Raw genomic sequence first — 144179 nt, 5'->3', positions numbered from 1 at the left:
TGTGAGTCATCAATGATATGCAGGATTTGTCTTGAACATCTCTTCTCTGTTCGCCTGATATGTCAAGGAAATCACATACGTCTAGTAACTTGTCTTTAGTCAGGGTGTGCAATTCTCCTACTACCTCTTCCTGTAGTTCTTCCAAGGCGGTTGTCATGTTGACAGGACAGGAGGAACCTTTACTGTGCAGGAGTTGACTCTGAATTAGATGGTCCTTACTGTCTCTGATGGTCTCTCAATGGCCTCAGTTGACACGTACTTAACCACCAACTTCCAGCTCCCCTCGAACAGCAACACTTTCCTCACTGCAGCCTGCCTGGGTTGTTATGTAGGAATTTAGGTGGCTCGGAATTCAGCGACCAGGATGTGGAAACCGGACATCTGAGCAGCAATCTCAGCAGTGCCTCCAAAATGTTACGCCCCTGAAAAAGGGGAGAAATAATCACGAGAGTGATGCAGTTATGTTTCCTCACTGAAAACTTTTGTTTAATCATTTTACAAAAATACCACATTTTACAGAACAACAGATCTACAGGAAATATATAGTTTTGTAGGGTACAAGGCTTATTCAAGTCACAACAGCATGAACTGTAATTCACTAAAACATATACACATGTTTCAATATAACTGTCAAGCACAAAGTAGCTTTAGCTCAGTAACCCATAACTAAATTTATCAACAATGTCAACAAAATGTTCGAAACACATTATACAAATAACCCCAAAATATATTATTAACAGCGCACATGTTCATTCACAAATAACAGAAAATGGCAGCTACTCTCAGTACGAAGCTATTCTTCGCTGCAACCGAGCAGGGTTTCACTCACACATGCACATATTACACTCTGCAACTTAACTCTAACTTACTCAAGATGTTACTAAAACACACCTTAAACACTCTTGACATGTTAGCAAGTTATTACATTTAAATTAACTCGTTTTATATCAATAACGTACCTGAAAAAGGGGAGAAATAATCACGAGATTGATGCAGTTATGTTACCTCACTGAAAACTTTAGTATAATGAGGAAAAGACCGCGATTTCCCCGGGAGCTTGGGTGGAGACCAGAGCAATCGATCTCAGGCTCATAGATTAAGAGCATTTAGTAGATCACAGATTAACACTTTTACCCTTAATTAGGCACCACAAAATAAAATAGTCAATATAACGTTTACACATTCCTCTTACAATTTTTACCCTTTGTACACTTGACGAATTTTAACCTTTTAACACAATTATGAATTGTATCAATCTCTATGAACTAGTAGTGAATGCATGATCTTTTTAACCTTAGATATTTTAAGATCCTCACATACTATGAACTTACTAATACTTTTTAGTGTATAACAGGCTATGAATGTCATTTAACCTGTCACACATAAACATCAGCTGTCCTTGGTTGCAACACTCACTACCAAGCTCCAAACTGCCTCTGGAAGCAACGTTTCTATGGCCGAGCAGCCACACACAAGCCTAAGATCACCACGCGCAATGCCAAGTGTCGGCTGGAGTGGTGTAAAGCTCACCGCCATTGGACTCTGGAGCAGTGGAAACGCGTTCTCTGGAGTGAGGAATCACGCTTCACCATCTGGCAGTCCGACGGACAAATCTAGGTTTAGCGGTTGCCAGGAGAACGCTGCCTGCCCGAATGCATAGTGCCAACTGTAAAGTTTGGTGGTGGAGGAATAATTGTCTGGGGATGTTTTTCATGGTTCAGGCCAGGCCCCTTAGTTCCAGCGATGGGAAATCTTAATGCTACAGCATACAATGACATGCTAGACAATTCTGTGCTTCCAACATTGTGGCAACAGTTTGGAGAAGGCCCTTTACTGTCTCAGCATGACAATGCCCCCGTGCACAAAGCGAGGTCCATACAGAAATGGATTGTTGAGATCGGTGTGGAAGAACTTGACTGGCCTGCACAGGGCGCCATCGAACACCTTTGGGATGAATTGGAACGCCGACTACGAGCCTGGCCTAATCGCCCAACATCAGTGCCCGACCTCAGTAATGTTCTTGTGGCTGAATGGAAACCCATCCCCATAGCAATGTTCCAACATCTAGTGGAAAGCCTTTCCAGAAGGGTGGAGTCTGCTTTAGCAGCAAAGGGGGGGACCAACTACATATTAATGCCCATGATTTTGGAATGAGATGTTCGACGAGCAGGTGTCCACATACTTTTGGTCATGTAGTGTAGAGAAAAGGCTTCATTGCCAAGATCCCGAACTATCCCTTTAAGAAGATACACCGGTGGGTATACACTTACATTTTACATTTTAGTCATTTAGCAGACGCTCTTATCCAGAGCGACTTACAGGAGCAATTAGGGTTAAGTGCCTTGCTCAAGGGCACATTTACGTCATTTAGCAGACGCTCTTATCCAGAGCGACTACAAATTGGTGCATTCACCCTATAGCCAGTGGGATAACCACTTTACAATTATACTTTTTTTTTTTTTGGGGGGGGGGGGGGGGGTAGAAGGATTACTTTATCCTATCCCAGGTGTTCCTTAAAGAGGTGGGGTTTCAAATGTCTCCGGAAGGTGGTGAGTGACTCCACTGTCCTGGCGTCGTGAGGGAGCTTGTTCCACCATTGGGGTGCCAGAGCAGCGAACAGCTTTGACTGGGCTGAGCGGGAACTATGCTTCCGCAGAGGAAGGGGAGCCAGCAGGCCAGAGGTGGATGAACGCAATGCCCTCGCCTGGGTGTAGGGACTGATCAGAGCCTGAAGGTACGGAGGTGCCGTTCCCCTCACTGCTCCATAGGCAAGCACCATGGTCTTGTAACGGATGCGAGCTTCAACTGGAAGCCAGTGGAGTGTGCGGAGGAGGGGGGTGACGTGAGAGAACTTGGGAAGGTTGAACACCAGACGGGCTGCGGCATTCTGGATGAGTTGTAGGGGTTTAATGGCACAGGCAGGGAGCCCAGCCAACAGCGAGTTGCAGTAATCCAGACGGGAGATGACAAGTGCACTTCTGGCCATAAGTAAAATTCCTTGATTTTCCATGATTCCATCAATTAATCCATTCAATTTCCTGACTTTCCCTGTCTGGAATTCACATTTAAAATTCCATGACAACAATATAATATCATTATTACCTATCAATCTTATTAATAATATTCTGATTGTAACCAGACTGGTAGAGTGATGTGTGAGTTCTGTGTGAATTCCTTAGTGGGAAATCAAAGTGTTTTGAGTGAGTGAGTGGATGAGTGACTGACTGACTGAGCAAGGACCTTTATTAGGTCCAAACTTGTGAAATATAGACGTCTATGATTGGATCAGATTTGGTCTGGCCAGGGCGGACTGACCTAATGTCAACTCATTTTCAACGTCATTCGCCTTCCGGTGTCAGTCGGTGCTCAGTGGGTGAGGATGCTTTTAACAGTAAATGGAAAGAGTGTAGGTGGTAGGTGTCAGTAAGAGCTGGGAGAGGTGACATTAACTGGAGAGAGAGAAGAGAGAGCGAGCGGTAGAGAGAAGGAGCGTGAGTGGGAGGGATTGTCCAGAATGTTTTCACAGTCTTGCTTTGACCACCAGACGACAGAAAGAGAAAAAAAAAACAGTTACGATCTGAACATAACAGTATGCCCGTGGAAGGGACGACAGTAGCAGGTGACCCAACTGTGGTTTGTGACTACTATGATTTCCCATTGTAGCCAATTCAATTGCAGTAATTTCATTAAAACATTTTTGGTAATTCCGTTACATATTTTCCAGTAATTCTGTTAAAATTTGATTTGATTTTGTCACGTTCGTTCAAGGACGGGTCAGACCAAGGCGCAGCGTGATATGCGTACATGTTTATTAAACGTATAAACACACGACAAAACAACAAACGAAACGTGAAGTCCAATGGTTGCACAAACAACAAACCTTACACGGAACAAGATCCCACAACTAAACAGTGCCAATCGGCTGCCTAAGTATGATCCCCAATCAGAGACAACGAGCACAGCTGCCTCTGATTGGGAACCACACCGGCCAACATAGATCTATACATACTAGATACACCACATAGAATATACATAACAAAGAATATACACACCCTGACTCAACATATACGAGTCCCCTGAGTCAGGGCGTGACAGATTTAGTAACACAATTACAGGTTTTAATCACTTAATAATTCATATTAAAACTTGATATCAGTAAAAACACTAACTTATTGGTAGGACTACTTTTCCTTGTTACTTCTGTGAACTTTCATTATCCTCCCTCCTCATGAGGGAGAGAAATGAGAAAATATCGTTTTTGGTAACGGAATTACAAGGCACAAGGCAATGTTTTTTAAACCATAGAAGGCAAATAATTTCTCCAAAACTAAAATTAAGTGTTTATATTAGTTGGCAGGGGTCTTTACTTTTGATGCATTTCTAATACCTTTTAGGACTTTTTCTGGTAGATGTTGTATAAGACTCCTTTTTCATCTTTTTGACCAGGAATCAAATTCTTTGCTTATTCCTATTTTTTAGGATGGAAAATGGTTGAAAAATGTATATATGCCTTAATTTCTAAAAAAAAATATAGACTAATGCCTTTCATTTGACACCCAATTTGACATGCTGCTATGAACTTCACATGTTGGTGCTCATGGGTCCTTTTGGATGGAAATGCCCTGAAGCATGAAGGTGTATCTGTTCACACACGATTGATGGCGGAATCAAATCAATCTGGCTCTATTTGCAGAAGTTGTTCCTTAAAAAAAAAAAAATCATTTAATATTAAAACATACAATCTACCTGCAGTGAAGCTGCTCAACATTCACATTACATTCAGTCATCTAACAGACTCCCATCCAGAGCGACCCACAGGAGCAACCATGGTCAAGCGCCGTGCCCAAAGGCACGTCGACAGATCTCCCACCAAGTCAAAATGGGGACCAGAACCAGCGACCTATGGGCCACCGGCCCAAGCTCCCAACCGACATGCCACCAACCCTCTAAGATCCCCCCTCAGTTCCCCGAGAGCTGCCCCTCAACCATCCGAGAACACCCCCCCGAAACCTCTCCCTCCATTCCCAACCCCCCCCCACACACACAACCCACTGTCTCCCAACAACAACAACATTAACAAAAGAGAAAAAAGAGAAAAACTAATTAAAACAACATCAGAAAACAAAAGACATGAAGGACAACTAAATCAAAACAGCATACTGTATACGTTTCAGTGCATGTGTGGCACTATTTAGACTCCCATCCAGAGTGGCACAGCGGTCTAAGGCACTGCATCGCAGTGCTAGCTGTGCCACTAGAGATCCTGGTTCGAATCCAGGCTCTGACGCAGCCGGCCGCGACCGGGAGACTCATGGGTGGCGCACAATTGGCCTAGCGTCGTCCAGGGTAGGGGAGGGAATGGCCGGCAGTGATGTAGCTCAGTTGGTAGAGCATGGCGTTTGCAACACCAGGGTTGTGGGTTTGATTCCCACGGGGGGCCAGTATGAAAAATACAAAAAATAATGTATGCACTCACTAACTGTAAGTCGCTCTGGATAAGAGCGTCTGCTAAATGACGTAAATGTAAATTTACGTGTGTGTGTGCACATCCAAATCAAATTGTATTTATTACTTGCGCGAATACAACAGGTACCGTGAAATGCTTACTTACACGCTCTTAACCAACAATGCAGTTTTAAGATAATAGAGTTAAGAAATGATTTACTAAATAAACTAAAGTAAAAAAAGTTACACAATAAAATTATAATAATGAGCCTGCATAAAGGGGGTACCGGTACCGAGTCAATGTGTGGGGGTACAGGTTAGTCGAGATAATTTGTACTATGCATAGATAATAAACAGCGAGTAGCAGCAGTGTAAAAACAAAGGGGGGGGCGTCAATGCAATCAGCCTCAGGCAAACATGCATTGGATGTAACAGCGTTGCCCCTCAGTGTCATTCAAACTTACTTTTTTGTTGTTGTTTATTTTGACATTATGTTTTAGTTTTATCTTTGACCGTCATTCTATCCCCCGCCCAGCAACTCCACTCCCACTTGTCTCCAATTCCACATCCCAACCCTAAGCTTCCCTCAGCCCATCCCAATTATCTCTGCTGGCCACCCTCTTCGGATTTATATGCACCATATATCTTTCAAATATGCTTTGATGTTTAACATACAATTTTTATCTATCTAATCGAATAGAATCCACAGATAGTGAGTTGAAGATAAATACTTTTACTGAGAGTTTTAGTATATTAGTAATTGACTGTGTCGCGCCCTGACCTTTAAATGCCTGTTGTTTCTCGTTGGTTTGGTCAGGGTGTGAATTTCTATGTGTAATCTATGTGGTGTATTTCTATGTTGGCCGGGTGTGGTTCCCAATCAGAGGCAGCTGTCGATCGTTGTCTCCGATTGGGGATCATACTTAGGCAGCCATGTTTTCCTGCCTGGGTTGTGGGATCTTGTTTCTGTTTGGCTAGTTTCGTTATAGCCCATAGAACGTCACGGTTCGTTGTTTGTTATTTTGTCAAGTGTTATTTCGTAAATAAAACATGTACGCATACCACGCTGCACCTTGGTCTGACTACTTAATCAACGATCGTGACAGACTGACCAGTTCTCTCCAGATCTCCCAACATCCCTATTTCTAGGGTCAATTTTAGATTAATGTTATGCTTTTTCAACGATTCCTGAACCTGAGACCAGACACAGGCTACCTGAGGGCAATACCAGAACAAATGGTCTATTGATTCTGTATCCTCACAACAAAATCTGCAGAGCTGCGATGATTGTATGCCCCAAATATTCCACATTTTGTTGGTGGCAAGAATTCTGTACAATAATCTTAGCTGAACAGCACGAAGTCTTGAATCTAGCAGCGTTTTATATATCAACTCATAAACCCTGTGCTATGGAATCGGTACATCAAGCATCTCTTCCCAGCTATTTGGTCATCTGTATGGCACAGCTGTCAACATCCTGGTCCTCAAATGAAACTGGTATACTTTCTTATTCATGCTATTTTTGTTCCTCTGCCAGTTTTGATCCTTTAAAGTATATTAGGCAGACAGACCAGTTCCCTACCTCCTCCCGCTGCCACCTGCCTCCTCAATTTTTGGGGTAATGCTGTAATCAATTGGTTGTAATCTTGGATTTAGCAGACCTTCCCATAGAATTCCGATAACTCCATAAAAGACATAACTGTACCATTCCAATTTACAATATAATTTAAAAACAAAATACCCTTTTCAAACATATTTTCCATAATACAGGTATTATATCAACCAGCACATTTGTTGTAATATTTGTTCTATCTTTTCAGGGGGGTGAAATTGAAATTGTAACCAGCTTGTTTGAAAAAGAGATACTTTGAACAAGGTTTCATTTTCAATTAATCGAAAATGAGACATGGCAATCTGCGCAAAAAGGCAAAAAGGCCATTTTTAAACAAAGGATGAGCTTAGTAATCTACTTGAGAACCATTTTGGGTTCAAGTAAAACTTTTGTATAAATTAAGCTTTTAGAGAGAGGTTTAGTGCTTTTATATTTAATAATCTCAACCCACCCAGTTCATATTCATTATATAGATAGGCACACTTTATATTGTCTGGTTTAGCATCCCAGATAAAGCAAAATATTTTTTGCTCACATGATTTGAAAAATGAATAATCAGAGGTAGGCAACGCCATAAGTAAGTGACTAAGGAGTTAATCAGTGTACTTTTTCCATAAATAGACAGGTATTTGCCTCTCCATGGTTGCAGGATCTTGTCTATTTTTACAAGTTTCTATTGAAATTCATTGTGGAGAGCTCATTTACAGTGAGGGAAAAAAGTATTTGATCCCCTGCCTAATTTGTACGTTTGCCCACTGACAAAGAAATGATCAGTCTATAATATTAATGGTAGGTTTATTTGAACAGTGAGAAACAGAAAAACAACAACAAAAATCCAGAAAAACGCATGTCAAAAATGTTATAAATTGATTTGCATTTTAAATGAGGGAAATAAGTATTTGACCCCCTCTCAATCAGAAAGATTTCTGGCTCCCAGGTGTCTTTTAAACAGGTAATGAGCTGAGATTAGGAGCCCACTCTTAAAGGGAGTGCTCCTAATATCAGCTTGTTACCTGTATAAAAGACACCTGTCCACAGAAGCAATCAATCAATCAGATTCCAAACTCTCCACCATGGCCAAGACCAAAGAGCTCTCCAAGGATGTCAGGGTCAAGATTGTAGACCTACACAAGGCTGGAATGGGCTACAAGACCATCGCCAAGCAGCTTGGTGAGAAGGTGACAACAGTTGGTGCGATTATTCGCAAATGGAAGAAACACAAAATAACTGTCAATCTCCCTCGGCCTGGGGCTCCATGCAAGATCTCACCTCGTGGAGTTGCAATGATCATGAGAATGGTGAGGAATCAGCCCAGAACTACACGGGAGGATCTTGTCAATGATCTCAAGGCAGCTGGGACCATAGTCACCAAGAAAACAATTGGTAACACATTACGCCGTGAAGAACTGAAATCCTGCAGTGCCCACAAGGTCCCCCTGCTCAAGAAAGCACATATACAGGCCCGTCTGAAATTTGCCAATGAACATCTGAATGATTCAGAGGAGAACTGGGTGAAAGTGTTGTGGTCAGATGAGACCAAAATCGAGCTCTTTGGCATCAACTCAACTCGCCGTGTTTGGAGAAGGAGGAATGCTGCCTATGACCCCAAGAACACCATCCCCACCGTCAAACATGGAGGTGGATACATTATGCTTTGGGGATGTTTTTCTGCTAAGGGGACAGGACAACTTCACAGCATCAAAGGGACGATGGACGGGGCCATGTACCGTCAAATCTTGGGTGAGAACCTCCTTCCCTCAGCCAGGGCATTGAAAATGGGTTGTGGATGGGTATTCCAGCATGACAATGACCCAAAACACATGGCCAAGGCAACAAAGGAGTGGCTCAAGAAGAAGCACATTAAGGTCCTGGAGTGGCCTAGCCAGTCTCCAGACCTTAATCCCATAGAAAATCTGTGGAGGGAGCTGAATGTTTGAGTTGCCAAACGTCGGCCTCGAAACCTTAATGACTTGGAGTAGATCTACAAAGAGGAGTGGAACAAAATCCCTCCTGAGATGTGTGCAAACCTGGTGGCCAACTACAAGAAACGTCTGACCTCTGTGATTGCCAACAAGGGTTTTGCCACCACTAAGTCATGTTTTGCAGAGGGGTCAAATACTTATTTCCCTCATTAAAATGCAAATCAATTTATAACATTTTTGACATGCGTTTTTCTGGATTTTTTTGTTGTTATTCTGTCTCTCACTGTTCAAATAAACCTATCATTAAAATTATAGACTGATCATGTCTTTGTCAGTGGGCAAACGTACAAAATCAGCAGGGGATCAAATACTTTTTTCCCTCACTGTATATATTTTGTTTTATGAATACCAAGTATGTACATGTTCATTTGTGGCGAGGTCCAAGCCAAGGCTACTGTGTTTTTCACACACAACTACATGCATGCACACGTGCACACACACACTCACGCGCACACACACACACACACACACACACTGTTCTTTCCAGATGGCTGAAGATCACTCAAGGCCAAACTTTTCCTCTTCTCCCGTACTCCCTTTTGTCCTTACCTTCTCACTGCTCTCTTCAACTACATTGTCTCTAACAAATTCCCAGGCTGTAAGCGGCCCGTCACTCAGTAATTACACAGGCTCAACTTGAACTTTGGAGGAATAACTCTGGGTTATCTCCTCCACTTCCTGTTTTGGACTTTTATTAATGGACTCAAGCTGAATGCCTTTTCCTCCAATCCAAATGTCAACTGACATCACGAAACACTAGAGAAACACTTAACGCAGCACTTTTATCCAGCCAAATGTCCTCACAGGTGTACATACTGTGGTGAATATGTAATAGATGCTAGATGAGATGTCAACTTCCCCTACAAATGAGTTGTCTGTTGTTTAACCTGTTTTGGTGTGTAACCTTATGTTGCCGATGTGAAATGGGTAGCTAGTTAGCGGTACACTAGTTGCGTTCAATCGGTGACATCACACGATGTTGTCACACCCTGGTCCTGGGGACTCTATATGTTGAGCCAGGGTGTGTAGTTGCTATGTGTTTTGTTCTATGTTCACAGTCTAGTTCTTGTATTTCTATGTTGGCCAGAGTGGTTCCCAATCAGAGGCAACGAGTGTCAGCTGTTGCTGGTTGTCTCTGATTGGGAGCCATATTTAAACAGTCTGTTTTCCCTTAGTGTTTGTGGGATCTTGTTCCTTTTGGTGTGTTCCGTGTTTGTTGTGTTTAACATAGGACGTCACGTTATCGTTTGTTGTTTTGTGGTTCGTGCATTCATTAAATAAAGAAGTATGTTCGTTCATCACGCTGCGCCTTGGTCTACTCAGTTCAACGATCGTGACAGAAGATCCCACCATACCAGGACCAAGCAGCGTGTCCAGGAGCAGGCAGCCTGGACATGGGAGGAAGCGCCGGGAACGGAGCTGGAGAGGTTGGCGATGGCCCAGGTGGGCAAAGTGTGGTCCTGGGAGGACATGCTCGGGGGAAAAGGGCCATGGGCTAAGATTAAGGCCCTGGCGAGAGAGGAGCAACGGCGTCAACAGTGTCGTCGTCGGACGGACGAGAGGCAACCCCAAAAATTTTTTAGGTGGGGGCACACGGCATGGGCGACTGGGCAGCAGGAGGCTGCCACAGGGCGAATTGGGAGGTTGGCAGAGGAGGCCGCCAGGTTACGGGGGCCACTGGTCAAAGAGGGGAAGGAAGTTGTAGAGTCACGGCGAGAGGTACTGGGGTGTGTTACCAGTCCGGTCCGGCCCGTTCCAGATCCCTGCGTAGGGCCAGTGGTGTGTGTCCCCAGTATGGTCCGGTCTGTTCCTGCTCCCCGCACCAAGGTAATGGTGCGCGTCGCCAGCCCGGCCCGGCCTGTTCCTGCTCCTCACACCAAGCCTACGGTGCGCGTCGCCAGCCCGGCTCGGCCTGTTCCTGCTCCTCGCACCAAGCCTACGGTGCGCGTCGCCAGCCCAGCCCGGCCTGTTCCTGCTCCCCGCACCAAGCTAATGGTGCGCGGCGCCAGCCCGGCCCGGCCTGTTCCTGCCACTCACACCAAGCCTACGGTGCGCGTCGCCAGCCCGGCACCAAGCCTACGGTGCGCGTCGCCAGCCCAGCCCGGCCTGTTCCTGCTCCCCGCACCAAGCTAATGGTGCGCGTCGCCAGCCCGGCCCGGCCTGTTCCTGCCACTCGCACCAAGCCTACGGTGCGCGTCGCCAGCCCGGCACCAAGCCTACGGTGCGCGTCGCCAGCCCGGCCCGGCCTGTTCCTGCCACTCGCACCAAGCCTACGGTGCGCGTCGCCAGCCCGGCCCGGCCTGTTCCTGCCACTCGCACCAAGCCTACGGTGCGCGTCGCCAGCCCGGTCCGGCCTGTTCCTGCCACTCGCACCAAGCCTAAGGTGCTCGTTCTTAGCCCGGCCCTGCCTGTTCCTGCCACTCGCACCAAGCCTACGGTGCGCGTCGCCAGCCCGGCCCGGCCTGTTCCTGCTCCACGCACCAAGCCAGGGGTGCGCATCGTCAGCCCGGTCCGGCCCGTTCCTGCTCCACGCACCAAGCCAGGGGTGTGCGTCGTCAGTCCGGTCCGGCCCGTTCCTGCTCCACGCACCAAGCCAGGGGTGCGAGTCGTCAGCCCGGTCCGGCCCGTTCCTGCTCCACGCACCAAGCCAGGGGTGCGAGTCGTCAGCCCGGTCCGGCCCGTTCCTGCTCCACGCACCAAGCCAGGGGTGTGCGTCGTCAGCCCGGTCCGGCCCGTTCCTGCTCCACGCACCAAGCCAGGGGTGCGAGTCGTCAGTCCGGTCCGGCCCGTTCCTGCTCCACGCACCAAGCCAGGGGTGCGCATCGTCAGCCCGGTACGGCCCGTTCCGGCTCCACGCACCAAGCCAGGGGTGCGCATCGTCAGCCCGGTCCAGCCCGTAGCTGCTCCACGCACCAAGCCAGGGGTGCGCATCGTCAGCCCAGTCCGGCCCGTTCCTGCTCCACGCACCAAGCCAGGGGTGCGCATCGTCAGCCCGGTCCGGCCCGTTTCTGCTCCACGCACCAAGCCAGGGGTGCGCATCGTCAGCCCGGTCCGGCCCGTTTCTGCTCCACGCACCAAGCCAGGGGTGTGCGTTGTCAGTCCGGCACAACCCGTGCCTGGGTCACCGGTGCCTGTTCAGGTACCGGTCAGCTGCTCCACACCGGAGCTGAAGCAATCCGCTCCTACGATGTCCAGTCCAGCTCCAGCCAGCGGGGCCAGACCGGACCAGGGGCGCTACGGGGGGATTATTGGTAGGTGGTGGGCAAGCCCGGAGCCGGAACCGCCTCCGAGGAGGAATGCCCACCCAGCCCTCCCCTGTTTGGTTTATGTGGAGGCGTGGTCGCAGTCCGCGCCTTTGGGGGGGGTACTGTCACACCCTGGTCCTGGGGACTCTATATGTTGAGCCAGGGTGTGTAGTTGCTATGTGTTTTGTTCTATGTTCACAGTCTAGTTCTTGTATTTCTATGTTGGCCAGAGTGGTTCCCAATCAGAGGCAACGAGTGTCAGCTGTTGCTGGTTGTCTCTGATTGGGAGCCATATTTAAACAGTCTTTTTTCCCTTAGTGTTTGTGGGATCTTGTTCCTTTTGGTGTGTTCCGTGTTTGTTGTGTTTAACATAGGACGTCACGTTATCGTTTGTTGTTTTGTGGTTCGTGCATTCATTAAATAAAGAAGTATGTTCGTTCATCACGCTGCGCCTTGGTCTACTCAGTTCAACGATCGTGACAGAAGATCCCACCATACCAGGACCAAGCAGCGTGTCCAGGAGCAGGCAGCCTGGACATGGGAGGAAGCGCCGGGAACGGAGCTGGAGAGGTGGGCGATGGCCCAGGTGGGCAAAGTGTGGTCCTGGGAGGACATGCTCAGGGGGAAAAATCTTGTTCCTTTTGGTGTGTTCTGTGTTTAACATAGGACGTCACGTTATCGTTTGTTGTTTTGTGGTTCGTGCATTCATTAAATAAAGAAGTATGTTCGTTCATCACGCTGCGCCTTGGTCTACTCAGTTCAACGATCGTGACAGATGTGAGACCTATAAATAGTTGTTTCCATTGCTCAGCAAGGGCCTTAGCTTTTGTGGCACGACTGGTAATGCTACTACATGGGTGTCACATGATGTGTTCCGAAGGTCCCTGGTTCAATCCCAGGATAGGGTAAGAAGAGAGATGGAAGAAAGACTGTTACACTGGTTATTTTGTTGTCATCCTCAATGTGAATTTTGTTTATATATTTAGTGCACGAATGGCTACTTCAGTTTTTTGTATTTCTCATTGCCTGATCTGCTTCCATGCTAATATTTGTGTGTGCCATCAGGACCACCAATATCTAGTCAAGTCATGTTGGGAAAATTCAGAGGGGCTGTCTTCACAAATCAGTCAGGATTTGGTCATAGCAGCTCAACAGATATTGATTGGCAGTGATCAGAGTTGCAAAGGGAGGGTATATTACTGGAATATGTCTAAGTTTACCAGTAAACTACCAGAATTGTTGTAACTTTCAAGGTTTTTTGGAACAACGACACCTTCTTTAACCTGTCTTCTCCCCTTCATCTACACTGATTGAAGTGGATTTATTAAGGTGACATCAATAAGGGATCATGGCTTTCACCTGGATTCACCTGGTCAGTCTATGTCATGGAAAGAGCAGGTGTTCCTAATGTTTTGTACACTCAGTGTGTATAGAATAAGATGATTTAAAACTGAATGACAAAGCTGTAAAACATTATCCTTTATATAAACCATCAACATAGTGAATACCAATCGGTGTTTAATATGAGGGTTTCAGCATGAAATATCCTTTATATATTTTTTTATATATCCTAAAATATATTACTCACTTTTATTTATTTTAATATGTCAATATGTCTTTGTTGTAAATGTTTTGGCCCCAAACTGGCAGTTGTGAAAAAAGTCAATAGTTGGTAGAGTTGCAGAGTTGAAAATAATTCCATTGTTGATTAGATGCTTTTTCTTTCTCAACCAAAAACTCATGGACAATATGGACACACATAAACTCAGCAAAAAAATAAACGTCCTCTCACTGTCAACTGCGTTTATTTTCAGCAAATGTAGCATGTGTAAATATTTGTATGAACATAACAAGATTCAACAACTGAGACATAAACTGAACAAGTTCCACAGACATGTGACTAACAGAAATGGAACAAAGAGGGGGGGTCAAAATCAAAAGTAACAGTCAGTATCTGATGTGGCCACCAGCTGCATTAAATACTGCAGTGCATCTCCTCCTCATGGACTGCACCAGATTTGCCAGTTCTTGCTGCGAGATGTTACCCCACTCTTCCTGCAAGTCCCAGACATTTCTGGGGGGAATGGCCCTAGCCCTCACCCTCCGATTCAACAGGTCCCAGACGTGCTTAATGGGATTGAGATCCGGGCTCTTCGCTGGCCATGGCAGAACACTAACAGAACTAGCAGTATGGCTGGTGGCATTGTTATGCTGGAGGGTCATGTCAGGATAAGCCTGCAGGAAGGGTACCACATGAGGGAGGATGTCTTCCCTGTAACGCACAGCGTTGAGATTGCCTGCAATGACAACATGCTCAGTCCGATGATGCTGTGACACACTGCCCCAGACCATGACAGACCCTCCACTTCCAAATCGATCCCGCTCCAGAGTACAGGCCTTGGTGTAATGATCATTCTTTCGACGATAAATGCGAATCCGACCATCACCCCTGGTGAGACAAAACCGCAACTCGTCAGTTAAGAGCACTTTTTGCCAGTCCTGTCTGGTCCAGCGACGGTGGGTTTGTGCCCATAGGCGACGTTGTTGCCGGTGATGTCTGGTGAGGACTGCCTTACAACAGGCCTACAATCCCTCAGTCCAGCCTCTCTCAGCCTATTGCGGACAGTCTGAGCACTGATGGAGGGATTGTGCATTCCTGGTGTAACTCGGACAGTTGTTGTTGCCATCCTGTACCTGTCCCGCAGGTGTGATGTTCGGATGTACCGATCCTGTGCAGGTGTTGTTACGCGTGGTCTGCCACTGCGAGGACGATCAGCTGTCCATCCTGTCTCCCTGTAGCGCTGTCTTAGGCGTCTCACAGTACGGACATTGCAATGTATTGCCCTGGCCACATCTGCAGTCCTCATGCCTCCTTGCAGCATGCCTAAGGCATATTCACGCAGATGATCAGGGACCCTGGGCATCTTTCTTTTGGTGTTTTTCAGTCAGTAGTGTGGGAATTTATTATTCTCATAATTGATGGGATGACTAGCTTGGAAGGAATGTATTAATGATTAAGGCATGGAGGGTCTGTACTGTGCTGATGTGGGTTGTTTCACCTGGCAAGCTGTGATTGATGTGAAGAGCTGTTTTAGGGGGTAAGATAAGATAGGAATTTGTGTTTCCAAATACTAGACTATACTGCTTCTTTGTGATCTGTGAACCGTCCTTGGACGTAGGAATGGTGTCTAGGGGAGCTGGCTCTTCTCACCATGACAGGTTGTTATGATAAAAACGTATGCCTGGCAACAGGGGTGCGCCAACGGATTGGCTGAGTAAGTCTAAACCACGCTCAGTCTCTACCCTGATAGGCCCAGCAGAGAGCGGGAACTAAAAACTGTCAGAGTATTTGAAGAACAATCTGTAACAATGGATTAGTTCTCTGTCTGCCCTGCGTGGTATTTCAGTGAGCCCGTATATACGGACATCATATTTACCATTGAAGGTTTTGCATTAATTAAAATACTAGTCTATTTAGAAGACGTGTTGACCTCTTTTGTCCCGAATACCAGATTTGAATTCACGCAACTTAACAGTAGAAAGGCCTCTTTAGTGTCCTAAGTTTTCATAACTGTGACCTTAATTGCCTACTGTCTGTAAGCTGTTAGTGTCTTAACGACCGTTCCACAGGTGCATGTTCATTAATTGTTTATGGTTGATTGAACAAGCATGGAAAACAGTGTTTAAACCCTTTACAATGAAGATCTGTGAAGTTATTTGGATTTTTACTAATTATCTATGAAAGACAGGGTCCTGAAAAAGGGACGTTACTTTTTTTTGCTGAGTTTATAAAAATATGAATACATTTGTAAAAGTTATTCAAATATAAATTACCAAAGTTACCATAGATTGCCATAGATTACCTATTAATTACCAAAATTACAGAATATTGTAGCTTTGCAACCCGAGTACTGATGCATAATGGAGAGGAAGTGGAATTGGTCCCTCTCTCTTTACCCTGCCTCAGGCAAACTTAAAAACACTTTTTTTATTCTGTCTTCCTCATTGAGGCTTGAGTATCACATGTATCACAGTCCTCAATTGTCCAGTGTTGGTGATCTCGTGCCCACTGGAGCCGCTTCTTCTTGTTTTTAGCTGATAGGAATGGAATCCGGTGTGGATGTCTGCTGCAATAGCCCATCCATCACACCTTTGGTCTCTCCTGGAGTATCATAAGACACATGATTGGTGAACGAGATCAATTGACCTTAAACCTTTATTGCTATGAAGATATCATCTTCAACCTTTTGACCCCTTCAACTTGTATCCATACATCTCCATGTGATGTGGCACGTCCATGAGCTAGCAGCCTGTGTTCGAGAGATGTGGAAGACATATTCCTTGTTTGTCGGGTCATCCCTGCTCCACGGTAGCAGGCACCACTGACAGATAAGGATGAGGCCTTGCCTGCTTATTGAATAACACTGCCATTGCTCGTGGCTAAGCACGCTTGTGATCATTCAAAATAAATTGATGGATCATGACGGCAGGTGGAAAAATGGATTTGGCGTGTCGGGAGAGGGGCCATCTGAAAAGTGTTTTCCATAACAAATGTGACAGAAAACTCGTAATGAAATCTGTATCTATCAAATCAGCTTTATATTGCTGTGCTGCGGGCCATGGATGGCTTCCAAGGAGCCTGGTTGAAAGAAGATGAATTTAGTCTAAATTAAATGTTAAAATGAGGGTTTATTTAAGATTTTATTTAAGAGATGGATTTTTGATGCAAGTGAAATAGAAATGTTACCTAAAATCCTCATCACTAGATTCATAATATGTGTATACTGTATTTTCAAAAATGTAGTCCTTTGATATTAATCAGATATTAAATCGCTATAATAAGAATATTATTTTCAGGACATGTGAGTATTATACGTAATATACACCCACAGGCCAGCTTATTAGGTACACCCATCTAGTACCATGTTGGACCCCCCTTTTCCTCCAGAACAGCCTTAATTCTTCAGGCATGGATTCTACAAGTCAGAAACATTCCACAGGGATGTTGCTCCATGCTGACGCAATGGCATCATGCAGTTGCTGCGGCTTGGACGGCGATACACCACCACCACCAGCCTGTACCATTGACACCAGGCAGGATGGGTCCATGGACTCATGATGCCTACGCCAAATCCTGACTCTGCCATCAGCATGACGCAACAGGAACCGGGATTCGTCAGACCAGGCAACGCTTTTCCAGTCCTCAATTGTCCAGGGTTGGTGATCGTGTGCCCACTGGAGCCGCTTCTTTTTGTTTTTAGCTGATAGGAGTGGAACCCGGTGTGGTCATCTGCTGCAATAGCCTATCCGTGACAAGGATCGACGAGTTGTGCATTCTGAGATGCCGTTCTGCACACCACTGTTGTACTGCGCCATTATTTGTCTGTTTGTGGCATGCCTGTTAGTTTGCACAATTCTTGCCATTCTCCTTCGATTTCGCTCATCAACAAGCTGTTTTCACCCACAGGATTGCCATTGACATTATTTTTTGGTTTGTCGCACCATTCTCGAGAAACCCCACAGACTGTCGTGCGTAAAAAGCACAGGAGGAAAGACGTTTCTGAGATACTGGATCCGGCGTGCCTGGCACGATGATCATATCACCCTCAACGTCGCTTAGGTCACTTGTTTTGCCCATTCTAACGTTCAATCGAACAGTAACTGAATGCCTCGATGCCTGTCTGCCTGCTTTATATAGCAAACCAGGACCATGTGACTCACTGTCTACGGGAGCGATACATTTTTGTGAACGGGGTGTACCTAATAAAATGTCCGGTAAGTGTATATGTGGCACATTAAATGCATTATTATGTGTTCAGTAAAAATGTATTGTTACATGGTGTGTGTGTCAACACGTGCTGCAGAAAGACAGAGAAGGAGAGAGAAAGAAGATGGGGGCATGAAGAATGACACTCAGGACAAATCCTTCCTCTGAGTGACAGGTCTCATAAATAATTCTGTGAGATCTCCGGGGAAACCAGAGCTTTGCAGGTGTCTTATAGAAAAATAAGTGCTGAAGAGAGAGAGAGCAAGAGAGAGATGGAGAGCGAGGGAGGGAGGGAGGGAGGGAGTGAGGGAGGCAGAGGAAGAGGGACTCTTTTTGTGATTTGGTGCATGGCTTGTGCTTTCTTTGTGATACATACGGCCTTATCTACTGTATGTATCTAATCTACATATTTTTCCCTTATTCAATCAGCATTGCAAGGTAAGTAACTGATGATATGTTACACACTTTTTATTGTTTGATATTAATTCAAAGTATAGATGAACAAAAATATAAACACAACATGTAAAGGGTTGGTCCCGTGTTTCATGAGCTGAAATAAAAGATACCAGAAATGTTCCATACACACAAAAAGTTTATTTCTCTCAATTGTTGTGCACAAATTTGTTTACATCCCAGTTAGTGAGCATTTTGCCAAGATAATTCATCCACCTGACAGGTGTGACATGTGGCTGATTAAACATCATGATCATTACACAGGTGCACCTTGTGCTGGAGACAATAAAAGGCCACTCTAAAATGTGCAGTTTTGTCACACAACACAATGCCACAGATATCTCAAGTTTTGAGGGAGAATTAACATTACATTCTCTTGTTGCCAGAGAATTGAATGTTAATTTCTCTACCATATGCCGCCTCCAACGTTGTTTTAGAGAATTTGGCAGTCCGTCCAACTGACCTCACAACCGCAGACCACGTGTAACCATGCCAGCTCAGGACCTCCACATTCAGCTTCTTCACCTGCTGGATTGTTTGAGGAGTGGGGGGTGCTGCTGAGAAGTATTTATGTCTGTAATAAAGCCCTTTTGGGGGGGAAAACACATTTTGATTGGCTGGGACTGGCTCCCCAGTGGGTGGGCCTATGCCCTCCCAGGCCCACCCATGGCTGCCCAGTCATGTGAAATCCATAGATTAAGGCCTAATGAATTTATTTCAATTGACTGATTTCCTTCTATGAACTGTAACTCAGTAAAATCTTTGAAATTGTTGCATGTTGCGTTTATATTTTTGTTCAGTATAGTTACACAAGTATGAGGAAAAACACATCAACATAGATGGTATTTAGTGTAAAGTGTGACCACCACCACCACCACCAAAGTTACAAGTATTTCTTCCCACAGACAGGCACATCATGCATATAGCACATTTGGTACATGGGAGTACCTAGCTCTTTTCTTAGAATACAAAATAATTTTCATTTTCCTTAGACCATATTCCTTGCTCATTATCCAATCATCAAAAGTAAGTGGAGCATATTTCAGCGTGATCGGCTTTAAGCGTCACAAGATCAGATTTTGAATGGCTTTGAAATTATACCTCTCTGTGGGGCGCCTTTGAACACACGCTATCTTCCGCTTAAAGATTCAAGAGAACGAGGAGTAGCAACAAGGCTGCTATTGACTGGGCTGACGTTGGATTTAACAAATGTCAGGGCTGTCAGGATTCAATCCCCGCCCCGCTTCACCACCAGTGCAAAAATAATAGATGATTTTGGGGGAGAAGAAGGTGCAACTGCATATACCTGTCCTTGTATTTTATAGTTCAAGGAATGAGGGGGATTCCAGAAATGCTGACTTTGCCTGTTCTTTTATGCGTATGATTGAGAATCAAAGAGTGTGAGACTTGCAATACTTAGTGTGGTACTGAATATCCTGATAACTCCCAGTAGCAGTAAGAAAAGCTGTCTGAGACACACAGAGACCTTCTTGTACCACAGACACAGGTCTAGAGATGTCACTCACTGTTGAGAGATTATAAAAGTTCCTACTTTTGATGAGACTTGACACAACCCCTAAAGTGTGCGTGTTTGAAAATTTGATTGGAATCTCCATTGACTGTTTATCAAGCAATACGTTTAAATGCTTTGCTCTGTTATGAAGTCCTATTCAATTAACTATGGTGAAGAAAATATGAAAATAAAGCCTTTGTTGAGAAGACACATACCTAGTAGGTAAGCGTTTTTCCTCATGAATCCTGTTCTGGAGGCAGCTCTGCAGAGTGATCACTAGCCGGCACAGCCACGAAGTCATAACATCTGATTTTAACCCTAACCTTAACTACACTGCTAACCCTAATGCCTAACCCTAACCTTAAATTAAATAAATTGTTTTCATGAATTTTTACACAATATCTGCAATTTTGACTTTGCAGCTGGCCCATCTAGCCAATAGTGTGTGATTGCGGCTCGCAATTCAGGGCGTTCCTGCATGTGGGTATTCGCAATTTGGGGCGTTCCCCCCCCCTCGAGCATTCCATTGGTTCCCGCATGAACACCCCCCTTTGAGCATCCCATTGGTTCCTGAATGAACGCCCGCCCTCGAGCACGCCATCTTCATGCTTGTATGACACTTTTAATATTCTGGATTTCCCCTGATTGTCTATGTGATTAAAATGTGGGTCAAAATGGAAATAAAAGTACTATCTGAGTTTTTTGGACACTGTCTACCGGTGTACTAGCTAGATAGCTACCGGTGTCGCTCCTGCCTCCCGCCTGCTCAATACCGGAGTCCTCCCATTCCCCACAGTTCTGTTAATGACGGCGAGGGCAGGTGCGAGTGAAGGACACTGTGCTAACTAGAAGTTACACAAAGGACACTGTCCTATCTATTGTTAGCTAGCTAGCTATCTAGCCCGCCTGCTGTGTACCGGAGTCCTAGCTAGCTAGTACCCAATGTCCTTCGCTTGATGGGCACTTCTTACGTACCATACGGTCAAGCTGCTCCCACAACAGCTCAATAGGGTTGAGATCCGGTGACTGTGCTGGCCACTCCATTATAGACAGAATACCGGCTGACTGCTTCTTCCCTAATTAGTTATTGCATAGTTTAAAGCTGTGCTTTGGGTCATTGTCCTGTTGTGGGAGGAAATTGGCTCCAATCAAGCGCCGTCCACAGGGTATGGCATGGTGTTGCAAAATGGAGTGAGAGCCTTCTTTCTTCAAGATCCCTTTTACCCTGTACAAATCTCCCACTTTATCACCACCAAAGCACCCCCAGACCATCACATTGCTTCCACCATGCTTGACAGATGGCGTCAAGCACTCCTCCAGCATCTTTTCATTTGGTCTGCGTCTCACAAATGTTCTTCTTTGTGATCCAAACACCTCGAACTTCGATGTGTCTGTCCATAACACTTTTTTCCAATCTTCCTCTGTCCAGTGTCTGTGTTCTTTTGCCCATCTTAATATTTTCTTTTTATTGGCCAGTCTGAGATATGGCTTTTTCTTTGCAACTCTGCCTCGAAGGTCAGCATCCCGGAGTCGCCTCTTCACTGTTGACGTTGAGACTGGTGTTTTGCGGGTACTATTTAATGAAGCTGCCAGTTGAGGCAGTTTCTCAAACTAGTTACTCTAATGTCTTTGTCCTCTTGCTCAGTTGTGCATCGGGGCCTCCCACTCCTCTTTCTATTCTGGTTAGAGCCAGTTTGCGCTGTTCTGTGAAGGGAGTAGTACACAGCGTTGTACGAGATCTTCAGTTTCTTGGCAATTTCTCGCATGGAATAGCCTTCATTTCTCAGAACAAGAAGAGACTGACGAGTATCAGAAGAAAGTTATTTGTTTCTGGCCATTGTGAGCCTGTAATCGAACACACAATTGCTGATGCTCCAGATACTCAACTAGTCTCAAGAAGGCCAGTTTTATTGCTTCTTTAATTAGCATAACAGTTTTCAGCTGCGTTAACATAATTGCAAAAGGGTTTTCTAATGATCAATTAGCCTTTTAAAATTGTCACGTTCGTTGAGAGACGGGTCAGACCAAGGTGCAGCGTGGTATGCGAACATGTTTATTAAACTTCATAAACATAAACAAAACAAGAAACAACATAACGTGAAGTCCTCAGGCTATCCAAATACAAGCCTACACACGGAACAAGATCCCACAACCATAGTAGGCAACTGGGCTACCTAAGTATGATCACCAATCAGAGACAACGAGCGACAGCTATCTCTGATTGGGAATCACACGCGGCCAAACATAGGAACACAACTCTAGATCCTAACCATAGAAAACATAGATTCACACACCCTGACTCCACAAACAAGAGTTCCGTACGTCAGAGCGTGACAAAAATGATAAACTTGGATTAGCAAACACAACATGCCATTGGAACATCATCCTCTCCACCACTGCGCTAGATGTCGTGGAGGTCATTTTTGCCACCAAATCCGATGACACTGTGTGCAGTTGTAGCTGTTCAGTCCTTGTGACCAGTCCAAGTGCAGTGACGGCAGGGCAGCCCAGTAGTGCAGTGCGAAGGCCACGAATCACATAGATATCTTGTTGAGTTGAGCATTCCCCATATATGAGTGCAGTCTGGAATTTACCTCTCACATTAAGGGGTATTTGACTGGGGCCCTGAAGGTGTGTGCCGCAGTGGATCTGTGGTCAGCTGTTGTTATAAGGTCTATGGAATGACTGTGACATCTGCGCCTGTGTCTATTTTTTATTTGACCTGTTGATTACACAGACTGAGTGTAGTTACGCATGGCTGGTCTGTATCCGTCCCAATGCAATTTCCGACTCCTCTTCCTCTAGGCGTTCTGACACTGCTGTTTGTGATCTGCAGACTATTTCATAGTGGCCCTTCTTTTGACAATTTCTGCAGATAACGTCTCTGGCTGGGCAAACTTGTCTATTATGGTGGCCCTTTCCACACCATGAACATGATTAGTGTTTTTCCACTGTGTGTCACTTCTCTGTGTAGCCCTGTTTGGTTCACTAGCAGTGTTTGTGTATCTTGGTCGCCCAGAGTGTTGGAAAGGCAACTTTGTGTTTCTTATAGCCTCTACTATTTGTCTTTGTTCACTGTTATCACTGAGTAAGGATTGTTGTTTCTTTATGATTTATTTTTGACGGGCCATGGTTTTAGCTTACATTAAGGTAGGGGCTGAATCCATCTGCATTTGTTCTGATAGGGCTGTCACAAAGACCTACTACTAATCTGTCCTTTATTAGATCATCACGTAATTGTCCATAATCACAATGTTCACTGAGCTCATGCAAAGCAATGACGAACTTGTCCTCTGATTCCCCACTTTCCTGAATGCGTTTATTAAATCGAGCTCTTCAAAAAAATCACATTCCATTTTGGTACTAAGTGGCTGTTTAGCGCTGCTGTGACAGTGTCATAAATCATTAGCTCGTTAGCTGTCAGATTTCTGGAGCGTACTATAGCCTCGGCCTCTGCGCCCATTGAAAATAGCAGTGTGTTCACTTGCCTGTCTTGCGGCTGCTTGTCCAAGCCAGATGCCTGTCTGAAACATGGAAGCAGGTAAACCACTGTTGCCATTCTTCTGGGTGAGTGAAGTTGAATTCAGATGGGGTAGATATTTGGAATAATGCTTGTTGTGCCATCTAGTTCACGTTAGCTTGCGCTTGTTCTGCATTCTGATTATTATCTTGCTGTGGTTCTGACATGTGGTCTTTAGCTAGCTTCTGCAACTTGTTAGCGATCACTGTTCTTAATGTATCTAGCTAGTTAGTTTGCTTTCTGGCTAGTTAGATGAGGACATTAACAATGAAAATGCCGGTAGAACTTGTTCTCAGGTTTACTCTTCCATTCGAAACCATGACATAATGAACCTGATTACTTCTTCTGAGTCTTTGAGATGCGAGCATGGTGGTTGTTGACCACATCTTAACTTAGGAAGTGAGGGGACGCGGACACCAGAGTTAGTAGGAAACATGAGTGAGTTTATCTCGCTTCAACACAGTATTTATCAACTCAGTCACCATGCGCCCCCTTACGGAGGGGGACATGTAACTACTCCCACAAAATATACACTGGAGTTGCTTACCAAGACGACATTGAATGGCCTAGTTACAGTTTTGACTTAAATCGGCTTGAACATCTATGGCAAGACTTGAAAATGGCTGTCTAGCAATGATCAACAACCAACTTGGAAGAGCTTGAATAATTGTTTAAAGAATAATGTGCAAATAGTGATAGAAATATTCAGTTGTATTGGATTTGTCCCAAATATAACGCTTTGTATTCAGGACATAAAGTTCGTTTATTTGCCACATTTCTCGCAGTTTTACTTACAGTTTAGTGTAGTTTAGTGCCTTATTGCAAACAGGATGCATGTTTTGGAATATTATTATTCTGTACAGGCTCCCTTCTTTTCGCTCTGTCATTTAGGTTAGTATTTTGGAGTAACGACAATGCTGTTGATCCATCCTCAGTTTTCTCCTATAACAGCCATTAACCTTTTCACATGTGAGTTCCAAATATCTCTAACGGTCGCCCCAGCGTGAGTTGTTTTATGCACGTGATGTCATAATGCACCAAAATGTGATTGTTACGCAATAGGAGAGTTAACACGCGCTGCCTGCCAATTATATATAGGCTATGTTTCAACTTGTCAATTTCCAATTATTTTCTAACAAGTTGTATTTTCTAACAACAGTTTGAATTGAGGTGTGTTCCGCCTCCTCATTAATTCACATAGAAGTAGTCCATTTCAGTGTTGCGGACAATTTATGTTTGAGGCTTTTACTGAGCCGGACTAACTTCCTTCTTCCAGGAGAGCCCTTCTGCACATCAAGTATTCAGACATTTATACAGTCTTCCAAGAAATGGCACATTTTCTGGCTGGCGCTTGCATTATTGCATTGTTGTTTTCCTTACAAATAATACCTTTGGACATATTTGCGTTCCTATCAAAGTAAGTGCCTTATTTTCTGTATATCGTGTTGTCGTTTCTACTGTAGCATACAGTGCCGATTTTGCAGGTTTTCCTACTTACAAAGCATGTAGAGGTCTGTAATTTGTATCATAGGTACACTTCAACTGTGAGAGACGGAATCTAAAAAAAATCCAGAAAATCACATTGTATGATTTTTAAGTAATTAATTTGCATTTTATTGCATGACATAAGTATTTGATCACCTACCAACCAGTAAGAAATCCGGCTCTCACAGACCTGTTAGTTTTTCTTTAAGAAGCCCTCCTGTTCTCCACTCATTACCTGTATTAAATGCACCTGTTTGAACTCGTTACCTGTATAAAAGACACCTGTCCACACACTCAATCAAACAGACTCCAACCTCTCCACAATGGCCAAGACCAGAGAGCTGTGTAAGGACATCAGGGATAAAATTGTAGACCTGCACAAGGCTGGGATGGGCTACAGGACAATAGGCAAGCAGCTTGGTGAGAAGGCAACAACTGTTGGCGCAATTATTAGAAAATGGAAGAAGTTCAAGATGACGGTCAATCACCCTCGGTCTGGGGCTCCATGCAAGATCTCACCTCGTGGGGCATCAATGATCATGAAGAAGGTGAGGGATCAGCCCAGAACTACACGGCAGTCAATGACCTGAAGAGAGCTGGGACCACAGTCTCAAAGAAAACCATTTGTAACACACTATGCCGTCATGGATTAAAATCCTGCAGCGCACGCAAGGTCCACCTGCTCAAGCCAGCGCATGTCCAGGCCCGTCTGAAGTTTGCCAATGACCATCTGGATGATCCAGAGGAGGAATGGGAGAAGGTCATGTGGTCTGATGAGACAAAAATAGAGCTTTTTGGTCTCCACTCGCCGTGTTTGGAGGAAGAAGAAGGATGAGTACAACCCCAAGAACACCATCCCAACCGTGAAGCATGGAGGTGGAAACATCATTCTTTGGGAATGCTTTTCTGCAAAGGGGACAGGACGACTGCACCGTATTGAGGGGAGGATGGATGGGGCCATGTATCGCGAGATCTTGGCCAACAACCTCCTTCCCTCAGTAAGAGCATTGAAGATGGGTCGTGGCTGGGTCTTCCAGCATGACAACGACCCGAAACACACAGCCAGGGCAACTAAGGAGTGGCTCCGTAAGAAGCATCTCAAGGTCCTGGAGTGGCCTAGCCAGTCTCCAGACCTGAACCCAATAGAAAATCTTTGGAGGGAGCTGAAAGTCCATATTGCCCAGCGACAGTCCCGAAACCTGAAGGATCTGGAGAAGGTCTGTATGGAGGAGTGGGCCAAAATCTCTGCTGCAGTGTGTGCAAACCTGGTCAAGACCTACAGGAAACGTATGATCTCTGTAATTGCAAACAAAGGTTTCTGTACCAAGTATTAAGTTCTGCTTTTCTGATGTATCAAATACTTATGTCATGCAAGAAAATCTCTCCGTCTCTCACAGTTGAAGTGTACCTATGATAAAAAATTACAGACCTCTACATGCTTTGTAAGTAGGAAAACCTGCAAAATCGGCAGTGTATCAAATACTTGTTCTCCCCTCTGTATGTATGTATGTATGTATGTATGTATGTATGTATGTATGTATGTATGTATGGAGCATAATGTATTTACAGTTTTATTCACATGTTTTCAAGTACTGGTGACAAATAATGCATTCTGATTATTTCATAGATTGTAATGGACACCTATGATGTGTGTAACATTCTTTTTTGGTATTTGGTTGTACTGATTATAATGAGCTAATGCTAAGCTATTTGCCAGCTATGTGTGGCGCCATGTTTGTTAACATTATACAATGCATTCTGGGTGTCACGTAAACGTCTGTCAGATCAAATATGTTATAATGAGGTGAAGGAATGGTTCACTCCTCTTTCGGGTAAACTTCCGGAAGTGAATGATCGTAGACGACACACCCCCTTCAACATGCATACTGCAAACAGACCAAACTCATCTTGTCTCCTCTTATTAGCTTTGGTTGACGAAAAAAAGAAAGAAAATGGTGGTACAAACTATCCATCGTCGGATGACTTTTGATTTCTATAAAGTGTTTTACTCAATTATTTTCATCAATGTTGAGCTCAACCGTGATGTGATGAATTATAAATAGTAATTGCTAATAGCTAATTAATATTGTGGTTTCTGTCAGCCAAGAGTTCTGTAAATATGACCACTTGTGTTACGTCATTTATTTCCTCAGTTAGTGCTAGAACTTATTACATTTACATTTACATTTACGTCATTTAGCAGACGCTCTTATCCAGAGCGACTTACAAATTGGTGCATTCACCTTATGATAGCCAGTGGGACAACCACTTTACAATGTATTTATTTTTATAGAAGGATTACTTTTATACTATCCCAGGTATTCCTTAAAGAGGTAGGGTTTCAAGTGTCTCCGGAAGGTGGTCAGTGACTCCACTGTCCTGGCGTCGTGAGGGAGCTTGTTCCACCATTGGGGTGCCAGAGCAGCGAACAGTTTTGACTGGGCTGAGCGGGAACTGTGCTTCCGCAGAGGTAGGGGGACCAGCAGGCCAGAAGTGGAAGAATGCAATGCCCTCGTTTGGGTGTAGGGACTGATCAGAGCCTGAAGGTAAGGAGGTGCTGTTCCCCTCACAGCTCCGTAGGCAAGCACCATGGTCTTGTACTAGATGCGAGCTTCAACTGGAAGCCAGTGGAGTGTGCGGAGGAACGGGGTGACGTGAGAGAACTTGGAAAGGTTGAACACCAGACGGGCTGCAGCGTTCTGGATGAGTTGTAGGGGTTTAATGGCACAGGCAGGGAGCCCAGCCAACAGCGAGTTGCAGTAATCCAGATGGGAGATGACAAGTGCCTGGATTAGGACCTGTGCCGCTTCCTGTGTAAGGTAGGGTCGTACTCTGCGAATGTTGTAGAGCATGAACCTACAGGATCGGGTCACCGCTTTGATGTTAGTGGAGAACGACAGGGTGTTGTCCAGGGTCACGCCAAGGTTCTTCGCACTCTGGGAGGAGGACACAACAGAGTTGTCAACTGTGATGGCGAGATCATGGAGCGGGCAGTCCTTCCCCGGGAGGAAGAGCAGCTCCGTCTTGCCAAGGTTCAGCTTGAGGTGGTGATCCGACATCCACACTGATATGTCTGCCAGACATGCAGAGATGCGAAGGGGGAAAGGAGAAGATTAATTGTGTGTCATCTGCGTAGCAATGATAGGAGCGACCATGTGAGGATATGACAGAGCCAAGTGACTTGGTGTATAGAGAGAATAGGAGAGGGCCTAGAGCTGAGTCCTGGGGGACACCAGTGGTGTCAGCACGTGGTGCGGAGACAGATTCTCGCCACGCCACCTGGTAGGAGCGACCTGTCAGGTAGGACGCAATCCAAGAGTGAGCCGCGCCGGAGATGCCCAACTCGGAGAGGGTGGAGAGGATGATCTGATGGTTCACAGTATCAAAGGCAGCAGATAGGTCTAGAAGGATGAGAGCAGAGGAGAGAGAGTTAGCTTTAGCAGTGCGGAGAGCCTCTGTGACACAGAGAAGAGCAGTCTCAGTTAAATGACCAGTCTTGAAACCTGACTGGTTTGGATCAAGAAGGTCCTTCTGAGAGAGATAGCAGGAGAGTTGGCTATAGACGGCACGCTCAAGAGTTTTGGAGAGAAAAGAAAGAAGGGATACTGGTCTGTAGTTGTTGACATCGGAGGGATCGAGTGTAGATTTTTTGAGGAGGGGTGCAACTCTCGTTTTCTTGAAGATGGAAGGGACATAGCCAGTGGACAAGGATGAGTTGATGAGCGAGGTGAGGTAAGGGAGAAGGTCTCCGGAAATGGTCTGGAGAAGAGAGGAGGGGATAGGGTCAAGCGGGCAGGTTGTTGGGTGGCCAGCCGTCACAAGTCGCAAGATTTAGCAGAGGGAAGAGATGATAGGATGAAAGAGGAGAGAGTAGCGGGAGAGAGAGAGAGCGAAGATTGCGACGGCACATTACCATCTGAGTAGGGGCAGAGTGAGTAGTGTTGGAGGAGAGCGAGAGAGAAAAGGATACGAAGTAGTGGTCGGAGACTTGGAGGGGAGTTGCAGTGAGATTAGTGTGGTGAATTATTATTAATGAACTGTAGAGTTTAATGGACAATGAGGTAGAACTGGGTTAATCAAGAGCATAGAGTTAGATTTCTTTGTTACTGGGCCAGGAATTGGGTCATTTCATTGTGTGTGGGGGGTTTGTGTATGTTTCAAGGATTTAGGGCCTTGTCATGGTTAAACTAAACATGAGTGTATGTGCAAGACAGGGGAGTAAGTGATTGGTTGGAGTACTATGTGCATAATAAAAGTCGAGTTTAGCCGCCCTCAGAAACAAAGGAAGTGGGCAGAGCAATAAAAGAGCGGGAAACTGAAGAGGGGACTATATAAGATGGAGGGAGAGAGTAAGAGGGGGTGCCATTCTGCAGACTGGCATTGGCTTTGTTGAAACTCTAATAAAGTCATATCTTGATGCAACAAAAACTCTGTAAGACCTTATTTGTAATAAAGTATAGTGGTTATTTTCCACAACATTAGTAGAAGAACAGCATGTAGTAAAGATGAGGTCAAGCGTATTGCCTGCCTTGTGAGTAGGGGGAGACGGTGTGAGGGTGAGGTCAAAAGAGGAAAGGAGTGGAAAGAAGGAGGCAGATAGAAATGAGTCAAAGGCAGACGTAGGGAGGTTAAAGTCACCCAGAATTGTGAGAGGTGAGCCATCCTCAGGAAAGGAACTTATCAAGGCGTCAAGCTCATTAATGAACTCTCCAAGGGAACCTGGAGGGCGATAAATGACTTATGTAGCCTACATTTTCCGATTTGGATGATTGTGTATGCTGTCGCTACTTCTGTGAATGTCTGAACATTGCACATTCAGGACATAATTTTGTAAGGACTGTGTTTGTGAAAAATGTTTCTGTGAAAAAAAAAAATGTGGCTAGCTCAAATGCTGACTGTTGCGTCAATCGAAACTGGACGTTCTAAATAAGCGTTCTAATCAAACCGGTTTGATCGTATGCTGCAGGGACACTGTAGAATGATCACACCGGCTTGTTGGTACGTGTGAAAAGGTTAAACTCCGTAACTGTTTTAATGTCACCATTGGCTTCATTGTGAAATCCATGTGCGGTTTCCTTCCTCACCGGCCACTGAGTTAGGACGGACCCCTGTATCTTTGTAGTGACTGGGTGCATTGATACACTATCCAAAGTGTAATTAATAACTTCACCATGTTTAAAAGGGATATTCAATGTCTGCTTTTTTTTACCCATCTACCAATAGGTGCCTTCTTATTAGGCATTGGAAAATGTCCTTGATCTTTGTGGTTGAATCTCTGTTTGAAATGCATTGCTCGACAGAGGGACCTTACAGTTAATTGTATGTGTGGGATACAGAGATGAGGTAGTCATTCAAAAATCATGTTAAACACTATTATTGCACACAGAGTCCATGCAACTTATTATGTGACTTGTTAAGCAAATTTACTACTGAACTTATTTAGGCTTGCCATAACAAAGGGGTTGAATACTTATTGACTCAAGAAATTTCAGCTTTTCATTGTTTATTAATTTGTAAACATATCTAAAAACATAATTCCACTTTGACATTATGGCTTATTGTGTGTAGGCCAGTGACACAAATCTCAATTTAATCCATTTAAAATTCAGGCTGTAAAACGACATAATGTGGAAAAAGTCAAGGGGTGTGAATACTTTCTAAAGGAACTGCACGTCTTCCGTGGAGACCGTAAGCATGTAGCCCTCACTGTCCTCAAGGGCTCTCTTCGGCAACTGAGAGTCGTTCTGCTCAAAGCATGAGAAAAAGGGTTTTAGCTTGTCTAGTAGAGCGGCATTTGTGTCCGCGACATGACTGGCTTTCTTTTTGTACATCCGTGATCGTTAGAAGACCCTGCCACATTCGCCTCGTGTCTGACCCGCTGAATTGCTCCTCCACTTTGTCCCTATACTTGTGTCTCGCCATCTTGATCGATCTGCGTAGGTCGTATTTGTACTGTTTAACCATACTTTTTTTCTTCTGTCACGATCGTTTACGAACGAGAAGGACCAAGGCGCAGCGTGATAAGCATACATGTTTATTTAACGAATAAACACAACGACAAAACAACAAACGAAACGTGAAGACCAAGGTAGCATACACACAACATACCTTACACGGAACAAGATCCCACAACTAACAGGTCCCAAAAGGCTGCCTAAGTATGGTCCCCAATCAGAGACAATGAGCGACAGCTGCCTCTGATTGGGAACCACACAGGCCAACATAGATCTAGACATACTAGAATCTAACATAGACAATCAACATAGCCAAACACAACACAGAAAATACACACCCTGACTCAACAAATACAAGTCCCTTGAGTCAGGGCGTGACACTTGTTCTCCCCACTGTATATATATATATATATATATATATATATATATATATATATATATATATATATATATATACAGTGAGGGAAAAAAGTATTTGATCCCCTGCTTATTTTTTACGTTTGCCCACTGACAAAGAAATGAGCGTACGCTCCAAAATGCGTTGTGGTTTGGCGAGAACACTGACATTTTGCCAAGGCAGAGCTGAGTGGCCGATAACGAGACACGCACGGACATAAATTCTGGCCTAATGACAATTGCCAAATGTCATTACACTTTTTGGTGTTTTGTGTAACATATGTCTCTTTCCATTCACAACTGTTTGGAGGCTGGAAATATGTTGCGAGTGGATGAACGTGTGCGTGTAGCCTAGTAAATGAGCCCTTTGAAGTTTATGCCACAACAAAAGTTACTACATTTTAAAAGTTATATGACAAATCTTTACGACTAGGCCCACAGAGATCTTATTCAATTAACAGGGATTCTATACAGTGAGGGAAAAAGTATTTGATCCCCTGCTGATTTTGTACGTTTGCCCACTGACAAAGAAATGATCAGTCTATAATTTTAATGGTAGGTTTATTTGAACAGTGAGAGACAGAATAACAACAACAAAATCCAGAAAAACGCATGTCAAAAATGTTATAAATTGATTTGCATTTTAATGAGGAAAATAAGTATTTGACCCCCTCTCAATCAGAAAGATTTCTGGCTCCCAAGTGTCTTTTATACAGGTAACAAACTGAGATTAGGAGCACACTCTTAAGAGGGAGTGCTCCTATTCTCAGCTTGTTACCTGTATAAAAGACACCTATTCACAGAAGCAATTAATCAATCAGATTCCAAACTCTCTACCATGGACAAGACCAAAGAGCTCTCCAAGGATGTCAGGGACAAGATTGTAGACCTACACAAGGCTGGAATGGGCTACAAGACCATCGCCAAGCAGCTTGGTGAGAAGTTGACAACAGTTCGTGCGATTATTCGCAAACGGAAGAAACACAAAAGAACTGTCAATCTCCCTCGGCCTGGGGCTCCATGCAAGATCTCATCTCGTGGAGATGCAATGATCATGAGAACGGTGAGCAATCAGCCCAGAACTACACGGGAGGATCTTGTCAATGATCTCAAGGCAGCTGGGACCATAGTCACCAAGAAAACAATTGGTAACCCACTACGCCGTGAAGGACTAAAATCCTGCAGCGCCCGCAAGGTCCCCCTGCTCAAGTAAGCACATATACAGGGCCGTCTGAAGTTTGCCAATGAACATCTGAATGATTCAGAGGAGAACTGGGTGAAAGTGTTGTGGTCAGATGAGACCAAAATCGAGCTCTTTGGCATCAACTCAACTCGCCGTGTTTGGAGGAGGAGAAATGCTGCCTATGACCCCAAGAACACCATCCCCACCGTCAAACATGGAGGTGGAAACATTATGCTTTGAGGGTGTTTTTCTGCTAAGGGGACAGGACAACTTCACCGCATCAAAGGGACGATGGACGGGGCCAGGTACTGTCAAATCTTGGGTGAGAACCTCCTTCCCTCAGCCAGGGCATTGAAAATGGGTCGTGGATGGGTATTCCAGCATGACAATGACCCAAAACACACGGCCAAGGCAACAAAGGAGTGGCTCAAGAAGAAGCACATTAAGGTCCTGGAGTGGCCTAGCCAGTCTTCAGATCTTAATCCCATAGAAATTCTGTGGAGGGAGCTGAAGGTTCGAGTTGCCAAACGTCAGCCTCGAAACCTTAATGACTTGGAGAAGATCTGCAAAGAGGAGTGGAACAAAATCCCTCCTGAGATGTGTGCAAACCTGATGGCCAACTACAAGAAACGTCTGACCTCTGTGATTGCCAACAAGGGTTTTGCCACCAAGTACTAAGTCATGTCTCACCAAGCTGCTTGGCGATGGTCTTGTAGCCCATTCCAGCCTTGTGTAGGTCTACAATCTTGTCCCTGACATCCTTGGAGAGCTCTTTGGTCTTGTCCATGGTAGAGAGTTTGGAATCTGATTGATTAATTGCTTCTGTGAATAGGTGTCTTTTATACAGGTAACAAGCTGAGAATAGGAGCACTCCCTCTTAAGAGTGTGCTCCTAATCTCAGCTTGTTACCTGTATAAAAGACACTTGGGAGCCAGAAATCTTTCTGATTGAGAGGGGGTCAAATACTTATTTCCCTCATTAAAATGCAAATCAATTTATAAAATTTTTGACATGCGTTTTTCTGGATTTTTTTGTTGTTATTCTGTCTCTCACTGTTAAAATAAACCTACCATAAAAATTATAGACTGATCATGTCTTTGTCAGTGGGCAAACATACAAAATCAGCAGGGGATCAAATACTTTTTTCCCTGACTGTATATATATTTGCGAGATTAAAAACATATTGGGGATTGGAAGTGATGCAGACAATTACATTGATGGAAGTTACAATCTATCTGCAATATTAAAGCTGATCCAACCCCGTAAAAATAATAATAATAATAATAATAATAATAATAATAATAATAATAATAATACAAAAAAAACAGCTGGGATTTAAACAGCCACAAGCCCGGGACTATCCACGATCCCAGCACAAGGGCTAACTGCATCACTTGCTGTGTTCAAACTGTCAAGAAAACCTGGCTAGCTTGATAGCTAATAGCTTGGCTAGCTGCTTCACCAAGCAGCAGCTCTTCAGACTTTAGGGTTTGGAAGTATCCCTGACAGATAGTAGCGGTCCTGGCAACTGAGGCTAACCGCATCACGGGATCCAAATTAAACAGGTAGGCTGTTTCAGGTAGGCTGTTTCAGAAACTTTCAAAAACAACAAACCGAGCTCTCTCACGTTCTGCGTTCAGCATGCGTAACGCTCCAACTGTCTACAGGTGTGCTAGCTAGCTACCTATCCTGCCTCCCTTTGCCGAACACCTACCCTTGCCGTCATTAACAGAACTGCGGGAAGACAACCATTGTCCTATCTAGCTAGCTACCGTTGTCGCTAGGGTTGAATGGCGGGAACCCGGTTACCGAGATTTACCAGGATTTACCTCCCAAATTACTCCCTTTTCCTGGGATAAATAATTGTTAGAAACCGGTATATTTTATAATAAATTATTTATATGAACAGCATGGCGTGAAATGGAACTGTTAAATTATATTTTGTGTCTAAATCTGGCTTCTCTACGGCATCTGCATGATTAATCATCAACGCTCAGAGTGGGGACAGACAGCCCATCTTAGTATGGAGAGCAGTTCACAATGCATGTAGACCTATCATCTCATCATGGTAAATTTATTTCATGTGACAGGTATCCCTACAGTACATTTTCTGCTGCATAGCCTTTGTTACAGTAATATAAAGACCGAATGCACTTTTTTTATTGTAAAGATATAATTTGTTTTGCAGCTGCAGAGTTTTAAAACAGCCTATCACTCGAATATCATTGCTTTAAATCAGTGCAGGCGCTGTGATGCGGGATTTGAAGGAGTCAGGCGCAGGAGGGTAAATCAGAGTATACAGAGTTTATTCTGTAATCCAGCGTAACCAGTCCAGTGGGCAAAACAGGCACACTGGAACAAACATGCACACAGGGAAAATACCCCGGCAATACAAAATACTGAGCTCAACCGAGCTACTAATCCTCACAATGAACAATCACCCACAAGGACAAAGGGGCAGAGGGAACACTGAAACACGTACTAATGAGGGGAATATGAACCAGGTATGTGTAATTGACAAAACAAGACACATGGAATTATGAGATATGGAGCGGCAGTGGCTAGAAGGCCGGTTTTATCTCCACCTCTTTATTCAAAGACTCAAGCATGGACACTCTTATTGACAGTTGTGGCTGCTTCGTGTGATGTATTGTTGTCTCTACCTTCTTGCCTTCATGCTGTTGTCTGTGCCCAATAATGTTTGTACCATGTTTTGTGCTGCTACCATGTTGTGCTGCTGCCATGTTGTGTTGCTACCATGTTGTTGTCATGTGGTGTTGCTACCATGTTGTGTTGTCATGTGTTGCTGCCATGCTATGTTGTTGTCTTAGGTCTCTCTTTATGTACTGTTGTGGTGTCTCTCTTGTCATGATGTGTGTTTTGTTCTATAGTTTTATTTTTAATCCCAGCCCCCTTACCTGCATGAGTCCTTTTGCCTTTTGGTAGGCCGTCATTGTAAATAATAATTTGTTCTTAACTGACTTGCCTAGTTAAATAAAGGTTAAATAAAATAAATAAATACAATTAAAAGCTGGCCACACTGTTTTTTCACAGAAACATTTTTCACAAACACAGTCCTTACAAAGTTATGTACTGAATGTGACCAGTTTATTTTTGGATGCAATGTTCAGACATTCACAAAAGTAGCGAAAACATAACACAATCATCCAAACCGGAAAATGTAGGCTACATCAGTCCTAACGCTAACTGAGGAAACATTGATGTAACAGAAGAGGTCATATTTAGCTAACACTAGGCTTACAGAAACCACAATATGAATTAGCTAATAGCAATGTACAATTCATAGCAATTTACAAGCTAATTATTATTTACAATTCATCACATCATGGGTGAGCTCACCATTGATCAAAATAATTGAGTAAAACACTTTCAAAAAATTGAAAGTAATCCGGCGATGGGTAGTTTGCACGCACCACCATGTTTGTTTTTTCGTGTCAACCAAAGATAGGAAGAGCAGACAAGATGAGTTTGGTCTGTCTGCAGTATGCATGTTGAAGGGGGTGTGCCGTCTACGATCATTCACTTTCCTTCCTTCACTTCTGGAAGTTTACTCGAAAGATGAGTGAACCATTCCGTCACCTCATTTTGTTATAAAATCTTTGGTCTGACAGACATTTATGTGACACCCAGAATGCATTGTATAATGTCAACAAACATAGCGCCACACATAGCTGGCAAATAGCTTAGCATTAGCTCATCATAATCAGTATAACCTTCAAAAAAGTATTTTACACACATCATAGGTGTCCATTACAATCTACGCAATAATCGGAATGCATGATTTGTCACCAGTATTTGAAAACATGTGAATAAAACTGTAAATACATTATGCTACATACATACAGTACGTACATACATGTTATATGCTACAGTAGAAACTACAACACAATATACAGAAAATAAAGCACTTACTTTGATAGGAATGCACACATGTCCAAAGCTATTATTTGTAAGGAAAACAACAATGAAGGCAATGCGAGCGCCAGCCAGAAAATGTGCCAGGGGGAAAAAGTTAGTGCAAGACTGTGCAAATGTCTGCATACTTGATTTGCAGAAACACTGGGAAAGTAATTGGGCTCTCCTCAAAGAGAGAAGTTTGACCAGCTCAGTAAAGCCTCAAACATAAATTGTCCGAAACAGTGAAATGGGCTACTTCTATGTGAATTTATGAGGAGGCGGAACACACCTCAATTCAAATTGTTAGAATCTAATTTGAAATTGACAAATTGAAACATAGCCTATAGATAATTAGCAGGCAGAGTGTCTTGGTTTGAGGGCAGCGCGGGTGAACTGTCCTGTTGCGTAAAAATCACATTTTGGAACAGAGAGTGCATTCTGACATCACGTGCATAAAAAAAATCACACTGGGGTGACCGTAAATAATCTTTTTAACTCACGTGTGAAAAGGTTAATACAAAATTGAAAGCTGAAATGTCTTTAGTCAATAAGTATTCAAACCCGTTGTTATGGCAAGCCTAAATAAGTTAGAGTAGAAATGTGCTTACCAAATCGCATAATAAGTTGGTCTCATTCTGTGTTCAATAATAGATGGTTAACAAGATTTGTAATGACTTCCTCATCTCTGTACCCCACACATACAATTATCTGTTAAGGTCCATCAATTGAGTAGTGAATGTCAATCACAGATTCTACCACAAAGACCAGGGAGGTTTTCCAATGCCTCACAAAGAAGGGCACTGAAAAGATGGGTAAAAATAAAAAAAGCAGACATTGAATATCACTTTGAGCATAGTGAAGTTATTAATTACAGTTGAAGTTGGAAGTTTACATACACTTAGGTTGGAGTCATTAAAACTCGTTTTTCAACCACTCCACAAATTTCTTGTTAACAAACTATAGTTTTGGCAAGTCGGTTAGGACATCTACTTTGTGCATGACACAAGTAATTTTTCAAACAATTGTTTACAGATAGATTATTTCACTTATAATTCACTGTATCACAATTACAGTGGATCAGAAGTTTACATACACTAAGTTGACTGTGCCTTTAAACAGCTTGGAAAATTCCAGAAAAGGATGTCATGGCTTTAGAGGCTTCTGATAGACTAATTGACATCATTTGAGTCAATTGGAAGTGTACCTGTGGATGTATTTCAAGGCATACTTTCAAACTCACTGCCTCTTTGCTTGACATCATGGGAAAATCAAAAGAAATCAGCCGAGACCTCAGAAAAAAATGTGTTGACCTCCACAAGTCTGGTTCATCCTTGGGAGCAATTTCCAAATGCCTGAAGGTACCACGTTCATCTGTACAAACAATAGTATGCAAGTATAAACACCATGGGACCACGCAGCCGTCATACCGCTCAGGAAGGAGACGCGTTCTGTCTCCTAGAGATGAACGTACTTTGGTGCGAAAAGTGCAAATCAATCCCAAAACAACATCAAAGGAACTTGGGAAGATGCTGGAGGAATCAGGTACAAACGTATCTATATCCACAGTAAAACGAGTCCTATATCGACATAATCTGAAAGGCTGCTCAGCAAGGAAGAAGCAACTGCTCCAAAACCGCCATAAAAAAAGCCAGACTACGGTTTGCAACTGCACATGGGGACAAAGATCGTACTTTTTGGAGAAATTTCCTCAGGCCTGATGAAACAAAAATAGAACTGTTTGGCCATAATGACCATCGGTATGTTTGGAGGAAAAAGGGTGTGGCTTGCAAGCCGAAGAACACCATCCCAACCGTGAAGCACGGGGGTGGCAGCTTCATGCTGTGGGGGTGCTTTGCTGCAGGAGGGACTGGTGCACTTCACAAAATAGATGGCATCATGAGGAAGGAAAATTAAGTGGATATAGTGAAGCAACATCTCAAGACATCAGTCAGGAAGTTAAAACTTGGTTGCAAATGGGTCTTCCAAATGGACAATGACCCCAAGCATACTTCCAAAGTTGTGGCAAAATGGCTTAAGGACAACAAAGTCAAGGTGTTGGAGTGGCCAACACAAAGCCCTGACCTCAATCCTATAGATCATTTGTGGGCAGAACTGAAAAAGCGTATGCGAGCAAGGAGGCCTACAAACCTGACTCAGTTACACCAGCTCTGTCAGGAGGAATGGGCCAAAATTCACCCAACTTATCGTGGGAAGCTTGTGGAAGGCTACCCAAAACGTTTGACCCAAGTTAAACAATTTAAAGGCAATACTACCAAATACTAATTGAGTGTATGTAAACTTCTGACCCACTGGGAATGTGATGAAAGAAATAAAAGCTGAAAGAAATCATTCTCTCTACTATTATTCTGACATTTCACATTGTTAAAATAAAGTGGTGATCCTAACTGACCTAAGACATGGAATTTTTACTAGGATTAAATGTCAGGAATTGTGAAAAACAGAGTTTAAATGTACACTGCTCAAAAAAATAAAGGGAACACTTAAACAACACAATGTAACTCCAAGTCAATCACACTTCTGTGAAATCAAACTGTCCACTTAGGAAGCAACACTGATTGACAATAAATTTCACATGCTGTTGTGCAAATGGAATAGGTTCAAAAAAGGTTCAAAATTGAACCCCTCCCATCACATTTCTGGTTTGAACCTTTACACAGGGGTTTCTTGAAGACCCTTTACAGAGGGGTTCCTCAAGGAACCTTTTTCAACTGGAAAGGTTCCGCCGGTGTGGCAACCCAAATGGCACCTTTACTTCTAAGAGTGTACTGTTCAATGACTCCATGTATTTCTCTCATTGACCTCTAAGAGGCTGCAGACCTCAGGCTGAAAACCAATGACCCAGAGGTCCTTCTCAACAATCTATTCCTTGACAGATGTGTCAAGTATGTGTGAGGTATTTCAATCACGGCATTTGGATAGATCCACATTTAACAGATATCTCCTATGCTGTATCATAATGTCTCTATTTACATCACACACACACGCACACACACACACACACACACACACACACACACACACACACACACACACACACACACACACACACACACAGAGAGAGTAATTCCTGTCACTGTACTCTACATCTTCATTTTGTCATTACAGACAGTGGGGATGAAGCAAAGGTCAAGTATAAAATGTTGATCTGCTCTTTTCTGGCAAAGTGCATTTTATAACATCTATGATTGTTTCTGCTCAAGCCTATAGTAAGGGTTGGTTTTCCGGGCCCATATTAAGCCTTACTCCTGGACTAAAAGAGCATGTCCAATGGAGATTCTTCATTGAAAATGTTTTTTAGTCCTGGACAAGGTTTATTTTGGGTCTGGGAAAATGGCCCTATAGGCCCTATTACTTCAAAAAAGAGGATAGATAGGCTTGTAGAGACTTGTGGGTTGGTTGGTACCACAGGCTTGGTAAAAAACACCATCCACCATTGTTTGATAAAGTGGGCCATTTTTACCAGTCAATGTCAGGGGCCGGCCAGCCAGTCATAGCTGTGCAGAGTCTGTCAACTAAAGCTGTGTCAGGTAGATTGCCTCCAAAGTCACAACCACAGAGTTCCAGTTCAGGAAATATTACCACAGTAATCTGCAGCAAGAGGCATTTCAGCGGTAAATGGGTGCCATAAATATAGCCCGGATTGAGTCTGGCCTCATAACTCAGTGCAGTTGTTGGCCCTTTCATATATGGCCCTACTGGGGTAGATACAGGGGCTAAATGTCATGACTTCCTCCGAAGCTGCCTCCTCTCCTTGTTCGGGCAGGCTTCGGCGGTCGTCGTCACCGGCCTTCTAGCCACTGCCGCTCCTCATCTCATCATTCCATTGGTTTTGTCTTGTTTATTACACACACCTGGTTCATATCCCCTCATCAGTACCTGTATAAGTGTTCCCTCTGCCCCCTTGTCTTTGTGTGTGATTGTTTATTGTGGAGGATAGTTAAGCTCGGTGGAGCTCCATGTATTTTGTATCGCTGGGATATTTCCCTGTGTGCCTTGTATTTTCCAGTGTGCCTGTTTTGCACACTGGAGTGTTTTTTGACGCATTACTGCGTAACTCTGTATTTGCGGAATAAAGCCTGTTATTCTGTGATTTACCCTCCTGCGCCTGACTCCTTCGACATCACCTCATCACACTAAATGACAGTGAGACCCAGAAATGCACTCCCACCAGTGCTTTACGACTCTCGCTAGGACCTCGGAGCTCCATGACTGGACCAGTATATGAGAAAATGGCTGCCAAGCCCCCCTTGATTAATCTCACTCTGATCAAAAGCGACGGACAGAAAGGAGGGAGAATGTAGCTGTGCTAGCAAGTGCCTGGGCGCCACTGACACGTGACTAGGGTTGCAAAGCTACCAGTAATTTACCAAAGTTGCTAGAATATTCAGTAATTTTGATAATTAACAGGTCATCTATGGCAACTTTGGTCATTTATACTTAAATATTTTTTTACTTTTTTTTATGTATTCATATATACACTGCTCAAAAAAATAAAGGGAACACTTAAACAACACATCCTAGATCTGAATGAATTCAAAAATATTATTAAATACTTTTTTCTTTACATAGTTGAATGTGCTGACAACAAAATCACACAAAAATTATCAATGGAAATCAAATATATCAACCCATGGAGGTCTGGATTTGGAGTCCAAAATTAAAGTGGAAAACCACACTACAGGCTGATCCAACGTTGATGTAATGTCCTTAAAACAAGTCAAAATGAGGCTCAGTAGTGTGTGTGGCCTCCACGTGCCTGTATGACCTCCCTACAACACCTGGGCATGCTCCTGATGAGGTGGCGGATGGTCTCCTGAGGGATCTCCTCCCAGACCTGGACTAAAGCATCCGCCAACTCCTGGACGGTCTGTGGTGCAACGTGGCGTTAGTGGATGGAGCGAGACATGATGTCCCAGATGTGCTCAATTGGATTCAGGTCTGGGGAACGGGCGGGCCAGTCCATAGCATCAATGCCTTCCTCTTGCAGGAACTGCTGACACACTCCAACTCCAGCCACATGAGGTCTAGCATTGTCTTGCATTAGGAGGAACCCAGGGCCAACCGCACCAGCATATGGTCTCACAAGGGGTCTGAGGATCTCATCTCGGTGCCTAATGGCAGTCAGGCTACCTCTGGCGAGCACATGGAGGGCTGTGCGGCCCCCCAAAGAAATGCCACCCCACACCATGACTGACCCACCGCCAAACCGGTCATGCTGGAAGATGTTGCAGGCAGCAGAATGTTCTCCACGGCGTCTCCAGACTCTGTCACGTCTGTCACATGTGCTCAGTGTGAACCTTTTTACAACAGACATTAGAATAAATAAGTGTGTAAAAGAAATATAAAGGATATTTCATGTTGAAGCCCTTATATTAAACATCAATGGTATTCAAGTTTATGGTTTATATTTATATTTAAAAATAATCTTATTTTATTATTTTATATATTTTACATGTGATAAAGTCACACAGAGAGCCAGAGGTAATTACAGACAACCATGATAATCTGAAGTACACCATAAAATGCCACTACATGTCCTCTTATAGAATTTTTGTTTATTTTAATTAAGTTACCAAAATTCTGGTAGTTTACTGGTTAACTTCGAAAAGATTCCAGTAACCCTACCCGTGTCATTAGGCACGCACACACGCACGCACGCACGCACACACACACACAATATAAATAATCCCTACTCATAGCTGAGCTGTTGAAATACTGCACGCTCACACTGAAATTTGATGTAATCAATATGACTTTAGAAATAAAATCTACAATGGTGTAACAGTCAATGAATGAGTCAAATGAGTCAACCATAAAAGTCCATGGGCCAGCAGGCCAAATTTCACAAGGGCACAACTTTGGTTTTAGAAGTGGGGGGGACATCTTTTATTATTTTATTTTTTTATCCAGTCGGATAAACATTCCAAACAGCCTACCCAACCGCTTGGAGGTTCGCATGGTCCTAAAAATGCAATTTCAGAATGTGGGGAGGACATGTCCCCCCCGTCCCCAGTGAAAGTTGTGCCTCTGGGCAAAAGTCTAATGATGATTTTCATTAAGGTCCATGTCTGTGGGTTATATATTGGTTTGAAAAAAATCACAAGTATGTGGTGAATCTTCAAAACTCTTAGTACAAAACTCCAAACTGGTAACACTTGTAACGCAGCCAATCTTACATTCAAAACCTTTAATTGTGCATTCATTCTGTTTGTAGACATCTTTCACCACACAACCATAGAGCCAAAATATAAGTTTACTGTGAAATATAATGAGTACATTGGTTTAATCATCAAAACACAACATAATGATATCTTCTCAATTTAGTTATTTTAACAACCAGTTAATCCAAAAGAAAGAAATGTAAGATACAGTGGGGAAAAAAAGTATTTAGTCAGCCACCAATTGTGCAAGTTCTCCCACTTAAAAAGATGAGAGAGGCCTGTAATTTTCATCATAGGTACACGTCAACTATGACAGACAAATTGAGAAAAAAAAATCCAGAAAATCACATTGTAGGATTTTTAATGAATTTATTTGCAAATTATGGTGGAAAATAAGTATTTGGTCACCTACAAACAAGCAAGATTTCTGGCTCTCACAGACCTGTAACTTCTTGTTTAAGAGGCTCCTCTGTCCCCCACTCGTTACCTGTATTAATGGCACCTGTTTGAACTTGTTATCAGTATAAAAGACACCTGTCCACAACCTCAAACAGTCACACTCCAAACTCCACTATGGCCAAGACCAAAGAACTGTCAAAGGACACCAGAAACAAAATTGTAGACCTGCACCAGGCTGGGAAGACTGAATCTGCAATAGGTAAGCAGCTTGGTTTGAAGAAATCAACTGTGGGAGCAATTATTAGGAAATGGAAGACATACAAGACCACTGATAATCTCCCTCGATCTGGGGCTCCACGCAAGATCTCACCCTGTGGGGTCAAAATGATCACAAGAACGGTGAGCAAAAATCCCAGAACCACACGGGGGGACCTAGTGAATGTCCTGCAGAGAGCTGGGACCAAAGTAACAAAGCCTACCATCAGTAACACACTATGCCGCCAGGGACTCAAATCCTGCAGTGCAAGACGTGTCCCCCTGCTTAAGCCAGTACATGTCCAGGCCCTTCTGAAGTTTGCTAGAGTGCATTTGGATTATCCAGAAGAGGATTGGGAGAATGTCATATGGTCAGATGAAACCAAAATATAACTTTTTGGTAAAAACTCAACTTGTCGTGTTTGGAGGACAAAGAATGCTGAGTTGCATCCAAAGAACACCATACCTACTGTGGAGCATGGGGGTGGAAACATCATGCTTTGGGGCTGTTTTTCTGCAAAGGGACCAGGACGACTGATCCGTGTAAAGGAAAGAATGAATGGGGCCATGTATCGTGAGATTTTGAGTGAAAACCTCCTTCCATCAGCAAGGGCATTGAAGATGAAACGTGGCTGGGTCTTTCAGCATGACAATGATCCCAAACACACCGCCCGGGAAACGAAGGAGTGGCTTCGTAAGAAGCATTTCAAGGTCCTGGAGTGGCCTAGCCAGTCTCCAGATCTCAACCCCATAGAAAATCTTTGGAGGGAGTTGAAAGTCTGTGTTGCCCAGCGACAGCCCCAAAACATCACTGCTCTAGAGGAGATCTGCATGGAGGAATGGACCAAAATACCAGCAACAGTGTGTGAAAACCTTGTGAAGACTTACAGAAAACGTTTGACCTGTGTCATTGCCAACAAAGGGTATATAACAAAGTATTGAGAAACTTTTGTTATTGACCAAATACTTATTTTCCACCATCATTTGCAAATAAATTCATTAAAAATCCTACAATGTGATTTTCTGGATTTTTTTTCCTCATTTTGTCTGTCATAGTTGACGTGTACCTATGATGAAAATTACAGGCCTCTCTCATCTTTTTAAGTGGGAGAACTTGCACAATTGGTGGCTGACTAAATACTTTTTTTCCCCACTGTACATGTTTCAAAATTGCCCTTAGAATGTAGTATGTTACAGTACTGTAAATTACAGTACATTACACTGTTTTCACATTAGGCAATAACCATTAAAATTGACTGAACATTATATTTCTATATTTCATATCATGTGTGATAAAAGGTGTGATCATTGAAGTCATCTTTCACAATGTAATCAAATTAAAGAAATTAAAGAAACAATGTTTAGCAGGCAAGCCTGTCTTCAGCATTTGGCCATAGGTTGTCATCGAAATTGCAGTAAATATCGTCATTGTTCATCCACCTGGGGAAAAATGTTTTGGCATGACGAATCCAAGTCTGATATAGGTCTGGATTGATGTCATTGCATGCCTCACCAATGGCCTGAAGGAGGGTGGTACGCTCTTGGGGATGGCAATCATATATCTTCCACCTCTATTGTAATCGTGTATTGTATTTTAGAGTACTGTATCACAGGAAGGCCAAAAAGATAATCAAGGACATCAACCACCCGAGCCACAGCCTGTTCACCCCGCTATCATCCAGAAGGCAAGGTCAGTACAGATGCATCAAAGCTGGGACCGAGAGACTGAAAAACAGCTTCTATCTCAAGGCCATCAGACTGTTAAATAGCCATCACTCGCCAGCCTCCACCCAGTACCCTGCCCTGAACTTAGTCACTGTCACTAGCCGGCTACCACCCGGTTACTCAACCCTGCACCTTAGAGGCTGCTGCCCTATGTACATAGACATGGAATCACTGGTCACTTTAGTAATGGAACTCTGGTGACTTTAATTATGTATCCATACTGTTTTACTCATTTCATATGTATATACTGTATTCTACTTTATTCTAGTCAATGCCTCCTAATATTTATATATTTCTTAATTCCATTCTTTTACTTTTAGATTTGTGTATTTCGTTGTGAATTGTTAGATACTACTGCACTGTTGGAGCTAGGAACACAAGCATTTCGCTACATCCGCAATAACATCTGCTAAATATATGTACGCGACCAATAACATTTTATTTGATAATGATATACAATATTATGCCATATAAAATATATGCCTTGAATCCTGTCATATACATTGCATTCCAACATAATAACATTCTAACAAACCGCCTGATGATGAGGGCATCAGCTTACATAGCTGGTGAAGTATTAAAGCTTTAGGTTTACAGAATTTATAGATGGTGTCTAGTTACACTATTTATGGAAAATGTTATATTGTAGTATAGGGCCTACTGAAAGATGTATTGGTTAGTGGCTGTTGAGGGTGGTCAATAGCATCAGCAATGTTCCAATTGCTAAAAGGCTGGATTTTTTTCTATTAACCAATTGCATAATTGATATTAAATGTGTCAAGCAGCCACTGAACTAATGGCTACAAAATGATTAGGTAAACTATTTAATTAAACAACTTGTAAGGTTAGAGAGCATAATTTTAAGAGCATGATGGTCAGGGACAGAAGAGATTATAATCAACAATGTTCCTTTTTAGAGATAATTTGTGTTTACCTATATCTTTGTGTTAACTTGCTGGGAAAACTCAACAAATGACAGAGCACATCTTTCATTTTAGCATGCTGAGTATTGCTAAATGTTTGCTAATTTATAAAAAAATTTGAAATATCACATTTACATAAGTATTCAGACCCTTTACTCAGTACTTCGTTGAAGCACCTTTGGCAGCGATTACAGCCTCAAGTCTTCCTGGGTATTAAGCTACAAGCTTGGCACACCTGTATTTGGGGAGTTTCTCCCATTATTTTCTGCAGATCCTCTCAAGCTCTGTCAGGTTGGATGGGGAGCGTCTCTGCACAGCTATTTTCAGGTCTCTCCAGAGATGTTCGATCGGGTTCAAGTCCGGGCTCTGGCTGGGCCACTCAAGGACATTCAGAGACTTGTCCTGAAGCCACTCCTGTGTTGTCTTGGCTGTGTGCTTAGGGTCATTGTCCTGTTGGAAGGTGAACCTTCGCCCCAGTCTGAGGTCCTGAGCACTTTGGAGCAGGATTTCATCAAGGATCTCTCTGTACTTTGCTACGTTCATCTTTCACTCGAACCTGACTAGTCTCGCAGTCCCTGCTGTTGAAAAACATCCCCACAGCATGATGCTTCCACCACAGTATATTATGATTCCTATGCTTCACCGTAGGGATGGTGCCAGGTTTCCTCCAGACGTGACGCTTGGCATTCAGGCCAGAGTTCAATCTTGGTTTCATCAGACTAGAGAATCTTGTTTCTCATGGTCTGAGAGTCCTTTCGCTGCCTTTTGGCAAACTCCAAGCAGGCTGTCATGTGCCTTTTACTGAGGAGTGGCTTCCGTCTGGCCACTCTACCATAAAGGCCTGATTGGTGAAGTGCTGCAGAGATGGTTGTTTTCTGGAAGGTTCTCCCATCTCCACAGAGGAACTCTGGAGCTCTGTCAGAGTAACCATCGGGTTCTTGGTCACCTCCCTGACCAAGGCCCTTCTCCCCTGATTGCCCAGTTTGGCCGGGCGGCCAGCTCGACGAAGAGTCTTGGTGGTTCCAAACGTCTTCCATTTAAGAATGATGGAGGACACTGTGTTTTTGGGGACCTTCAATAATGCAGAAATGTTTTTCTACCCTTCCCCAGATCTGTGCCTCGACACAATCCTGTCTCGGAGCTCTACGGACAATTCCTTCAACCTCATGGCTCGGTTTTTGCTCTGACATGCACTGTCAACTGTGGGACCTTATATAGACAGGTGTGTGTCGTTCCAAATCATGTCCACAGGTGGACTCCAATCAAGTTGCAGAAACATCTCAAGGATGATCAATGGAAACAGGAACTCAATTTAATGTCTCATAGCAAAAGGTCTGAATACTACGTATCAGTTTTTTTTATTTTTAATATATTTGTACAATTGTCTAAAAACCTATTTTCGCTTTGTCATTATGGGGTATTGTGTGTAGATTGATGAGGAAAATGTGTTATTTAATCAATTTTAGAATAAGGCTGTAATGTAACAAAATGTGGAAAAAGTCAAGGGGTCTGAATACTTTCCGAATGCACTGTATATTCCCTAGTTAACGCTGGGTGTTCATATTGACTCTATTCACTCCACATGGCTGTTCAAACACAAAATAAAGACGTCAAAGTGCATTCTAATAAAGACACATTGATTTTTTTTTAAATATAATTTGTTTGATAACAATGACAGATTTTACCAGGGGTCTGACCCCGTTTCCATTTTAAGGGACCCCGACCCCAAGTTTGGGTAGAACTGGCACTGGCATGGCCACGTTATCTGATTCTTCTAAAATAACTTTGCCGTCAAGCAATATTGACACAATGATCAATGTAACTACACTCTGCCCTATTTTTCCTTTACATTTATGAGCTATACTGAACAAAAATATAAAACCTAACATGCAACAATTTCAAAGATCTTACTGAGTTACAGTTCATATAAGAAAATCATTCAATTGAAATGAATTCATTAGGCCCTAATCCAGGGTTCTTCAATTCCGGTCCTGGAGGGCCGAAACACTTCTGTTTTTCATTTCTACCTGGTGTCCCAGGTCTGATCTAGCCCCTGATTAGAAGGAGAGGATGAAAAACAGAGGTGTTTCGGCCCTCCAGGACCGGAATTGAAGAACCCTGCCCTAATCTATGGATTTCACATGACTGGGCAGGGGTGCAGCCATGGGTGGTCCTGGGAGGGCATTAGAGTTTTTCCCCACAAAAGGGCATTACAGACAGAAATACTCTTCAGCAACCCAACCCCCCTCAGACGATCCCGCAGGTGAAGCAGCCGGATGTGGAGGTCCTGAGCTGGCGTGGTTACACGTTGTCTGCGGTTGTGAGGCCATTTGTACGTACTGCCAAATTATCTAAAACAAAGTTGGAGGCATCTTATGGTAGAGAAATTAGCATTCAATTCTCTGGCAACAGCTCTGGTGGACATTCCTGCAGTCACAATGCCAATTGCGCACTCCCTCAAAACTTGAGAGATCTGTGGCATTGTGTTGTGTGACATTACTGGACATTTTAAAGCGGCCATTTATTGTCCCCTGCATAAGGTGCACCTGTGTAATGATCATGTTGTTTAATCAGCTTCTTGATATGCCACACCTGTCAGGTGGATGGATTATCTTTGCAAATGAGTAATGGTCACTAATGTGGATGTAAACAAATTTGTAGCAAAAATTTGAGTGATGCGCTTTTTGTAGGCATTTATTGTTTTTTTTCAGCTCATGAAACGCCTATTTTGTTGCTTATTGACAGCATTTGAATAATTGTCACTCAATAAATATTATCGTCATAATTATCTTTCAAACATGTGTTTATAGCTACAATAGCAAACACACATCACAAGCAAACAACCATGAGTGTTGTCAAGATGCTTGTTAAGATGCTAAAGCTAGCGAACACAAATCATCCATCGACCTTAAGGCAGGCAACATTCATAATAACAAAAAAAGCGATCACCAACTTTTGTGTATATTTAAGACTGCTTCGCATGTTTGGTGCAGTTGAAAGCTGAACTGCTTTTCTTCTTCTTGCTTCTGTTCTTCTGGCAATGTTCAACAGGTGCAAAGAATTCCCCCGCACGAACGAGCAGGTCCTGGTCGAGAGCGCGTGAATGATTTCCCTTCAGCGTGTGCATGTGACATAAACTCGCCACTTCACAGCATGAATCTAAAATGTTAATAATGTTAACTTCGGCTGTGAGCGATGGGAAAAAAATAGGCCTCTAAGACAATTTCTTCAATAATTCAATGGATGTTTTGTTTATAAAGTTGATGACTGAAGTGTCTTATTTGGAATAATAAAATATGAGTTCTCTATCGGGCGGTCTATAAGAATTGTCTTTCTTGGCATTACTTCAGCTAAACCGCAGTACCGAAAATGCCCTCTGAGCGCAGTGGCTAGCGTGCTTCCAGATTGGAAGCCTGCCCCCTTGGCCGTTTGTGCGTCGCTGCTCAGTGAACGGGTTGCTTTTTTTTTGGGTACGGAGCTGAGAGGAGATGCACACGGCCCTCGAGTGAGGTAACTATATAAAAAAAAAAAAAAAAACATTTGTTTTCTTTCACTCCCACAACATGGAACCGGGCAGAATTTGCTACAACATGCAGATGTAGCTAGTTGGCTAGCTACATTCATTGCTTTTAAATTAAATAACGTAGCAGACGTATTAAACGCCCAGCTTTGTTTAATCGGCTAACGTTAGCTAGCAAATGTCTTGTGCGTTGTCTGCTAGCTAGTTAGCTATTTGGAATCTTGCCGACTGTGGTGTTTTGACGTCTTGAAACTAAAATGGCTAGCTTGCTAGCTAGTCTACGTTGTCAGCCAGGTGCATTCATTTACCCGGTACCACTACGGTACGAGTAGGCACCTATTGTGAAAGTAGGTGGCTACGTCTTGTAAAAATATTTTAACAGCAAGCTAACTTGGGCACGCTGTGTTGCATGCAGCCATTGCAGTAGGGACGAGACTACGCGTGGTGCACCATGGCTAACGTTACCTAGCTATTTTTTTTCCGGCCTAACTGGTTCAAATTGGAATTTTAACGCTACCTAACGCAACTAGTTAACTAACCACCACAAATTACGTTTCAAACTTTCACCGACCTACGACGGGATGCCGAGAAACCAAAACGTCAATTAACGTAGGTGGTAACGTTAGCTAGTAACCTACGTTGGTGGCTTGCCTAATAACGTTATGCACACCATGTGTGCGGCTCTGAATGATACCATTTCGCTGAAATCAAATCGTTGAATAATTTGTGGGTAGGTAACGTTAAATCAGTCCATGTCAAAGTAGCTAGCTAGGCTAGTGCGCCATAAGCCTGTGTTATGATGCAGTAATTATGTATCAGCAATGCGCTCTAGCTCTATTTGGCTGGTTTACGGCAGCCTATTTTATAAAATGTAACTAACTTGGTGAGAAATTTAAAAATAGTGTCGACGAACTATAACTGCAGATAAGTATTGGGCCTGGTAGACATGCACTGAATCAATGTTTGACTTGCGTCTAGACCGCTGCAGTGGCTCCCAACCTTTTTTGAACCGTGGCACAACGATGGGATAAATTGTTGCACAAAAACTTTTCCTAATTTAGTTAGTGGCAATTAGCTCTATTTAATCCATACTGCGAATCATCTATTTTCGGTGACAAACATTTTTCATAGGTTAAGTAGGGTTTAAACTATTTTCAGTTCCTTACTCATGATGGTTAATATGTGTGTACCCCTTTACGACTGTTGAGCTAAAGGTGCAAATCTCCGATAGAAAGATAAACATGTAGTGCATGTAAAATAGGTCTTACTTTTGAACGGAAAGGTCTAGATATGAGTGGTTTTCTGCATTGTAAAGGTGCTACCACAAGCCTAATCATACTTGCCTGTGCTAATGGTTCTCACAGGCTAAGTAAAAATTATACAAATTACTTTGCTCATGATGCACGCTCCAGTGCACTGAATTTGAAACCACAATAGAGCTGTAATCATCTGTGCCATTCAATGTATTATCTGATTGATTTTCTTTCTTGCTGCACTGGTGCTCAAGTAAAAATCCCACGTTCATTCCACAGGTCATGTTTATTAATGTGTTCTGAAGTTGAACCACTGGGCTAGTCACAGGCTATTTTAGTGTGTTACAAGGTCATGCTCCAATACCCCACATTTAACTGAAGATGGTTTTATCTCAATATCAAATAATTTCTGGTTAGCAATTAAGGATGTTACTGTGATTGTTTTCTATTTAAATGGTCATAAAAAAACAGCTTCTCAGCAATGAGCAATTTCTCAAACAAGATTTTTGCTAGGACTGTCGGAGTGGTTTGTGTGGGGTGGGGTAAACTGAAAATTAGCTGTTATTGGCGAAGAGGTTTGGAACTCTCTTATTGGTCTATTAACTAATTTACTGCATGGCGACATCACAATGGAAGGCAAAAACGGGCAGAAATTTCAGGCAGTCTTTTCAAACAGTGCTTACACTGAAGGGCATTATCATCGCCATTTTCACAATTTCACTGTATTTTTCCAACCTCATAGTGTGTAAATGTACACTGAGTGTATAAAACATTAGGAACACCTGCTCTTTCCACGACATGGACTGACCAGGTGAAAGCTATGATCCCTCATTTGCGTCACCTGTTAAATCCACTTCAATCAGTGTAGCTGAAGGGTAGGAGACAGGTTAAGGAAGGATTTGTAAGCGTTGAGACAATTGAGACGTGTGACATTCCAAGTGTGAATGGGCAAGACAAAATATTTTAGTGCCTTTGAACAGGGTATGATAGTAGGTGCCAGGCACACCGGTTTGTGTCAAGAACTGCAATGCTGCTGGGGTTTTCACTTTCAACAGTTTCCCATGTGTATCAAGAATGGTCCACCACCCAAAGGACATCCAGCCAACTTGACTCAAATGTGGGAAGCATTGGAGTAAACATGGGCCTGCATCCTTGTGGAAGGCTTTTGACACCTTGTAGAGTCCATGCCCTGACGCATTGAGACTGTTCTGAGGGCAAAAGGGGTTGCAACTCAATATTAGGAAGGTATTTCTAATGTTTTGTACACTCAGTGTATATAGAACACAAGTAAATCATGTTTTTGACTGCACTGAGCCTTTAAAAGCAAAGCCCTAAGTGCATTACCATTATCTACATAAGGAGGCAACCTGACCCAAAGGTATTAGGCTACCATATAGATGTAGTGACATTTCCATGCAAGCCGTTATGCTGAACTTTGAGTTGTTTGAAGGAATGTCTTATGAAGTCTTAAACCTGAGAAGCCGATAAGCCTACAGTAACTCCCAAGAAACTATGCATTATGGAAAATTCTGTTAGTTTTGCAACCCTACTCCGGAGGCATCTCTGTGGGGTTATTTGTGAATGTGAACATATTTGATCTGGTATTGATGCTACTGACTAATACATTTTCATACATAAGGCACCCAGAATGTTCTGTTCATTTGCCCTAAAACTTAGAAAACGCTCTGAAACAATTACTGCATTAAATTGTTGAACGAGAATGGTCATTTTCTGTTTCAAATAGCATTCACATTTCATGCATACTGAACGCTACCCGGCCGGGTGGCGATAGCGCCCCAGGGTCATCCTAAGCATGTGACGTGCTTGCCCTGCACTGTACATGGAGGGTCCATGCTTAATGGTTGCGTAAAATACATATTTTCTTAAAACTCCACACGATTTTGTGTGGATTTGTAAATCCCACAATGTAGTACAGTAATGAGACGCTTAGGCCTATGTAATGATCAGGTGAGGTGTAGGCCTATGTTTTTGCTTTTAATAGCAACTTTTAATCTAGCGCTATATAAAATATATCTATTATTTTTATATGTAATGTCTTTCATAACTTGCATTTTTTGCAGTGTCTGTATTGTGCTTCACACGGCTGAATGTTAATTGCCTACACCAGTTGCGCACACACACGTACACCGACCGGCCTGGTAACTAGATGCAGAATAATTAAGGGCAGAAGTGATGTAGGGTTCCATTTTACAGTAATTAAACTCTGACTAAGGCTACTCTGTAACACTGCAAATCTGGTGCTGCTGGACAAAGTATTGTAAAATGTACAAGCAGAAGCTCCAATGTTAATCATTGCTACAACAGAACTGCCTTCCTCATTTAGTATGTCTGAGGGATTGAATAGGGGGAAATATCTGTACGTGTCGCCTGCGTAGTGTGGATATCATATTGGGCCAGTATATTTGTGTGTGCCTGTTGAGTCTAATTTCAGAATGTGTTCTATGGATAAAAGTACACCCATGCGAAACTGCACATCATTCTAAAGATCAACTTTGAGAATGAGTCTTAGCCGGAATTGTAAACAGGACATGAGTAAGCAGTCCAAGCTTCCTGTAACCACAAATATGTTCCACTAAGGTTCACAGTATGCCATTTTATTTTATTTTATTTCACCTTTATTTAACCAGGTAAGCCAGTTGAGAACAGGTTCTCATTTACAACTGCGACCTGGCCAAGATAAAGCAAAGCAGTGCAATAAAAACAACACAGAGTTACATATGGGGTAAAAAACATAAAGTCAAAAATACAGCAGAAAATATATATACAGTGTGTGCAAATGTAGCAAGTTATGGAGGTAAGGCAATAAATAGGCTATAGTGCAAAATAATTACAATAGTATTAACACTGGAATGCTAGATGTGCAAGAGATTATGTGCAAATAGAGATACTGGGGTGCAAAAGAGCAAAATAAATAACAATATAGGGATGAGGTAGTTGGGTGGGCTAATTTCAGATGGGCTGTGTACAGGTGCAGTGATCGGTAAGGTGCTCTGACAACTGATGCTTAAAGTTATTGAGGGAGATAAGAGTCTCCAGCTTCAGAGATTTTTGCAATTCGTTCCAGTCATTGGCAGCAGAGAACTGGAAGGAATGGCGGCCAAAGGAGGTTTTTGGCTTTGGGAATGACCAGTGAGATATACCTGCTGGAGCGCAGTCTACGGGTGGGTGCTGCTATGGTGACCAATGAGCTAAGATAAGGCGGGGATTTGCCTAACAGTGATTTATAGATGGCCTGGAGCCAGTGGGTTTGACGACGAACATGTAGTGAGGACCAGCCAACAAGAGCGTACAGGTCACAGTGGTGGGTAGTGTATGGGGCTTTGGAGACAAAACGGATGGCACTGTGATAGACTACATCCAATTTGCTGAGTAGAGTGTTGGAGGCTATTTTGTAAATGACATCGCCGAAGTCAAGGATCGGTAGGATAGTCAGTTTTACGAGGGCATGTTTGGCAGCATGAGTGAAGGAGGCTTTGTTGCGAAATAGGAAGCCGATTCTAGATTTAACTTTGGATTGGAGATTCTTTATGTGAGTCTGGAAGTTGAGTTTACAGTCTAACCAGACACCTAGGTATTTGTAGTTGTCCACATACTCTAGGTCAGACCCGTCAAGAGTGGTGATTCTAGTCGGGTGGGCGGGTGCCAGCAGCGTTCGATTGAAAAGCATGCATTTAGTTTTACTAGTGTTTAAGAGCAGTTGGAGGCTACTGAAGGATTGTTGTATGGCATTGAAGCTCATTTTGGAGGTTTGTTAACACAGTGTCCAATGAAGGGCCAGATGTATACAAAATGGTGTCGTCTGCGTAGAGGTGGATCTGAGAGTCACCAGCAGCAAGAGCCGGCAAACCAGACGGCAATAGAAACTCCATATCCCTGGACTCGGCCTTAGACATGAGCCTGACTGACTCTTTGCTCATAAGATGGCCCCAGTGAGTGCATTTTTGGGTGTGTGCAAAAATCTCAGTTTCTTCAATATATCACCTCTAAAGAATCACAGACTGCTGTGGAAATTGTCCAGACAGGCCATTGAAATCCCCCCAGATTAGCAGCTCACCTCTACCCCCCCATCCCGCTTTGATTATGACTCGTTCTCGTGCTCAGTTAGGCATTTCCCACCCTTTTTTCAATTCCCTGTTTAGGTGGTCAGTCTGTCTCCCACATCTCCTATGACCCTACGGTGATGTCTCATGATTAGGGCTGTGACGGTCTTGGAATTTGAGGTTACGTTAAGCTAATGTACACAGTCACTGACCTAACCATTCAGGGGGGTCACAATTCAGTTTGTACACTTGTTTACATGGAGATCCTTCTTCATAAAAACCTGTTTGAAACAAGGCACTACACTGTGTTATTATCATGGCATTTCATTATTATTATTATTATTCAGGTTATTACTTATAAATATTAATAAACAAATTAAGAAATGCCAGGTTGGAGAGGATCTGTAGCATTTTCGTAGTACCACAACATTAACGGAGTCAAAGTAAAGAAATATGCCTACCTAGTCTGTTGGCTTTTCTGCATATCTTTTTTTTTATATATATATACATAGATCCTGTTTTCTGCATATATACAGTACCAGTCAAAAGTTTGGACACACCTCCTCATTCAAGGGTTTTTCTTTATTTTTTACTATTTTCTACATTGTAGAATAATAGTGAAGACATAAACTATGAAACAACACATATGGAATCACGTACTAACCAAAAAAGTGTTAAACACACCAAAATATATTTTATATTTGAGATTCTTCAAATAGCCACCCTTTGCCTTGATGACAGCTTTGCACACTCGTGGCATTCTCTCTACCAGCTTCACCTGGAATGCTTTTCCAACAGTCTTGAAGGAGTTCCCACATATGCTTAGCACTTGTTGGCTGCTTTTCCTTCACTCTGCTGTCCGACTCATCCCAAACCATCTCAATTGGGTTGAGGTCGGGGGATTGTGGAGGCCAGGTCATCTGATGCAGCACTCCATCACTCTCCTTCTTGGTACAATAGCCCTTACACACCTTGGAGGTGTGTTGGGTCATTGTCCTGTTGAAAAACAAATGATAGTCCCACTAAGCCCAAACCAGATGGGGTGGCGTATCGCTGCAGAATGGTGTGGTAGCCATGCTGGTAAAGTGTGCTTTGAATTCTAAATAAATCACAGACAGTGTCACCAGCAAAGCACCTCCACACCATAACACCTCCTCCTCCATGCTTTACGGTGGGAAATACACATGCGGAGATCATCCGTTCACCCACACCGCGTCTCACAAAGACACAGCGTTTGGAACCATAAATCTCCAATATGGACTCCAGACCAAAGGACACATTTCCACCGGTCTAACGTCCATTCCTCATGTTTCTTGGCCCAAGCAGGTCTCTTCTTATTATTGGTGTCCTTTAGTAGTGGTTTCTTTTAATTCACACAGTCCCCTCTGAACAGTTGATGTTGAGATGTGTCTGTGACTTGAACTCTGTGAAGAATTTATTTGGGCTGCAATTTTTGAGGGTGGTAACTCTAATGAAATTATCCTCTGCAGCAGAGGTAACTCTGGATCTTCCATTCCTGTGGTGGTCCTCATGAGAGCCAGTTTCATCATAGCGCTTGATGGTTTTTGCGACTGCACTTCAAGAAACTTTGAAAGTTCTTGACATTTTCCGTATTGACTGACCTTCATGTCTTAAAGTATTGATGGACTGTCATTTCTCTGTGCTTATTTGAGATGTTCTTGCCATAATATGGACTTGGTCTTCTACCAAATATGGCTATCTTTTCTATACCCCCCCCACACACACACACACACACCTTCACACACACACACACACCTTGTGACAACACAACTGATTGGCTCAAACGCATTAAGAAGGAAAGCAATTCCACAAATTAACTTTTAAGAAGGCACACCTGTTAATTGAAATGCATTCCTGGTGACTACCTCATGAAGCTGGTTGAGAGAATGCCAAGAGTGTGGAAAGCTCTCATCAATGCAAAGGGTGGCTATTTGAAGAATCTCAAATATAAAATATATTTTGATTTGTTTAACACTTTTTTGGTTACTACATGATTCCATATGTGTTATTTCATAGTTTTGATGTCTTCACTATTATTCTACAATGTAGAAAATAGTAAAAATAAAGAAAAACCCTTGAATGAGTAGGTGTGCCCAAACTTTTGACTGGTAGTGTGTGTATTTGTGTGTATACAGCTCTGTAAAAAATTAAGAGCATCAAAGGAAAGTTGGAAAGAAGAGATGTAGAAAGTTTAATAGACAAAGTTAGCAAAACAATTGCTTATCATTAGTGAACACTCCCGCCATTAGGTCAAGTTTATCTACATGAAAATAAAGTTGATACACATTTTTTTTTTTTTTATCCTAAAATGAATGTAGGCCTATTTAAACAGTTTTGACAGTTATTTTATTTTCATGACTGTCTTCATCCATAACCAACCACGGTTATTCAATTACTGTCACAGCCCTACTCATGATATCATCTGGTTCTCTTTCTCCTCTCTCTCACTCTCCTTTTGATGTCACAGGATGTTGCCTCACGATTGTGATGCCCACACCGAGAGGCTCTCTTGCGTAACTCACCAGACTCTGGCTTCATGCTCAGTCTGTATGCACGCACACACACATAAATCGTCTGGACCCCCACCCCTTCCAGAAAATGGCAGGTTCAGTGGCTGATTAACTCTGATCCCAGCTCCAAGACATACACAAGTATGCACACATTATGTCCCCTCCCTTTGTACACCACGCCCCACACACAAACGAGTTAGCCTAAGTCAACTGATTTAAAGACTTTAAAACAGCCAACCAGGTCCAATAGTAACCCAGAAGAGCATTGGGTGTGTATTCTTGGTTTCGTCCCTCTAGGTCTTGAGATAAAGGTAAGCTGTACCTTTTGAGCCCTCCCAAAGTGCTGTTTGGGTTTGTCTGCCATCCCTGTTTTGGCCTTGTTTGCTGATAATAGTGTTTACCTGGTTGCAGGCGTAGCCTCGGTCCGGCCATCTCATCCTGCGGTTAATTCGTTCCCGGTCTGTAGTGCGTCAGCATCACACCTGCGTTCAGTTTTAAAGATCTCATGCTGATCTGCACCTGCTTACGGTGGGACTCACGCTAGGAGGCTGAGTCCATCCACTGCTTCTTTGGATCCGTGGATAAAGCCTACAAAGCCCAGGTTTTGGGAAGTTGAATGGTTCAGAGGCTGAAGACCTGACCTTGCCAGTGCTAATACAAGACTTCTGAATACTTTTTTGTGATTTAGGCGAAGAGTTCAGGAGAAGCAGTGGCTTAATTTCGGCCTCTTGAATCTATTTGCTTTATGATGATGCTAATTTCACCGTTCAGATGGAAACAGTTTGGTTACACCATTCATGAAGTTCATGAATAGTCCTGGTCAACATCATTTGTTTGTCTTGCTTGATGGACTTTTGACGTGTATCTAACTGAGCAGTTTGATAGGTTTGTGAAGGAAGTGTGCACTAGCTAGCAGCATGTCAGATTTATTGTTGCTAACAGAATGGATGGATTGGTTTGTGATGGGACGTGCAGTACTGTGCACTAGCCTGAGTGAGTGAACTTGCTGTCCATGTGACCAACTGTAATTGACAAGTGAACAAGCCAATGTTGAACAAATTGATGTTGCATCTCCAGTATACACTGTTTGTTTACAAAGAGTTTAAAAATCAGCACAACTAGGGTTGCAAAGGGACGGTATGTTACTCGTAACTTTTGAAGTTTGCTAGTAAACTACCAGAATGTAAAAAACAAACAAATGATCACAAGATAACTAGTATTTCTAATTATCTCTGGCTCTCTGTGTGGCCTTATCATATATAAAATAAGATTATTTTTAAATAAATAATTTAATGACAAAGCTGTAAAACATTATCGTAACTATATACCATCAACTTATGAATACCATTGGTGTTTATTATAAGGCTTTCAGCATTAAATATTTTTTACGCTAATTTAGTTTACGATGTCAATGTTTTGGATTAATGTTTTGGCGCCAAACTGGTGGCAGTTGTGAAAAATTCAAAAGTTGGAAGAGGTGCTAGAAACTCATGGACATGTTTACTATGCATTCGGAAAGTATTCAGACCCATTGACTTTCTCCACATTTTGTTACGTTACAGCCATATTATAAAATTTATTAAATCAATCAATCCTCAGCAATCTACACACAATACCCCATAATGACAAAGCGAAAAAATGTTTTTTGAAAGTTATACAAAATTATAAACAGAAATCCCTTATTTACATAAGTATTCAGACCCTTTGCTATGAGACTTGACATTGAGCTCAGGTGCATCCTGTTTCCATTGATCATCCTTGAGATGTTTCTACAACTTGGAGTCCACCTGTGGTAAATTCAATTGATTGGACATGATTTGAAAAGGCACACACCTGTTTATGTAAGGTCCCACAGTTGACAGTGCATGTCAGAGCAACAACCAAGCCATGAGGTCAAATGAATTGTCAGTAGAGCTCCGAGACAGGATTGTGTCGAGGCACAGATATGAGGAAGGGAACCAAAAAATGTCTGCAGTGTTGAAGGTCCCTAAGAACACCGTGGCCTCCATTATTCTTAAATGGAAGAAGTTTGGAACCACCAAGACTCTTCCTAGAGCTGGCTGCCCGGCCAAACTGAGCAATCGGGTGAGAAGGGCCTTGGTCAGGGAGGTGATCAAGAACTCGATGGTCACTCTGTCAGAGCTCCAGAGTTCCTCTGTGGAGATAGGAGAATCTTCCAGAAAGACAACCATCTCCGCAGCACTACACCAATCAGGTCTTTATGGTAGAGTGGCTGGACGGAAGCCAGTAAAAGACGCATGACAGCCCGCTTGGAGTTAGCCAAAAAGCACTTAAAGGACTCTCAGACCATGAGAAAAAAGATTATCTGGTCTGATGAAACCAAGATGAAACTCTTTGGCCTGAATGCCAACCGCCACATTTGGAGGAAACCTGGCACCATCCCTACGGTGAAGCACGGTGGTGGCAGCATCATGCTGTGGGGATGTTTTTCAGCGGCAGGGATTGGGAGACTAGTCAGGATCGAGGGAAAGATGAACGGAGCAAAGTACAGAGAGATCCTTGATGAAAACCTGCTCAGGACCTCAGACTGGGGTGAAGGTTTACCTTCCAACAGGACAACAATCCTAAGCACACACCCAAGACAACACAGGAGTGGCTTCGGGTCAAGTCTCTGAATGTCCTTGAGTGGCCCAGCCTGAGCCCGGACTTGAACCTGATAGAACATCTCTGGAGAGACCTGAAAATAGCTGTGCAGTGACTCTCCCCATCCAACCTGAGAGCGCTTGAGAGAATCTGCAGAGAAGAATGGGAGAAACTCCCCAAATACAGGTGTGCCAAGCTTGTAGCTTAATACCTAATAAGACTTGAGGCTGTAATCGCTGCCAATGGTGCTTCAACAAAGCACTGAGTAAAGGGTCTGAATACTTATGTAAATGTGATATTTCCGTTATAAAATAAAATTCCAATTTTAAATAAACGGTTTTTGCTTTATCATTATGCGGTATTGTGTTTAGATTGATCAAAAAACAACAACATTTTAATCAATTTTAGAATAAGGCTGTAACGTAACAAAGTGGAAAAAGTCAAGTCTGAATTCTTTCCGAATGCACTGTATGAAAACATTGTTTTAAAGTTGTTCAAGTAAAATTACCAAATGTACAATAGATTGCCATAGATTAAATGTTCATTACTAAAATTACTGAATCTGGTAGCTTTGCAACCCTTGGAACATCATACATTTAGCACTACCAAATTGCACTCACCAACGCGGTCCTCAAGTCTTGCTCTTGTTGAAAAGTGTTTTTTTTTCTTCACATAAGTTGACCATTTTGGAAACACCCTTATACAATGAAATGTTAGTAGTAGGCCGTAAGTGGTCACAGAACAGGGCTAATGCTAAACTCTTCAGAATTAGGCCTACATTTACATTTTAGTCATCTAGCAGACGCTCTTATCCAGAGCGACTTACATGAGCAATTAGGGTTAAGTGCCTTGCTTAAGGGCACATCGACAGATTTTTCACCTAGTCGGCTCGGGGATTAGAACCAGCGACCTTTCGGTTACTGGCACAACGCTCTTACCCACTAAGCTACCTGCCGCCTACCTACAACTTTGATTGGAAACTAGCCTAATTCTAATAGGAAAACGTCAACAGGTATTTTGTTTGATTGCTTATCCATGTCCACAGTTGGTTTTCCCATTCACAGCACCCTCACCTTTGCAGTGTGCCTGTGCACACACACCTCACTGTTTCTAACCTGGGTTTAACTGGGTCTTATAAGGGTCCAGTTGGCAAAAGAAGACAAATAACATGCATTTTAGACCCTTGAGTTTTACAGTCCATATACCATATCCTCACTGTGCCAACACAGACCATCTGGTTTGTGTGTGTGTAGGGTCCATGTGGTATCAGGCACCTGCCCCGCTCTCTCTCTGCCCGAGCTTGATCTTTTCTAGATAACTGCAACCTTTACCTAGGCGGAGGTAGTTATATGAACAGTAAGACATTGTGTTTGAATAGTACCACTACTGTACCAGTTTAGTTGTCCTTTCTGGTCTGAAAAGTCACTCACAAACCAGTCAGATATACAGTAGGAAAGTAGCCTAATTAACACCAAACATTTCTTATAGTCTCTACTTTTATATTAGTGTGTTTTCTATTATTGTGGTCTACGTTGAATTCCGTTTGACATGATATGCAATCTGCCAAAGTGGAAATTAGTGAAATGGAAATTGTGAATATGCGTAGTAGTAGTAGCAGCAGCAGCACAAAGTCACACAATGGACCTGGACATGTTTCATACACGCAAACACACACCGTGGAGCGGGTCAAGCGCTTCAACTTCTTCGGTGTCCACATCGCTAAGGAATTATCATGGTCTGCACAGTCGTGAAGAAGGCACAACAACGCCTTTTCTCCATCAGGAGTCTGAAAAGATTCAGCATGGGGCCTTAGATCCTCAAAGTTATACAGCTGCACCATTGAGAGCATCTTGACTGGCTGCATCACCACTTGGTATGGCAACTGCTTGGATCTGACCGCAAGGGTAGTGCAGCAAGTCTGGAACCAACAGGACCCTGCACAGCTTCTACACCCAAGCCATAAGACTGCTAAATAGTTAGTCCAGGTAGCTATTGGTTAACTATTTAACTATCTTCATTGACCCTTTTTGCACCAACTCTTTTGACTCCTCACATATGCCGCTGCTACTGTTTATCTATCCTGTTGCCTAGTCACTTTATCCCTACTTATATGTACATATCTACCTCAATTACCTCGTACCCCTGCACATCGACTCTGTTCTGGTACCCCGTGTATATAGCCAAGTTATTGTTACTCATTGTGTATTTATTCCTCATGTTATTATTTTTCTAGTTCTCTTTTTTTTCTGCATTGGTGGGAAGGGCCCGTAAGTAAGCATTTCACTGTAAGTCTACACCAATTATTTATTTTTTACGAAGCATGTGACAATTTGATTCGACACACACACACAGCTCAGAGACGGAGTTGAGGAGGAAGCTGTAGCCGTGTGAGAGTCATATGACGCGGCTTAAGGGCTCCTGTCTCCTCTCCCACCACCTCGTGTCTAAAGTTGAGCGATAGAGAAAGAGCCTTGACTGTCTGCACACCAGGAATGCACCGCTGCTTCTGCCAGGCCCTCTGCTAATTTTCACTGGACTGCTACTTCTTGGACCATCTCGTTTAAGCCTAGGTCGTGTATAAGTCAACGCCTGTGAGGTTATGCACAAACATTTAGGTGGTTGTGCATAACCATTAGATAATTAACTGCTAGTTCTTTGAATATGGACGTCTGATGCTTTGTGTAAAATGTACGGAAAGTATTCAGACCCCTTGACTTTTTCCACATTTTGTTACATTACAGCCTTGTTCTAAAATTGATTAAATTGTTTTTCCCCCTCATCAAGCTACACACAATACCGCATAATGACAAAGCAAAAACTGGTTTTTAGGAATTTCTGCAACTTTATAAAACACAAAATATGAAATATGACATTTACATAAGTATTCAGACCCTTTACTCAGTACTTTGTTGAAGCACCTTTGGAAGCGATTACAGCCTCAAGTCTTCTTGGGTATGATGCTACAAGCTTGGCACACCTGTATTTGGGGAGGTTCTCCCATTCTTCTCTGCAGATCCTGTCAAACTCTGTCAGGTTGGATGGGGAGCGTCACTGCACAGCTATTTTCAGGTCTCTCCAGAGATGTTCGATTGGGTTCAAGTCCGGGCTCTGGCTGGGCCACTCATGGACATTCAGAGACTTGTCCCGAAGCCACTCCTGCGTTGTCTTGGCTGTGTGCTTAGGGTCGTTGTCCTGTTGGAAGGTGAACCTTTGCCCCAGTCTGAGGTCCTGAGCTCTCTGGAGCAGGTTTTCTTCAAGGATCTCTCTGTACTTTGCTCCGTTCATCTTTCCCTCAATCCTGACTAGTCTCAGAGTCCCTGCTGCTGAAAAACATCCCTCCCAGCATGATGCTGCCACCACCATGCTTCACCGTAGGGATGGTGCCAGGTTTCCTCCAGACGTGACGCTTGGCATTCAGGCCAAAGAGTTCAATCTTGGTTTCATCAGACCAGAGAATCTTTTTTCTCATGGTCTGATTCCTTTAGGTTCCTTTTGGCAAACTCCAAGCGGGCTGTCATGTGCCTTTTACTGAGGAGTAGGACTGTTGCGGTGACCCTATTACCGCCACACCGGCGGTCACAAGTCATGAAGGCAGTCAAATTCCACGTGACCTTTTAGTCACGGGAATTAGGTTTCACCAAGCTCTGATGCTTCTGCTGGTCATTAGTAGCCTACCAAACTTGCTACCTGCCTGGTACTCAGCACTCTATTGTCCCTCTAATCACTCTGACGTCAATGCAAATGTAATCGAAAATCTAATCAAACACTTCATGAGAGCTCATGTTGCACAACATTTCAATAGGCTATTTAATTGCGTGAGAAAACCGAGTGATGGCCTCTACTGAAATGAGGAGGATCCCATCAGCTTTCTATAGGCTAGGCCTACTATATTTATTTCTCAACTTTCCTAATATTAAGCACATTGCTTTTATTTACAACAGGAGTATAGCCTACCTGGCTGGCATGAAAATGAACGACGCGAAAATCGTCCTCCATTCGCTATTTATTTTTTCTAGCTGCCCGTTTCGATACAGGTGCATGATAATGGTCCATTCTAAATCAAAACTAATTTAACACAAATTATTTATTATATGTAAAAACAAGATTTAAATTAAGAATAGTCTGATGGGTGACAATATTAGCCTATCACTATATTATCACTTGTGAATGATGCCCAGAATAAGAAACAATGGCTTTTTTTTGCGACTTTTTCTAATCATAGTCGCACACCTCATGTAGCCTAGCCATATGCCTATATGTTTTGATAAGCTTTGTATCACAACTAAAGTGGCCAAATAACTTTCTTAAAATTAAGCACATTAATCCACTTTACAAGGGGTGTAGCGCCTAACTGGCATACATAAACAGCAGGTGAGTTTCAAGTTTGGGAAAGATAATGTTCACCATAAAAATGTACCTTTTTATAATTAAAGCCTTACATGCATAATTGCATTTGCGATCACTTTTGATAATGGTGTTTTCTGCTAATGGAACATTTGCTCTTATAGCCTACTACCATGTGTGCATTGCTGCACTTATAATGTGAAGAAATAGCCTAATAGTTTATCAACATTTTAAGCTAAATGTTCTGATCTGTTGCGTCAGCCACGTTGCATAAAAAAAGTTTTGACGCTAGTGGTTGTATTAATTTGGGATCTATTGCATCCCACAACTGTCCCAGACTATGTTTGGAATATGTATTTCTCGTACAGAATAGAGTAGGTCAACTTTTGTACTATGGGGGATAGTAGATTGACATAGGCTAGTGCTTTTGCTGTTCATTAGGCGTACTCATCTTGTTGGCTGACAAAGTAAATATGGAGAGTTCTTCCAATATCTTCAATATGCTCCTCGGAATTGGATAAGGGCGCGCGCAGTTGCGTCCCCGACGTGTCTGTCTTCACTGAGCAGTGATTCGGAGCGCTCAGCACTCAGGGAGAAGTGCTCAACGGCCACTGGTCGCAAAAGCCATGGATTTCTTTAGGGTGCATTACGGCCACACAAAGGGGATGCTGCCGTGAAATTCTAGGCATTATCAAGTGCTTGTCAAATTGTGAATGAGTGACTGGTGTAGTGTACGGCCTGCGCAAAAAACAAAGCAGAGCTCATGCCTTTCAAGCGACCTTTTTCAAATCATCCTTGGTCGAGTCATGCAGCCTTACAATGTATTAAACATCTTAACATATAGCCCAACGTTTGTAGAACAACTAAAGTTACATTAATATCTAAATTAAGCATATAGGAATAGCTATTTCATCTCCACAGAGGAACTCTGGAGCTCTGTCAGAGTGACCATCGGGTTCTTGGTCACCTCCCTGACCAAGGCCCTTCTCCTATTGCTCAGTTTGGCCGGGCGGCCAGCTCTAAGAAGAGTTTTGGTGGTTCCAAACTTCTTCCATTTAAGAATGACGGAGGCCACTGTGTTCTTGGGGACCTTCAATGCTGCAGAAATGTTTTGGTACCCTTCCCCAGATCTGTGCCTTGACACAATCCTGTCTCGGAGCTCTACGGACAATTCCTTCAACCTCATGGCTTGGTTTTTGCTCTGACATGCACATAATGACAAAACGAACCTGTTTTCACTTAGTCATTATTGGGTATTGTGTGTAGATTGATGAGGATTTTATTTATTTAATCAATTTCATAATAAGGCTGTAACGTAACAAAATGTGGACAAAGTCAAGGGGTCTGAATACTTTCCGAATGCACTGTATATGAGGGCCCTGCAATATGACTTCCGAATACATCTTTTGAAGGCTTAGAATGAGCTTCAAAATGTGCATCGTCAAATTCATGAAAACCGACATTTTAAGATACGTAATTGTATGCGTGTTTTCTGATTAATTTACTCCCCAAATGCCCGTTTTTGTCACCCAAGGGGAAGCATGAAGCCGGAAAGTTAAAACCGTTTCATTTTAACTAGGCCTACACACTTTAACTACAACTCTCACCAGCTGTATAATGTCTTTCTTTTGACAGCTTGCCAGTCTAAAACAGCTGTTTCTTTTTTATTTTCAAAAAGTACTGGCTGGCAAGCGTTCAGTAAAAGAAAACAGCGAAATCTAATGTAAAACACATAAAAAGGCCTGTATCTGGCGGTTTCTTACAGTCCTGTGAGTCTTCAGCTCGAGCGACTCGAGTGTGACGTGTAATCCAGTACGCGAACAAAGCTGCGGGAGGTGTAGCTAGTTGAAATGAGAGTTTTCTAACTTATAATTTATATCTTAATTGTCTACGTTTTTATATAATTTAATTATATTGTCTTTGAGCCCATTTAAACAGTATGGGACTGTATACGGAAGTAAAGCAGGAAAAAGGTGGTAACTTTCCCATCGTATTCTGTTTGCCAACTCTGTTCAACTCTCCTCTTGGAAAACTAGCCTATCCTCCTGCAGGATTTCACCCGAAAGCTATTCTAACACGCTTGCGTCTACTGATCAGCTGCTCCTCTGTAAACTGATTAGCTGAATCAGGTGTGTAAGTGTAGGACTGGAGCAAAGCCTGCATATACCAAGCTCTCCTGGAGGAGATTTGGCCAATCCTGCTGGACATCAAATAAGCCATTTGACATCTATCAAAACCCTGCATTTCAGTTGTCATTGTTGAACTTTTTGAGAATACGGACTAATGGTCACGCTTCTCTCCTCAGCTCAACAGTTTGTGTTTCTGAAGAACTGGAAAAGGCCCTATCACATCAGGATTGGGGGCCAAGGCGGCGCAGTATTACTACGGTAAGTTTAACGTTTCCAAAACCTGAGTCATATTTTGTTTAATTTAGTTAACTAGGATATTTGCTTGCTACCAAAGATGGGCTAGGTTTAGTCTTATCTTGGAACCCAGAACCAAATCTCTGGTGCGCTGGCTACTTACTCGATTTGACTCTGGGGGCTGAGGTGTTCAAACCTGTACTGAACGGAAGCGGACAGTTGTCCCCCTTCTGAAAGCATCCGCCAAAGGCCGTCCTCAGCCCATCTCCTTAAGTAAAGTCCACCTGTGTTTACAATCCTTTCCTGTTAAAATCCAACAGCCACCTCTGTGAAATCCCGATTTGTCTAACATAATCATTGAATGACGCTAATCCGCTGTCTGTCACGACAGACTAGGTTTAGCCGAGTCAAAAATGCCTAATCATTGTTATGTAAATTACGGTTAAAATGGTATAACTTAAAAGAAGAACATCATGTGAATTCACGAGCTGGGTTGTAGTTGGTTGTAGTTTGGTTACATCACTCGCTGACCTTTTTCATTGGCCGCCTGAAAAAAAACAAAAGACACTGGTTGTGGTGCATAACACACAAGCCTGACTAAATCCTGAGAATACACTAAGCCTAAGGGGTCTCCGGAGTAGAGTGACCCTATCCACGTGTGTGTGTGTGTGTGTGTGTGTGTTCAAAGGTGTATGAGCTTACACTAAACAGAGAATTGGTCTTTTCATTCACAGTTGAATTGAAGAAGGCGCCCTTGGATATGGTGAGTTAATGACCCGTTCCCCCAGCTATACAAGTTCAAGTACAGTAGCTACTGTAACCAAAAGCTTTACCTGTGTGTTTAGACCACGCACACACACCCAAATGTGTCCAGCGGGGTATACTACAAAGGAGGATCAATGAGTTAGCCAGCTAACTTTGATAAACAACAAGAAATAACTATTGATTTTCTTGTTCGTTAAGAAGGCAAAACGTGTGTTTTGGTTGTTGAGTCAATCAGGTCCTACCCATTTCAAGCTTTTAATAAAAATAAAAAGTTATTTCAGAATATTTAGGCAAGTTAGCTAGTATACCCTCTAGTGTAAAGGACACTCCCCAAAATATTTTTGTTTTAAGATGTTCTTGTTTGTATCACACAAACACTAACATTTTGAGACATTGAGAACATTTTGGAATGTTTAACCAACCACCACACTTCTTTTTTAAATGTATGATTAGCTTACCCTAAACCTGAGGAGAAGTAGACACACTATGGTGACAAAAGACAATCCATTCGTAACATTGCTTCATGGCTACTGTATCGACGTAACTGTATCAAAACCAACTAATGCAATACATATACAATAATATGGCTAATACATGCTGTATATGAATTTAGAATAACTATAGGTACTTTTTAGTTGTTTGACTTTGTAAACAAACCATTCATAGCTTCAAATGATGTAAAACTGTGATTCTCAATCAGGGGGTCTAAGACCTCTCTGGGGGACCTCAGGGAGCTTTCAGGGGTCCCTGAAAAGTAAGGATATAACGAACAAACTGATATTAACAGCTGCAAGGCCAAAATATCTCACATTTATGAAACAAAAACCGTTTGACAGGGATTTTAAAACATTAAATAATTTCATATTTTGAGTGTCCACAATGAATATTGAGCAAACATTTTACTCTAGAGGGCCCAGTGGTATCAACATATTTGTCTTATGTGTATGTCTCAATAAACCATTAAGTTATAAGGAGCATTAGAGGTGCGGATATGACTTATTTTATATAGGCCATACATTTTTCCCCAATACAGCGCCTGACCATTCTTAACTAGTTATTGTAGTTCACAAATATCTCAAACTTTGTGAAACATCCCTTTTTTTTTTTTTTTTGTCAAGCACTCAACAAAGAGTGTATTCAGTAGACACACACCATGCTGTGTTTGAGAGTGGTGTGTTCTTAGGATAGGGCAAGACTGTAACCTATTTTATCTCCACGTGGGTTCATAGGTCAGCCCAGACTCATGTTTATAAACAGTGTATTGTTGGAAGCAGCCGTGGAGTAGGCTTGTAATCACTTTGCCATTTGCAACCGAAAAGCTGCACCGCTGTCACACACTTATCAGCCTTAACTTGATTTCACACATCACTTGGGCAAGCAAGGCACTCTGTGGTAAGTAGCCTACTCTGCTTTCCTTGGATTGTTTGAATGGGAAAGGTTAGTATCACATTGTGTCACATTGATTTAACTGGACATCATTTTCTGCAGTTCATTTCCACTTTAATTGTCACATTGTTATATAGTGTGCAACAGGCTGCATTTGGCAATACGTTATTTCAATGTCTTGAAATAATTTTCTGTATATTGCTGGTGTTGCACAAGTGTATGAAGTCACTCAGATAAACTTTTTATATTTGTAAGAATCACACATTAGATGCATATTATCAAAGTAGCCCTTTGGTACCACTAAGCTAATGCATACTAGTATTTGCACCTCCTTATCCTAAGTCTGGGATAAGGAAGTTAGTCATTGATTAGCTCTGGTATTGGCAGCATTATCGACTGCTTGGGGAGAAGACTAGGGATCTGTACCAGGTTATCAGAATTGGCAGAGATACGCATGTTGATCTGACATATCACTACTACCACAAAGATTATCTGTAGGCCTAATCAGTATTATTAAAATAAAGTAGCCTGACGTAATGTAGCATGGGTACCAGACAGTCTTTCTTTGTGTATTATGTTTATAAATAATTGTATAATGATGCAGTACTCTACCCAGATCATAGCAAAAAGAACATGTCTTCATAATCTCAGTTACTGATATATATAAAAAAAAAAAAAAATGTATTGATGCACTGGTCCGTCAATCTAAGTAACATAATAAACAAATCCCCATCAAAATCTGTCAGTTTAAGAAAATATATCAATTTTTTTACAACCTGGAATTAAAATTGATTTTTGGGGGGTTTGTATCATTTGATTTACACAACATGCCTACCATTTTGAAGATGCAAAATATTTTTTCTTGTGAAACAAACAAGAAATAAGACAAAAAAAACAGAACTTGAGCGTGCATAACTATTCACCCCCCCCCCCCCCCCCCCAAAGTCAATACTTTGTAGAGCCACCTTTTGCAGCAATTACAGCTGCAAGTCTCTTGGTATGTCTCTATAAGCTTGGCACATCTAGTCACTGGGATTTTTGCCCATTCTTCAAGGCAAAACTGCTCCAGCTCCTTCAAATTGGATGGGTTCCGCTGGTGTACAGCAATCTTTAAGTCATACCACAGAATCTCAATTGGATTGAAGTCTGGGCTTTGACTAGGCCATTCCAAGACATTTAAATGTTTTCCCTTAAACCACTCGTGTGTTGCTTTAGCAGTATGCTTAGGGTCATTGTCCTGCTGGAAGGTGAACCTCGTCCCAGTCTCACATCTCTGGAAGACTGCAACTGGTTTCCCTCAAGAATTTCCCAGTATTTAGTGCCATCCATCATTCCTTCAATTCTGACCAGTTTCCCAGTCCCTGCCGATGAAAAACATGGATGGTGTTCTCGGGGTGATGAGAGGTGTTGGGTTTGCGCCAGACATAGCGTTTTCTTTGATGGCCAAAAAGCTAAATTTTTGTCTCATCTGACCAGAGTACCTTCTTCCATATGTTTGGGGAGTCTCCCACATGCCTTTTGGCGAACACCAAACGTGTTTGCTTATTTTTTTCTTTAAGCAATGGCTTTTTTCTGGCCACTTCCGTAAAGCCCAGCTGTACGGCTTAAAGTGGTCCTATGGACATATACTCCAATCTCCGCTGTGGAGCTTTGCACTCCTTCAGGGTTATCTTTGTTGCCTTGATTAATGCCCTCCTTGCCTGGTCCGTGAGTTTTGGTGGGCGGCCCTCTCTTGGCAGGTTTGTGGTGCCATATTCTTTCCATTTTTTAATAATGGGTTTAATGGTGCTCCGTGAGATGTTCAAAGTTTCGGATATTTTTTTATAACCCAACCCTGATCTGTACTTCTCCACAACTTTGTCCCTGACCTGTTTGGAGAGCTCCTTGGTCGTCATGTTGCCGCTTGCTTGGAGGTGCCCCTTGCTTAGTGGTTTTGCAGACTCTGGGGCCGTTCGGAACAGCTGTGTGTGTGTATATATACTGAGATCATGTGACAGATCATGTGACACTTAGATTGCACACAGGTGGACTTTATTTAACTAATTATGTGAATTCTGAAGTTAATTGGTTGCACCAGATCTTATTTAGGGGCTTCATAGCAAAGGGGGTGAATACATATGCACGCACCAGTTTTCCGTCATTTATTTTTTGAATCAAGTTATTTTTTTCATTTCACTTCACCAATTTGGTCTATTTTGTGTATTACATGAAATCCAAATGAAAATCAATTTAAATTACAGGTTGTAATGCAACAAAATGAAAAACGCCAAGGGGGATGAATACTTTTGCAAGGCACTGTACCTAAAGGGATCCTAAAAATCAAACTCAAATAGCTAAATGATCCATGGTATGACCATCTTCAAAAGATTCCATATGTCAGCTTAGACTTCTAAGAACTACTCTTGGAGATAATAATTGCGCATTTCTACTTTTCTTATGTCAATAACCGTACTGGTAGCATGTAAAGTTTATATTAGAAGTTCTATTATGTCAATAATATAAATATTAGTCACATGCAACATTTTGCCCTCTTTGCAAAGCTAAACCTAGTCTTGTCTCGGCTCAATCTTTAAATATACTCTGAATCTACAGAACATGGAATGATAAGTCTGTCTCTAGCCTTCTTTATGTCAGTCTCTGTCCTTAAAGGTGCAATCTGGGATCTAGCAATCTGTTCAATGGTCAATTGATTCTTGAAGAATATAATTTATAGATGCCTCATGAGATTAGCAAAACTGTCTAATTCTACCATAACCCAAATTGTAAGGTTGTATTACTCCAGGGTTTACAAACGACAAGAACGTAAACAATGTATGGTTACACAATACAGTGAGGGGAAAAAAGTATTTGATCCCCTGCTGATTTTGTACATTTGCCCACTGACAAAGACATGATCAGTCTATAATGTTAATGGTAGGTGTATTTGAACAGTGAGAGACAGAATAGCAACAACAAAATCCAGAAAAACGCATGTCAAAAATGTTATAAATTGATTTGCATTTTAATGAGGGAAATAAGTATTTGACCCCCTCTGCAAAACATGACTTAGTACTTGGTGGCAAAACCCTTGTTGGCAATCACAGAGGTCAGACGTTTCTTGTACTTGGCCTCCAGGTTTGCACACATCTCAGGAGGGATTTTGTCCCACTCCTCTTTGCAGATCTTCTCCAAGTCATTAAGGTTTCGAGGCTGACGTTTGACAACTCAAACCTTCAGCTGCCTCCACAGATTTTCTATGGGATTAAGGTCTGGAGACTGGCTAGGCCACTCCAGGACCTCAATGTGCTTCTTCTTGAGCCACTCCTTTGTTGCCTTGGCCATGTGTTTTGGGTCATTGTCATGCTGGAATACCCATCCACGACCCATTTTCAATGCCCTGGCTGAGGGAAGGAGGTTCTCACCCAAGATTTGACGGAACATGGCCCCATCCATCGTCCCTTTGATGCGGTGAAGTTGTCCTGTCCCCTTGTTTCCACCTCCATGTTTGACGGTGGGGATGGTGTTCTTGGGGTCATAGGCAGCATTCCTCCTCCTCCAAACATGGCGAGTTGAGTTGATGCCAAAGAGCTCGGTTTTGGTCTCATCTGACCACAACACTTTCACCCAGTTCTCCTCTGAATCATTCAGATGTTCATTGGCAAACTTCAGACGGCCCTGTATATGTGCTTTCTTGAGCAGGGGGACCTAGCGGGAGCTGTAGGATTTCAGTTCTTCACTGCGTAGTGTGTTACCAATTGTTTTCTTGGTGACTATGGTCCCAGCTGCCTTGAGATCATTGACAAGACACCTTGGAGCCAGAAATCTTTCTGATTGAGAGGGGGTCAAATACTTATTTCCCTCATTAAAATGCAAATCAATTTATAACATTTTCGACATGCGTTTTTCTGGATTTTTTAAAATGTATTCTGTCTCTCACTGTTCAAATAAACCTACCATTTAAAAGTAGACTGATCATGTCTTTGTCAGTGGGCAAACGTACAAAATCAGCAGGGGATCAAATACTTTTTTCCCTCACTGTATGTTGTATATCAGATGAATGCTGTATAAATGACGTAGGACACAGCCCACTCCCAATGTTTTGAAAATGTAATAAAAATAAGTGATTTGGTAGTGTTGGATATGCTTTCAATCTGTGTCTTCAATTCGGTTGCTGGTCTACGGGCTTCAATGCCCTCTGTAGTTTGGCTTATTCAACTTTTGTCTGACGTCTGGGGTCTCTCCCCAGCACTAAGGTCTGTGTCTCTAGCACCAAAGCAAGGGTACCCTTGCTAACGATCCCCATTGCCTAACCCTGGTCTATGCAGTTAGTTATTCCTATTCAACTCCTCCAGTACGCCCCCCCACCCCCCTATCCCTCTTACCCCCAGGCCTCTCTGGAGATCTTATGAAGATCATTTGACTGGAATGCTATGTCTGGCTCTGGCTGAAAAACATGAAGAAAAAAATATTTCTCACACTTTCTCCAGCTAGCTCTGTGGTGAGCTTATTGTGCTCAGGCTGCAATAAGATGAAAGCCCATTTGTCCTGTCTTTATTTTAAATCAGATTGGTTATTATGAGATCAATTGGGTAGCTACTTCATCAAGTACTAGGCTCATAACAAAGTTTCTTACAGGAGTGTGTGTGTGTGTGTTCTCTTTACCCCTTTTCAGGGGTGTCATAACGGGGAGACGATGCGGGTCCACGCTCACACCAAGTTCTGCTTCCTATGTGTGCTCACCTTCCTGTTCCACCAGTGCAGCCACTGCCACGGTGACAGTCAGCACCATCACCACGGCCATCACCAAGGCGACCATAGCGGTGCTGGCGAACATGATGGTCACGAGCACGCCCACAGCGACCTGCAGATCTCCCAGGCTACTTACGTGGGTGGAGGAGGGTCTGGCAGGGAAGTAGATGCGCAGAACAAGGAGAGTCCCGGCGAGGTGCTAGAGCTGGAGCAGCGCTTCTACATCCAGCAACTGTTCCGGCGCTACGGCCAGCGCGGCCAGCTGGACTTCCATGGCTTCCAGAGCCTGCTGCTCAGCCTGGGTCTAGGGGAGGTGAAGGTGGTTGGCCTGGAGCACGAGGAGCTGGGCCATGATCACGTTGCCCACCTGGACCTGCTGGAGGTCCAGGAGGGGCTCCACTCACACTCGCCCACCCACGAAGAGCTAGGGCATGACCATGGGCACAGACACCAGCATCCACGGGGGAGGCCCCACGCACACTACCACCCACACACAGAGCCAGGGCCAACTCACTCCACCTGCAACCAACTGGTGACCGGTGCCAGTCCCACTGTAGATGATGGTCCGCTGGATGATCATGACCACAAACATGACCACGGCCCGTTAAAAGAAAATGACCACACTCATGATCATGATCACAATCATGACCACGAACAAGACAAAGAGCACAAACACAATGAGAGCCAACAACTCAACCATGAAGTCCACAGCAACAAGACTCAGCCTCATCACGACCATGATCATGAACACTACCATGATCATGACCATGACCTCAAACCCCACACACATCCCCATCACTCACAAAACAGCACAGAAAACACAGACAGTCATCCAGCACATCAAGAGCAGCCACCCACAGCCCCGGCACAGCCCACACAGGCACTCCAGGAGCAGCAACCAGGGGCCGAGGCTTCAGAGGCCCCCATTGCCAAGCCCTCTGCCCCACCTACCCTACCTCCAGAATCCAAGCCGAAGAGGCCAAGGAAACCCAAAGGCCACCGGGCCCGAAACCAAGACCATCATGTCCATAGTGAGGAACATGACCACGACCACGTGCATGGTCACAGTCTTAGTCCTGTGCCTAGGGGGAAGAGGGCGGCAGGTGAGCCCCACGTGAGCCCCACGTTACCGGTGCCAGCCATGCCCAGGCATCAAGAGGACGTGGCTCACCGGCATGAGGAGGTGGGGCTTATTTATTTGATGTATGCTGAATACACAAAATGTATATATATAGTAAATGGATTTGCTTTAACTGAGTAGTAAAGGATTTATAATGTAATGACATGGTAGATGGTACTGTTTGTGATAAACCTTTTCTCCTCTCTCCACCATCTCTCCCTCCCTCCTTCCTCCAGTGTCTGAATCTGACCAGGCTCCTCAACTACTATGGCCTGAGTCCAGACTCACGCATCTCGCCCAGCCAGTTCACCTACCTGTGCCCGGCACTGCTCTACCAGATTGACAGCCGCGTCTGCATCCGCCACTATCACCAGGTGGACGTGGGGCAGGCCGCCCTGGAGCCAGCCAACTCCGGTAAGGCCCTGTGACTTCACTCGGCGACAGTAATGCATTTATGTAGCCCTCATCATAAGGATCTTACCTCGTCTACTAACAATGTGACCATTGTGACTTTTATGTCAACAATGAGACAATTGAGGTACTAATTCCCAAAAGCATACACAATGTTATTAGATTGTTCTGTGGACGTTAGGCTTTGAAACTATGTTTTGAATGGTGCCACTCACACATGGGTGGCAGTATTAGGCCCTTTTTGCGCAATAGATGTATCATTCACACACTTCTGTACACACTTCGCTTCGGTTACACACAAACACAATGAACACAGCAAACTACAGTATTTGTTCAGGAAATACAACCCCGCTTGTTAAGTAGCACACAGTGAGCTTGAAGGCTCTTCTGTGTCGAGTGAGAACACATACTCAGAAACATGCCAATAGCCTTGTGACAGTGTCATGATTTGGCATGTGCCATAAACTTGGGCATAAAAGTTATTTGCCATCAGCATTGCCCAGGGCTCTGCTGAACCTTGCCAAAACATAAGGGCTGCTCAAAGGTTGATCTTATGTTGTTGCCCTTTTATTGGTGTGGTGAATTGATACTACTTGGGGCTGGATAGGCCTAGGTGTTTTTCTGTTTTGACATGCATATGATGCAATGACACTCTCAGTACTGCAATTCAGCTTTTAGCTGCCAAGTACTACTACTACTAAAGTGTTCTTACCCATGACACTACATCAAAATGGCAAAGGATTTGGACAACAGCATTTAGCAAAATTGCCAAGCAGGGAATACTTCCTGTCGAAACTTGCATTTGAAACAATGTGAAGAATTATCTTCCAACTCGCTTAATCATATCACATGGTCTCCATTGGTTATATCACAGTAGCTCCATTGTTTTCAAATTTTATGTTTTTATTTTTTATTCAAACATTTCAGAGCGTAAGCCGAACATTATTGAAATCAGCAAGGCCAATTCAGTTGTACGTCTCAAGGCCCCTCAATGCTCATTAAACGGCAGGGTTCCAAACTGTTTTGTGAGGGATTGGAGAAGGCTATCAAACCACCGCACTGTGAAGTGCCATGGGTGTAAATAAAATAGCCTTCCTCTAGGGATGTAACGATTCACCGATAGGCATCGGTCGCTGATTCAAATATTTAAAATACTAGTGGTTCGGTCTTCAGATCCAAATGTAGCATGCATTGGTCAGAAATAGATTCAAACGTTATGAATTGGCGGTTCACTTTTTTTGTTGTTGCTCGTATTACATGCTTTATACGTTCTGAAAATACCTCTATTATTTTGTGACAACTTAGCATGTCACAACTAAGCATGTAACTGTGTTGACAGTCATTGATCTACAAGTCATTTTGCATGCCGAAAAACTCCAGGCAATATCAGTAGTCAAACTGCACACTGTGCCCAGCTTTGAGCGCTGACCAACGAGAGGTAGATGGCCTGTTCTTGCACATCAGTGAAGCACCTTCATCATTCAAATGCAAAAATGGCTTGTGTGATATTAGGCTTTATTAGTTGAGTGACAACCTATGTAAGTTGCTAGTTTATAATTGTTATCTATGCACTGTTGAAAATCGTGTTTTACCGGAATGAAAGTAAGCTACCGGAGATAACGCTAATCTGGCTATACAGTGCCTTCAGAAAGTATTCATACCCCTTGACTTATTCCACATTTGGTTGTTAAAGCCTGAATCTTTTTTTTTTTTTTTTACACACAATACCCAATAATGACAAAGTGAAAATATGTTTTTAGACATTTTTGCAAATGTATTGAAAATTAAATGCAGAAATACATCATTTGCATAAGTATTCACACCCCTGAGTCAATACTTTGTAGAAGCACCTTTGGCAGCGAATAGAGCTGTGAGTCTTTCTGGGTAAGTCTCTAAGAGTTTTCCACACCTGGATTGTGCAACATTTGCCTATTCTTTAAAATAAATCTTCAAGCTCTGTCAAATTGGTTGTTGATCATTGCTAGACAACCATTTTCAGGTCTTGCCATAGATTATCAAGTAGATTTAAGTCAAAACTAACTCTGCCACTCAGGAACATTTACTGTCTTTTTGGTAAGCAACTCCAGTGTAGATTTGGCCTTGTTTTAGGTTATTGTCCTGCTGAAAGGTGAATTCATCCCCCAATGTCTGGTGTAAATCAGACTGAACCAGGTTTTCCTCTAGGATTTTGCCTGTCCTTAGATCTTTTTTTTTTTTTTTTTTTACTCAAAAACTCCTCAGTCCTTAACGATTACAAGCATACCCATAACATGATGCAGCCACCACTATTCTTGAAAATATGGAGTGTGGTACTCCGTAATGTGTTATTGGATTTTCCTCAAACATAATTTTTTTCCTGGATACAAAGTGTTAATTGCTGGTCCACATTTTTTGCAACTTTAGTGCCTTGTTGCAAACAGGATGCATGTTTTGGAATATTTGAATTCTGTAAAGATCAAATCTTTAATCGATGAGAAAGTTAGCAGAATGTCGGCCAAAATCCATCTTGTTCTATCTTCTCCAACTGCCGGCCACTGGGCTTCTTCTCATCACCATATTTGGTAGTGAGTGGAAACGCCAACCGGATGCTTTATGCATCCAGTGAAATATCTGGCTCATTGTACTATCTATGCCTGTATCTTTGTAGTGACTGGGTGTATTGATACACCATCCAAATTGTAAAAACTTCACCATGCTCAAAAGGATATTCAATGTCTGCTTTTTTTTATTATTTTTTTTTACCCATCTATCAATAGGTGCCCTTTCTTTGCGAGGCATGGGAAAACATCCCTGGTCTTTGTGGTTGAATCTGTGGTTGAAATTCACTGCCAAACCTTACAGATAATTGTGTGTGTGGCGTACAGAGATGAGGGAGTCATGAAAACATCATGTTAAACACTATTGCACACAGAGTGATTACATGCAATTTATTATGTGACTTATTAAGCACATTTTACTCCTGAACTTATTTAGGCTTGCCATAACGAAGGGGTTGAAAACGTATTGACTCAAGACATTTCAGCTTTTCATTTTTTATTAATTTGTAAACATTTTGAAAAACATAGTTCCACTTTGACATTATGGGGTATTTAATTCAGGCTGTAACACAACTAAATGTGGAAAAAGTCAAGGGTTGTAAATACTTTCTGAAGGTACTGTAAATCTTTCATTATCACACAAACTCCAGAGTCCTGATGCAACAATTGTGCTGTGGGGCTGAAGACAACAATAAAAATGGTTTCAAAGAAGGTGATTTAAGATGGAACTGAAAAAGGCAAGAGGGCACGGATGACTCCTCATTAGTGAAGCACTGGAGTCTCTCCCACTGGGGAGACCCCCCTCTCGTTTACCCCTGCGGACTTCCACTGGGGTGCTCAGAAAATGTTCTGTTAAGTTTTCTCATTCTTTTTTTTTTCTCTTACTTCCACTGAGGACAGTCTTTCTTTCTGAGCCGCGGCTTGAAGGAGAAGCATAATTGGAGTGAGGACACGGACCAGTTGTTCTCTTCTCTCTCCCTCCTTCCCCATATTTCCACCCGGCTCTTCCTGATGGGAGTAATGAGAGGGGGGAGTATGAGTTATGTGAGTGTGAAGGACCTGCCAGTGATGTACTGTCTGTCTGATTTACAGTTGCCTCAGGATTATAGGGCGTTTTGCCTGATGCGACAAATAAGATATTGCTCAATGGTAGCAACTGCCTCTGTGGCAAGATGATACATTTCAAAACAACTGACATGTTGCAAGAGAACGAAGTATTGTCATGTACTATAAGGGTCAGTTACTTGGCACTAAACCCAACACTCATTGAAATACTAAGGTGGGCACGAATGTCATTTAAAGAATTATGTTTATTCACAAATAAATCAGCTGGCATACAGAATAAAACCAAAATTCCAACAAATCAAATAATGTATAGACTCAGGCTGCATCCCAATACTCATATCATACTATCTAGTATGCCTGTACATTTCATATGTCCCATTACATAGTGGGCTATATTTTCGGATTGCACTAAGGAGGCACAAGTGTCAAACGCGCGTTAGTTTGCAATTTCGTCATGTAAAAACTGGCGCACTGGCAGCCCTAAAGCCAGGTTCGGCAATTTACCTGTCTAATATCCGCTCGCTTGTGCTGACGTGGGAGGGGTGGCAATATTTGAGGTGTGTCCTGAAAAACAAGCGCAAAAGTGACCATTTCATGCAGCGCTAATGGTTTTTAATCGTCCCACAAAAAAAATGCAACAAAGCGCCTATTCAAAGCCCTAACTTTGTCACTCAAACATATTCCAGTGTCTGCCTGCAAGCTGAAAATCTTAGCCAGTGTGTGTGTTTTTAGGCTAACTGCCCCTCCCCCCTCTGAAGCATAGGCTACTGTACTGACGTACAAGCGTGATTCAGAAGATAGGGAGAGACATGTTTAATTAGCTAGAGAGAAATTGATAAACTTTTTCAATGCTAGTTAAGGATACTATAGGCTTAGTTATCCTGTTTCACGTTGGATTTATTAACTACAAAAAGTTAAGACATGCCGCTCTGTACACACAAAATTTGTCGCATCTTGTGCCATAGTCTAGACTTGTCTGTCCATCACGCATGTAAACAACTAGATTGTCTGCACTGATTGGTGAAGTAACTGAATGAATTACATGTAAAAAAAAAAAAAAAAAAATTATAATAATATGATTTCACAGGTTAAAAAAGGAACAATTATAAACCAGTACTTTTTTTGGTTTGAACTGGTTCAGAACTTTATTTTTCTGGTCAAAAAAGTGGAACAGAACCATAAAGAATATTGGTTCTGTTCAGAATGAAACGATTGGAAAATAATTTGGTTTCCAACCTCTGGTTTTAATACCCCCAAAAAGCAGGTTTTAATAGTAACACAGTTGATAATGGCATGGATTTTGAGAGCCGAAGCGCATGCTATCCAGCCATGACGCACAGTGCCCATGGAAGAGAGATGTGTCTTGTGCCAGTGAATGTTGTATTTAGAAACAAACTATTGTTTCACCCCATTTAGGCCTACATGTGCACACAGTGCCATGGAATGAGAGATGTGATTAATGATAAAATGCTTCTGACCCCATCCTATTTAGAAATATAGTTGTTGTTTTAAAAAACAGATTGCTTGTTTTCCGTTTCATATAAAGCCCTCCATAGGCTACCCTTAGCCTAGGCCTAGGCTACTGAGGCTGGTTTAACCTGACCTTGGGTAAGGGTAGTCTATCCATGAAAGGTGTTTAAATGGTATGAATTGAAAATACAGTGCATTCTGAAAATATTCAGACCCCTTGACTTTTTCCACATTTTGTTACGTTACAGCCTTATTCTAAAATGGATTAATAAAAAAAGATTCCTCATCAATCTACACACAATAGCCCTAATGACAAAGCAGAGTGCTCAGGACCTCAGACTGGGGCTGCAAATTTATTAAAATAAAAAAAAGAAATATCACATACATACATACATACATACATACATACATACATACATACAGTGGGGGAAAAAAGTATTTAGTCAGCCACCAATTGTGCAAGTTCTCCCACTTAAAAAGATGAGAGAGGCCTGTAATTTTCATCATAGGTACACGTCAACTATGACAGACAAATTGAGAAGAAAAAAATCCAGAAAATCACATTGTAGGATTTTTAATGAATTTATTTGCAAATTATGGTGGAAAATAAATATTTGGTCACCTACAAACAAGCAAGATTTCTGGCTCTCACAGACCTGTAACTTCTTCTTTAAGAGGCTCCTCTGTCCTCCACTCGTTACCTGTATTAATGGCACCTGTTTGAACTTGTTATCAGTATAAAAGACACCTGTCCACAACCTCAAACAGTCACACTCCAAACTCCACTATGGCCAAGACCAAAGAGCTGTCAAAGGACACCAGAAACAAAATTGTAGACCTGTCCAAGGCTGGGAAGACTGAATCTGCAATAGGTAAGCAGCTTGGTTTGAAGAAATCAACTGTGGGAGCAATTATTAGGAAATGGAAGACATACAAGACCACTGATAATCTCCCTCGATCTGGGGCTCCACGCAAGATCTCACCCCGTGGGGTCAAAATTATCACAAGAACGGTGAGCAAAAATCCCAGAACCACACGGGGGGACCTAGTGAATGACCTGCAGAGAGCTGGGACCAAAGTAACAAAGCCTACCATCAGTAACACATTACGCCGCCAGGGACTCAAATCCTGCAGTGCCAGACGTGTCCCCCTGCTTAAGCCAGTACATGTCCAGGCCCGTCTGAAGTTTGCTAGAATGCATTTGGATGATCCAGAAGAGGATTGGGAGAATGTCATATGGTCAGATGAAACCAAAATATAACTTTTTGGTAAAAACTCAACTCGTCGTGTTTGGAGGACAAAGAATGCTGAGTTGCATCCAAAGAACACCATACCTACTGTGAAGCATGGGGGTGGAAACATCATGCTTTGGGGCTGTTTTTCTGCAAAGGGACCAGGACGACTGATCCGTGTAAAGGAAAGAATGAATGGGGCCATGTATTGTGAGATTTTGAGTGAAAACCTCCTTCCATCAGCAAGGGCATTGAAGATGAAACGTGGCTGGGTCTTTCAGCATGACAATGATCCCAAACACACCGCCCGGGCAACGAAGGAGTGGCTTCGTAAGAAGCATTTCAAGGTCCTGGAGTGGCCTAGCCAGTCTCCAGATCTCAACCCCATAGAAAATCTTTGGAGGGAGTTGAAAGTCCGTGTTGCCCAGCGACAGCCCCAAAACATCACTGCTCTAGAGGAGATCTGCATGGAGGAATGGGCCAAAATACCAGCAACAGTGTGTGAAAACCTTGTGAAGACTTACAGAAAACGTTTGACCTGTGTCATTGCCAACAAAGGGTATATAACAAAGTATTGAGAAACTTTTGTTATTGACCAAATACTTATTTTCCACCATAATTTGCAAATAAAATCATTAAAAATCCTACAATGTGATTTTCTGGATTTTTTTTTCTCATTCTGTCTGTCATAGTTGACGTGTACCTATGATGAAAATTACAGGCCTCTCTCATCTTTTTAAGTGGGAGAACTTGCACAATTGGTGGCTGACTAAATACTTTTTTTCCCCACTGTACATACATACAGTGAGGGGAAAAAAGTATTTGATCCCCTGCTGATTTTGTACGTTTGCCCCCTGACAAAGAAATTATCAGTCTATATTTTTAATGGTAGGTTTATTTGAACAGTGAGAGACAGAATAACAACAACAAAATCCAGATAAACGCATGTCAAAAATGTTATAAATTGATTTGCATTTAAATGAGGGAAATTAGTATTTGACCCCCTCTCAATCAGAAAGATTTCTGGCTCCCAGCTGTCTTTTATACAGGTAACGAGCTGAGATTAGGAGCACACTCTTAAAGGGAGTGCTCCTAATCTCAGCTTGTTACCTGTATAAAAGACACCTGTCCACAGAAGCAATCATATTCCAAACTCTCCACCATGGCAAGACCAAAGAGCTCTCCAAGGACGTCAGGGACAAGATTGTAGACCAACACAAGGCTGGAATGGGCTACAAGACCATCGCCAAGCAGCTTGGTGAGAAGGTGACAACAGTTGGTGCGATTATTCACAAATGGAAGAAACATAAAATAACTGTCAATCTCCCTCGGCCTGGGGCTCCATGCAAGATCTCACCTCGTGGAGTTGCAATGATCATGAGAACGGTGAGGAATCAGCCCAGGAATACACGGGGAGGATCTTGTCAATGATCTCAAGGCAACTGGGACCATAGTCACCAAGAAAACAATTGGTAACACACTACGCCGTGAAGGACTGAAATCCTGCAGCGCCCGCAAGGTCCCCCTGCTGAAGAAAGCACATATACAGGGCCGTCTGAAGTTTGCCAATGAACATCTGAATGATTCAGAGGAGAACTGGGTGAAAGTGTTGTGGTCAGATGAGACCAAAATCGAGCTCTTTGGCATCAACTCAACTCGCCGTGTTTGGAGGAGGAGGAATGCTGCCTATGACCCCAAGAACACCATCCTCACCATCAAACATGGAGGTGGAAACATTATTATTTTTCTGCTAAGGGGACAGGTCAACTTCACCGCATCAAAGGGACGATGGACAGGGCCATGTACCGTCAAATCTTGGGTGAGAACCTCCTTCCCTCAGCCAGGGCATTGAAAATGGGTCGTGGATGGGTATTCCAGCATGACAATGACCCAAAACACACGGCCAAGGCAACAAAGGAGTGGTTCAAGAGGAAGCACATTAAGGTCCTGGAGTGGCCTAGCCAGTCTCCAGACCTTAATCCCATACAAAATCGGTGGAGGGAGCTAAAGGTTCGAGTTGCCAAACGTCAGCCTCAACCTTGATGACTTGGAGAAGATCTGCAAAGAGGAGTGGAACAAAATCCCTCCTGAGATGTGTGCAAACCTTGTGGCCAATTACAAGAAACGTCTGACCTCTGTGATTGCCAACAAGGGTTTTGCCACCAAGTACTAAGTCATGTTTTGCAGAGGGGTCAAATACTTATTTCCCTCATTAAAATGCAAATACATTTATAACATTTCTGACATGCGTTTTTCTGGATTTTTTGGTTGTTATTCTGTCTCTCACTGTTCAAATAAACCTACCATTAAAATTATAGACTTATCATGTCTTTGTCAGTGGGCAAACATACCAAATCAGCAGGGGATCAAATACTTTTTTCCCTCACTGTAGGTATTCAGTCCCTTTATTCAGTACTTTGTTGAAGCACCTTTGGCAGCGATTACAGCCTCAAGTCTTCTTGGGTATGACTCTACAAGCTTGGCACGCCTGTATTTGGGGAGTTTCTCCCCTTCTCTGCAGACCCTCTCATGCTCTGTCAGGCTGGATGGGGAGTGTCGCTGCACAGCTATTTTCAGGTCTCTCCAGAGATGTTAGATCGGGTTCAAGTCCGAGCTCTAGCTGGGCCACTCAAGAACATTCATAGACTTGGCCCGAAGCCAGTCTTGCGTTGTCTTGGCTGTGTGGTTAGGGTCATTGTCCTGTTGGAAGGTGAACCTTCGCCCCAGTCTGAGGTCCTGAGCACTCTGGAGCAGGTTTTCATCAAGGATCTCTCTGTACTTAGCTCTGTTCATCTTTCTCTCGATCCTGACTAGTCTCCCAGTCCATGCCGCTGAAAAACATCCCACAGCATGATGCTGCCACCACGCTTCACCGTAGAGATGGTGCCAGGTTTCCTCCAGACGTGACACTTGACATTCAGGCCAAAGAGTTCAATCTTGGTTTCATCCGACCAGAGAATCTTGTTTCTCATGGTCTGAGAGTCCTTTAGGTGCCTTTTGGCAAACTCCAAGCGGGTTGTCATGTTCCTTTTACTGAGGAGTGGCTTCCATCTGGCCACTCTACCATAAAGGCCTGATTGGTGGAGTGCTGCAGAGATTTGTGTCCTTCTGGAAGGTTCTCCCATCTCCACAGAGGAACTCTGGAGCTCTGTCAGAGTGACCATCGGGTTCTTGGTCACCTCCCTGACCAATGCCCTTCTCCCCCGATTGCTCAGTTTGGTCGGCGGCCAGCTCTAGGAAGAGTCTTGATGGTTCCAAACTTCTTCCATTTAAGAACTGTGTTCTTGGGGACCATCAATGCTGCAGAATTTTTCCTCGACAAAATCCTGTCTTGGAGCTCTACAAACAACTCCTTCGACCTCATGGCTTGGTTTTTGCTCTGACATGGGACCTTTTTATAGACCGGTGTGTGCCTTTCCAAATCATGTTAAATCAATTGAATTTACCACAGGTGTACTCCAATCAACTTGTAGAAACATATCAAGGATAATCAATGGAAACAGGATGCGCCTGAGCTCAATTTCGAGTCTCATAGCAAAGGGTCTGAATAATAAGGTATTTCTGTTTTTTATTTGTAATAAATTAGCAACAATTTTCCCAACCTGTTTTCTCTTTGTCATTATGGGGTATTGCGTGTAGATTGATGAAAAAGATTTATTTAATCAATTTTAGAATAAGGCTGTAACATAACAAAATGTGGAAAAAGTCAAGGGGTCTGATTACTTTCCAAATGCACTGTATACCAGTACGTTCGTAACAACCGATTTTAAAGCATTATTAAACTTCTATTCGATCAAATAGGCCTCACGTAGCAAATTAGTAATTACATTTTATGTTGACCCAATTCAACACTCCCCACCTTCAGATTTTGGGGTGGAGTCAGCTCTCTTGCTTCACCTCTTCCTCTCTGACACTATTCAATTCCATAAGTCCAAGAAACTGGTGTGAATGTGGAATATGAAGCAGCGACACAACATACTGATGCAGAATGTTCTGAAAATAATGGTGGGTAAAAAATCACTAAAAAGAGAGAAGCTTGGTTTCACCAACAGATTTAAATCAAACGTATACATTATTGACACAGTCACCAAAACCAAGTTAACTGCCTTAACATTAGCAAAATTAGCTTGCTTAGCCATATAGATACAATCTCATTGGTTGAAGAGTTGTTACAAATTCAAAAGCAATTGAATACATCATGTCATCTTCACCAACTGGGAGCTACGAGATTTCAAGGACTATCTGAGCGCGACATAATTTACCCGGCTCAAAGGTTAGCCACCTTTGTGGCATATGCATATTCGCCTCATGGGCATCAACACCTGAAGGGAGTGTCACAAAGCAGGATAGAGGAGTTTGCGACCAACTTTGGTAAACATTTTCATTTAACTCAGGATAACCTGAGGGGTGTGGCCCAAAGCTACAGCATATTATATAATGTTTGCTGCAACAAGGGTGTGTGGCCAATGTTGTTCCATTTCTAAGCCCCCTCCTCTCCCTGCAGAGGGGAGGGTAGAGTTCGTTTTTTTTAATGCCCTTTGGAATGTCAATGATGCTAAACTCCCACCATTAAAAGCTTCCTTGAGGGCAATTAAAAGGGATTAAGCCAGAGAGAGGACACTAACCTTGACTCGCACAAACAAGCTGTTTTCACACAAATCCCAATGTAACATCCCGATCCATTTAGACAGAGCCATGTCAATCATTAATTTGGTCCCCGTCCTATGAATCCACACTTTCATAAATGTTAAGGGCCCAATCCAGCCGTTTTTATATCTATATCAAATAATTTATTGGCAACAATTACAGTGCATTACATTTTAAAAAATCCACATCATCCTACACAGTATACCCCATAATGACAAAGCGAAAACAGATTTTTCTTTTTTTGCACAATAAAAACAGAAACCTTATTCACATACATTTTCAGACCCTTTGCTATGAGACTCGAAATTGAGCTCAGGTACATCCTGTTTCCAGTGATCATCCTTGATGTTTCTACATCTTGATTGGAGTCCACCTGTGGTAAATTCAATTGATTGGGCATGATTTGGAAAGGCACACACCTGTCTATATAAGGTCCCACAGTTGACCGTGCATGTCAGAGCAAAAACCAAGCCATGAGGTCGAAGGAATTGTCTGTAGAGCTCCGAGACAGGATTGTGTCGAGGTACAGATCTAGGGAAGGGTACCAAAACATTTCTGCAGCATTGAAGGTCCCCAAGAACAGTGGCCTCCATTCTTAAATGGAAGAAGTTTGGAACCACCAAGATTCTTCCAAGAGCTGGCCGCCCGGCCAAACTGAGCAATCGGGGAGATGGGCCTTGGTCAGGGAGGTGACCAAGAACCCGATGGTCACTCTGACAGAGCTCCAGAGTTCCTCTGTGGAGATGGGAGAACCTTCCAGAAGGACAACCATCTCTGCAGCACTCCACCAATCAGGCCTTTATGGAAGGGTGGCCAGACGGAAGCCACTCCTCAGTAAAAGGCACATGACAGCTCGCTTGGAGTTTGCCAAATGGCAGCTAAAGGACTCTCAGACCATGAGAAACAAGATTCTCTGGGCTGATGAAACCAAGATTGAACTCCTTGGCCTGAATGCCAAGTGTCACGTCTGGAGGAAACCTGGCACCATCCCTACGGTGAGGCATGGTGGTGGCAGCATCATGATGCGGGTACGATTTTCAGCGGCAGGGACTGGGAGACTAGTCAGGATTGAGGGAAAGATGAACGGAGCAAAGTACAGCGAGATCCTTGACGAGAACCTGCTCCAGAGCGCTCAGGACCTGAGACTGGGGTGAAGGTTCACCTTCCAACAGGACAATGACCCTAAGCACACAGCCAAGACAACGCAGGAGTGGCTTCGGGACAAGTCTATGAATGTCCTTGAGTGGCTCAGCCAGAGCCCAGACTTGAACCCGATCGAACCTCTGTGGAGAGACCTGAAAATAGCTGTGCAGCGACACTCCCCATCTAACCTGACAGCGCTTGAGAGGATCTTCAGAGAAGAAGGGGACAAACTCTCCAAATACAGGTGTGCCAAGCTTATAGCGTCATACCCAAGAAGACTCAAGGCTGTAATCGCTGCCAAACATGCTTCAACAAAGTACTGATTAAAGGGACTGAATACTTATGAAAAATGTGTTATTTCATTACATGTTTTATGAATTATCAAAATTTAAATCTAAAAACCTGTTTTTGCTTTGTCATTATGGGGTATTGTGTATAGATAGATTTGAGAAATAAATAAATATGTAATCTATATTTTAGAATAAGTCTAACGTAGGGGTCTGAATACTTTCCAAATGCACTGTAAGTACCTTACTGTAATAGATTTCCATTTAAAATGGGCAAAAATTGCTTTTTAGCATTTTGCTAGGACTTTCTGGGAGTGGGCTGAGTGTGGAGGGGAAACTGAAAACTAGCTGTTAGTAGCAGAGATTTTCTCTTTTGTTATTGGTCTATTAAGAAATTTACTGCATGGTGATGTCACCAGGCAAACCTTCTGATTAGGTCCTGTGTAGATTTCATTTTCAACCAGCAACTATGAGGAAATAACACTGATCAACTTTTTTCATACTTTTACTGTGTTTGTTTCATCAGCTGTACAATATGATATAAAACACAGGAAAAACTTAATTTTGACTGCACTGGGCCTTTAAGTTGAATTTCCCCAATAGGAAGGCTCGTGTACCTTTTTTTCCCCAATCAAAAATCTTCTCTCCCTGTTTGGAGATCATGAACATGACAATGTCTGGCTGAAAACTACTAGCCTTGTTTCCTCAATACCTCACCCCACTCTCAAAGCTCATTGGAGGAGGTCTGAGGGATTTGACAGCTAATACAAGTGTTTTTGTTTTTTGCCCCAAAGCCGAGCTTAACTTAACGGGCGTGCTCCCAAAACTAACGGCTAATAGCTGTGTAATTAGCACTTCTTTGGGCACTGCCTCTTTTATTAGCATTCCCCCCTGTGAGAAACGCCTGCCTCCTGTTTCCAAAAGGACTTGCAGCGTTTGGGGAGATCTTTTAATGATTTTTAATCCTCCAGTTGGGCAAAGCGACAGCAACAGCTTGATTCACTCCCTCTACAGCTATTCAGGCAACTGCAGAATGATCAGGGATCATTTTTTCATTAATCACCTGAGACTAGGCAGATGAAAAAATGCATGACGAGGTGTTTTGGCATTATTTCCCTCTGGTGTTTTATTCATTAGTTATTTGGATAAATTTGGACTATCGTTGTTTGATCAATTTGATTTTAGCGTTAAGCCTGCTCACTCCTACTATTTATTTGCTATTTAATATTTGTAGATTTGCTGATGCTACGTTGGAATACACCAATGATACGACCAGGGGTGCACATGTCCATGAACCCTTGGTTTAACCTATCCAGTCAAGATAGACCATTGACCACTCCGAGAGAGGAAAAAAGTATTTAGTATTTAAAGTATTCAAACCTTTCCAAAGGCTGCACTTATTTGATCCCGTGAGAGAGTGAGAGTTTGTGATCCCCTGATACATTTATACATTTTAGTCATTTAGCAGACGCTCTTCTCCAGAGCGACTTACAGTTAGTGAGTGCATAAATTTTTCATACTGGCCCCCCATGGGAATCGAACCCACAACCCTGGCGATGCAAGTGCCATGCTCTACCAACTGAGCTACAGGAGGCCTACTGATCTCTATGAAGCGCAAGGAGTCACATGCCGCATGCAGGCCCACTAAAGGCAACGTGATTACCCTGCCCTATAAAAATAACTGGAAAACAACAGTATAAATTTGCTTTTGCGGCTTCAAGGAAAGGGTTTCTCCCACTCCTTTCCTTGCAGTTGGAGTGTAGTTATTGTCAACAGAATTGCGTGGTTATTTAGGGTTACAAGCATGTATAATAACCTGAACAGACCAAGAAAGGCACAGTTATTAGTCAGGCCACCTCCAAAACGGACTACGCGATCTTCACAACATAATCTTTGAACACCAATTCATATTGACGTGGCAAGAAAGGACTCTCGAAATCCCCCATTGAAATTAATTGTCTGGAAGATGAGCGTCATGATGAGCCTGCAATGGCAGTCTTCGACGCCTGCCAGATCTGAATGCCGGCGGCAGAAGCTAGTATCGGTTTAGCGAATGCGGCACCCGTTTGTGACATTGAATTTCACACAACATTAAACATCCATCCTCTCTTGCTAAAGTGTTCTTTTAGTTTCTCACAGTTTTCTAGATTCCAGGCCCCAACGATGACTGTCAAACTGATCCTGTCATCACCATATACTTTTATGACCTTTTGATACATTACGTTTCTGTTTTAATTCTGGGCCTCTGTTTTGAATAAATGTTCAAGAAGGTGCAAAGACAAAATGAACTCAGAATGACATCTACCAACGTGGCTCTGTATATAGCTATTGCTTCCAACAGCGATGGAAGAGGTTGTTGCAAAATCGCACTCAAGTGAAGTAAGCCTATTAATGCCAACAGCTTGTGGACTGCGGATTTGTCTCTGCAGGGGGACAGGTTTCTGACTATGGTGTCACTCCCCCTTCACAATATTTTTGGCAGTCAGTGCATAATGCTCCTTCCCTTACGAGTTGTGGTATGACTCTCTTTCTGTCTGTCTCTATCTCTCTCCATCTTTGTCTCTCTCCCGCTCTCCCCTCTCTTACCCCCACCCCCTTTCTGTCTCTGTGTATGCAGTGTGGGTCTGGATGTGGGGCTTTGTCTCCATCACCATTATCAGCCTGCTGTCCCTACTGGGTGTGATACTGGTGCCCATCCTCAACCAGGGCTGCTTCAAGTTCCTGCTCACCTTCCTGGTGGCCCTGGCTGTAGGCACGCTCAGCGGCGACGCCCTGCTCCACCTTCTGCCACATGTGAGTACTGCTCTGCGCCTTCCGGTGCCAACTCATTTTCTCAGATAGCCACCATGGCACCCAATCTACACACATCCACCAACAAGTTCAGAGACTTGTTTGGGATGGCGCAACATTACAGAAAGTCAGATCAATGATTCACCTACTGCCCCACGTGAATTACAGCTATACTTGGAAGAGGGGGTCTGGGCACCCCCACAACAAGAATGGAAATATCTATGCTGGCCCCCAAAAAAACAAAGATTAACGTCAGGCACTCCTAAGAGACATGGGGCACCCCCAAGAGTCAATGTCAGGGCCTAAAACTAACTTTGTTTCTCTACCAGACACTGTGGCAGATAGATTAATAAATCTACCAGCCACTCAGATATTCTTACCAACCAAAATATTTGTTTTGCATTATACCAAAAAACTCAAAACAAAATGGATGAGCATGCTTAGTAACGTTTCTAAAACAATGAATGTATTACTAGTAAGAAGTAATGAGGTATATTGCTCAGTTTAATGTCATATTTTGTGACCCGAGTCGTTTAACCAAAATATCACAGATGAGCACAATGTCGTTCGCGAACTGCAGCCCTCCAAATGTTTCGTGTTTGAGTTTGTTGATGAGTTTGTTGAGCTGAGGCTGTGTATGTTTTGGTTCTACAAAGCTGTGTCCATCATAACATTCAATAATCAATTAATTGCATTCATTCATGCACCATGCAATCAATTGTCAGTTCTAAACATACATTTTTCTTCTCTATCTCATCTATTCATCTATTTTCCTGCGCACATATGACAGACAGTTGGTGGTCGGTGCACGTCTCTGGAGTCACTGAGCTGGAGAAGCGTGTATTAATCCTGCTTTAGGACTCATTACGGCCGGCACTAGCAGGTCAAACGAACGACTTAAATGAATAAGTCACTCATGAAAAACTAATCCTGACTCTCGAGTCAGTAAAAATAGTAGTTAAAAAAGAATGAATCGTTCACGAACTGCACATCACTAGTGTGCCTGTGAGAATCTGACTAGTAGAGGCTGACGACATCTTCTCTTTGCTTGCAGTGGAAGCAAACTCGAAACATTTAAAAACAACCTAACTTGTGAATAAAACAATGTAAATAGCCAAGAAACAAGTCTCACTTTAGTAGTTACACCAACTTTTATGCCTGTGCGCATTGCTTCTAAAAACAAATCTTTCAGCACTTAACAGTGCGCACAGCCTCCCAGACAGGCAGTGTTGCTGCACGAGGTGGGCTATAACGTTAGGATTAGATTGTGCATTAACAGATATGAAACAGAATGGCAGAAATACTTAAACAGCTACTGCAGCATTTATCTTTCTATAAATCACAACTCACACGTGCCCATACTTGACTTTTGACTATTTTTATAAAATGCCCGCACTGTAGAGCCCTGAGTTTGACCACCCGCCAATATGGCTGGTGAATTAGGAATTCTTCCCGCCAATGACAAAACCAACCTGCATTTGGTGGGTGGCGGGTGTTTAGTTTTAGGCCTTCATCAATGTGCAATTTGAACACTGAGTAGGCCAACTTCTCTGCCCTGTACCACCCACACATCCACCCCGCGTACCACCTCAGTTCCTCCGTAGCCATGGCATCCAATCCACACACACCCACTAACCACGTTCTGGCCCAACGTTACAGAACGTTAAGATAGAAATGGATTGTGTAGAGCAGACATGATTCGTTTTTTTTGCAGAATAAGGAATAAGGTGTCGACTCTTCATGACGTTCATCTGCAACATTCTAAACATTGCACCCCACTGCGTAAACCCCTGCCATCGCCAAACCAACTAATTCACTCCAAGATCCTGTCCCCTTACCACTGGTGTCCTCAGTGGAGCTCCAATATAGTGCCACACAATACAGTGCCAACTCCCCTCACAGCCCTCAGCCTGACAGCTCCTTGTGAAGTATCACACATATGACTAATTCTGATTTATAATTTACCTGTGTAATATCAGACTGCTCTAGTTGAATTAGCCTTTTGCATTATCCCAGACAATCTTCCTCCACAAAACCTGCATTCAGACTACCCCAGAAAATCAGCTCCCTGCAAACTTTTCCAACCTAACTTCCTCACCTCCGAGTTTCATGCCAGTCATCAATTCATCATCCATCAAATCAAATCAAATTGTATTTGTCACATGCGCCGAATACAACAAGCCCTTAACCAACAATGCAGTTTTAAGAAAGAATACCAAAAAAACACACGCACAAAAATACTATATAAAATAGTACGAAATAAAAGTAACAAATAATTAAAGAGCAGCAGTAAAAATAACAATAGCGAGACTATATACAGGGGGTACCGGTACCGAGTCAATGTGCGGGGGCACCGGTTAGTCGAGGTAATTGAGGTCACCCCATCACCCCTAATAGCGATGAAATAATTGCCTTGACATTTCATGCTGTTGACAAGTTCAGGAATCCTGGCCATGAAATTAAACACTGTAGGCTAAAGTTACTAGCTAAGCATTTGCTAAAGTTTCCATCTGTTATTTTACAGAATGCTGGTGCTAAACACTTGCTAAATATGTTTGTTGCTAAATGGCACTATGCTTATCCTTGTAATTCCGATCATAACTATTTTAGTGACATTATTCTATCTTGGCCAAAAATTATATTCACAAATGTAAATGGGGTGGGAAATGTCCTTATTTTGTAGTTTTTTTCATTTAACTGTTACAATTTCATAAATCCCTCAAACTAAAAAGTTGGGAAGTCATGTCTCTGAATGTCTCATTGCTTTGTCACATCTCAAGATGTCCTGAATTGGTGTTTTTAATTATTTTATTTTTTCATTGTATAAACAAATGTCTCTATTGATGTGTAATATTGGTATTATTGTTGCAATAAAAAACACACAAACACACACACACACACAAAAACATCTTATCACTTTATGCTAAAATAGTTAAATTGATTGAATTTCGTAAGAAAGTACACCATATCTAGTCTGGGTACCAGCCTTTTTAGCCAACATTCCACGTTCAGCAATCTCACCGTTCAATATGCAACTGGATTTCTGGCAGGTTTGCTAATTGGTTTTTGGAAATAACATTATTTCCATGACAAAATGTGCAGCTTCTTAAAAAAAAAAAAGATTTAGAATTATACAAAGTCAAAAACAACCATTTAGCTGTTAGCTAGGCAAGTTGTTGTATTTTCAAATCAAAGCTAAGACATTTTGTGGTTGGAATTGCAGTATATCTTTAGTCTGAGAATGTAATCAAATCAAGCTTTATTTATAGAGCCAGCACATTTCAGACATGGAATGCAACACAATGTGCTTCACAAGAAAAGGAAAGAAAAGAAAGAAAAGACTATGAAATAAATAAGAGCTGAAATATTTACTACACAACAAACATAAGATTAAAAAACGAAAGAATGATCAAAACTGAATGACTAAAAAGCACCCTAAGGAAAAGCAAAGCTAAAAATATGCGTTTTAAGATCTATTTTAAATATGTCATGTTGTCTGGCAGGCTATTCCAGAGATTGGGGGCATAATAACTAAAGGCTGCCTCTCCATGCCTCTTGTTCCTAGGCATTGGGATAGTTAAAAGGCCACCAGTGCCAGAGGACCTGAGGGACCTACTGGGTACATAACTTAACTTAAAAGCATGTCTGACATGTACAGTGAGGGAAAATAATTTGATCCCCTGCTGATTTTGTACGTTTGCCCACTGACAAAGAAATGATCAGTCTATAATTTTAATGGTAGGTTTATTTGAACAGTGAGAGACAAAATAACAACAACAAAATCCAGAAAAACGCATGTCAAAAATGTTATAAATTGATTTGCATTCTAATGAGGGAAATAAGTATTTGACCCCTCTGCAAAACATGACTTAGTACTTGGTGGCAAAACCCTTGTTGGCAATCACAGAGGTCAGACGTTTCTTGTAGTTGGCCACCAGGTTTGCACACATCTCAGGAGGGATTTTGTCCCACTCCTCTTTGCTGATCTTCTCCAAGTCATTAAGGTTTCGAGGCTGACGTTTGGCAACTCGAACCTTCAGCTACCTTCACAGATTGGCTAGGCCACTCCAGGACCTTAATGTGCTTCTTCTTGAGCCACTCCTTTGTTGCCTTGGCCGTGTGTTTTGGGTCATTGTCATGCTGGAATACCCATCCACGACCCATTTTCAATGCCCTGGCTGAGGGAAGGAGGTTCTCACCCAAGATTTGACAGTACCTGGCCCCGTCCATCGTCCCTTTGATGCGGTGAGCTTGTCCTGTCCCCTTAGCAGAAAAACACCCCCAAAGCATAATGTTTCCACCTCCATGTTTGACGGTGGGGATGGTGTTCTTGGGGTCATAGGCAGCATTCCACCTCCTCCAAACACGGCGAGTTGAGTTGATGCCAAAGAGCTCAATTTTGGTCTCATCTGACCACAACACTTTCACCCAGTTCTCCTCTGAATCATTCAGATGTTCATTGGCAAACTTCAGACGGCCCTGTATATGTGCTTTCTTGAGCAGGGGGACCTTGCGGGCGCTGCAGGATTTCAGTCCTTCACGGCGTAGTGTGTTACCAATTGTTTTCTTGGTGACTATGGTCCCAGCTGCCTTGATATCATTGACAATATCCTCCCCGTGTAGTTCTGGGCTGATTCCTCACCGTTCTCATGATCATTGCAACTCCACGAGGTGAGATCTTGCATGGAGCCCCAGGCCGAGGGAGATTGACAGTTCTTTTGTGTTTCTTCCATTTGCGAATAATCGCACCAACTGTTGTCACCTTCTCACCAAGCTGCTTGGCGATGGTCTTGTAGCCCATTCCAGCCTTGTGTTGGTCTACAATCTTGTCCCTGACATCCTTGGAGAGCTCTTTGGTCTTGGCCATGGTGGAGAGTTTGGAATCTGATTGATTGCTTCTGTGGACAGGTGTCTTTTATACAGTTAACAAGCTGAGATTAGGAGCACTCCCTTTAAGAGCTCGTTACCTGTATAAAAGACAGCTGGGAGCCAGAAATCTTTCTGATTGAGAGGGGGTCAAATACTTATTTCCCTCATTAAAATGCAAATCAATTTAACATTTTTGACATGCGTTTTTCTGAATTTTGTTGTTATTCTGTCTCTCACTGTTTTAAATAAACCTACCATATAGACTGATCATTTCTTTGTCAGTGGGCAAACGTACAAAATCAGCAGGGGATCAAATACTTTTTCCCTCACTGTATAGAATCCCTGTTAATTGAATAAGATCTCTGTGGGCCTAGTCGTAAAGATTTGTCATAACTTTTAAAATGTATTAACTTTTGTTTTGGCATAAACTTCAATGGGCTCATTTACTAGGCTACACGCACACGTTCATCCACTCGCAACATATTTCCAGCCTCCAAACAGTTGTGAATGGAAAGAGACATATGTTACACAAAACACCAAAAAGTGTAATGACATTTGGCAATTGTCATTAGGCCAGAATTTATGTCCGTGCGTGTCTCGTTATCGGCCACTCAGCTCTGCCTTGGCAAAATGTCAGTGTTCTCGCCAAACCACAACGCATTTTGGAGCGTATGCTATACCACCCGTTTTCAAGTCCATTAGCAAATTCTTCATACCTCTGACATGCGGTAATGATAAAAAGTGGTGTAATAATCTAGAGTTTTCTTGACATTTTGTTTTAATTATTGTGATAGACTCATGTTTTACCGCTACGGCGTACCCCCACTTTCTTTTGCCGAGACACTGTAGCGGACCACCTTATTTTAACCCCTGGTTATCGCACATTCACACTTCACAGAGTAGGCGTTCCCTAACGGAAATATTCAAATACAAATACATGCTAGAACGTGCCAATAGGATCGTGCTAGCTCGAGCTTGGCTCTGCCCACCTCCTTGCTTGTTCTGCCCACTATGATTAATTTGCTTCCATTGGAAACGACAGGCTGTGGTCTATCATGGGTTAGTTATAAAAGTCTTTGCCTACACGATCTGTGGAGAAAATAAAGTTATATAGTTCCAATATTTGCATAACTTTTGTGATTGGAGGAAAGCTATGAGGGTTATCGACTCATGATCAAATCTTCTGATCTCCTCGAGCTCATTAATGATAGAATGTTCATATTTGAAGATTGAAGAAATGCCAGTCTCTTTGGCAAATGACAGGAGTGGCAACGAGTAGAATGTTAGCTAAAAAGACTGGTACTCAGGCTACACTATACCACAATTTCCTAGTAAATACCAGTGGCAACAAGACTATAAAATAGTGCCACCAGTGTTTTTTTCCCCCATCTCACAGGCTCAAGGGGAGCACGACCACAGCCACAGTGAGTCGGGAAACGACAGCAACACTAAAGAGGTGGACATGCTCACTGCCTTCGACGGGGTCTGGAAGGGCCTGACAGCGCTGGCTGGAATCTACCTCCTCTTCATCATTGAGCACTGCCTCGGCATGTTCAAACACTACAAAGACGCAGGGGTAAGGAGGAGCCATGCACCCATTGCTGATGAAATGCTATGGAAATAACTTAATAACTTAACACTAGGTGTTTACGATTGTGAACTGGTACTCAGAATACCTGGGAAGTAAGACATATCTTATGAATATGAGTGTCACATGTCAAAGAATAGATTGTAGGAAGTACAGTGCCTTCAGAAAGTATTTACACCCCTTGACTTTCTCCACATTTTGTTGTTAGTCTGAATATAAAATGAATTAAATTTAGATTTTGTGTCACTGATCTACACATAATACCCCATAATGTGAAAGTGGAATTATGTTTTTAGAAATGTTTACAAATTAATAAAAAATGGAATGCTGAAATGTGCTGAAAGTCACATAATAAGTTGCATGGACTCACTCTGTGTGCAATAATAGTGTTTAACATGATTTTTAAATGACTACCCTGTCTATGTACCCGACACATAAAATTATCTGTATGGTCCCTCAGTTGAGCAGTGAATTTCAAACACAGATTCAACCACAAAGACCAGGGAGGTTTTCCAATGGTTCGCAAAGAAGGGCTACAATATAAAATATAAAAAAATATAAAAGTTTTAGAACACCTACTCATTCAAGGGTTTTTCTTTATTTTGTACTATTTTCTACATTGTAGAATAATAGTGAAGACATCAAAACTATGAAATAACACATATGGAATCATGTAGTAACCAAAGAAGTGTTAAACAAATCAAAATATATTTGAGATTCTTCAAATAGCCACCCTTTGCCTTGATGACAGCTTTGCACACTCTTGGCATTCTCTCAACCAGCTTCATGAGGTAGTCACCTGGAATGAATTTCAATTAACAGGTGTGCCTTCTTAAAAGTTAATTTGTGGACTGTCTTTACTTCTTAATGCGTTTGAGCCAATCAGTTGTGTTGTGACAAGGTAGGGGGGTATACAGAAGATAGCCCTATATGGCAAGAACAGCTCAAATAAGCAAAGAGAAACAACAGTCCATCATTACTTTTAAGACATGAAGGTCAGTCAATACGGAACATTTCAAGAACTTTGAAAGTTTCTTCAAGTGCAGTCGCAAAAACCATCAAGCGCAATGATGAAACTGGCTCTCATGAGGACCGCCACACGAATGGAAGACCCAGACTTACCTCTGCTGCAGTTCATTAGAGTTACAGGCCTCAGAAATTGCAGCCCAAATAAATGCTTCAGAGTTCAAGTAACAGACACATCTCAACATCAACAGTTCAGAGGAGACTGTGTGAATCAGGCCTTCATGGTCGAATTGCCGCAAAGAAACCACTACTAAAGGACATCAATAAGAAGAAGACTTGCTTGGGCCAAGAAACACAAGCAATGAACATTCGACCGGTGGAAATGTGTCCTTTGGTCTGGAGTCCAAATTGGAGATTTTTGCTTCCAACCGCCGTGTCTTTGTGAGACGCGGTGTGGGTGAATGGATGATCTCCGCATGTGTATTTCCCACCGTAAAGCATGGAGGAGGAGGTGTTATGTGTGGGGGTGCTTTGCTGGTGACACTGTCTGTGATTTATTTAGAATTCAATGCACACTTAACCAGCATGGCTACCACACCATTCTGCAGCGATATGCCATGCCATCCCATCTGGTTTGGGCTTAGTGGGACTATCATTTGTTTTTCAACAGGACAATGACCCAACACACCTCCAGGCAGTGTAAGGGCTATTTTACCAAGAAGGAGAGTGATTGAGTGCTGCATCAGATGACCTGGCCTCCACAATCCCCTGACCTCAACCAAATTGAGATGGTTTGGGATGAGTCGGAATGCAGAGTGAAGGAAAAGCAGCCAATAAGTGCTCAGCATATGTGGGAACTCCTTCAAGACTGTTGGAAAAGCATTCCAGGTGAAGCTGGTTGAGAAAAGTCCAAGTGTGTGCAAAGCTGTCATCAAGGCAAAGGGTGGCTATTTGAAGAATCTCAAATATAAAATATATTTTGATTTGTTTAACACTTTTTTTTAGTTACTACTTGATTCCATATGTGTTATTTCATTGTTTTGATATCTTCACTATTATTCTACATGTAGAAAATAGTAAAAATAAAGAAAAACCCTTGAATGAGTAGGTGTTCTAAAACCTTTGACCGGTAGTGTACATTGAACATCCCTTTCAGCATGGTGCAGAGTATGTGAGTGTTTTTTAAAAGAAACACCTAAAATGTTTAACTTAAAACACTTCTACATCTATCTATAGGTAACAGGATTGACGTGTTATGCTTGACGCACTCAGTTTTCCACCACAAAACACCAGAAAATTGCACAAAAGAGTAGAACCAGCTCACCTGCTTTTACACTATTATTTGACAAGTATATGTTTATTTTTTTTATTTTTTTTATACTTTAAAAGGGAATCATTTTACCATAGTTCAGTTCAAGTTAAAAGGGTGATCTTAAACCTGAGGGACAAACATACATTAATCACTAACCATTAGAAATAAGTCAATCTTCAGAAATTACTTCTCCAAAGCATTACAATGTTCGTGAAAATCTTGTGGTTAAATGGGTTAAAATCTTCCTAGAAGTTGGTCAAACATGATATGGGACATGCCAAAATTGGGATTTTATGAAAAAACTACTTATGAAAACATGGTGCTATTGCAATTTTTTTGAAAGGTCCATGCAGCCAATTTAATCTCAATATCAAATAATTTCTGGGTAACAATGAAGTACCTTACTGTGATTGTTTTCAATTAAAATGGTCTTAAAGAAACAAATAGCATTTACATTCTACACTAAAACGGCCTTATCATAATTTTCACAGTATTATTCCAACCTCAAAGTGTAGAAATATACACTGAACAAAAATATAAACGCAACACAAAGTGTTGGTTCCATGTTTCATAAGATGAAATAAGAGATCCCAGAAATGGCCATATGCACAAAAAGCTTATTTCTCTCAAATGTTGTGCACAAATTTGTTTACATCCCTGTTAGTATTTATCCTTTGCCAAGATATCCACCTGACAGGTGTGGCATATCAAGAAGCTAATTAAACAGCATGATCATTACACAGGTGCACCTTGTGCTGTGAACAATAAAAGGCCACTCAAAAATGTGCAGTTTTGTCACACAACACAATGCCACAGATGTCTCAAGTTTTGAGGGAACGTGCAATTGGCATGCTGACTGCAGGAATTTCCACCAGAGCTGTTGCCAGAGAACTTAATGTTCATTTCTCTACCATAAGCCACCTCCAACGTCTCCAATTGTAACGTCATAGATTAACCTGTGTTAACTTGTGGATTATACAATGGGTGGGTCTAATCCTGGACGCTGATTGGTTAACACCACATTCCAGCCTGTGTCTATTCCACAAGTTACCACCGTCTCTGGCAACTGAACCGATAGAGCGAACGACCAGCCGGCTTGGGTAGCAACCCTAGATTTGTGTCGGGACTATATCTTGTGGAAGGATGAAATGGTATGAATAAATTCATCAAAGTAATGTTTTTTTATGAAAACATGTCAATCATTATTTGAGTATGTTGGTAATCCGTTGTATAAAAGTGATAATGCCCTCAGAGCCGGTGTTTGGAGAAAATATTGGCACGGTTTATCCTCCAAACACCAGCTTCTCTGGCATTATCACTTAAGTGTGGGTGAATTGCTATACTTGAGCTAGCAAACTAGTCTGTGTCTTTCTATTCACGTGTCCATTTGTTCTTCCTTCAGGGCACCTTCTGTCGCAGGAAGAAGAGGGGCGAGGAGGCCAAGATTGGCAGGAAGCTGTCAGATCACAAGCTGAATCGACGCTCGGACGCTGAGTGGCTTCATCTTAAGCCACTCACAGAGGGTGAGAGGGTGTCCTGTCCTAAAGTGAACTCCAACTAACAAAAGAGTAGAATTGTTACCACACTTAAAAAGCACCTGAGTGGAAGATTTGTGTGAGACTGGATGATAATACTATGCATGACAAAAGTATTGCCAGCTTTGTGTGCTTGTGTTTTGTAGGACATACCATATACAGTATATCCTGAACTTGGCATTTAGTAACAGCTTTCTCCTCCATTTCCCCCCTCAAGGTCCAGACAGCACGGCCATCTCCTGCGACAACGGCCACAACGACACCCAGCTTACAGAGCTCCAGCCACCCGACTCGCCCAGCAACAAGACACCACTGGCCCCTGCAGACTCGCTCACCAAGGAGAATGGCCGCCGGCCCAAGAAACACGGGCACAGCCACGGCGGGCATTCTCACGGGGGTGGGCACGGACACTCGCACGGCGGGAACTGCCACTCGGACCAGGAGATGAAAGACGCGGGCATCGCCAGCATCGCCTGGATGGTCATCATGGGCGATGGCATGCACAACTTCAGCGACGGCCTGGCCATAGGTGAGCACTAAGCCACCACTTAGTAAAAGATTTTGTCGTCAATTACTTATCTGGCTAGGTAAAAGTTGAATTAATAAAGATTCTGTAACATAGTTAAGTCTGTGTCGATGTTCTATGGCAAACATTTACAACTCGAGCAGTGTATTATATATTTTCAAAAATGTAAACTGCAAAGGTTAAGCTATAAGGTACTAATGTGGTTTAAAGTTTGTTTCTGTCCAATTCACATGTTCTCAAACTCTATTTGTGACATGTTTAATGTTTCTTTGACAGGTGCTGCCTTCAGTGCAAATATTACCGGTGGCATCAGTACGTCTGTCGCCGTGTTCTGCCACGAATTGCCTCACGAACTGGGTAAGTGCACCACTCCCAGTCCGAGAAGGGCCATCAATCGTCACAAACAACATCCATTATTTTGCCAATACTCATTTCACAATTGACTCAAAAGCTTGGATAATTATCCAATCCCCAAGGACAATGTGTTGGGCAATGGAGAGAATGCACAGTGCCTACTATCTGTTAAACAAAGACACTAGCCCCGATCCAGTCAATTGTAGCCTAAATAAAGGAAAACGATCTATATTCATTGTATTTTTATTTAACCTAATTGACACATTAAACAAGCTTATATAAAAACAAAAAGTGAGTCCGATTTGAGACCAAGGTCTCTTTGCAAGGGACCCCTTCATGACAAGAGTAGCTCGCAGCCCACCTATGAGTAGCTCGCCAAACAATGTCCGTTGTTTCTCAATGGACAATTGTCATTTTAAGACTGAAAACCATTATGTTACCAGGTACAGTGAGGGGAAAAAAGTATTTGATCCCCTGCTGATTTTGTACGTTTTCCCACTGACAAAGAAATGGTCAATCTATAATTTTAATGGTAGATTTATTTGAACAGTGAGAGACAGAATAACAACAACAAAATCCAGAAAAACGCATGTCAAAAATGTTATGAATTGATTTGCATTTTAATGAGGGAAATAAGTATTTGACCCCTCTGCAAAACATGACTTAGTACTTGGTGGCAAAACCCTTGTTGGCAATCAGAGGTCAGACGTTTCTTGTAGTTGGCCACCAGGTTTGCACACATCTCAGGAGGGATTTTGTCCCACTGCTCTTTGCAGATCTTCTCCAAGTCAGGTTTCGAGGCTGACGTTTGGCAACTCGAACCTTCAGCTCCTTCCACAGATTTTCTATGGGATTAAGGTCTGGAGACTGGCTAGGCCACTCCAGGACCTTAATGTGCTCCTTCTTGTGCCACTCCTTTGTTGCCTTGGCCGTGTGTTTTGGGTCATTGTCATGCTGGAATACCCATCCACGACCCTTTTTCAATGCCCTGGCTGAGGGAAGGAGGTTCTCACCCAATATTTGATGGTACATGGCCCCGTCCATCGTCCCTTTGATGCGGTGAAGTTGTCCTGTCCCCTTAGCAGAAAAACACCCCCAAAGCATAATGTTTCCACCTCCATGTTTGACGGTGGGGATGGTGTTCTTGGGGTCATAGGCAGCATTCCTCCTCCTCCAAACACGGCGAGTTGAGTTGATGCCAAAGAGCTCGATTTTGGTCTCATCTGACCACAACACTTTCACCCAGTTCTCCTCTGAATCATTCAGATGTTCATTTTCAAACTTCAGACGGCCCTTTATATGTGCTTTCTTGAGCAGGGGGACCTTGCGGGCGCTGCAGGATTTCAGTCCTTCACGGTGTAGTGTGTTACCAATTGTTTTCTTGGTGACTATGGTCCCAGCTGCCTTGAGATCATTGACAAGATCCTCCCGTGTAGTTCTGGGCTGATTCCTCACCGTTCTCATGATCATTGCAACTCCACGAGGTGAGATCTTGCATGGAGCCCCAGGCCGAGGGAGATTGACAGTTCTTTTGTGTTTCTTCCATTTGCGAATAATCGCACCAACTGTTGTCACCTTCTCACCAAGCTGCTTGGCAATGGTCTTGTAGCCCATTCCAGCCTTGTGTAGGTCTACAATCTTGTCCCTGACATCCTTGGAGAACTCTTTGGTCTTGGCCATGTTGGAGAGTTTGGAATATGATTGATTGCTTCTGTGGACAGGTGTCTTTTATACAGGTAACAAGCTGAGATTAGGAGCACTCCCTTTAAGAGTGTGCTCTTAATCTCAGCTCGTTACCTGTATAAAAGACAGCTGGGAGCCAGAAATCTTTCTGATTGAGAGGGGGTAAAATACTTATTTCCCTCATTAAAATGCAAATCAATTTCACAAAAAATTTTACATGCTTTTTTCTGGATTTTGTTGTTGTTATTCTGTCTCTCACTGTTCAAATAAACCTACCATTAAAATTATAGACTGATCATTTCTTTGTCAGGGGGCAAACATACAAAATTAGCAGGGGATCAAATACTTTTTTCCCTCACTGTATATTGACAGAGAAATAATGCATTACTTTCTATTGTACACTAAGGATCCGGGGAAGAGTTGCAGGGGAGAGGAGAGACGAATGTGCCTATTTGAAAGCTAGAAAAAAACGTGTCGCTCGTGATGTTTCATTTTTTCAAAGTAGCTTTCATACTAGAAATGGTTGGAGACCCCTGATCTAGGGCATCTAAGGGTCAAATAGTTTTGCATTGTTGTATGCTCCTTTTAAGGTGCATTGCATCAGATTTCTATAGGTTGTCCTATGACATGAGTTGGCCTAAGATGCATTGTATCCAACCCTATTGGAGCATCTGCCTTGCCACCCCCTCACATCACCTTACCCTATCGACACTGGGACCAGTCATCTCCTCCTAACAAATGACGCCAGCGCATTTGAAAAGTGGACCTCTGCTCTCCCATTGCTCCAAAGACAAAAGCCTCCCCCGGGCTCTTTAACACCCCGCCGAGAAGTTAATTGGCAGTGATGGGTGTGTTAATTGCACCCGGCAACACGGCCAAGATGGGCGGCTTTGAGTGTGTGACGACAGATCAGAACCGACCGAGACATGGTCCTCAGTAAACAACAGAGGAAGCAAAGTAAAAGTGGAGACTGGATAGTGGCAATGGTGTGAGACCACGGCTCTCTCTCTTTTTATTTGATTGATGAATGCGAAGTGACCGGAGTGATAATATTTTCATTGTGGTAATTAGCGGGGAAAAGAGAACACTCGGTATGGCGGGGAGAAAATGTAGGTCAGCGTCTCTCTATTCATTTCTCGCTGAATCAAAGGCTTTTCTGCCGAGAGTTGGGCTTTCTTCCCACAGCCGTGCTGCACTGGCAGTGAGTGAGGAGGATGGTGTATGTGCATATGTTATCCTAGGTGATTTCAACATTCACATTGATTCAACAAAATGTTACTCTGCTACGGACTTCCTGAACATGCTTGACTGTCTCAACCTGGTACAGCACGTCAACGTCCCCACACAATCGTGGGCATACACTAGACATCATCATCACTGGAGAAGTCCCTGCCTCAGACCTGGATGTACATGAGCTAGGTGTATCTGACCATAGGGCCGTGACGATGTCTGTGAGTACTCCTGCACTTGAGCTCCGCCCCAAGCGCACTATTAAATTCATAAACATCAAGTCCCTTGACACATCTCTCTTCCAGGAGTCTGTTCATAATACCCTACAAGCTGACTTTCTTGAGTCCACCCCTGACGAAATGGTTGACCTGTATAATATCACTCTAAGCAACACCTTAAACAGCCTTGCCCCTGAAAAAACATGTCAAGTATCCTTCCAACGGTCCTCTCCATGGTTCACAGAAGAGCTGCGCAGCATGAAGACCCATGGTAGCAGTTTAGAGCGTCTTTGGAGAAGTATTGTCCACCTACTGGCCTATAAAGACAACCAGGCTTGCCGATTTTCTGAGTTATTCAAGGCTAAAATCAACACCATCCGACAAGACATTGTATCCTCCAACCCCAACCCCACTCTGGCTCCTACCCCACAGTACTGAGAGATCCCTGGTGAAGTTTATAAATGACCTGCTCATGGTTGCAGATACAGGATCCCCCGCAATCTTGATTCTTCTGGACCTCTGCTGTTTTTGACACAGTAGATCACACCATTCTACTGCAGCACCTCTGAGAGCACACTGCCATCTGTGGGACTGCCCTTAACTGGTTCACATCCTACATCTCTAACCACAAGCAGTACGTCACCCTCGGTGAGGCAACATCAGAGTAGTCCACCATAACCTGGGGTGTCCCACAAGGGTCTGTGTTAGGACCTATCCTCTTCCTGCTTTACATGCTCCCACTTGGCCAGATCTTCAAACAGCAATTTCACTGCTATGCAGACGACACAAAGCGTGAAACATCTGCTCTGTCAACATTGGCCAACTGGATGCAGAACAACTCAACAGTAGCAAGACAGAGGCAATGCAGATAGGCACCCCCCAGCAGATCACCAACTCCTGCAACATCCACCCTGTCATAGATGGCTGCATCATCCCCCTCTCCTCAGTCATCACTAATTTGGGTATGAAATTCGACCCTGCCCTCTCCTTCAATGCCCATATTAGTCACGTCTGTAAAACTATTTTTCACCTAAAGAACATCTCCTGCCTAAGATTCTCTCTCACCACATCTGATGCAGAAAAGCTGATGATCAATAAGTAACAATTTTGTGGGTATCAATGTGTAACAAATGGTTGCATACAGTGAGTGTGAGGTGAGTGACTGAGTGAGTACGATCACATGCGTATTGGCCAGCCCATCTATCCTTACCCGGTCCTCCTTGTGCTTTTCTGGCTGCAGGTGACTTTGCGGTGCTGCTGAAGGCTGGCATGTCGGTGAAACAGGCCATTGTGTATAACCTACTCTCTGCCCTCATGGCCTACGTGGGCATGATGATCGGCACAGCCGTGGGCCAGTACACACACAACGTCACCAGCTGGATCTTCGCCGTCACCGCTGGCATGTTCCTCTATGTGGCTCTGGTGGACATGGTGAGTTAGTTGTACAGTGAAACATAATCACAACCATTTCACAAAACCTGTTTTAACATGGGCAGTGCCATTGAATGCTTTCACCATTGTAAAGTAGTCGACTGGATGGGACCTCATATGGTTTAAAGAGGTATTACAGAATTACATACAGGTTCGCAGGAAGGATCAGCCAATTAATTATTCTCCTGAGCAAATTGCAGCACTGCAGGTGGCATGAAATTACCAAACCTTGGCTTTATGCCTGTTCAGACTAAACACATTCCAGCACAGTAGGTGGTGGTATGCACCTTTTCAGTTTGTTTACGGACCACCAATAAACTTGTAGAAGAAGAAATTGACGACTACTGTAAAATGGAGACTGTCCTTAATGGCGCTGCCCATGCTGTCACAGAAGTAAAAATAGGGGTGGGCTCTTTCCAACTCTATGCAGTGAAATTATCTCTTTCACCCCCAAACGCAGAGTTTCCCAAACTAGGGGTTCTGATTTGAAAATGGGGTTGCATGAAAAAAAAGATCTAATCTGTAGTCAACTGAATTTGCCGCTTAATCCATAGAACCGAGGTTACGTGAAAGCTATTAGCGGTTGGGAAAAACAGAGCGGTTTCAGTTTTTTCTACAAATTTGGCTCTAACTTTTGAGTGGTTGGAGCTATAAGCTACTATGACCTGATTCCTGAAAGCTAAGACTCTCAGGAACACGTACCTCTACGACGTTCACAAGCTCAGGACTCATGTGAACGGGACTAGGCATCAAATCAGAACAAAGTGACTTGGGGGGTTATTTTCCACACAATGATCTTCCCTGGTGTTTTCCTGAATTTCCCAATACCTCTCTGGTGCATTTGTCACTTCAAACCATACTTCCTTGAGATTGAAATACTGTCAGGCTGAATTGTACATTTTACATTTTAGTCATTTAGCAGACGCTCTTATCCAGAGCGACTTACAGTTAGTTGTAATTGAATGTCATAGCCCCAGATGGAGAAGTAAACGCTGGCTGTTGATTACGTAACTTTTTTCTCATGGTGGGGTCGCAATAATTTTCTGAAATCAAAATGGGGTCACGGGCATAAAAGGTTTGGTAACACCTGACCTAATGTCAAAGTCCATTACAGTTGAATCACCTCTATCGCCCCCTAGTGTCTAACGTTAATACAGTGTAGTCCCCTCTTCATTTGCCTGTATGGTGTCTGACTACATTCTGACCTCTCGCTCCCTCTCTCTAGTTACCAGAGATGCTCCACGGCGACAGCGAAGAACACAAGCGCTGTCAGCTGGGCCACTTTGTCCTACAGAACCTTGGCCTACTCACCGGTTTCTCCATCATGCTGCTCATTGCCATCTTCGAAGACCAGATAGTTTTTGACTTTGGCTTCTAGCGGTGGAGGGCGGGGTTGGTTGGTACGAGGGAAGGTGGATGTGGGGTTGTGTGTCGGTACTTGTGCTTCTTGGCCTTAAAAAAAGTGCTTTGTTTGTTCTGTGGTGGTCCAGTGTCCTGCATGCATGGTGATCGAGCTCTCATTCATGCTCCCTGTGCCTCTCAATTCCGTAGATCAGAAGCTGTGGCTTATATGTACCCCCCACCCGCCCATTCTGTTCCCTTTCTCTATCCCATTGAGTTATTCCTTTCAGCTCCTAGTTTCTATCCCATGCTCCTGCTGTTTCTTGTGAGCCAGAGTGGGGCGTAATGCAGCTTAGATGATGTACTGAAGGAACACTTCAGTTACACTCACCAACAAACACCTATTTAGTTGATATTGATATTGATAAGGCCACCTTCCTTTAGCAGACTAGCTTATGCAAGTAACACTTCGATTACTCTCCCCATTCCTCTGAAAAGCAGCCCTCTGCTCATCCATCATAACCCTGTGCAGTGTGTCGTCTATGTCGTCCCCCCTCCCTTTATCCACTATCAACACTGTGGCGTGTCCCATTATCCATGCCTAGTGCACCTGTGGCGCCTTCCCATTTCCCCCATCCATCGTAAACTTCTGAAATCTCTCCCGCTGTGTATCAACGTCTATTGTCTCACGCTGTGGCTGTGCCAAGCCAAGTCCACTGTGGTGGCTTGCCCGACGAACACTGTAATAGTGTATCTAGGAGCTAGCTAATCCATAGACTCGCAAGTGTTAAAGGAAAGTGGTGCTAAAGCCCAAATTTGTCCCCGGGCATCGTATTCCCTTCACAAACCTGAGTCAACAGGTCTGTATTGAAGGTCTTCGCCCTGTTGCTCTGCAGTGAAAACTATTGAGAACCACAGCTTAGCTATGCATTTTGTCAAAAATGTGAACGCTACTACCCCAACCTTAAAAGAGAGATTACGTGTCTAATTATAATGGCTCAGTGTTCATTTGCAGCAGACTCCATATTTCTGTTTTTATGACGGATTTTGAAGGTACCCATAATGCTACATAGTGCTACGAAAGAAAGACTACTTTAGGTGCTCACTCGGATGTAAGCCCCTAGTCAGTTGCCTTTCATTATGCGTGTTCAAGACCGATGTTAAAGGTAGACTCAGCGGTGCACAAAGTAAACAGAATATCAGGTCAATTTCCACTACAACTAAGAGTGTTAAAGCACGGGGCTAAACTTCTCTGCTGTTTTGGTCCTGTAGCTACCACGTTGTAGCAGTGTGAAGCGCACCTGAGCACATGCACAGATACTCTGTGTGACTGTGGAGAGCAGTCTTGCATCGCGCTCATATCAATATCTGCGGTTCTCTAAAATGATGTGGGAGAAAAAAATGTTTGATTACCCAGATGTATATTAAGAACCAAGAAATATTGCCCAACCACTGCATTTGTAGGACTGATAGTAGTACAGTCTGTAAACCAGAATGAGACATTTTACAAAATGAAACTTGGCAGGCCCTAAGTCCTATGTGAATTAAGATAGTAATGTTTCTGCCTGCGTCGAGAAGAGAACAGTGTTGCTTTGAGTTCACTCCATTATTGAGGGCACTAGCTTGTTGTTGTAGCCAAATACATGACACGTGCATTGTTGTGGTATTTTCTTATTTTTAAATGGCCGTACTGTAAATCTTGATTACCCCCATCGCAATCAGGCAAAGTCAAATTTCAACTAGATTGAGAGTGAATTAAGTATATAAACAATGTGCTTATTACATAGAGGTTACACTAGTTACCTTACCAAATGACCCAAGTTAAGACAGTTTTCAGCATCATATAAGTACAGGAACAGGGCAAATCTAAAGAGTCAATGTTCTTGCGGCTTAAATTAAGTTATTGTTAAAAAACTCTGAGATGTTTGGATACTGTGTTTTGTATCATTCCTCCCAAATCAGTTGATAAGAAAAGTACTTGTATCAAATAATACATTTTCATGTGTCATTCTGAAATTGTTCTCTGACAATCCGGAAAAGACCAAGCATGTCAATGCCCTTTTTATCACTGCTAAAAAGATGCTTTATGTCTCTATATATTTGAATATGTTCAAATTAGCACACTTTGCACTTGTGTAATTGATATTCGACTTGTAATCAAATCGTAGAACTATAAGGTTATCAGATGTTCCTTTTGATGATGTAGTTTTTTTTAACAATCATTAGTTGTATATTTTTTGTTAAATGAGTGTATGTGATAAGACACCACGCCGACTGTGCCAAAAGTGGCCCATTTGGGTTTTCTTTACCATGATTCTGTGCTTGCCGTCGCCTCCTGACATTCCATTGGCTGTCTGCTGCTCGAGTGCTAAGCTAGCCAGCCTGGCTGCTTCACCTGCTGGATCACATTGAAATGTGCAACCTCCATTTATCCTGTCACCGTGTGACATCCATCGTCTTGTCTTATTGGCTGTGAATCATCGTCAATCACATTAAACTAATGTACTTGATTGGATCGAATCATGCATGAGGCATGAGTGAAATGGAACAGGAAAAATGTTTTGGATGTAATTGTTTCTGCTTTTGTATAGAAAAATGTAAATGAAAAAGACTAGTCAAACGTTTTGTTAGTTTATTTGTTAAATAAACAGATCAACTGTAGCAATGAGGAATTATTTGTGGCCTGCTGAGCCTATTGGGAGAGCGTTTGTGTTTTAGGACATTCATGTTAATTAGTTTTTCATAGTCTGATCTGGTTTTTTTCTCATGTTGAAAAATAGGTACTTCATGGGCTGAATAGGTGCCCACTATAATGTTGCTACATTCTTTCAACAATCAACTTTTCATGCAATGGAGAGGGTTACAAGTGTCTAGCCACTATTTAAATTACCATGCGTCAAGGAATATCGTAATCTCTTTACTGGACTAGGAGCAGCAAATCAAAAGAATATATATATATATATATATATATATATATATATATATATATATATATATATATATATATATATACATACATACATACATACATACATATATACACACACATATATATATATATGTATATATATATATGTAGGTCCATGGTTGTTTGGTTTTTAATTTAATACATTGTTTACAAACCTGGATATCTAAATGTATTGCATTTATCATCCTCGCTGATTGTCTGTGCATTCTGTCTGGAAAGGAAAATAAAGTTAGCAAAGAGCCCCTTGTGTGTGACCATACTTTTTTGTAATGGTGATTTTGTCTTAAAGCCACAATCAGGATTTTTTTTTTACTTAGAAGAATATTAATATCATCCTGAGACTAGTACAATTGTCTTCATTAACAAAAAACAAACAAATCACTTAGAATGCCATTGTTGCTCAGTGGAGCGTTCCTTTTCTTGTTCTAAGGGCAAGGGTGCGTTCAGTTCATTAAACGTTTTGCTATGTTGTGTGACGGTTTGTACTGAACGGCACGATTCCCCAAACAACTGTGCATCGTTCTTCAACAGCCTTCAAGGTAGGTTTGCTCCTGTTTGATGGTGTTACGAATTAACAAAAATTCAGGAGCGAGGACCAGACTTGAATGCAATACTTTAACTAGTTGCCTTGAACGCAGCACCCTAGCAATTCAACAGGCACCAGCTGTTGAATCTCGACTCAGCAAGTTAATTGTAATCTTTTGTCAAGTCTTGCACCTTCTCCCTTCAGGTCTCGTTCACTAACCTCTACTCTGTTCGACTCTCAACATCTCTTTTTGAAATCAGTTGGCTCTTGGCGTTTCATGCTTAATAGTTTTATTTTGTTTTCAATTGCTGTCTTCAGGCTCTTTATATCCCTCGTTCCTCTCATATCACGGACCAGCACGCTACCTGCTTTCACAACATTTCCTCTCCGCCAAGCCAGCCTGCTCCGTGGCCCATTCCCAGCGTGCTCTCCGGAGCGCATTTCCTGACTATCAACGGCCCTGCTTCACCGAACGCACCAGTGCATCTCCCGGCCACATGCAAGCCGTGTGCTCCTTGGTGGAGCCGAGAGGCCATGCTGCCAACCATGTCTTCCAAGTCCCGGCTATTCAACCATCGCCGGTACAGTAATTCATTGTCAATACAATTCCATATTAATTTCCATTCACGGTAAGAGTCATTGATAAAAGCTGCTTGGCACTTCATTATGCCATTTATTAAAGCTTGTCCAGGGTCACGTCTGCCAGTCCATGTGATGGCAGGCCACACATAGTATCAGATTGCATTAATTTGTAGCAACTTCACCATATTGGCCACATCCTGTCATCCTGCAGACCGGCCTTCTCACTCTAGAAATGCCATCTTCATGTAATTGCATGGCGTCCATCCAGCCATGATTGTTCTCTCTTGTTATTTTGCTCTCTGCCTCATGCCTCTTTTCTTCCACTAAACTACTTCTCCTCCTCTCCGTTCGGCTGACTATGGCTGCCCCTCTTGCCGGGACCACAACCACATCCACCCATGTTGCATACTGCATGACACCACGCACCTGAGGGCCACCATGACGACATCCCCTGCAGCCTCCACTGCCACATATTCATTCCAACACCACCAACTCGGCCTCAAAGCTTCAGATCAGGCCTCCAAAGACTTCGACCCAGGCCCCCAAACCAGTTCTGGACCTGGCTTCTCTCCCAGCCTCAGATTACAATTTGCCATCCGACACGGACTAAGTCCCTGCAGCTACAGCTACCCCGATGGCCCAGCAGACCAGCTATCTCCCCCGCTCTCTCTCACTGCCCCTGTCTTCTCCACGCCGGCAGTGCACTCCCTGCATCCAACGGCTGCTATGAAACCCTTAACAAGGAGTTCAGGACCATAAACTGGTCCTGCACATCTCTAAAACTAAGACCATTGTATTTGGTACAAATAATTCCCTAAGCTCTATACCTCAGCTGAATCTGGTAATGAATGTTGTGGCTGTTTGTTATGATGAGTTTCTCTGGTATCAAGGAATTCAATATGCAAGAAGATATTTAACACTTAGATGGAGAGTTGATACATGCATTTAATATATACTGTACCGGATTCAACACAACAAGCTGCACAGGAATTGCCTCTTGCCATTTGAATGAATACATAGAAAATCTCTCAGTTTATATACTGTTTTGCAAGCTAATTCCATCCAACATTTGCCCACAATTATTGGGTGTCACTCCCAACTACAATAGTATCATCTTGCAACCCAGTCAGCTTGCACCCCATTCAGGACATTCCCTCACGTACTCCTTGGCACGCATACCTTCTGGTACCCACCAGTCACTTAAATCAATGGAATGTCCGCATCCTCAAAATCCTATGTAACACTTAATATCAAACACATTAAAAAATCCTGTATAAAACACATCATATCACTGTTGAACAAGTTATTTGGTGTTTCCTGGCTCCAACCCTAATCTAGCACACCTGATTCTAATAATTAGCAGGTTGATAAGATGAATCAGGTTAGTAACACCTGGGGTTGGAGCGAAAACCTACAGGAGGGTAGCTCTCCAGGAACAGGATTGGTCAACCCTGCCTTAGATTGTAAACTGTCATGGTCAAAACTTAGATAAAAAATGGTCAAGATGGGGAGAGGTCTGTCCTTGCTAAAGAGATGCTCTGCTTTTTTGACACCACACTCCAAAAAGCAAGTTATGCAGATTCTATTTTTGTCTTATCTTGATTATTTTCCAGTCATGTAGTCAAGTGATGTAAAGAAAGACAAAGTTAAGCTGCTGCTGGCCCAGGACAGAGCTGCACATCTTGCTCTTCATTGTATTCAGAGGGCTTAAATAAATACAATGCAGGCCAGTCTCTCTTGGCTAACTAGTGGAGAGACTGACTGCATCACTTCTTATTTTTATAAGAAACAATGTGTTGAAAATTCCAAATTACTTACATAGTCAACTTACACACACACACTTACCGCCACCAGGGGTCTTTTCACAGTCCCCAAATCCAGAACAAATTCAAGAAAGCATACAGTATTATATAGAGCCATTATTTGACCTTGATATTGTGTGTGTATGTATTGATATGTAGGCTTTGTGTGCTGATTTTAAATGTATGTAGTTCTGTTCTTGCCTATTAATGTTCTGTATTATGTCATGTTTTGTGTAGACCCCAGGAAGAGAAGCTGCTGCTTTTGCAACGGCTAATGGAATCCTAATAAAATACCTAAAACACCATTCACACAAAAAGCTTATTTCTCTCAAATTTTGTACACACATTTGTTTACATCCCTGGTAGTGAAAGTTTCTCCTATCCACCTGACAGGTGTGGCATATCAAGAACCTGATTATTAAACAGCATGATCATTACACAGGTGCACCTTGTGCTGTGGACAAAAGTCCACTCTAAAATGTGCAGCTTTGTCACACAACACAATGCCATTGATGTCTCAAGTTGAGGGAGCGTGCAATTGGCATGCTGGCTGCAGGAATGTCCACCAGAGTTGTTGCCAGATAATTCAATGTTCATTTCTCTACAATAAGCCGCCTCCAACGTTGTTTTAGAGAATTTGGCAGTACATGCAACTGGCCTCAGACCACGTGTATGTTGTCGTGTGGGTGAGCGGTTTGCTGATGTCAACGTTGTGAACAGTGCCCCATGGTGGGGTTATGGTATAGGCAGGCATGAGCTACAGACAGCGAGCACAATTGCTTTTTATCAATGGCAATTTGAATGCACAGAGATAACGTGACGAGATACTGAGGCCCATTGTCGTGACATTCATCCGCCCCCATCACCTCATGTTTCAGCATGATAATGCATGGCCCCATGTCGCAAGGATCTGTACACAATTCCTGGAAGCTGAAAATGTCCCAGTTCATCCATGGCTTGCATACTCACCAGATCTAGGCCCTGTGTAGCTCAGTTGGTAGAGCATGGCGCTTGCAAAGCCAGGGTTGTGGGTTCGTTTCCCACGGGGGGCCAGTATGAAAAATGTATGCACTCACTAACTGTAAGTCGCTCTGGATAAGAGTGTCTGCTAAATGACTAAAATGTAAATGCTAAATGACTAAAAATGTTTTAAAAAATCTATCACCCATTGAGCATGTTTGGGATACTCTGGATCGACATGTACGAGACTGTGTTCCATTTCCCGCCAGTATCCAGCAACTTCGCACAGTCATTGAAGAGGAGTGGGACAACATTCCACAGGCCACAATCAACATCCTGATCAACTCTATGCGAAGGAGGCAAATGGTGGTCACACCAGATACTGACTGGTTTTGTCATCCACGCCCCTACCTTTTTTTTAAGGGGTCTGTGACCAACAGATGCATATCTACTGTGGGCTCCAACATTACTGGCACCACTGACTGGCAATGCACAAACAATACTTTAAAAAATATAAACAATATAATTATAGAGAAACTCAAAATACCAACATGTGAGTAATGCTCTACTATAGTAATGTTCCAATGGAACCCACCAAAATGTTTTATTTAATTTAAAATCAATGTCATCCAAATCAAGGTTTCACAATCAATGGCACCCTTAAAGAGTATTGTAAATAACATCTACCAAAATTAAACCAGGAATTAAATTCCACTTATTTAAGTTTATCTAAGTCTTAAGGAACTATATTGAATGCACAGAGATAACGTGACGAGATACTGAGGCCCATTGTCGTGACATTCATCCGCCCCCATCACCTCATGTTTCAGCATGATAATGCATGGCCCCATGTCGCAAGGATCTGTAGCTCAGCTGGTAGAGCATGGTGCTTGTAACGCCAAGGTAGTGGGTTCGATCCCCGGGACCACCCATACACAAAAAAAATTATGCACGCATGACTGTAAGTCGCTTTGGATAAAAGCGTCTGCTAAATGGCATATTATTATTATATTGAGCCATTACATCACTTCCTGTTTCACTAGGGTATATAAATGAGGTAACACGCATGCAATATCCCTTTGTCATCCAACACCATGAAGAAAACAAAAGAACTGGCAGTTCAAAAGAGACAGATGGTTGTAGACCATACATCTGGTAATGGCTACAAGAAGATCCACAAACGATTGAATATACCACAGCACTTTCAGGGCAATTATTTAAAAAATAAAAAGATATGGAACATTTGAAAACCTCACGGGTAGAGGACGCAAATGCAATTTGCCCTCCAGGATAGGGAGGAGGATGGTGAGAGAAGCAACAAAATCCCCAAGAATCACTGTGAAAGAATTTCAGGCCTTGGCAGTGTCTTCGGGTCACCAGGTTTCAAAAAGCACCATCAGACGCCACCTCCACAACCACAGGCTCTTTGGAAGGTTTGCCAGAAGAAAGCCCTTTCTGACCCCAAGACACAGACGCAAGCGCTTGGAGTTTGCCAAACATAATTTAAATGACGACTGGAAGAAGGTGCTCTGGTCAGATTTGATAGAACTTTTTGGTCAGATACAGCATCGGCATGTTTGGCGTCGAAACAGAGATACATACAAGGAGAGGTACCTCATACCCACAGTGAAATATGGTGGTGGGTCAGCGATGTTATGGGGCTGTTTTAATTCCAGAGGTCCAGGGGCACTGGTTAAGATTAATGGCATAATGAATTCCACGAAGTATCTGGCAATTTTGGCTGACAATCTGGTTTCCTCTGCCAGAAGGCTGGGACTTGGCCGTAGGTGGACTTTCCAACAAGACAATGACCCAAAACATACCTCAAGATCCACACAGAAATGGTTCTGTGACAACAAAATCAATGTTCTGCCATGACCATCTCAGTCGCCGGACCTCAATCCAATCGAAAATCTGTGGGCTGAGTTTAAGAGGGCAGTTGATAAGCGCAAACCCAAGAATGTGAAGGATCTTGAAATGATCTGCATAGAGCAGGGTTCTTCAATTCCGGTCCTGGAGGGCCGAAACACCTCTGTTTTTCATCCTCACCTTCTAATCAGGGGCTAATTCAGACCTGGGACACTAGGTGAGTGCAATTAACTACCAGGTAGAAATGAAAAACAGAAGTGTTTCGGCTCTCCAGGACCGGAATTGAAGAACCCTGGCATAGAGGAATGGTCCAAAATCCCTCCAAATGTGTTCTTTAACCTTGTCAAACATTACAGGAAAAGACTCCATGCGGTTATCCTTGCCAGAGGTGGTTGCACTAAGTACTAAATGAGGAGTGCCAATAATTATGAAACTTTGACTTTGGTGACATTTATTTTGTATTAATTTATTTTGCCTTGTGAATGTTGACCTGCTTAAAAGTCTTACTCACATCGGCTACGGAGAGCGTGATCACATAGTCATCCGGAACAGCTGGTGCTCTCATGCATGCTTCAGTGTTGCTTGCCTCGAAGCGAGCAAAGAAGTGGTTTAGCTCGTCTGGTAGGCTTGTGTCACTGGGAAGCTCGCGGCTGTGCTGCCCTTTGTAGTCTGTAATAGTTTTCAAGCCCTGCCACATCCCACGAGCGTCAGAGCCGGTGTAGTATGATTCAATCTTAGTCCTGTATTGACTCTTTGCCTGTTTGATGGTTCGTCGGAGGGCATAGCGGGATTTCTTATAAGCGTCCGGGTTAGAGTCCCGCTCCTTGAAAGCGGCAGCTCTACCCTTTAGCTCGGTGCGGATGTTTCCTTTAATCCATGGCTTCTGGTTGGGGTATGTACGTACGGTCACTGTGGGGACGACATCATCAATGCACTTATTGATGAAGCCAGTGACTGATGTGGTGTACTCCTCAATGCTATCTGAAGAATCCCGGAACATGTTCCAGTCTGTGCTAGCAAAACAGTCCTGTAGCTTAGCATCTGCGTCATCTGACCACTTTTTTATTAACCAATTCACTGGTGCTTCCTGCTTTAGTTTTTGCTTATAAGCAGGAATCAGGAGGATAGAGTTATGGTCAGATTTGCCAAATGGAGGGCGAGGGAGAGCTTTGTATGCGTCTCTGTGTGTGGAGTAAAGGTGGTCTAGAGTTTTTTTTTCCTCTGGTTGCACATTTAACATGCTGGTAGAAATTAGGTAGAACTGATTTAAGTTTCCCTGCATTAAAGTCCCCGGCCACTAGGAGCGCTGCCTCTGGATGAGCGTTTTCCTGTTCACTTATGGCCTTATACAGCTCATTCAGTGCAATCTTAATGCCAGCATTGGTTTGTGGTGGTAAATAGACAGCTATGAAAAATATAGATGAAAACTCTCTTGGTAAATAGTGTGGTCTACAGCTTATCATAAGATACTCAACCTCAGGCGAGCAAAACCTCGAGACTTCCTTAGTATTTTTGATTTTGTGCACCAGCTGTTGTTTACAAATATACACAGACCGCCACCCCTTGTCTTACCGGAGTCAGCCGTTCTATCCTGCCGATGTAGCGTATAGCCCGCTAGTTGTATGTTATCCATGTTGTCGTTCAGCCACGACTCGGTGAAACATAAGATATTACAGTTTTTAATGTCCCGTTGGTAGGATAACCGTAATCTTAGGCATTCCAATTTATTTTCCAATGATTGAAGATTGGCTAATAGGATTGATGGGAGCGGCAGTTTACTCGCTCGCCGTCGGATCCTTACAAGGCACCCCGACCTACGTCCACGATATCTCCATCTCTTCCTTATGCGAATGACGGGGATTTGGGCCTTGTCTGGTGTCTGTAGGATATCCTTCACGGCCACCTCGTTGAAGAAAAATTATTCGTCCAATACGAGGTGAGTAATCGCTGTCCTGATATCCAGAAGCTCTTTTTGGTTATAAGATAAGATGGCAGAAACATTATGTACAAAATAAATTACAAATAACGCAGAAAAACACACATAATAGTACAATTGGTTAGAGGGCTGTAAAACGGCAGCCATATTCTCCGGCGCCATTCTAGTCAACCAGGTTGGTGGGAGCCACAGTAACAACGAGATTTCTTTAGTGCCTTGTTACAAACAGGATGCATGTTTTGGCTTCCTTCTTTTCACTCTGTCAATTAAGTTAGTATTGTGGAATTCCTACTATGTTGTAGATCCTTTCTCAGGTTTCTCCTATCACAGCCATTAAACTCTGTAACTGTTTTAAAGCCCCATTGGCCTCATGGTGAAATCACTGAGTGGTTTCCTTCCTCTCCAGCAACTGAGTTAGGAAGGATGCCTGTATCTTTGTAGTGACTGGGTGTATTGATACACCATCCAAAGTGTAATTAATAACTTCACCATGCTCAAAGGGATATTCAATGTATGCTTTTTTTTATTTTTACCCATCTACCAATAGGTGCCCTTCTTTGCGAGGCATTGGAAAACCTCCCTGGTCTTCGTGGTTGAATATGTGTTTGAAATTCACTGCTCGACTGAGGGACCTTACAGATAATTGTATGTGTAGAGTACAGAGATGAGGTAGTCATTCATAAATCGTGTTAAACACTATTATTGCACACAGAGTGAGTCTATGCCACTTATTATGGGACTTGTTAAGCACATTTTACTCCTGAACTTATTCATGCTTGCCATAACAAAGGTGTTTTCATTTTTTATTAATTTGTAAGCATTTTGAAAAACATATTTCCACTTTGACATTATAGGGTATTGTGTGTAGACCAGTAGCAAAAAATCTCAATTTAATCCATTTTAAATTCAGGTTGTAACACAACAAAATTAGGAAAAAGTAAAGGGGTGTGAATACTTTATGAAGGCACTGTATGTGCCTGCTGCTCCAGCTGTGGCTCGGCCCTTGTTCCTCACAGCTGATACCTCTCAGTTCAGTGAGCCGATTGCCAGCAATGCCCTCTGGCTCACCATTCCCTCTCGACGGCCACCCTGGCTCTTCCGCTGTGTCTTTGTGAGACGCAAAGTAGGTGAACGGATGATCTCCGCATGTTTGGCTCCCACTGTGAAGCAGAGAGGAGGAGGTGTGATGGTGTGGTGGTGCTTTGCTGGTGCCACTGTCTGTGATTTATTTTGAATTCAAGGCACACTTAACCAGCATGGCTACCACAGCATTCTGCAGCGATACGCCATCCCATCTGGTTTGGGATTAGTGGGACTATCATTTGTTTTTCAACAGGACAATAACCCAACACACCTCCAGACTGTGTAAGGGCTATTTTACCAAGGAGAGTGATGGAATGCTGGATCAGATTACCTGGCCTCCACAATCCCCCGACCTCAACCAAATTGAGATGGTTTGGGATGAGTCGGACCACAGAGTGAAGGAAAAGCAGCCAACAAGTGCTCAGCATATGTGGGAACTCCTTCAAGACTGTTGGAAAAGCATTCCAGGTGAAGCTGGTTGAGATAATGCCAAGAGTGCATAGCTGTCATCAAGGCGAAGGGTGGCTATTTCAAGAATCTCAAATGTAAAATATATTTTGATTTGTTTAACTTTTTTGGTTACAACATGATTCCATATGTGTTATTTCATAGTTTTGATGTCTTCACTTTTATTCTACAATGTAGAAAATAGTAAAAATAAAGAAAACCCCTGGAATGAGTAGGTGTGCTAAAACGTTTGAGCGGTAGTGTGTTTTGATTTGTTTAAATCTTTTTTGGTTACTACATGATTCCATATGTGTTATTTCATAGGTTTGATGTCTTCACTATTATTCTACAATGTAGAAAATATTAAAAATAAAGAAAACCCCTGGAATGAGTAGGTGTGTCCAAACTTTTCACTGGTACTGTATGTAAATGTAATATTTCAGTTTTTTATTTTTAAAAATCTGTTTTTGTTTTGTCATTATGGGGTATTGTGTGTAGATTGATGAGGGAAAAAAATACAATTTCATCAATGTTAGAATAAGGCTGTAAACTAACAAAGGGTGGAAAAAGTCAAGGGGTCTGAATACTTTCCGAAGGCATTGCCAAACATTCAGCACCTGCAGTCCAGAACAGCTCACTTCCTCTCCAGGGTCCGACTAACTTGTAGTTCTCTTTTTGAGGATTGCCATCACCACAGCAGCCTAACTACCATGGCCTGACGATGATGTCTACCTGAGACTCCAAGCCAAACTCTACAGAGTTCACCCCTCCCACGGATCCTTCATCTGCAGCCCTTAGCTTCATCCGGTCCATTCTCATTTCCCTCCTGAATCCTCATTCTCACATCCATTCAATTTCCTCAATAAATATTCTAAACCCATTTCAATGTCTGGTCCTTAAACTCCTTAAACACCGTAATCACAACATTCTTCAATTGGGTGCAGCTGGTAGCCTAGTGGATAAAAGCGTTGGGCCAGTAACTGAAATGTTGCTGTTTCGAATCCCTGAGCCGACTAGGTGAAAAATCTCTGCCCTTGAGCATGGCATTTAACCCTAATTGCTCCTGTAAGTCACTCTGGATAAGAGCGTCTGCTAAATGGCAAATGTAAACTGGTAGTTCAGAACACCACAGTTTACGTTGAATTAAACGTTGCACACCGTTGTGTTGTGCTGAATTACCTCGAAGGCAGAACCAATGTGATTGGTTGGATGAAAGCTCAGAGGGCAGAGCCTACATGTGAGTCAAATTAAAAAAGGTTAGCTGGGAGGTAGGTTGGAGGGTGGTGGAGGGAGTAAAAACCGGGTTGCGACAAGGTCGCCAGTTAGAATCCCAATCCAAACCTTACCCAACATATTTAGGCTGGGATTCCATCGATCCACCTTGATTCAATCAGTTCAGCGTCAACCCATGATAACCGACAACTGCATATCATAATCATTGCTTTTGTTTAGGCTATGTCAGAGGTGTAACTGTGTTGGAGCTGTCAAATCAGTGAGTGGCTGCCCTTGTGGTCATTGTCACAAAACCACACCCATCCTTAAATCCCACCCATGTTAGGGAGTTCAGATGAGAGTGTAGGCTATTTAGAAATAATGCCACTCAAAATGAAAATCATTCAACAAAATAAGGATTTATATCAGTTTATCAAGGTGTAGATTAATTACATCACACATACCAGTGTTTGAACTTGTAATACGGCTGCATGGGATTTCTAATAATGCTACTCGCATGCCATGCATCCAATGGCAATGTCCGCGATGGTTATAATGCCGGGAGCCGCTTGTAGATTTGACAGCTACAACCCGGGTAATAGCGGGTTAACGCTAATCTTATTGAATGCTGCCCCTAATCAGTAGGCAGAGGTTACAGTGGCCGGTGAGAGTGAAAAGAAGAAAAGGTCCACATCAAATGATGTTTAAACACTAGAGACCAGTGTGTTCCAGGAATAGAGTGGCTTTTGCGTCTCTTTGATATTTTGAAGGAGAAATTGTGCACCAATATTGAATTTTAAAGACCTGTTATAATAAATTAACTGCCCTTTAATATAGACCACATGAACAATTATATAAAACAGATTTCTTATATTAATAAAACTTGCTAGTGTCAACAATCAGCATTTTTCCAACTTCTATGAATATTTTAACCCACTTAACCCCAACATTTCCCAAAGTTTTCACCATTATTGTAAAGGGTTGGATTCAATCCGTATCGCGGAAGACCCATGTTAAAATGTAAAGGTAATTTCCAATTGGGCCGTCATATGCAGCGTTTACCGTGAATACAGTCTCCACAAACGCGGGAACACTGCCTTTAAATTTCAATCATGCGCTGTAGTGCATGTCTTCCGTGTTACAGATTGAATTGAGCCCCAAGTTACTTTGTTCCTTTGACAAAGAACTCCATTAAATCCATAGCGCCTAAGATCAGCGTTGTACCATGACTGAAATTTAAAGGCAATGTTCCAGCATTAGCGGAGACTGCATTCACGGTAAACACTGCATATGTCAGCTCAATCAGAGATTACTTTTACATTTCGATCACGCAATGTAATGCTTCAGTGATACAGATTGAATCGAGCCCAAAGTAATTTCTTAACACTATTTATTTCACATCATTAGTGATTCATTTACATTTGTCCCTCATTTTAATGTCAACCCTGTTACATGAACTGAACTCTCGTTTTAATATGGTGAAACTATTCCTATTTTTTTTTGTTATATCTTTTTTGTTGATATATTGAACATACTGTATAATAGTCAAATCATAGTGTAAAAGCAGGTGGCTGGTTCTACTCTTTTAGGCCATTTTCTGGTGTTGTGTGGTGAAAAACGGAGCGGGTTGAGCATGACATGTCAACCTTGTTACCCATAGATAGATAGGCTTAAAAATTGGGGAAAGTAGCATTTTATTGCCCCTCTCTGTTGCAGACAACAAGCTTCCATTCCCCCTGTCACAAGGGGAGTTATGGCTGATTTAAGATGACAACTTCAACGCTGTTACTTTAGTTGTCACTTAAAGGGCGATTGCACTTCCTGATTTGGCATTGTTTTACATTTGGTTCATTAAGAAACGGCCATGACTGAATTCAAACGTGAGTTGGTTTTGGGGTGTGGTTTGATGTGGGTGTCTCGTGTGTGTGTGTGTGTGTGTGTTTGTGTTCGCTGGTGGAAAGAGTTAGATAAATAATTTGCTAAATAATTTTTCTATCTTCAGCCGGCTGGTGTGCGACCGTGGCAAAATTGGTTTGACTTTGGATTGCCTATCTCCGGGGCTAGGTAGGGACTGTCAATAAATTACACAAAGTAAATGAGACGATATTTTCATGTTGCACACCTTTTAGTTTTCTCATTAAATGCCTTCAATATTTGTATATGAATTTCTACAATTTATAGTTGGTTTGAGTTTTATAAGTCATTGAAATTTGGAGCTATTGGAATTAACATATTGACCAATTTACATTGTGTAATTTACAGATGGACCCTAACTAGCCCCATAGGGATATCCAATGTCAACCCAAATTTACCATGGGCATTACGAGCTGCACTCCGAATTGATGATTAACTTTGGGCATATGGGCAGGATTGAAACAAACCCAACCTTCATTTACATTGTGATGCAGTCATGACCACAAGTCTCACAAAACTCAGTTCATGTGAAATAAAACAATTATTGACCAAATTACACTACCCAAAACGCACTCTTTTGGTGGAATGACCTATCTATGATCACATTTGTTTCTGCCCTTCAGGCAGAGCTGTCCTCAGAACAAGATAGAATAAGAACAATCTTTGTTTGTACTGTCATTGGAAAATTTGAAGAAAGTATGTATAGCTTTTAATCGAGTAAAAAATAAATAATGGGGTGCATTGCTGGTAGGCTGTTCAGCTACTTAAAACTTTGAAATGCTTCATTGTTGTGAAATCGGCTGTGTGTAAAACATGCCAAAACTTTTTGCATTTTAAGGCTGATGTTCAATTATGTAACGCAAGGATGCAGGAACTCAATGCCCAGTGCTTTTGGGTAATGAGGTGTTGCATCTGAGGTTTTGGGTTCATCCTCATCAGTTGTGCTTTTGTGTGCATGCTTCCGTAGCCCCTCAAATTAAAATATCATTACACATGATTCTGAAGCACTGTAATAAAAAAATAATAATAACAGAGACCACTCTTTTCATAATTATGTTTAAGTATGGTCCTCTGGTCCTCTGTAGCTCAGCTGGTAGAGCACGGCGCTTGTAACGCCAAGGTAGTGGGTTCGATCCCCGGGACCACCCATACACAAAAAAAATTATGCACGCATGACTGTAAGTCGCTTTGGATAAAAGCATATTATTATTATTAAGTAAAATTGGATAAATAGTGGGGTATAAAACAGAGAATAGGGGAAGACTATGCATTGAGCTGGCAAATCAGAACGGAGAGAGGAGGGGGGTACAGGTAAAGAGGGGGAATTGTTAACACGAGGAGTAAACAGGAGGACAATGATGAGAAGAATAGAAAAGGTGGGATGTCGGTTTTAGTAAAGTGGAAATAGAATGGAGGTAGGGAAGGAAGTTGGGACAATAGTAGAGGATGAAACAGTTAGGTAATTGTACTTGATGTCATTTTATCATCCAATTGTTGAGTCGCCAGTAGGACATTTGGGGCCATAACATTTGATACAATAGCAGTGAGGGAGCAAGTCCCCAGGGCCCATTAGCAGTCCTGGTAAAACAAAAGGGATAAACTGGGACACTCAACTTCTCACAAAAGCGAGTTTGTTGAGTTCCGAAAAAGAAACCCTTATCCAATTCAATAGCAGGAGCTGCCGGATAGATTTGCATTTCAAAGCTGACTGTGTTGTGTTTTCCCCCACAAATAATAAACACATTTTTAATTAAGTTCCGCTCTTGTCAAGAACTGATTTTGTTAATAAGATTGCCCTGAAATGTCTGAATATTAAAAAGAGAAAGCTTGTGCATTATTCAACAGCCTGCATTGTGATGGTAAAAAAGAGGGAGAAAAAACTACTGAGAACTTACAAAGCAATCAGTTATACTGTGTGTGGGAGCTACTTGCAGGAATCTGCCACTAGCAATCTATTTTCATCTCTTACTTAATACACTATTCATACACCATATCAAGTTGTAATTAAGAAGCCCCCTAGAAAACTAAGGGAGGATGAGAGGGAACAAACTTAGTTATTGCACACGCCAAGTTTGGGCAGAATTTGGTGCAGCTGCATGAGGCCCTGAGATAGAACTTTGAATACAAAGCTGGGAACAATCTCCTGGGTTGATACGTGCAGCAGCATTTATTATTCTGCTGTTTTGTTGTTGTTTGTACTCTCCTCGGCACCTATAGGGTATTGTAGTCTGATAAAAACACCTGCCTCGTAGGAGTTAAGACACAGAATATAGATAGAATGTGCTCTATTTTACTACAGTCGGATCCACTGATACATGGGAAGATATTATCCGTCGCTCTTTATGCCCGGTGGAATTAGTGTAAAAAGAATCCATGATTCTTTATCCCCTCAAACCACAGTGAGGCTTATGTACAGTTGAAGTCGGAAGTTTACATACACCTTAGCCAAATACATTTAAACTCAGTTTTTCACAATTCCTGACATTTAATCCTAGTAAGAATTCCCTGTCTTAAGTCAGTTAGGATCACCACTTTATTTTAAGACTGTGAAATGTCAGAATAATAATAGAGAGAATGATTTATTTCAGCTTTTATTTCTTTCATCACATTCCCAGTGGGTCAGAAGTTTACATACACTCAATTAGTATTTGGTAGCATTGCCTTTTAAATTGTTTCACTTGGGTCAAACATTTCGGGTAGCCTTCCACAAGCTTCCCACAATAAGTGGGTAAATTTTGGCCCATTCCTCCTGACAGAGCTGGTGTAACTGAGTCAGGTTTGTAAGCCTCCTTGTTTGTTCTGCCCACACATTTTCTATAGGATTGAGGACAGGGCTTTGTGATGGCCACTCCAATACCTTGACTTTGTTGTCCTTAAGTCATTTTGCCACAACTTTGGAAGTATGCTTGGAGTCATTGTCCATTTGGAAGACCCATTTGCGACCAAGCTTTAACTTCCTGACTGATGTCTTGAGATGTTGCTTCAATATATCCACATAATTTTCCTTCCTAATGATGCCATCTATTTTGTGAAGTGCACCAGTCCCTACTGCAGCAAACCAACCCCACAGCATGATGTTGCCACCCCCGTGCTTCACGGTTGGAATGGTGTTCTTCGGCTGGCAAGCTCCCCCCTTTTCCTCCAAACATAACGATGGTCATTATTGCCAAACAGTTTTTTTTGTTTAATCAGACCAGAGGACATTTCTACAAAAAGTATGATCTTTGTCCCCATGTGCATTTGCAAACTGTAGTCTGGCTTTTTTATGGCGGTTTTGGAGCAGTGGCTTCTTCCTTGCTGAGCGGCCTTTCAGGTTATATAGGACTCATTTTACTGTGGATATAGATACTTTTGTACCTGTTTCCTCCAGCATCAAGGTCCTTTGCTGTTGTTCTGGGATTGATTTGCACTTTTCGCACCAAAGTACGTACATCTCTAGGAGACAGAACGCGTCTCCTTCCTGAGCGGTATGACGGCTGCGTGGTCCCATGGTGTTTATACTTGCATACTATTGTTTGTACAGATGAACATGGTACCTTCAGGCGTTTGGAAATTGCTCCCAAGGATGAACCAGAATTGTGGAGGTCTAGAATTTTTTTCTTGAGGTCTTGGCTGATTTCTTATGTCAAGCAAAGAGGCACTGAGTTTGAAGGTAGGCCTTGAGGAAATACATCCACAGATACACGTCCCCAATTGACTCAAATTATGTCAATTAGCCTATCAGAAGCTTCTAAAGCCATGACATCATTTTCTGGAATTTTCCAAGCTGTTTAAATGCACAGTCAACTTAGTGAATGTAAACTTCTGACCCACTAGAATTGTGATACAGTGAATTATAAGTGAAATAATCTGTCTGTAAACAATTGTTGGAAAAATTACTTGTGTCATGCACAAAGTAGATGTCCTAACCGACGTGCCAAAACTATAGTTTGTTAACAAGAAATTTGTGGAGTGGTTGAAAAACAGGTTTTAATGACTCCAACCTAAGTGTATGTAAACTTCCGACTTCAACTGTAAGTAAGGTACAGTATAAGTGGTCCCACTATAAACCAATTACAACTTAGAAAGGCTTTAAATAGCATACATAAAGTTTGACATAAATGCTTCACAAATCATAATGTATTAAAATGGTATGTAAAGTGTGACATATCAGTTCCCTATGCATGGTGCATAAATCACTATGTCAACTCCCCAAAAAGCTGTGATTTATAAAGGGTGACATAGCATTATTTTATGACATAATGTTATTACTAATAGGCTAAACCTATTAGCTAAACCTATGCACACCACCAATTTTTTTATTTATTTCACCTTTATTTAACCAGGTAAGCCAGTTGAGAACAAGTTCTCATTTACAACTGTAGCTCAGCTGGTAGAGCACGGCGCTTGTAACGCCAGGGTAGTGGGTTCGATCCCCGGGACCACCCATACACAAAAATGTATGCACACATGACTGTAAGTCGCTTTGGATAAAAGCGTCTGCTAAATGGCATATTATTATTATTACAACTGCGACCTGGCCAAGAAAAAGCAAAGCAGTGCGATAAAAACAACAACACAGAGTTACATATGGGGTAAAACAAAACAAAGTCAAAAATACAACAGAAAAAATATATATATACAGTGTGTGCAAATGTAGCAAGTTATGGAGGTAAGGCAATAAATAGGCTATAGTGCAAAATAATTACAATTAGTATTAACACTGGAATGATAGATGTGCAAGAGATGATGTGCAAATAGAGATACTGGGGTACAAATGAGCAAAATAAATAACAATATAGGGATGAGGTAGTTGGGCGGGCTAATTTCAGATGGGCTGTGTACAGGTGCAGTGATCGGTAAGGTGCTCTGACAACTGATGCTTAAAGTTAGTGAGGGAGATAAGTGTCTCCAGCTTCAGAGATTTTTGCAATTTGTTCCAGTCATTGGCAGCAGAGAACTGGAAGGAATGGCGGCCAAAGGAGGTGTTGGCTTTGGGGATGACCAGTGAGATATACCTGCTGGAGCGCATACTACGGGTGGGTGTTGCTATGGTGACCAATGAGCTAAGATAAGGCGGGGATTTGCTAAGCAGTGATTTATAGATGGCCTGGAGCCAGTGGGTTTGGCGACGAATATATAGTGAGGACCAGCCAACAAGAGCGTACAGGTCACAGTGGTGGATAGTGTATGGGGCTTTGGAGACAAAACGGATGGCACTGTGATAGACTACATCCAATTTGCTGAGTAGAGTGTTGGAGGCTATTTTGTAAATGACATCGCCGAAGTCAAGGATCGGTAGGATAGTCAGTTTTACGAGGGCATGTTTGGCAGCATGAGTGAAGGAGGCTTTGTTGCGAAATAGGAAACCGATTCTAGATTTAACTTTGGATTGGAGATTCTTAATGTGAGTCTGGAAGGAGAGTTTACAGTCTAACCAGACACCTAGGTATTTGTAGTTGTCCACATACTCTAGGTCAGACCCGTCGAGAGTAGTGATTCTAGTCGGGTGGGCGGGTGCAAGCAGCGTTCGGTTGAAGAGCATGCATTTAGTTTTACTAGTGTTTAAGAGCAGTTGGAGGCTACTGAAGGAGTGTTGTATGGCATTGAAGCTCGTTTGGAGGTTTGTTAACACAGTGTCCAATGAAGGGCCAGATGTATACAAAATGGTGTCGTCTGCGTAGAGGTGGATCTGAGAGTCACCAGCAGCAAGAGCGACATCATTGATATACACAGAGAAAAGAGTTGGCCCAAGAATTGAACCCTGTGGCACCCCCATAGAGACTGCCATAGGTCCAGACAACAGGCCCTCCGATTTGACACATTGAACTCTATCCGAGAAGTAGTTGGTGAACCAGGCGAGGCAGTCATTTGAGAAACCAAGGCTATTTAGTCTGCCAATAAGAATGCGGTGGTTGACAGAGTCGAAAGCCTTGGTCAGGTCAATGAAAACGGCTGCACAGTACTGTCTATTATCGATCGCGGTTATAATATCGTTTAGGACCTTGAGCGTGGCTGAAGTGCACCCATGACCAGCTCGGAAACCGGATTGCATAGCGGAGAAGGTACGGTGGGATTCGAAATGGTCGGTGATCTGTTTGTTAACTTGGCTTTCAAAAACTTTTGAAAGGCAGGGCAGGATGGATATGGGTCTGTAACAGTTTGGATCTAGAGTGTCACCCCCTTTGAAGAGGGGGATGACCGCGGCAGCTTTCCAATCTCTGAGGATCTCAGACGTTACGAAAGAGAGGTTGAACAGGCTAGTAATAGGGGTTGCGACTATTTTGGCTGCTAGTTTTAGAAAGAAAGGGTCCAGATTGTCTAGCCCAGATGATTTGTAGGGGTCCAGATTTTGCAGCTCTTTCAGAACATCAGCTGTCTGGATTTGTGTGAAGGAGAAGCGGGGGGGGGGGCATGGGCAAGTTGCAGCGGAGGGTGCAGAGCTGGTGGCCGGGGTAGTGGTAGCCAGGTGGAAAGCATGGCCAGCCGTAGCAAAATGCTTGTTGAAATTCTCGATTATTGTAGATTTATCGGTGGTGATAGTGTTTCCTAGCCTCAGTGCAGTGGGCAGCTGGGAGGAAGTGCTCTTATTCTCCATGGACTTTACAGTGTCCCAAAACTTTTTGGAGTTAGTGCTACAGGATGCAAATTGCTGTTTGAAAAAGTTAGCCTTTGCTTTCCTAACTGCTTGTGTATATTGGTTCCTAACTTCCCTGAAAAGTTGCATATCGCGGGGGCTATTTGATGCTAATGCAGTACGCCACAGGATGTTTTTGTGCTGGTCAAGGGCAGTCAAGTCTGAGGAGAACCAGGGGCTATATCTGTTCTTAGTTCTGTATTTTTTTAATGGGGCATGTTTATTTAAGATTGAGAGGAAATTACTTTTAAAGAACAACCAGGCATCCTCTACTGACGGAATGAGATCTATATCCATCCAGGATACCTGGGCCAGGTCAATTAGGAAGGCCTGCTCGCTGAAATGTTTTTGGGAGCGTTTGACAGTGATGAGGGGTGGTCGTTTGACCGCGGACCCGTTACGGACGCAGGCAATAAGGCAGTGATCGCTGAGATCCTGGTTGAAGACAGCGGAGGTGTATTTAGAGGGTAAGTTAGTCAGGATGATATCTATGAGGGTACCCATGTTTACGGATTTAGGGTTGTACCTGGTAGGTTCGTTGATAATTTGTGTGAGATTGAGGGCATCTAGTTTAGATTGTAGGATGGCCGGGGTGTTAAGCATATCCCAATTTAGGTCACCAAGCAGTACGAACTCTGAGGATAGATGGGGGGCAATCAATTCACATATGGTGTCCAGGGCACAGCTGGGGGCTGAGGGGGGTCTGTAGCAAGCGGCAACAGTGAGAGATTTATTTCTGGAAAGGTGGATTTTTTAGAAGTAGAAGCTCAAACTGTTTGGGCACAGACCTGGATAGTATGATAGAGATCTGCAGGCTATCTCTACAGTAGATTGCAACTCCACCCCCTTTGGAAGTTCTATCTAGACAGAAAATGTTATAGTTGGGGATGGAAATTTCAGAATTTTTGGTGGCCTTCCTAAGCCAGGATTCAGACACTGCTAGAACATCAGGGTTGGCGGAGTGTGCTAACGCAGTGAATAACTCAAACTTAGGAAGGAGGCTTCTGATATTTACGTGCAGAAAACCAAGGCTTTTACGGTTACAGAAGTCAACAAATGATAGCTCCTGGGGAGTAGGAGTGATACTGGGGGCTGCAGGGCCTGGGTTAGCCTCTACATCACCAGAGGAACAGAGGAGGACTAGAATAAGGATACGACTAAAGGCTTTAAGAACTGGTCTTCTAGTGCGTTGGGTACATAGAATAAAGGGGGCAGTTCTCCGGGCGTTGTAGAAAAGATTCAGGGCATTATGTACAGAAAAGGATATGGAAGGATATGAGTACAGTTGAGGTAAACCTAAGCGTTGGGTAACAATGAAAGAGATAGCATCACTGAAGGCACCGATTGAGCCGGTCTCGGCGTGTATGGGGGGTGGAACAAAGGAACTATTTGAGGCAGTTTGAGAGGGACTAGGGGTTCTACAGTGAAATTGTATAATAAGAACTAACCCAAACAGCAATAGGCAAAGCATATTGACAAGGGAGAGAGGCATAAAGCAATCACAGGTGTTATTAGAGAGAGCTAAGACAACAACTGGTAATAGCGATAAAGTTTGGGCTGAGGCTAAACAGAATAAACAGGACAGGGTACCGTGTAAAGGAACAGTCCAGCAGGCATCAGCTGTGCAGCTGAGTGATCATAAGGTCCAGTGAACAGCAATATGTGAGTCCGAGAGCAGTTCAAATTGGTGCTTCAGCACAGCTAGCAGGGAGCACAGTTGTGGTTTGCGTGTGCTAGCGGGCCGGGGCTAGTAGATGGATCTTCATGGTCGTCGCAATGGGAAGCCTGTTGAAACCACATCAGACGATTTCGTCGGCAAACCAGTCGTGTTGGATCGGCGGGGCTCAGTGTCAACACTAGGAGGTCCCGTCCGGTTGACAGAGAGGTAGATAGCCGGGAGATGGGCCTGAGGCTAGCTCAAGGCTAACTGGTGCTTGCTATGGGGCAATGGTAATTAGCCAACAACAGGTTGCAGCTAGCTAGCTGGTTGTGATGATCCGGCGCTAGGGTCCAGTGATTCCGGCAGAAAGTGCGATAAGCTCTGGGTCGATAGCACGCTGTGCAGACTGGCCGACGAATTGTCCAGGCTAGAGCTAGAGCTGGCTGGTGGATAGTGTAGGCCACGGACAATGGTGAAGACGCTAACGGTGACTAATAGCAAGTAGCCATTCAGTTGCAGCTACACTAGTTTCAGCTTAAGGTTCTTGATGAAAGTTGTAAAGAAATAATAGAATCCTTTCCACGTTGGGTGAGGCGGGTTGCAGGAAAGTATATTTAGTTAAAAATTGAGAAATATATACAAAATAGACAAAAAACAAGAAACGGGATATTTACACTAGGATAATGAATAAAACCACGACCGCACTGCTACGCCATCTTGGAACGACCAACCAGGCCTTTATGGTAGAGTGGCCAGACGGAATACACTCCTCAGTAAAAGGCATATGACAGCCCGCTTGGAGTTTGCCAAAAGGCACCTAAAAGACTCTCAGACCATGAGAAACAAGATTCTCTGGTCTGATGAAACCAAGATTGAACTCTATGGCCTGAATGCCAAGCGTCACATCTCGAGGAAACCTGACTCCATCCCTACGGTGAAACATGGTGGTGGCAGCATCATGCTGTGAGATGTTTTTCAGCGGCAGGGACTGAGAGACTAGTCAGGATCGAGGGAAAGATGAACGGAGCAAGCGCTCAGGACCTCATACTGGGGTGAAGGTTCACCTTCAAACAGGACAACGACCCTAAGCACACAGCCAAGACAACGCAGGAGTGGCTTCGGGACAAGTCTCTGAATGTCCTTGAGTGGCCAAGCCAGAGTCTGGACTTGAACCGATTGAACATCTCTGGAGAGACCTGAAAATAGCTGTGCAGCGACACTCCCCATCCAACCTGACAGAGCTTGAGGAGATCTGCAGAGAAGAATAGGAGAAACTCCCCAAATACAGGTGTGCTAAGCTTGAAGCGTCATACCCAAGAAGACTCGAGGCTGTAATCGCTGCCAAAGGTGCTTCAACAATGTACTGAGTACTTTATTAAAAACTGTTTTTGCTTTGTCATCATTTTACAATAAGGCTGTAACGTAACAAAATGTGGAAAAAGTGAAGGGGTCTGAATACTTTCTGAATGCACTGCTCTGTATACAGTATGTGTTTGACTGAACTGAATGGTTAAGACTGCGTTGTATTCTGGGTTACCCTGTGCACATACAGGCACCACACTCACATGTGCAAGACATCTGACCAGCCCCTAGAATATTTCCCATCATCTCTCATTGTTAGTGTGCAGTCAGTGTGTGTGTGTGTGTGTGTGTGTGTGTGTGTGTGTGTGTGTGTGTGTGTGTGTGTGTGTGTGTGTGTGTGTGTGTGTGTGTGTGTGTGTGTGTGTGTGTGTGTGTGTGTGTGCGTGTGGTCAGTGATTTGGGCTTAAATTGATCCTGTGGAGTAATGAACACCAACTGCCTTTATCCACACATGACCGAGCAGCACCATGGAGGGAATTCCCCCCAAGAGTACTCATAAGCGCCAATTTAGAAGATTAGCTCTTTGACCACAGATGAAGCATTTTCCATATGGTGGCCTTTGTCTATACCGTTCCATTTTGAAGTACGGATTCAAATGTCTGATTCTATGTATTGTCCTCTCACATGGAACTTGAGTGAGATGGTACAGTAATGTTACACCCACAGCAATACAGCCAAAAGCAGAAGCAACCCAAGAGCCTCCTCTTACCTACTTAGGGTTGTATCTCATCCCCATTATTTTGCTAATTTGCACCCCAGTATCTCTATTTGCACATCATCTTCTGCACATCTATCATTCCAGTGTTAATACTAAATACCTCCATAACTTACTACATTTGCGCCGACTGTATATAGATTTTCTATTGTGTTATTGACTGTATGTTTTGTTTTATCCCATGTGTAACTCTGTGTTGTTGTTGTTTTTATCGCACTGCTTTGCTGTATCTTGGCCAGGTCGCAGTTGTAAATGAGAACTTGTTCTCAACTGGCTTACCTGGTTAAATAGCTTAGTGGTTAAGAGCGTTGTGCCAGTAACCGAAAGGTCGCTTGTTCTAATCCCTGAGCCGACTAGGTGAAAAATCTGTCGATGTGCCCTTGAGCAAGGCACTTAACCCTAATTGCTCCTGTAAGTCGCTCTGGATAAGAGCGTCTGCTAAAATATTTTTTTTTAAATAAAGGTGGAATAAAATAAATAAATAAAAGTATCGTGACTTTGCATTTGTGCACAGAACTCAAACTTCAGTGCAAATCTTGCACAATGCATCACGGTTTATGTTGGACATTTTATTTGTCAATGTTTCTAAGAATGCAGCAATTATTCAACCATAATTACAGCACAAAATACAAAAATGTATTTTATCTGCTGTTCATGCAGTGACTGTAAAGTTGAAAAAATAATAAAACATGTAAATCGCCAGCTGTAACATTTGGAACTCACCAAGAATAATTTGCCATCCTGTCTGTTTAAAAGGTGAGTCATTTTGCTCATTGCCCAGGTTGTAGTTTGCATGTCAAATGGGTGTTTACAGGTGTAGGGGCTAGGGGTCCATTTGGAATTGGGCATGAATATGTGAACTGTGAAGCGTGCTGTGTACCAGCTAACTTTATATGGGCTAAAGCCAGGAAGTGGAGTCCAAATAGGACTTGTCAACAAGCATTACTTCCTGTGTATCTGGGAGTAGGGTGAAGTTGCCCCTAGACGCTGATCTTGGGTCAGTTTTGCATTTTCCACACTAAGGTGAGGTGAGGGATGGGGGAGGGGAAGCTGATCCTAGATCTGTACCTAGGGGAAACTATGCCCCGGAGCGTGTACCTGTAGGAACTTGAGCCTATCTAGGAAGTCGTTGACGTAGCTGTCCAGGGGTTTGAGGCTGGGGTAGGACTTCTTCATCCACATGCCAGGGACACGGCATTTCAGAATGCTGTTCACCACCTCCTCCAGCTCAGCGGACATCGCCACCAGGCCCTGACACACACGCAGTCACACACACACACACACACACACACACAAACAGACAGACAGACAGACAGACAGACACACACACACATACACACAATTAAGATGAGAGTTATGGCAAAACATTGGATCTATAGTGTGCCAGCCTATAAAATGCATAAATCATAATACGCTCATAAATACACACAGAGAAGAACTCATTCATTAGGTCCTAAGCGGGTATGCTGAACAGTGAACACTGTAGCCCATCTCAGAACATGGAATAGAGTCACAGACTGTGGAGTGTAGCTGCAAGGAAGAGATCCAGGCTTGTCCCTTTGGAACATCCCTCCGGAGACATGTGACAGACAAATAATGAGCACTCTTATCATCATAGATGGGTCCATTTGATAAGGGCTATGCAAGAGGCTCCACTCCACTTGAATCACTGCCACCTCCTGATAACCCTACTCGTCATCCTGTTCCTGCTTGAATCCCACAGGACTAGAGCTTCATCTGAAGAGTTGACTCAGACAGGGACTTATTTCAAAAACCCCTACTGAACAGGTTAGAAGGCTTTAGTGTGGGAGCTCTACAGTGGCAGTACCCTAGGGAGGCTCCCTAGAGCTAGTGTCTGTTTCTGAATGGATTACTAGGCCTCACTTAGACACGGAGGGAGCACAACTGAAGCCCACTAGTAGGATCTAGGCAGAGATTAGTCCAGCGTTTGAATAGAAGACTGAAGAACTCTCTGAGAGGCGTTGGATGGATGCAGAGCTCCGAAAGTACCTCATGGGATGCGTAGGCTGCATTGTTTACATCTTTCTTGTTTACATTTGTGTTGGTGGCCCAGGCTTTGAGTGTATACATAATGAAGTGCGAGTGTGGTTTTAATCTAGTCAATAGAGAACTTGAACTGCTTTAGTTGACAGGAATCTTAACGCTCTTGAGCCCAGCTCTGCTTTTCAGTGGGGTAGAACAGTGGCTAGCCCTTTGCATTAAAAATCTACTTTTCATCATGTCCATTTGAACCAGTTCACTTAACCTCTTAAGGATCGGACAATTTTTTAAAAAATTTAGCCTAAAATGACATACCCAAATCTAACTGCCTGTAGCTTAGGACCTGAAGCAAGGATATGCATATTCTTGATACTATTTGAAAGGAAACACTTTGAAGTTTGTGGAAATGTGAAATTAATGTAGGATAATATAACATATTAGATCTGGTAAAAGATAATACAAACATTTTTGAAATGCAAGAGAAAGGCCACAATATAATATTGCAGTTTAGGGGCAATTTAGATTTTGGCCACGAGATGGCAGCAGTGTGTGCGCAAAGTTTCAGGTTGATCCAGTGAAGCGTTGCAATACTGGACTATTTTGTATCAAGTCTGCCCAAATGTGCCGAATTGGTCAATTGATACATGTTCAAGTACATAACTATAGAAAACATCCAAAATGACATGGTAATACAAAATTTAAGTTTACACACTCCCAGGAATGTCATACATGGCCGGGCGGGGTGGGTGTGGAGCCAGAGACAGCAGGGGTTCAAACTGTAGAACCCAGTTCCAACATTTGAATATAGAAATTGATTTTATCAAACAAAACTATGCTACATTTTATCTCTGGGACCCTTAGGATGACAAATCAGAGCAAGATTACTGAATGTAAGTACATTATTTACCTTCAGAGGTGAATGTATCAAACCAATTGCCGTGATAAGTTTTTTGTTGTTGTGCACTCTCCTCAAACAATAGCATGGTATTTTTTCACTGTAATAGCTACTCTAAATTGGACAGTGCAGTTAGTTTAAGAAGAATTGAAGCTTTCTACCCATTTAAGACATGTCTATGTCCTGGAAAGTCCTGTTACTTACAACAGTCATGCTAAAAAACATTAGCGCACGTTAGGTCAATCGTCCCATATACAGGACACCGATCCCGTAGCGGTTAAAACGAGCCCTATTCATAGATTGCATCTCCGTGACTCGGTCACATCACGTCATTGTTCTGAACATTTTAAAGACGTCTCAGCCATAGTGACTCCCAAAAGTCGAGTGGTGTCCAATCATTCTGATGACATTATGATTGTTTCGTCTAAATGACACTATAATGGCTTGAAAATATGATGTCATTGCTAAAGTAGGCAAAATTCAACCAGCTCTCACATTCTCACGTCAGAATTAGACGTTCATCCATGTTTCTCAAACATCAAATTTTGAAGTTGTTGCAAATGTCAAATTTCAAAGTGTTTAAGGTTACGTTTAGGCATTAACTCTGAAATCTAAGGTTAGGCATTAACTCTGAATGGTTAAGGTAAGGGTTCAGGTTTGTGATACGCTTAAAACAAAATTCTAAAACACAACATTCTATCGCTGGATTCGAACATGCAACCTTTGGCACCAGAGGCAGATATTTAGGCCCATCCACCATCTCCGTCCACAACACCGAAACCTACTTGAAGGTAACAGCGCTCACTTTTGCCCCTAGGGGCCTTTTTCCATGTCATCTCCCGACGTCCTCAGACATTAAATAACTTTATCATTATAATATTGTAAAATTTACTTTAGACAGATGGCTAGAAAAGTTTGTCAAAAATACCTGCTACTAACGTTAATGCTACTAATCCGGTGCTCTCCCCTCACTCTTAGCTAGCTAACGTTATACTACATCTAAAGGTCATTTCTCACCAAGTCTGTTTTTTTAGTCCAAATAATTTGAAAGCAAGAGAATGACTGCAGCAACAGCGTTTGTGACGTTATGTGAATATTTAGGAAAATTGGGAAATAACACATCAGACTTGGTGTGAATGGGTTTGTGCGTCAAAATCATAATCTGTATTTTTATTGAAATTCGAAAGAAAAGTCAAGAGTTGCAGGTGTAATTAGCCCACCCAATTACCTCATCCCCATATTGCTATTGATTTTTCTCATTTGCACCCCAGTATCTCTATTTGCACATCAATCACTCCAGTGTAAATACTAAATTGTAATTATTTTGCACTATGGCCTATTTATTGCCTTACCTCCATAACTTACTACATTTGCACACACTGTATATAGATTTTCTATTGTGTTATTGGCTGTATGTTTTGTTTTATCCCATGTGTAACTCTGTGTTGTTGTTGTTTTTATCGCACTGCTTTGCTTTATCTTGGCCAGGTTGTTCTCAACTGGCCTACCTGGTTAAATAAAGGTTAAATAAAAAAATACAAATAAATACCATGGAAATAGAATGTTTGAGCTACATTGTGATTTCAAAAATTTGGTTATTGTTATTGTAACATCAATCTGACGACGTCACAATGATGACCAATGGTTTCCCAACTAATTATTTACTCCTTTTGAAATGTCATTGTGTTTTCAAGCCACTTTTATATACTTAAGATGGAATCGTCATCAGCGCCAATTGAGAATGCATTAGGAAGAACGTTCAGTTGGTCACCAGTCCTCAAGAGAACGTTCATCCAGTCATGCTTGCACCAATTCAGTGCTATTAAATGCATTAGTGGGAGTGAACGAGTGCACACTTCTGGAGAAGGGTAGTGAATCGGAACGTAGCCTTCTTACTTTGATGGCTTTCTGGATGTTGATGCTGGTGTCTCGGAGTATCCTGAGCAGGTTGTTGAAGAGGCACGTCTCCTGCACAAGCACCGTGTTCATGCTCTGGTTGTAGCTAGTGGGGAAACAACGCCTTGATGTCAAAGTCAGGCGGCAGGTTGCTGAGGACGTCCACTACCACATCGTACACCATGTCATCTGACGACTTGGCATCACTGCCTGAGGGGCGAGACTGACAGGACACAGAGAAGTTAGGGTGTGCTAATTTGGACAACAAATCACATTTTGTGCTACTTAGTGTATGTTCAAGCTGAAAACATTGTAAGATATTCCATTTATTTTACCAGTGTCTCTTCCAAGGCCCTATCATGTAAATCCAACTATAACCCTAAAAAATCACAAGATTCTTCTGACTACGCACTTGAAACTCTCTACTACTTCTGCCTCTACTTACCTCTATTTGCAGGTATTGTATCTATCTGCCTATACTTACTGTTGTTTCTCCATTGAGTCTAAGCCATGTGCTTTACTTACAGCTAACTGTAACTCTCACTGAGGTCCAAGGCCTGAGCTATACTTACTGTTAACTCTCCCTGCAAATACACACGCACGCACATGCACACGCACGCACACACACACACCACACCAGACACACACACACGCACAGACAAAAGAGGACAAGTTACCAGTGTCATCATGAACTTTGAAATCCCTCTCTCACATAATTCTGGATTGCCAGGAAGGCAAATAAAAAACAATTCCCTCGACTTTCCAAAATCATTCATTCTAATGAACGGTTCTTTCCCTGCTTGCAATTATTTATCCACTGGTGGCTCTGTCATGACCCAGTGGTAATGGATAATCATTAGATGATATTTGGGGTTACAGTAGTAATGACAAATAGCTGCTTCAATCCATTTGGAGCTTCTTCCTGTTTATCGGCCATTCAGAGTAATGGTCCCGCATTAGCTGCTAATAAAGTTCACACTTGACTTCAACTATTATTAATCTTAGTGAAGACGAAGTATATCCTAATTGTACTAGCAACATCTAAGTAGCGGTGGCTCGGCTGGGACAATTTGTTTTGTTTTTTTCTCAACAGTTGACGTCTATATCTGTCTTTAAATGTGTTGATTTAAATGTGCATATAAAATGTGTGTCTGTGAGTATCTAATGTGTGTATGTGTGTGTGTGTGTGTCTACTTGTGCGACACTATGCCCATTCTTAAGTTCAGAAATCCCCTATGGAAGCAGTTAGCCTTAAACTTTTGTCTGTCTAACTTTCAGCAAAGCTAGTAGTGCATTAAACTCTGTGGAGAGAAAAAACAACAACTCTTCTCGCTGTAGATTCTAGAAGTCTCTCCACTTCTGTCACACCATTTGGTTTGATTTTCACTCCTTTAGAGTTCTACTGCGAGAGGTTGTGATATACAGTGGCTTGCAAAAGTATTCACCCCCCAAGGCATTTTTCCTATTTTGTTGCCTTACAAACCCCCCAAAAATCCATTTTAATTCCAGGTTGTATCATTTGATTTACACAACATGCCCACCACTTTGAAGATGCAAAATATTTTTTATTGTGAAACAAACAAGAAATGAGACCAATAAAAAGAAAACTTTAGCGTGCATAACTATTCACCCCCCCAAAGTCAATACTTTGTAGAGCCACCTTTTGCAGCAATTACAGCTGCACGTCTCTTGGGGTATGTCTCTATAAGTTTGGCACATCTAGCCACTGGGATTTTTGCCCATTCTTCAAGGCAAAACAGCTCCAGCTCCTTCAAGTTGGATGGGTTCCGCTGGTGTACAGCAATCTTTAAGTCATACCACAGATTCTCAATTGGATTGAGGTCTGGGCTTTGACTAGGTCATTCCAAGACATTTAAATGTTTCCCCTTAAACCACTCGAGTGTTGCTTTAGCAGTATGCTTAGGGTCATTGTCCTGCTGGAAGGTGAACCTCCGTCACAGTCTCAAATCTCTGGAAGACTGAAACAGGTTTCCCTCAAGAATTTCCCTGTATTTAGCGCCATCCATCATTGCTTCAATTCTGACCAGTTTCCCAGTCCCTGCCGATGAAAAACATCCCCACAGCATGATGGTCTTCTCGGGGTGATGAGAGGTGTTGGGTTGGCGCCAGACATAGCGTTTTCCTTGATGGCCAAAAAGCTCAATTTTAGTCTCACCTGACCAGAGTACCTTCTTCCATATGTTTGGGGAGTCTCCCACATGGCTTTTGGCGAACACCAAACGTGTTTGCTTATTTTTTTCTTTAAGCAATGGCTTTTTTCTGGCTACTCTTCCGTAAAGCCAAGCTCTGTGGAGTGTACGGCTTAAAGTGGTCCTATGGACAGATACTCCAATCTCTGCTGTGGAGCTTTGCAGCTCTTTCAGGGTTATCTTTGGTCTCTTTGTTGACTCTCTGATTAATGCCCTCCTTGCCTGGTCCATGAGTTTTGGTGGGCGGCCCTCTCTTGGCAGGTTTGTTGTGGTGCCATATTCTTTCAATTTTTTAAATAATGGATTCAATGATGCTCCGTGGGATGTTCAAAGTTTCAGATATTTTTTTATAACCCAACCCTGATCTGTACTTCTCCACAACTTTGTCCCTGACCTGTTTGGAGATCTCCTTGGTCTTCATGGTGCCGCTTGCTTGGTTGTTCCCCTTGCTTAGTGGTGTTGCAGACTCTGGGGCCTTTCAGAACAGCTGTATATATACTGAGATCATGTGACAGATCATGTGACACTTCGATTGCACACAGGTGGACTTTATTTAACTAATTATGTGACTTCTGAAGGTAATTGGTTGCAACAGATCTTATTTAGTGTCACGCCCTGACTCAGGGGACGCTTAAATGTTGACTCAGGGTGTGTATATTCTATGTTGTGTGTTTTCTATGTTTTGATCTATTATGTGTAGATCTATGTTGGCCGGTGTGGTTCCCAATCAGAGGCAGCTGTAGCTCGTTGTCTCTGATTGGGGATCATACAGCACCCTATTGGCACTAGTGGGTTGTGGGATCTTGTTCCGTGTAAGGTTTGTTGTGTGTTACCTTAGGACTTCACGTGTCGTTGGTTTATTGTTTTGTCGTGTGTTTATTTAGTTTAATAAACATGTACGCATTTCACACTGCGCCTTGGTCTGACCCGTCGTTCAACGAACGTGACAGAAGATCCCACCAAACGAGGACCAAGCAGCGTGCCCAGGCGGAGCGAATAGCCATGTCACAGGTGGGCAAATTGTGGTCATGGGAAGAGATATTTGCGGGGAGAGGACCATAGGCTAAGTTAGATGCCCAGGCAGGAGAGGAGCAATGGCAAGACGGAGGAGGCCGGTCGAGGAGGAAGCCCGAGAAGCAGCCCCAATAAAAAATTTTGGGGGGGCACACGGGGTGGTTGACGGAGCCTAGGGTTAGAGCAGAGGCAACTCCCTGTACTCACGCGAAGAGGCATATGACTGGGCAAGCTCCGTGTTATGCGGAGCTACGTACTGTGTCGCCAGTGTGCCGGCACAGTCCTGTACATCCTGTGCTTGCACCACGCACGTGCCGTGCGAAGATGGGCATCCAGCCAGGACGGGGTGTGCCGGCTCAACGCTCCTGGTCTCCAGTACGCCTCCTCGGTCCCGCATATCCTGTGCCAGTTCTACGAACTGTATCGCCAGTGCGCGTGCACAGCCCAGTGCGTCCTGTGTCAGCACCCCGCACGTGTAGTGCGAAAGTGGGCAGCCAGCCAGGACGGGTTGTGCCTGCTCTCCGCTCTAGACCTCCAGTCCACCTCCACAGTCCAGCCCGGCCTGTTCCTGCTCCTCGCACCAAGCCAGTGGTGCGCGTTGCCAGCCCGGCCCGGCCTGTTCCTGCTCCTCGCACCAAGCCAGTGGTGCGCGTCGCCAGCCCGGCCCGGCCTGTTCCTGCTCCTCGCACCAAGCCAGTGGTGCACGTCGCCAGCCCGGCCTGTTCCTCGCACCAGACCAGTGGTGCATTTGTCCAGTCCGGCACGGCCCGTGCCCGTTCCACCGGTGCCTGGTCCGGCACCAGTCAGCTGCTCCACTCCGGAGCCAGAGCAGTCCGCTCCACCGGTGCCTGATTCAGCTCCGGTCAGCTGCTCCACTCCGGAGCCAGGGCAGTCCGCTCCACCGGTGCCTGATCCAGCTCCGGTCACTGCGCCACTCCAGAGCCAGAGCAGTCCGCTCCACCGGGGTCCAGTCCAGCTCCGGTCAGCGGCTCTAGTCCAGACCATGACGTCAGCCCCTCTCCAGGTTCGGGGTGTGTAGATCTATGTTGGCCGGTGTGGTTCCCAATCAGAGGCAGCTGTAGCTCGTTGTCTCTGATTGGGGATCATACTTAGGCAGCCTATTGGCACTAGTGGGTTGTGGGATCTTGTTCCGTGTAAGGTTTGTTGTGTGTTACCTTAGGACTTCACGTGTTGTTGGTTTATTGTTTTGTCGTGTGTTTATTTAGTTTAATAAACATGTACGCATTTCACGCTGCGCCTTGGTCTGACCCGTCCTTCAACGAACGTGACATTTAGGGGCTTCATAGCAAAGAGGGTGAATACATATGCACCCACCACTTCTCCGTTATTTATTTTTTTGAACTTTTTGAAACATGTTATTTTTTTATGTACCACCAAACTCACTGCCAACAGAAAGAAAAGGCTGTTCTAACTTTAGCCAATGTTTCAAGAGATCCAGAGCCAAAGAACACTGCTATTGAGCGTCACTTGAGTGAGTTCACAGTGGAATGGATGTGGACCATATTGCTAGCACTTTGCTTTAAGCAGCTGTCATAAAACCTAGGGGAGAGTGGGGTAAGTTGAGCCATTTTTTACATTCATCATCACTAGTATTCTATAGTATTCTTTCTAACAAAGATATCTACAAATATTTCAGGATGTTGTGTATCCCTGGAAATAATCAGAATTCATGTAAACATTACAGTTTTGAAAAAAACTTACCCCGGTTATGGGGACCGGGTAAGTTAAGCCGCCTAAAAATGTCTGTACTGAATGAAATATTACCACTACCTTTTAAAAACCATATCTATCTTTATTTCCCAAACACAATTCAACACAATCACAATCGCTTTTTTGTCTTTTAATCATTTTATCCCCTGTAAGTCTAAGCCGTTGACATATGGAATTGTTTTAAGATGGTCATACTATGGATCATTTAGCTATTTCATTAAACATTTTAGGACCCCTTTAGGTATAAAAAAAAATGAAATGAATAAAATATGATAAAATATTGAATTTGGCCTTTACTACTATAGCCCACAGAAACACATTGTAATAACACATTCAAAAATGGCAAAACAGACAGTCAAATGAATCAATCATAAGGAACAAGATTTTTAAGTGTCTGTCCTATTTCTAGGAGATATAAGAAAGCTTAGGAAATATATAGACTGCTCAAAAAAATTAAGGGAACACTTAAACAACACATCCTAGATCTGAATGAATGAAATAATCTTATTAAATACTTTTTTTCTTTACATAGTTGAATGTGCTGACAACAAAATCACACAAAAATTATCAATGGAAATCAAATGTATCAACCCATGGAGGTCTGGATTTGGAGTCACCCTCGAAATTAAAGTGGAAAACCACACTACAGGTGTCAAGAATGCTGTAGGTGGGTGTAGTGGTGGAATCAAGCGCAGGACACCGAAGTATAGTCCAAAAGACTTTAGTTCAAATTCCAACAAGGAAAATACGAACAAAACTTGCCCGAAGGCGAAACTACGCACGAAGGCGACACAAACAAAAGGCGCACTAAACATGTGCGTAAACACTCCAACACAGTGGAGTGAAGCTCAACCGAGCGAATAAGCAAATACAAGCACAACACACGACAGAAATAAATAAATCACACACAACACTAGACAAACACAACGAGAAACTTATAGGACACTAATTACGCTAAACGAGAACAGGTGTCACAACCAACAGACAAAAGCAAACGAACATGAAACATACAACGGTGGCAGCTAGTATTCCGGAGACAACGAACGCCGAAGCCTGCCCGAACAAGGAAGAGAGGCAGCCTCGGCCGAAACCGTGACAACAGGCTGATCCAACTTTGATGTAATGTCCTTAAAACAAGTCAAAATGAGGCTCAGTAGTGTGTGTGGCCTCCACATGCCTGTATGACCTCCCTACAACGCTAGGGCATGCTCCTGATGAGGTGGCGGATGGTCTCCTGAGGGATCTCCTCCCAGACCTGGACTAAAGCATCCGCCAACTCCTGGACAGTCTGTGGTGCAACGTGGCGTTTGTGGATGGAGCGAGACATGATGTCCCAGATGTGCTCAATTGGATTCAGGTCTGGGGAACGGGCGGGCCAGTCCATAGCATCAATGCCTTCCTCTTGCAGGAACTGCTGACACACTCCAGCCACATGAGGTCTAGCATTGTCTTGCATTAGGAGGAACCCAGGGCCAACCGTACCAGCATATGGTCTCACAAGGGGTCTGAGGAT

General features: G+C 42.8%; 1 protein-coding gene across 1 annotated transcript; it reads left to right on the top strand.

The window, feature by feature from the left end:
- The first annotated feature begins 49380 nt into the window (after positions 1-49380).
- slc39a10 (solute carrier family 39 member 10) lies at positions 49381-110226 on the top strand. The gene is made up of 12 exons (XM_084162235.1): positions 49381-49467; positions 66576-66657; positions 67368-67396; positions 73436-74695; positions 74869-75046; positions 90042-90217; positions 96480-96659; positions 100352-100472; positions 100702-101013; positions 101287-101367; positions 105736-105926; positions 107152-110226. The coding sequence occupies exons 3-12, from the start codon at positions 67394-67396 to the stop codon at positions 107302-107304; spliced, it is 2655 nt and encodes an 884-aa protein (XP_084018361.1). The 5' UTR covers positions 49381-49467; positions 66576-66657; positions 67368-67393; the 3' UTR covers positions 107305-110226.
- The last annotated feature ends 33953 nt before the right edge of the window (positions 110227-144179 follow it).

This window comes from Coregonus lavaretus (assembly GCF_964263955.1).
Source record: "Coregonus lavaretus genome assembly, chromosome: 5".
NCBI classification, from domain to species: Eukaryota; Metazoa; Chordata; class Actinopteri; order Salmoniformes; family Salmonidae; genus Coregonus; species Coregonus lavaretus.
The sequence above is the reverse complement of the archived record's forward strand: the minus strand, read 5'-3'. Positions and strand labels throughout refer to the sequence as shown.

Bases quoted from the DNA above. Each gene is read 5' to 3' on its own strand.
- slc39a10 (XM_084162235.1), top strand. The intron at 100,473-100,701 runs GTGAGAGGGTGT...TCCCCCCTCAAG, and splicing joins TCTTAAGCCACTCACAGAGG to GTCCAGACAGCACGGCCATC. The intron at 101,014-101,286 runs GTGAGCACTAAG...TTTCTTTGACAG, and splicing joins CAGCGACGGCCTGGCCATAG to GTGCTGCCTTCAGTGCAAAT.